We start from the raw sequence: 101,976 nt of genomic DNA on the forward strand, positions 1-101,976 counted from the left end.
GCGGCGGGAGGAGCCGGAGGAGGAGCAGCCCTGGAGGGACCGCGCTGTGAAAGGTGGTAGGATGGGGGGGGGGGGGTTGTTTAGAGGTGACGGGACTTGCCGACAGACGGAATGTGGGTGTGAGAGGAGGGAAGGTAGGGGTGACGCGAAGGGTTTGGGCCTGGGCCACATCTAGGTTCGCGTTTTCGATGGAGAAATGGAGACTAACTTGGAGAGAAGAAAGTGGGGTGGGGGTGGGGGTGGAGAGAAAGACGGCAAATGGGAAGAGAGGGAAAAGGGGAGATGGTCTCAATAAGGAGCCAGGCGGGTGCAGGACACCCCCTCGGGGCGGGCGGCGGGAGGAGAGGCCCTGGTCTTCAGAAGCTAGAGAGATGGACAGCACGCTCCCAGAATGGGGGACAGCTGCTGGGGAGAGCAGGGAGCACCGAGGGGGCAAAGACAGTGCGGAGGGGGGGGGGGCGTGAAGGGGAATGCGAACAAGATTACTTCTCACCAGGTATGGCTAGGAAAGTGTCCTTCCTGGACTCCGCCTGGAGCGACCCAGCCCCCTCCCTTCCTCCACACGCACCTGTCTCCATTTCCCCACAGCTGGTGGGGCATTAATCTCCACCCCCCTCTCCCAGGGCCCAGGGACACGGGATTTGCGGAATTTGCGGATTGGAAGCTAAAAGGTACTGCTGGCATCAATGATACCTCGGTCCGACTTCCCCTCAGCCAATCAGATTCCACCCTCCTACGCCTCAGTCAATTAAATGTTCTCTAGCCCTCGGCCAATCAGACTCTGCCTTCCCTTCTTTCAGGCAATCAGACGCTCCTCTCGCGCTTCACAGACAACTAAATTCCACGTTCGTGCTCCCTGGCCGACTGAACTACTTCTCCCTCCACTAGTCAGGCTCGGCCCTCCCCACATACCTCACTCTATCAGAAACAACTCTTCTGTCCTCGGCCAATAAGAAAGCCCCGTTAGAAGAAGCCTGGGGGTGTCTAGACCCGTCGTCCACCACTTACCTGCTGTATGGCCTGGAGTACGGCTCTTAGCATCTCTGTGCCTCTTTCTTCTCAACCGTAAAATCATCTTCCTTCCCTCTTGGGGCGGGCCTGAGGCTGCCGCCTGAAAGCGATCTCTTCCTAAAAATATGTTGTGTAAATGTGTGTTATATTTCTCCTCCCTCCCTCAAATCCCCCGAAGCTGTTTCCTAGGCTGGACCGCCCTTCCCTGCCAGACCATCCATTTATCCTTCAAAACCCAATCCCTCTTCCAGGAACTTGTCTATGCCCCCTTCCCAAGCTGTACCCCAGCTGCCCCTCTGGCTCTTCTAGCTAACCTAGTCATGACCCTGTAGGGCAGAGAGTCTAGCTGAAATTGTCCCCTCCACCCACCACCCACCCCCACCTCCCCGCTGTTGGAAACCTCAGAGCCCAGAGCTTGGAAATTTGGAGGCCACAGAATCTCCCACCATGAGGGTGGGCACAAAATGCTGGTGTCATTTGAATACCTGCTGACCAACCGCGTCAATGAACAAATCAGTTTCAATATGGATCAGCTGGAGGGGAAGCCCAGCATTGGACTTGGTGGAATCATTAAATCCCTTAAAATCATGTGCAAAATCGTGCGTTTATCTTTTCAGGAGAGACTTGGAGCCAGAGCTTTCACTAGATTGGAGGTGGGGGTAGTTAAGAACTTTCTTGGAAAATTGGAGTCCCAGGGTGCCTGGGTGGCTCAGTTGGTTGAGCAACTGCCTTCAGTTCAGGTCATGTAATCCTGGAGTCTCAGGATCGAGTCCTGCATCAGGCTCCCAGCTCCACAGGGAGTCTGCTTCTCCCTCTGACATTCTCCCTTCTCATGCTCTTTCTCACTCTCTCTCTCGCAAATAAATAAATAAATAGATAATAAATAAATAATAAAATAAAATAAAATTGGAGTCCCAGAGATAGGCAGTAGCTTTCCCAAAGTCCCACAGTCTGGTAGGAACAGAGTCAGGAATTTAGCCCGTGGGGCCCATCGGAGGAGCCTCCCAGGACTTGGAGGCTGAGTCTGAAAAGGTATTTAACCTCATGATCCAGTTTAGGGGTAAGAAAATTCATGTTTATTAAGAAGCCCAACAGTCAGTTGACAGACATTTCGTGAACACCTGAATGCTAAGTGTCAGGCACTGGTCTCAGCCCTGGGGATGCAGCCCCGAGCAAGACAGGTCCCTTGCTCCCATGGAGTTTCCCTCCAAGTGGGGGAGGCAACAATAAATAAATAAATGCATACATAAGATAAATAAACAAATGACTAAGATACTGTCAGGTAAGGGTCTTGGTAAATAGAATGAGCTCAAAAGGAGGGACTGGGAACCTAGTTTACGCAGGGTGGTCAGGGCTAGGCTTCTAGGAGGAAGTAATGTTTGAGTGATCCCTGAATGATAGGAAGACATGAACTGGAACATTCCAAGCAAAGTGAGCAGAAAGTACAAAGGCCGTAGGGTGGAATGAGGGTCACATCGTCAAGAAGCAAGAGGCCAGGGGCGCCTGAGTGGTTCAGTGGGTTAAAGCCTCTGCCTTCAGCTCAGGTCATGATCCCAGGGTCCTGGGATCAAGCCCCACGTCGGGCTCTCTGCTCCTCGGGGAGCCTGCTTCCTCCTCTCTCTCTCTCTCTCTCTCTCTGCCTGCCTCTCTGCCTACTTGTGATTTCTCTCTCTCTCTCTGTCAAATAAATAAAATCTTTAAAAAAAAAAAAAAAAAAAGAAGCAAGAGTCCAGTGGGCTGGACTGAGGAACCCATGAAAAGAGATTAGAAGGACCAGTAGAAGCCAGAGCCTCAAAGTTCTAGTGTATGCACCGCAGAAAGGAGAGGGAAGGGAGAAGGGTGCCCCACAACAGAGGACCAGTAGGAGACGATGCCTGGAAGCAAGGAAGTGCCTGGCCTGTGCCTGTTTGGGGCACCGGAAGTCACCCTGCCTCCTGCTGTGCTGATATAAACTATAGACCAGAAAGGAGGAGTGGGTGGGTTGGGGCAAAGGTGACCTCCACCAGGGAACCAGTTGTGGTTCATGACCACAGGCTACCCCAGGCTGATTCAGCAAGATTCTGTGTTATCAAAGGTCAGCTCCCCAAACAGCAAAGCAACCTAGCAGCAAATTTCCCCCCACCCCAGAGGACCTCCCTTAGAAATTTCTCCTTGCTAGCTTCCAGAAAGATTAAGCTTCAGAAAATTTCTCAAAAATGCTTGTAGGATAGAGCCAATCACCAACCACTGTGTGACTTTTGGCAAGTTACTTCACACCCCCAAGCCTCAGTTGACCACGTTCTTGTTTGTTCGAGCCTTCATAAATCAAAGGCATAATATAGGTCCCTTCCTCTGCCTACCGTACCATGTTGAGTCTCCACAATAAAGGAAGGACTTGGATTAGGATCATTTATAGGTAGAGAGGTGGAGGCTGAAAGGAAGGAAGCAACTTGCCCAAGTTGGGAGGTAAACCCAGATCTGTCCGAGTTCAGAGATGCAAAGACTACGAGGGGCCCAATCCTAAACCCTTCCTTAGCAAGTGTCCAGCACTCAGTGGTCACTAAGCAGACAGGGAATAATCTGATGGCCATTAGCCTCAGGATGGTGTGGGGTCACCTCTCCCAACCTCAGTTTCCTTGGCTGCCAAATGGGGACTTAGAATTCTTCACTTTGAATTCTCTCTTTACTGGCTTTGTGAGGCAACAGAGATAGAAAGTATTCGATGGTCCCTCAAAAAGTTAAACATAGAAGAGCCTCGGTGGCTTAGTGGGTTAAGCCTCTGCCTTCAGCTCAGGTCATGATCCCAGGGTTCTGGGATCAAGTCCTGCATCAGGCTCTCTGCTCAGCAGGGGGCCTGCTTCCTCCTCTCTCTCTCTCTCTCTCTCTCTCTGCCTGCTGCTCTGCCTGCTTGTGATCTCTCTCTTTGTCAAATAAATAAATAAATAAATAAATCTTTTTAAAAATAAAGTTAAACATAGAGGTACCATATGACCCAGCAATCCCACTCCTAGGTAGAGACCCTGAAGAATTGAAAACAATATTCAAATAAGTACAAATATACACATATTCCCAGCAGCACTCTTCACAAAAACCAAAAGTGAAAACACACCAAATGTCAATGAAATTATGAACGGGTAAGCAAAATGTCCTATGTACACATTTTCATGTCATTCAGCTGTAAAAAGGATCAGAGCCCTGACACACACCACGAAGATGAACCTCAGAAACATTACACTGAGTGAAAGAAGCCAGTCACCAAAATCACCTAATATGTGATCCTTTTTATATGGAATGTCCAGAATAGGTCATTCTTAGAGACAAAAAGCAGAGCGGTGGTTGGCAGGGGCTGAGGGGAGGGGAAATGGGAAGTGATTACATAATTCGTACAGAGTTTCCGTCGGGGGTGATGAAAATGTTCTGGAACCAGATAGAGGTGATGGTTGCACAACACTGTAAATGTACCAAATGCCCCAGAACTATTCTCTTTAAAATTATTTAAAATGATTACATTACATGAATTTCACCACAATAATAAATACATGGTAAATAAATAAATAGTGGGAAGCAGGTTGATACAATTTTATATCACTGATTCCTTTGCTAAGGCCATGAAATAAGCACATTATTGTTGCCGTTTTAGAGTTAGAGAAATCAAGGCACAGAGAGGGGAGGGTGCTTTACCTAGGGAGTGGGGAAGACTGAATGGGTCGTGGGGTCTCCCTGACCTCGGGGAAGACTAAATGGGTCATGGGGTCTCCCTGACCTCAAGCAGGTCCCACTCCTCTGCCTGGGAGCCATGCAGGTGACAGACACCCACACTGAGTTTACCATCCTTGAGTACAGGTGACTCAGCCAGAGGGCAGACAGCAGAACCCAGGATATTGGCCAGCTTGACCTGGTTCTTTTTTCCTGGCCCAGGAGGAGACAGCAAGGAGGCCCAGGGCCAAGGAGCTGTCCTTTGTTCAGAGAGAAAACCTGTTATTATCACCTCTCTATGCCCAGTCACATGCCGAATGCTCTAAGAGGACTCAAACCTGGAGCCAGCCCTCTAGAAGCTCCCAGTCTGGAGAGTGTATTGTTGGACACAGACACTCCCTAAAGCTCAGTATCAGGGCTCAGCCATAGAAAGGAGCCCACAGCTGGAAAAGCCAAGAGGAGAGAGCCAGAGGAGAAGGGAAGTCCTCCTGGAAACCGGGATCGTGGAGATAGGTCTTGAAGAATGTATAGGAGTCCACCAGATCAAATGAAAAGGTTTTACTAGTGGGAAAGCAAAGAGATATAAGCTCTGGGCAGGAGAAATTGGTAATATCTGGCAAAATTGTATGCTCATTTATCCACTTAGGGGAATATATCCCAAAAGTCCCTTGCAAAACTAAGAAAAAGATAAATGAACATGGCTTTTCACAACAGCACTATTGAAAATATCAATATTTTTGAAATATTTATTTTGAAAATATTTATTGAAAATATCAAAATAGGGGCGCCTGGGTGGCTGAGTGGGTTAAGCCTCTGCCTTAGGCTCAGGTCATGATCCCAGGGTCCTGGGATCGAGCCCCACATCGGGCTCTCTGCTCAGCAGGGAGCCTGCTTTCTCTTCTCTCTCTGCCTGCTTCTCTGCCTACTTGTGATCTCTGTCTGTCAAATAAATAAATTGTAAAAAATCTTTAAAAAAAGAAAATATCAAAATATCAAAAATATCAAAATGCTGGAGCATCTGGGTGGCTCAGGTGGTTAAGCACCTGCCTTTGGCTCAGATCAGGATCTCAGGGTCCTGGGATCAAGGCCAGCATTGGGCTCCCTGCTCAGCAGCGCAATCTGCTTCTCCTCCTCCCCCTGCTCATGCTCTCTCTCACTCACTCTATCTTTCAAATAAATACACAAATAAAATCTTTTTAAATACTATATCAGAAGACTGGAAATAGCTCATAAGTCCATCAATAGGGTATGGTTGAATAAATCAAGGCACAGCCACATGTTGGGGTCCTATGCAGCTGTAAAAAGGAATGAGGATTATCTCTCTATTCTGGCATGAAGAGATCTCCAGGAAACAGTATTAAGTGGAAAGAAATATATATTATATATACTAGTGACAGTTACATAGATATATATAGTGTTTTTTAAAATGGAACAATAGGGGTGCCTAGGTGGCTCAGTGGGTTAAAGCCTCTGCCTTCAGCTCAGGTCATGATCTTAGGGTCCTAGGATCGAGCCCCGAATTGGGCTCTCTGCTCAGCAGGGAGCCTGCTTCCCTTCCCCTCTCTTTGCCTGCCTCTCTGCCTACTTGTGATCTCTGTCTGTCAAATAAATAAATAAAATCTTTAAAAATAAATAAATAAAATGGAACCATAGACCATGAAAAAATTATAAATGATTACCTGAGGAGGAGGGAAAGAACATGATGAAAGATAAATGAGTAGAAGCTAGATGTTTCTCTATATATCTTGTTTTGCAGATTTGACTTTAGAACCATGCAAATATCTCACATAATTCTAAGGCAATATTAGACTTAAGAAATAATCCCTCACTTCACACCCATTAGGATGGCTATTATAAAAAAGAAAATAACAAATGTCAGCAAAAGTGTCAAGAAATTGGAACTCTTGTGAACCACTGGTGGGAACGTAAAATGGGGCAGCCGCTGTGGAAAACAGTTTGGCAGGTTCTTTAAAAAATTAAACATACAATTACCACATCATCCAGCAATTCCACTTCTGGGTATATACCCAAAAGAAATGAAAGTGGGAACTCAACTCAAACAGATATTTGTACACTCACGTTCACAGCAGCACTCACAATAGCCCAAAGTGGAAACAACCCAAATGTCCATCAGCAAATGAATGGATAAACGAAATATGGTCTATCTGTACAACGGAATATTGTTCAGCCTAAACAAGGAAAAGACAGGGGCACCTGTGTGGCTCAGGATTAAGCATCCAATTCACAATTTTGGCTCAGATCTCATGGTCGTGAGATCAAGCCCCTAGTCAGGCTCCACGCCAGGCATGGAGCCTGCTTGGGATTTTCTCTCCTCATTCTTTCTCTCCCTCTCACTCTGCCCCTCCACTGCCCCCCAACACACTCACACCCACACCCTCTCTAACTTTCTCAAAAAAAATTTTTTTTTAAGATTTTATTTATTTACCAGAGAGAGAGAGGGAGCGCGAGCGAGCACAGGCAGACAGAGTGGCAGGCAGAGGCAGAGGGAGAAGCAGGCTCCCTGCCGAGCAAGGAGCCCGATGTGGGACTTGATCCCAGGATGCCGGGATCATGACCTGAGCCAAAGGCAGCTGCTTAACCAACTAAGCCACCCAGGCGTCCCACTTTCTCAAAAAATTTAATAAATCAATAAATACTTTAAAAATTAAAAAGAAAAAATGGTAGGGGATTTCCTACTTCTATCCAGTGAAAAGTCCTAGAAACAACTAACCCAGTAGCCATGAGCACCTTTAGCACTTTGATTCCTATCTCTAAGTACCACTTTCCAATCAAAGAAGGGCTCCCTGGGGAAATGGTTGATTCTCAGGTTTGTGGCAGGAAATGTACAAGATATTCCTGAAATCTCTTGTTACATCATAAAAAAAAAAAAATGAGCCATGTCAAAAGAACTCAGGAGTCACAGTGAAGAGGCTCCCACTGGCCGTAGGAGGGATAATAATTTGATTATCAGTAATGATTTAAAAAAAACTTCAATGTATTCACACATTTCAGTAGTTTAAGTCCATGATTTTGTAAAGATATGGGGGGAGAGGTAAATCTCATTATCTACCCTTGGAGGATGTTAAGGAGCCCAGCAATGACTTTGAAAATGAGGGAAGGAAAGATATCAAGCATTTATCTTGTCCTTCCATGTGAATTGTACCACTGGGTAACCAAATGGTAGATGAGAAGATGTTTCTCTCTCCAGATGAATTCCAGCTAATAAATGAAGAGAGAATAAATCATCCCAATATCACTCTGTTGTAGCTGCTAATGGGTTAACAGGTCTAGGCGATGATCACCAATGGCAGAGAACGTCACAGAAGAGAGACAGGGGGTGGCAGTTATGGAAGAAATAAGATGGCTCGTGAGTTGACATGTGTCAGTTGGATGATGGGTACCTATGGGGATTCATTATATAATTCTCTCTACTTCTGAATATGTTTGAAATTTTCTGTTCTGAAAATAATGGTTAAAGTACTTTGCGCTGTGTCATTCTCTCAAAGCAGGGTGACAACAGCTAGGAGCCGTGGTTTCTCAGTAAATATTCCCCAGGGTGTACCAACATCTGGCCCCATTTACCCCACACTCATTCTTGGCCTCTAGCATAGCGCCGAAGGCTGAACTCAGGATTTCACTATAATATGTCCTGTTCTTAGTTACAAAACTCACTCCTCTCCAGTTTCAGTGCCAGGTGTTGAGAGATTAAATCTCACCTCTATTCTAAGATGTGACTGAACTCAACTTCTGCCCTCCAGGGACGGCGGAATCTCCCCAGCTGGAGGCTGTGGGGTCGCTGATCCACACCAGCAACTTTGCTTCCCCTTGGCAAATTGGGTTTGACCAATTCTGGGGCTGGCCTGCCTGGCTTCAGTGATCTGGCTGTGGTTCCAGACTGGCTGAAAGCCCAGCTGGCTGCTGTGGGGTCAAGGCCAGCAGGGAAGCCTTGGCTTGGACAAGTGCCCCAGATGCAGAAATAATTCATGCCTGTGAGTCCAGACTCATAGAGGAAGAAGGACTCGGGCCATCATGGATTATCCTGTGCCCTGGATCTCCGCTGGGGAGGCTGGGCCAGTGGAAGGAGTGGGGGCAGAAACAACTCTACTCATTGCATGCTTTCCACATGCAAGGATGGTCCTCAGCATATAGGACCACCTCATTTAGCTCCCAAAATAACCCTTATGAGTTTGGTACTATTCTCCCACTTTAGAGATAGACAAAATGAGAGTTACAGATTAAACCACTTGCTCCCGCTAGTAAACAGCAGAGTGAGAATTTGAACTTGGGTTAATTGGCTCAGGAGGGATCAGCAAACTTTATTAAAAGTCCACATATAGGGGCACCTGGGTGGCTCAGTGGGCTAAAGCCTCTGCCTTCGGTTGGGTCCTGATCCCAGGGTCCTGGGATGGAGCGGCATCGGGCTCTCTGCTCAGTGGGGAGCCTGCTTCCCTTCCTCTCTCTCTGCCTGCCTCTCTGCCTGCTTGCGATCTCTGTCAAATAAATAAATAAAATCTTTTTTTAAAATTTTTTTTAAATTAAAAATAAATAGGGGCGCCTGGGTGGCTCAGTTGGTTAAGTGGCTGCCTTCGGCTCGGGTCATGATTCCAGGGTCCTGGGATCGAGCCCCGCATCGGGCTCCCTGCTCAGCAGAGAGCCTGCTTCTCTCTCTCCCCCTTTCCCTGCCGCTCTGCTTACTTGTGCTCTCTCTCTAGCTCTCTGTCAAATAAACAAATAAAATATTTAAAAAATTAAAAATAAATAAAAAGTCCACATATATCTAATGGAAATGAAATGATTGCTGCAAAGAGCTATCTGCGCCTTCATATTCACAGCGGCATGGTTCACAATTGCCAAGACATGGAAATGGTCAGAGTCCTTCAGTGAATGCACAGATTTTTTAAGAGGTGGCATATATATATATATATATATATATTGGGGTATTATTCAGCCATAAGAAAAAAGAAGGAAATCCTGCAACTGAATGGCAGTGAAGAGGTTATCCTAAGGGAAATAAGCCAGACAAGGCAAGTACTGTGTGATCTCACTTATGTGTAGAACCTAAAAAAACAAAGTGACCTCATAGAAGAAGTAGAATAGTAGCTTCCGGGCGTTGAGGATGGGGAAATGGGCAGATGCTGGTCAAAGGGTACGAACTTCAAGGTATACGATAAATAAGGTCTGAGGATCTAACGTACTGCATGGTGACTCCAGTTAACAGTACTGTGCTGTATACTTGAAAGTTGCTAAGAGTAAATTTCAAAAGTTCCCACCACAAAAAACAAACAAACCAAAAAAGATAACTATGTGAGGTGATAGGATGTGTTAACTAACCTTATTGTGGTAAACATTTTGCAATTTACATGTATCAAATCATCGTGTTGCACACCTTTAACTTTACACAGTGTTACATGTCAATTACATCTCCATAAAGCTGGGGGGGGGAAGCCGTGTAGGAAATATTTCAGTTTTGCAGGCCAGATGGTCTCTGCCACTAAAATTCAACTCTGCCATTATTACAGCATGAGGACAGTCATAGACAAAATGTAAATGAATGAGGAGGACGTGTTCCTAGCATTTATTTACATAAATTTGTTTATTTATATAAACAAATTGTGGTGCATCCATACAATGGAATATTATTCGGCCATAAAAAGAGAATGACTCAGGGATGCCTGGGTGGCTCAGTTGGTTAAGCGTCTGCCCTCGGCTCAGGTCATGATCTCAGGGTCCTGGGATCGAGTCCAACATCCCAGCTGAGCTGGGAGCCCGCTTCTCTCTTTGCCTGGTGCTTCTCCTGCTTGTGCTCTCTCTCTTTCTCTCTGGCAAACAAACAAATAAATAAATAAATAATTTTTTCAAAAAAAGAATGATTCATGATAAGAAGCGCTGATTCACACCATGACCCAGATGAACCTCAGAAACATTATCTTGAGCGAAATAAACAGCCAGACACACCAAAACTCACATAGTGTCTGATCCCATGTATGTGAAACGTCCAGAACAGGCAGAAAGCAGGTCCGTGGTTCCCAGAAGCTGGGGGATAGTGACAGTGACTGCAAGTGGGTACAGGGTCTTATTTCAGGGTGATAGAAATGTTCTGGAACTAGACAGAAATGATGATTGCACAACATTCTGAATGTACTAAATGCCATAGAATTATAATTTTTAAGTGGTTCCTTTTATATTAGGTGAATTTCACCTTGAAAAAGTCCCAAAAGCAAAAAAAATACATCGTCTACAAAACAGACAGCCGGCCCGTAGGCTGTCATTTGCAGGCTCCTGCCCTACATCCTTTAACAAAACCCAGAGCTGAATAAAAAACTACAGACATATATATAAAATCTTTTATTATTAATAATTATTATTATCAGTGTCTTCATGATTATGCTTCTGCTACCAAAGTGAACATTATTAACTCTGATGTTGGCCCCAAGCCCAGTCTTGCCCCAACTTCTTCTTCCTCTGGCCTCTGTCCATGATCCCACCTTCACTTTGGATCCAGGGCCCAGGACTCTGTCTGTCTGTCTGTGTCAATGCTACCTCCATTAGAGCTGTGCCTAGGCCCCAGATAATGACTGTTCTCTTGAGTATAGTGTCTGTCTGCAGCCTGGAGGGGCCTTGACCTACCCTGGCAGGTGGTCCTCATGAGGTGTAAGGGAAGCAGGGGTGGGGACTGGTGATTCATCATGGGAATCCCAGCCTTTCTGCTAATTCCCAGGCCCAGCCCAGACCAGGCACTTTGGTGTGTGGGTGCATGCGTGCGTGTGTGTGTGTGTGCACGTGCGTGCGCATTTCACAGCCTAATCCCCAATTGACCCCACATCCTCAATCAGGCCTTCTGTGCACTCAGCAATCCCTCCCTGACACCCACCTGGTCCCTGGCCTGTGCCAGGTACTTCTGGGCACCCTAAGAGGACTCAGCATCTCCCAGTTTGGGGGAGATAAAATTGGACATAGAAACTCCTAGCCCTGCATAGATGGGTCTGAGTCAAAGCGAGGCTCCCCAGGCTAGAGAGCTAGGATGGGTAAAGGGCAGAACCAGGAGTAATCCAGGAGGCTTCCTGCAGGAAGGGTCCACCCCAGGACACAAATCCCAGACTCTAAGGGAAATGCTGGCTGGCCATGACATACCCCTGACTTGAAATCTACCCAGCCTCTGCCACAAATTCCAAGGTTCAAAATGGAATCAAGGCTCTCTGGATGACTAGCCCAGGAGTTCTTGGGTGTGAAAGTCTGGAAACACTTCCGCGTGTGAATTACCCTGACCCTGACCCAGCCACAGGATAGTGGAAACATATTTTGCCCTTGGAGCACTCCCCAGGTTTCAGCTATGTGTCCTTGAGCAAGTTACTTAACCTCCCTGAGCTCATCTTCCTGCTGGGTAAAATGAGCGTAAATCGATGGTGGTATAAAACCAAAAGGGTCCTCTGGGGCTGCAATCAGTGGAAGCCGCAGAGGGACACTTCCGGGGTCCATAATGCCAAGGCAAGGTCATTCCCAGTCCAGATGGACACTAGATGGGGATCTCCTCAGCCACCCCTTCACATTCTGGGGGCACTAGGGTAAAGCAAGCAAGGCACAAAGACAGGATCACAATTCCTGATGTTAACTTTTCCCTCTGGCCCCAGTACGCCTCAGGACAGGGCTGTTTCCGATCCTCTCTTTCTCTAAAAAGTTGATATTTTGTTATAGTGGATTTTTTGCATTCATTTTGGTCTTTTGAAATATCGCATTAAAATATAACTTGAACAAACTGTGGGTTGCTGGGGGGAGGGGGGTTGGGAGAAGGGGGGTAGGGTTATGGACATTGGGGAGGGTATGTGCTTTTGGGTAAATTGGAAGGGGAGATGAACCATGAGAGACGATGGACTCTGAAAAACAATCTGAGGGGTTTGAAGTGGCGGGGGGGGGGGTGGGAGGTTGGGGTACCAGGTGGTGGGTATTATAGAGGGCACAGCTTGCATGGAGCACTGGGTGTGGTGAAAAAATAATGAATACTGTTTTTCTGAAAATAAATAAATTGGAAAAAAAAAACTAAAAAAAAATATATATATATATAACTTGAACAAAGATTTTCAGCACCACCTTAAATTTTGAACCCTAGGCAAATACCTCCCTTCCTCACTCCATCCTCCCACGAGATGGACACATAGTCCAGGCAGAGCCCACCTCCCTTCCCCACTGCCCCATCCCCAAATCCTTGGAAACTGGGATTTAGAGATTCCCTTGGAATCCCCCAGAGAGTAGCCTCCATTCCCTCCCTCCCCAGCACCTACTTCCTGAGTCCCCACTGTGGATGCTTGGTCCCCAGAGAGAGGACACTCTATAGCTGCGAAAACACCCCACCCCTGCCCCCTGGGGAATCCCAGACCTGGCTCAGCCTGGGCATTTCCAGGCCCGCCCAGGGCCCGCCCCATACTGAGTCCCCAGCCTGGTGGGTCTCCTGGAAACTCCCAAAGCTGGTTTCGGGGTGGGAGGCCCACAGTGAAGCAATTCATACCACAGCCCCAACCACTTGGAGCCCATCCCACCTGAGTCCGGAATAAAGGGGAGGCAGGTTCATTTCTGCAGGACTCACACACCTGCTTTGCACGGGAAAAGAGGAGGACCCCTCACTGTCAACCCAGGTGAGCCCAGAAGCCAGCTCCCGGGACAAAGCCAGGGTCGGGAATCCTCCGGCCCCATCCCTGTTCTCAGCTTCCTCTGGTTGTTTGGGACTAGGACCTGGAACTGGTGAGAGGTGACAGCTCCTGATCCCAGGGGCTCAGAGCAGGCCTCAACAAACAATCTCCAGGCCCTGCACCCATCCTCTGCCTGAGCCTGAGGTGCTGACAGAAAAGAAGGCAGGAGGCGGTACCAACCCCAGGCCTCTCCTTCTCTCTCCTCCCCCAGCACAGCCAGTCTTACCAGTTTGGCGGGCACCTAAGAGTCCCCTCTGGGGCCAGCTGCAGCTCCAGAACAATAACTGCAGGAAGCGGGTAAAGTTTGCAGGACTGGCCTCAGTCTACCTCTCTTGGGAACGTGCAGGGCTTGTTGGACTCTAAACTACTTAGCCTCCAGGCCCCTCCTGGGATGGGCCTGGCCTGCTGACCTTTGACCTCAGCCTGGGAGGGACAGAATAAGATGGGGGAGCCCCTGAGATCCAGATGACCTTGACCTAGGGCACTCTGTCCCCATGCTCCCACTATCCCCCGCCCACAACTCCGCAAGCGGCAGCCGTGTCATTCACCGCTGGACTTTGACAGTGGCCAAAGGCACCACTCAGTTCTCTATGCCCATCCCCTTCCAGTTCCGCCAAAGTCTCTGCTGAGGTCAACTGGATTTGTCCCTCAGAATCTGGAACCCCACAATGGTGGCCCAGGATATCCTCTGGATCCTGCTCGGATTGCTGCTGCGGCTGGAACCAGGGACAGGTGGGTCAGGAAGCAGAGACCCCGGGGACCAGGACCCAGATCTGCAAGAGTGTACTACTGCCCCCTCTGCGTCCAGTCCTGTACAGGGTGAGGCTAGACACCAGGAGGCCCCCATCTCAAGGAATCTCCAATCTCCAGATGCTCCCTGTAGGGTCAGGACAGGAGCTGAGGGACGGACTTGGGGCCAGAAGAGCAAAAATCAGTAGAATTTCCTAACTTTAGAAAGTTTGTTTATTTCATAAACATAGATTCCTTAAACATAGATTTAGGACAGGAAGAAGGGAAAAGATTTTTACTTGATGGAGAAACAGGAAAGGGCATTTTAGGCAAAGAGAAGAACAAAGCTATAGAGGAGTCATAGAGTGGACCATCTGGAGAAGAACCTGGATTCTGGACAGTGTAAGGAATAAGCTACCTGGGTTCAAATGCTGCTTCTGCCACTTTCTAGCTGTGTGACCCTAGGCAGATGATTCAGCCTCTCTGTTCTCATTAGGGTCGTTGTGAAGATTAGACAGATTAAGTTATATAACTCACCTAGAACGGTGCTTGGCACACAGTAAATGTTTAATACATGTTAGCTATCATCCAGCATCCCACCCAGCTCTAAGGCCAGCATTCTGATGGCTGATATTTCCATCACTGGACACCGGTCCACTCTCTCCTCCCTCATCATCCTTAGGGACACTTTCCCCTCTAAAACCTCCCAAACTCCAATCCATCAAGAAAAACTGCCCATTTCCTCCTCAAAACACCTGGGAACTCTTCCCATCCCACTGGCTTCGGCCATCTTCATCACTTAACCCCACACTGTCCCTCCTTCCCTACTCTAGCTTCCCCCAAATCTGTTCTTCACATGGTAGCCAAAGGAGCAATTTTAGAATACCAGCTAGGCCATGACCTGCTACAGCTCCCCAGTGCTCACTGATCGTCTAAGCTCCTTAGCCGGTTGTCTGTGCTCAGTGTCCTCATCTACACAAGGACAGTAGTGGGAGTCACAGGGTTGCCCGATGAAGAGCTGGGGGCACTGAGAAAAATGTGGAAGCAGCAGGGGGTGTGGAACAGAGGGTGCTGGGTCACTGGGCTAATGGTGTTCCTCCTCCTGCAGCCACACTGCCCCTGCTCATGGACTCTGTCATCCAGGCCCTGGCTGAGCTCGAGCAGAAGGTACCAGCCACCATTTCCAGCCACGCTGCTTCTGCATTGCTGCTGTTTGCCCAGGACTCTGGCCCCGACGATGTCCTCCATCGCTTCCTGCTGGAGCGGTGGGACATCAAGGACACCAGGCTGGATCCCCGGCAACTGAGCCCAGAGTTTCAGGGCCTGATCAAGGACGTGGCCCAACATGGTATCCGTGGCAGACAGGAATACGGAGTGGTGCTGGCACCTGATGGCTCTACAGTAGCTGTAGAGCCTCTTCTGGCAGGGCTGGAGGCAGGGCTACAAGGGAACAGAGTTGTCAGCCTGCCCTTGGACAGCACAGCGGCTCCTCTGGATACCGGAGCTGCCTTTCCAGACACTGGAACCGTGGTTCTGGATATAAGAGCCGCATCCCCAAGATTCAGGGATGCCTCCCCAGATGGCACCTCCTCAGATGTTGGAGCTATGCCTCCAAATAATAGAGCCACCAATCTAGATGACAAACCCACCTCTCCAGGTGTTAGATCTAGCTCTCCAGATGCCCCAGTCACTTCTCCAGATGTCCAAGCCTCCTCGCCAGGTGCCAAAGCCAAGTCCCCGACCACTGTGGACAGCCTCCTGGTGGTCACCCTCGCCAGAGACCTGGGTCTGGCCTTCCTCCAGGGCCCCCAGACCTGGAGCCATTCAGGCCTGGGGACCGAGGGCTGCTGGGACCAGCTCTCTGCCCCTCGTACCTTCACCCTCTTAGACTCTGGGGCATCGCCAGTCACCATGGCTTTCCTCAATGGGGCCCTGGATGGGGCTCTCCTTGGAGATTATCTAAGCCGAACCCCTGAGCCTCGGCCACCTCTCAGCCACCTGTTGAACCAATACTATGGAGCCGGGGTGGCTGGAGATTTAGGACTTCGCAGCAACTTCCGACGACAGAACGCAGCTGCTCTGACCTCAGCCCCCACCTTGACACAGCAGATATGGAGGGCCCTCGTCCTGCTACAGAGGCTGGAGCCAACACACCCTCAGCTGCAGGGCATGAGCCAAGAACAGCTGGCAGAGGTAGCCACCAATGCTACCAAGGAATTCACTGAGGCCTTCCTGGGTGAGAAGGGCCCCCAGCCCCTGGGACCTCCCCTGTCACAGATACACTCTTAGCCTCGTGTGGTCAAGGGGATCCATGACTAGAGGATTCCAGAGGGGGAAATGGGGGTCAAGCTGGGGAGCCATGGTGGCTGCACAGGTAAAGAGAGGCCAGATTTGGGTCTTAAAGGATGAATAAAAGTTCATCCAAAAAAAAAAAAAAGAAGAAGAAGAGTTTGGGAAGGTAGGGGGCATTCCAGAAGGTGGGCTCAGGACTCACAAAGGCACAGAGGTTCAAATGGAAGTTCAGCCATAACTTCTGTGCACCATTAGGGAAGTTGCTTCACTTCTCTGAACCTCACCTTCTTCAGTGAAGCCTGGGAAAATCATTGCTTCCTCTTGGACGTGCTGGGTCCTTTAAGAGAGATGAAGCAGGGAAAGCAAGTAGCACACAATTAGAGTCCCACAAGACATGGAGGCTGAAATTTCTCTTTTTTCACTGTGGCTGTCCCTCCCTAGAACTCATAGCAGAGTCAGCTGGAGAGGTTGGGTCCTGGATTGTAAGTAAAGGGCCTTAAAATAAGAGCTAAAATTCTTGGGGTTCATCCTCAAAGTGATGGGAAGCATAGAAGATATTCCAAGAGGACTGAAATGCTGTTAAATTCAGTGAAGTTAAAGCCCCATGGAGGCCAGTGTGTGGTGCAAGATGGAAATGTCCTCAAATCTGGAGGAACTCTGGAGGGATGGTCCATAGGTGTGCTCTAACGGGCGTGCAGGCAGGCGGCAGGCAGAGAAACGCTGGCTGACCCCAGCCCCGGACTCCCTTCTCTGCAGGGTGCCCGGCCATCCACCCACGTTGCCGCTGGGGCGCCGCGCCCTATAGGGGTAGCCCCAGGCCGCTGCAGCTGCCCCTCAGGTTCTTGTATGTACATCACACATACATGCCCGCGCCACCCTGCACGGATTTCGCGCGCTGCGCCGCCGACATGCGCTCTATGCAGCGCTTCCACCAAGATACTCGGGGTTGGGACGACATCGGCTACAGGTAAACTGAGGCCCCGGGCTCGAGAACCTTTTAGGGTGGAGCCTTGGTGGGCGGAGCCTGATTGGGGGCGTGGCTTTGACCTGAGCCCACGGGAGAGACGGAGGAGGAGCCTTGGCGGTGGGCGTGGCCAAGTGGAGGCTGCGTGGCCTTGACTCTAGTCCCGGCGGGACTGGGATTCTTGGGTCTGAGATAGCAACTAGGAAAGGACAGCAGGACCTGAGGAGGGAGCAAGACTTGTGTTAAGAGCCGGGTCTGGGACGGAGCATCGATGGACTATGACCTAAGACAGAAAAGGTCTCTGAATTGGGCAGGAGCTGTACTTGAGACTGTGTGGAGGGGGCTGGGTAGAAAGGGGAGTGGCCAATGCTGAAGGTCGGATCCAGAAAAACGGGATAGTTTCTGCAGTGGCACTGTGGGAGTGGGAGGAGGATGGACCGGGCAGAGCCAGAGCGATCAGGCGGGACTTGGGTCGGAAGTGGCCCTTGGCTCAGGGGCAGAACTGGGGTAGGGGCCCAGAAGAAAGGCGGGGCCTCGCTCACGCCGCGTGGTGCCTGCTTCCCCCTCCCGTCTACAGTTTCGTGATCGGCTCAGACGGCTATGTGTACGAGGGCCGCGGCTGGCACTGGGTGGGCGCGCACACGTTGGGCCACAACACTCGCGGCTTCGGCGTGGCCTTCGTGGGCAACTACACAGCCGAGCTGCCTGCGAAGGCTGCGCTTCACACCGTGCAGGACCTGCTCCCTGGCTGCGCAGTGCGCGCTGGCCTCCTGCGGCCCGACTACGAGCTGCTGGGCCACCGCCAGCTGGTGCGCACTGACTGCCCTGGGGACGCGCTCTTCAGCCTGCTGCGCACCTGGCCGCGCTTCGCGGCGGTGAGTAAGGGACCCCGCCTGTGGCCCATCTTGCCCCGCAAGTTCAGAGCGCAGCCCTGACCCCTGTCTGCCTGCCCAACCTCGACAGACCCCTGACTCCTTACTGTGACCCCCAGGCCCACACAGCCTCAGCCAGGGTCCTGGCCCCCCTTGCAGTCCCTCTATTCAGGCAACCTAGACCCAGGCTTCAGTCGTTCTACTTGCAACAGCCCCTACCCACCGTCCTCCGCGTACAGCTTCGGCTCAGCCCTGACCCAGCCAGCTTGTCCTTTACCCAGCCCCAACACCTCTGCCCTCCCAACCAAAGCATGGACCCTGACCCTACAGCACCCCTTCTGCCTGCACAGCCTCACCCAGCCTAACCAACCTTGGCCTCGCTCTTGTCCCCTAGCCAAAAGACCCTCTATCCACACAACACTTAGACTGTGACCCTCTATGGAAAACCCCCTTTGCCTGTGCAACCTTTGTCCAGTCCCTAACCCTTTGCTACAGTCCTCTGCCCCATCTCAGCCCGAGGATGCTTACTCAGTCAGCCCCAGCCTCCCTGAACCCCAATGACAGCTCTTATGACAGAGCAATCTATGTCCTGTCAGCATAACCTTGGCCTCATGATCCCACCCAGCCCCTGACCCTGATCACCAAAACATCGCTATAGTCCCACCTGTACAATCTCATGTTACTTGCCCACTCCCTGTCTCAGCTGTACACTGGCCAGCAATCAGCGATGCACCCACCCCCTCCCTTTGGGTTCCCTGTCCTCTTCCTTATCCATTGTCCCATGGTGACATGGGCAGGCCCCCACTCCCCAAGCCTTACACTCCCCTGTCCTTTCTTCTTTATTTTTTTAAAGATTTTATTGATTGGGGCGCCTGGGTGGCTCAGTGAGTTAAGCCGCTGCCTTCGGCTCAGGTCATGATCTCAGGGTCCTGGGATCGAGTCCCATATCGGGCTCTCTGCTCAGCAGGGAGCCTGCTTCCTCCTCTCTCTCTGCTTGACTCTCTGCCTACTTGTGATCTCTCTCTCTGTCAAATAAATCAATAAAATCTTTAAAAAAAAAGATTTTATTGATTTATTTGACAGGAAGAGTGAAAGAGCATAAGCAGGGGGAGGAGTAGAGGGAGAAGGAGAAGCAGGCTCCTCACTGAGCAGGGAGCCCAATGCAGGGCTCCATCTCATGACCTGAGCTGAACAGAGACACCTAACCATCTGAGCCACCCATGCTCCCCTCCCCTGTCTTTTCTAGAATGTGAAACCAAGAACAGCCAGGAGGGCCTCCAGGAGATCCAGAAAGGAGCCACCTCCAACAAACGTGCCAGCCACAGACATCCAATAAAGAGACGGTGGAAAGAAAGTCTATATCTATGCATCATCTGTGTTTGCACATGTTGTCTTTTTTTTTTTTTCAGATTTTATTCGTTAATTTGAGAGAGAGAATGAGTGGCAGGGAGGGGCAGAGGGAGAGGGAGAAGCAGACTCTCGTCTGAGCGTGAAGCCCAATGTGTGACTCAGTCCCAGGACCCTGAGATCATGACCTGAGCCGAAGGCAGACGCTTAACCGACTGAACCATCCAGGTGTCCTGCACACATTGTCTTAATTTGTGTTTGCCTAGAAGCAGACCAGAGACAAGAATTTCAGTGCAAGTTGTTTGGAAGGTGAGGGTGATCCCAGGATGTACCAGTTGGGGAATGAGGAAGAGGTAGGGAAGGGAAGGCAGCCGGGAAAGGGTACTTAATCAAGTAAGTTGGCATTGAGGGGACATGGAGCTCAATCCCTCTGGGGACCTCTGGGGGACAATAAGACACATACCTCAGAGTCATACTGATCCAAGGGAGCAGGAGTATTGATCCTCCAACCCTCGTCATCATTTGGTTAAGGGCTGATCTCCAGGAGGTATTAATTCTCCAGCACTTTAGGACTGCGCATTGTATGGGTAGAGTAGACTCCCTCATCAGAGAAAGACCTCCAGCAAAAATGCAGGGAGGTGGCAGTGGATCAGTATTCAGTGAAGTGAGAAAGGCTCAGGAACATGGGAACATACATCGGAACATGGGGCAGTGAATGGATTGAGAACAGCATGAAGGAGGCGGGCATATCTAAGGTGTGTGCATCTATGTGAACATGTCCAGCTCCAAGAAAAAAGGTCTTTGGCTCATGGAAGGTCCTACTCCTTGGGACAAAGTTTATAGAATTTGTAAGTCATGGGGCAAAATGAAAATGCAGCGCCCCTTGTTCAAAAAGCAGGAACTTCAAGACAACAACAGCAAAGCATGAAATCAAACGCAGTGTGGTACCCGTCTAAGCATGTGGGTCTTCGATGACTGCCCAGACCACATGCCCATGAAAGTGGTCCTACCCACCCTATCCTGTGAATTCTGGCCACCCTTGCCTTTGCACAAACTGTTCCTTCTATCTTGTATGCTCATCCCATGGTCAACTCCTTATGATTTGTGCCACAAGTGTCACCTCTTCAGGGAGGTCCTCCTGGATTTTTCCACTTAGCCTCAGTCTCTGCTCCAGTCTATTTTCCTCCAAGTCCTCCTCACCAGCTAGGAATGTCCTACATTGATGTTCAGGATCTCTCCCCCGCTGGACTGTGTGCTCCAGGAGGGCAAGAACCAAGTTTGTTCAGTTCCCTGTGGCTTCTCCGACACCTCAGTATATAATGGGCACTCAGGAAACATTTATTGAGTGAACAAAGACTCCCATTATGAACCTTCTGGAGCTAATATTTTCATCTTGTACAAATAAGGAAACCGAGGCTCAGAGAGAGGAAGTGACTCGCCTGAGGTCACACAGTGAGCGAAGGACCAGCTGGCACTGGAACCCACTCCTGGGCCAGGATCCGGCTGAATCTCATGCTGACTCATTCATTTCTTAGAACAGCATTTGCCCACCTCTTTTTACAAGTAAACACTTACTGAGGTACAACAGAGATACAGGAAGATACAGACAAAGTGCACTGGACTGTACAGCTCAATAAATTTTCACAACAGAACACACCCTTGTGACAAGTGCTCACCCAATTCAAGAAAGGGGACATGTTAAATTTGCTATGTGACTTTCACCACCATTAGGAAAAAACAAAACAAAACAAACAAATATATGTATGCCGAGAACCTTCTCTCATGCTCCCCTACTCTTCTCCAAAGGAAGCTAACATCCTGACGTGTTCCACAGTTTTGCCTCCTTTGCGACTATATTAAAGGGACCACAAGGTATTTACTGTTCACTGTTTGTGATTCATCCGGGTTCAATCAATCATCCAGCAGTTTGCTTGTTTCCTTGCTGCATGGTATCCCACTGCAGATGGGATCACAACTGATCCATTCCACAGTAGACGGACACTAGGGTGGCCTCCAGTTCTCACAAAGAGCGCTAGTGGGCTTGTCTGTTGGGTGTATACATAACACTATAACCACTGGACCAGAGGAAGGGTGTATGGTCACTGTTAGGAGATCATGCCAGTTTTCCAACTTAGGTGAATTGATCTACACTCTGACCAGCAGCAGAGGAGCGCTCCAGATACCGTGTATTCTCACCAGCACCTGGTCAGTCTGTACCCATTCTGCAGAGAAGGTATCTGAGGCTCAGAGAGAGGTATTACTGCCTCCGGATCAATGAGAGATTCTGGGTCCTGCTTTGTCACCTCCTCTGCCTCCCGCATCCTGCCCCCGCTCTGCCCTCCCAGCCTGGCTGTGGGGTGGGGTGGGACAGACAGGGTCACGTGGAGTTGCGTTCAGTGGGAGGAAGCGAGGCAGGGCGCAGGCGGCTGCTGATTTTGGGGCTGGCCAGAAAATCAAGGTAAGGGAGAGAGGGCGTGTGGCCACTGAAGGGGTTCCCTGGGGATGAAGCTGAGAGTGGGGAGGGGGCCAAGATGAAGACAGCATGTGGGAACACACTGGGCAGAACTGTCACCCCCTTGTCCTCCAGGAGAACCCCCGCCATGGACCCACCATCACCGTGCAAGACCTCCCAAACCCAACCGGCAGCAGCTTCATCCCCGCTAACCTCCTACCGCTGGCACACAGGAGGCGATGGGGAGAAAGTAGCCGGAGGCTCCCGCTGGGGCCGACTTGCAGGCTGGGGCCGGGCATTAAGCCACCAGGAGCCCAGAGTCAGCAGCCAGCCTGCCTCTCGCTCTCTCTTCCGTCGTGTCCTCTCTGCACCCCCCAAGGAGTCACGCACAAGCCGCCTGAGGCTATCCAAGACCCTCTGGGCAAGGCATAAGAGCCTGCCGCTGGAGCCAGGACCAGAGCCAGAGGCCCAAGGTACATGGTTCCCCCTTCCCCGGGCTGGGAGGCCGGATGCTTAGGTTTTGTCTGCCTCCTGAGCATCAGCCCTACAGACACAGGAAGTTGTGGGGAGTGCAAAAGCCCAACAGGAAGTGGCTGGGGCCCAGCTGCCCTCTTCCCTCTTCCCCCTCACACAGGGACTGGGGGGTGAGGGGAGTGGCCAGGGACCTGTGGACTGGGGGTCCATCCTGGGGAAGGGAGAGGGAAGAGATGGAAGGTGGTACTATCCAGATACCAAATGGCTCTTGGCCCCAGTGGGTCTCTCCTTAATGGGTCTCTGTTCATATGAGAATGAGCCCAGGCTCTCTCTCCTGCCTGGATATCCACCTCTGCTCTCTGGCCTTCGTATCTTCAGTTTCTTCACTTCTTTGAACCTCAGCTTCTCCATCAGTTAAATGGGAGTCATAATCCCTACCTTAAAGCATACATTATTTCATTTGCTCATATTCATTCATTCATTCATTCATTCATTCATTCTTCATTCAAACAGAGGTCTGTTGAGCATTTATGACATGCCAGGCCTTGATTTAGTCACTAAGGATACAGCAACAAACAAAACAGATGAAACTTCCTGCCCCATGTAGCTCATGGTGTAGTGGGTATGACAGACAGTAAACAACTAAACCAGAAATGACAGATGGGGCTGTTCCACAAGGGATCTAGAAGAGAATGGGATGCCTTGAAGACTGGAGTTCAGGAATGCAGCACTAGCCCAGGGCCCAGCAAGTTTTAAGTGACCTATTGACAAGTGGAGTATTTATTCCCCTGATGGGAAAACAGTAGGACAGACAGATGATCTGGGAGCATTGGTTCAGCTCATCTATTCCAAGAAGCTCATTTCTCACTGCTCATATTCCCGTTCTGCAGAGGCATCCCTTCAACCCCCTTTAGGATATCCAGTATTGCCCACTCCATAGGATCCAGAGAGAGTTCTCCAAAAAGCAGGACTGCTCCTCCCCTGCTCAGACACCTCCTGTGGTTCCCCATTTCCTCCAGTTCTCTAACTGGCACCCAAGGTTCTGTACCAGTCTCATCCTGGATCTTCCCCCTCTAGCCTCTGAGCCCTATGGGCCCTTCTTGCTTTTTCTGGGCCTTGCCATCTCCGAGCCTTTGCCCAAGCTGTTCCTGTCCTAGTCCCCTCCATCTCTGTCAAAATCCAACCTGCTGGTCAAGACCCAGCGCAAACCTACCATCTCTGGAGGCTTTCCCTGTCCCATTGCACCACCACTCCTCCCTACCCTGATCTTTTTTCTATTCCTTTCTCAAACTTGGAATGCTTTCTACCTTAAATTAGTTCTTTGTGTAAGGAACCAAGGATGCTGTCTTGTTTAACCTCTTGGACCTACCTACCTACTATCTTGGTTAAGAGAAGAATGCTTGTGTCTGAAGCCCAGCTCAGCCACTCACAAGCTGTATGACCCTGGGCAAGTCACTCAACCTCTCTGTTTTTCAGTTTTCTCCTTAGCAAAATGGGGGTGGTAGCCATTGAGTGGCTTTCGGAGGACTAAATGAGAGAATGCATATGGAGCAGTAAACACAGTACATGGCCCATGTGTCCATTACCCATGGCCTGTGGGAACAAGGACAAAAGAGGGGTGGAAACTTGTCCAACAGCAGCCTGACTTGGCTGCCAATGGACTGGGATGCGGGGGAGTGGGGAGGAGACACCTGGGAGGGAAACCTGATGAGTTTCTGTGAGTGAAGAGGGTCCTCTGAGGGAGAGGAAAGGACTCCAAGGTCCCCAATACCTACTCCCCTCCCCAGAGCCTGAGCCAGAGCCAGAGACCCCTGCCCCACAGATCCCTGAGGCCCCCACACCTGATGTACCCATCTGGAACATTGGGGCCTTCGCCCTGCTGGATGGGAAGCTGGTGCTGCTTGGGGGTGAGGAGGAGGTGAGAAGGGGCACAGGGATGAGAGGAGGGAAGAAGAGGGTGGGAAGGAGACAGAAGAGTGGGTGGGGAGGATAATGAAAAGTGGCTGCCTCTCCTTCTGTCTGCCTGTCTGCCTCCCCTGTATGACTACCCAGTCTTATGAACAACAGGGTCCACGCCGGCCCCGGGCAGGGAGTGCTAGCTCTGAAGGCAGCATCAGGGTAGCCATGGGAAACCTCAGGGATCCAGGTAAGTTTCAGAGATGTGGAGGGTGAGGGCATTTGTGAGCATGTCAAAGTGGGGCAGAATTCAAGATGATCCCATCCCCCAACCTTCCACCCCTGACCACCTACAGATCGGACCACTGGAAAGACTGAGCCAGACACTGCTGGCCCCAACCAGGTCCACAATGTTCGGGTAAGGCATCCAGTGGGAGGTGGAGGGGAGAGCAAAGACACCCAGACCCTCAGAGATGAAAGGGGACTCTTACTGAATGATCTTGGGCAGGCCATTTTTTGGCTTCAGTATCCCTATCAGTCAAATGGAACTAATGAGAATCCCATCCCCCCCACCCAGTCCCAGGGCTGTTTATTAGAAGTCAACAGAGAATGCAGAAAAGCACAGGATTGGCTCTTTAGAAAAAGGAGCTGTTGGTTGTCTTTATTATTACTGCTAACACAGCCTGAGCTTGTGGTCCCCCACAAACCAGCAGACCATCCAGGACATTGTGGGGGGAGAGAAGTTGAGGATAGAGAACAGAGTTCTGTCCAGCTGATACCCCCCTTCCCACAGGGATTGCTCAAGCGGCTGAAAGAGAAGAAAAAGGCCAGGTCAGAGCTAGGAGCCAGTGCCTCCCGGGATGGGTAAGAGTCTCTGAGAGGCAGAAGGGGCTCTTCTGGGATCAGCATTCCCCCCTCACCTGCCTATCCTTCCCACCTTCACCAAATACCTCCAACGCCCCCCTCAGTGTCCTGCCCCATGTTGAGGAATGCCGAAGCCACCATTCGGCTGAAAGGTAGGGGCAGGGTCTACACGCTGATTCTAAATCAGGAACTAAGTCACACCCTGGTCTAGGAGTGTCAGGAAAGGGACCCCTGAGCTGAGATCTGAAGGATGGATGGAAGTTCACCTGGCCAAGAGGGACAGGAAACAGCGAGTACAAAGGCCAAGAGGCCAGACAAAGTGACAAAAAGAAGGCCAGGATGACTGGAGCTCAGAAAAAGGGATTAAGTGCAGGGAAATGTGATGAAAAGGTGACAAGGATTGTACTATACAAGGTAACACTGGCCATGATGAGGAGTTGAATTTTTATCCTAAAAGCGATGGGCTCAAGCCCAATTTTAGGTTCAGGTTCATCCTGGCCTTCCTCCACCCTTCAGGCTATAGGGGATGGGTGGGTGGTAAGGAGGGAAGAATGACCACTTGTTTAAACGTCCCAGGGGCTCCTGGGTGGCTCAGTGGGTTAAAGCCTCTGCCTTCAGCTCAGGTCATGATCCCAGGGTCCGGGAATCCGAGCCCCAGATCGGGCTCTCTGCTTGGTGGGGAGTCTGCTTCTCTCTCTCTCTCTCTCTCTCTCTCTCTGCGCCTGCCTCTCTGCCTGCTTGTGATCTCTGTCAAATAAATAAATAAAATCTTTAAAAACGAAAACAAAAACAAAAGTCCCCTCCCCAGACCCCCCAGTGCTCTGGGATCTCGGGAGTCGCTGGCCACACTCTCCGAGCTGGACCTGGGTGCTGAGCGGGATGTGAGGGTCTGGCCACTGCACCCCAGCCTCCTGGAGGAGCCCCACTGCTTCCAGGTAAATGCAGACAACTCTCCACCTCACCCTGACCCTTTGGTTCTATGCTTGGCCTCAACCGCACCCTTGAACCTGTTACCAACAGGTAACGTGGACCGGCGGGAGCCGCTGCTTCTCTTGCCGTTCCGCGGCTGAGAGAGACCGCTGGATCGAGGACCTTCGCCGCCACTTCCAGCCCAGCCAGGTCAGTACAGCGGATAAGTTGGACATGGAGGCCCCGCTCACAGCCCGCTCCCCTCCTTTCCCCAAACCAAACCCCCGCCTGCGCCCTAACCCTGCCTCTTTGACATACCTGCCGGCTAACACCTTCACAACCACTCGGAGACCTTCCTCAGTTTCCGTCTGTTACCAGCTCCTAGTAAAACACCCCAGTCCCTTCTATTCAATCCGAGACCTAGTTGCACCCAAAACCCCGCCTACCAGGCAAACAGCAAGTCCCCACCCCGCGGCTGCTCCTGCTACCCTGGAGCCCGGATCTCTCCACGAGAGCACAGAAAAGCTAGAGGGCTTTCTCCAAACCGCCTTGAGACCGCCGTGGCCCCTGTCTTTCCCCAAGGGCCCCGCGATCTCCCTGGGGGCACGGTGCCCCACGTCGAGCACCGACGCCTTCCCCAACCCACTCCGGTCCGCAGGACAACTTGGAACGGGAAGAGACGTGGTTGAGCGTGTGGGTGCACGAGGCAAAGGGACTGCCCCGAGCGGCGGCGGGGACAGCAGGCGTGCGCGCCGAGCTGTGGCTGGACGGCGCTCTACTAGCGCGCACAGCGCCGCGGGCTGGCCCGGGCCAGCTCTTCTGGGCCGAGCGCTTCCACTTCGAAGCGCTGCCGCCGGCGCGTCGCCTGTCGTTGCGGCTGCGCGGAGCTGGCCCGGGGGGAGCGACGCTGGGCCGCGTGGCACTGGCACTAGAAGAGCTGGGAGTCCCCCGCGCGCCCGCCGCGGGTCTGGAGCGCTGGTTCCCGCTGCTCGGGGCGCCAGCAGGCGCCGCGCTGCGGGCGCGGATCCGGGCGCGGCGCTTGCGGGTGCTGCCGTCCGAGCGATACAAGGAGTTGGCGGAGTTCCTCACTTTCCACTACGCGCGCCTCTGCGGGGCGCTGGAGCCCGCGCTGTCTGCCCAGGCCAAGGAGGAGCTGGCGGCTGCCATGGTGCGAGTGCTGCAGGCCACCGGCCGGGCGCAGGTGCGGCGCTGCGACGGGGCGGACCCGAGTAACCAGAGGCTAACTGATCGCACGCTCCGGGAAGCAGAGTGTAGGGGGGACCCGTGGCTAAGGACCCCGGCGGCAAGAAGGGGGCGGGGCACCGTGAGGGGGCGGGGCCTGAATGTCAGCTGTGAGGGGCGGGGCCTGAACTGAGTCTCTGAGCGGAAAGATTTAAATTTCTGCTGTGAGGGCTGTAAGTTCCGGCTTTGAGAGCCCTAGCAGAGAAGACGGGCCAGAGCAGCAGCTAGGAGGGGACGGGGCCTATGTCCCAGGTGTGAGTGATTGGCCAAGGGTTCGTAACCCCCCTGGCTCAGTCCGCTCCCCGCGCAACCTAAAACCCACTGTCCCCAGGCACTGGTGACAGACCTGGGCACCGCAGAGCTGGCACGCAGTGGAGGCCGTGAGGCGCTGCTGTTCCGGGAAAACACATTGGCCACGAAGGCCATTGATGAGTACATGAAGCTGGTGGCACAGGATTACCTCCAAGCCACTCTGGGTGAGCCAGAGGGTGGATGTCAGAGGCCATCTGGGTGGGCTAGGAAACTCCAAGGGGGAGATCTGGGAGTTCCTAGGTAACCTGAATTCTGGTGGTGGATAGTACCTTTGGGGATGCTGGAATTCTAGAGGCAACTGGGGGCTCCCCCAGAGTTGCTAGGTGTCTCCGGAGGAAGCTGGAGACAGAGTTGGAGGCTGAGTGTCATCGATTCTGGTGGTCATGGCCCCGGCCTCTTGTCTGGCTGTGCTGAACTACAGGGCAGGTAGTGCAGCGTCTCTGTGCCTCCAGTGAGGACTGTGAGGTGGACCCCAGCAAGTGCCCGGCTCCAGAGCTGCCACAGCACCAGACCAGACTGCGGAACAGTTGTGAGGAAGTCTTCCAAAACATCATCCACTCCTACAAGTAAGAATCAGGGCCCCAGCATCTAGCCCTACTTCTTAGCCATTGTGCTAATAAACCTGATCCCCAAATAGGGTTGCCAAATAAAAACAGAATGTCCAGTTATATGGGATGCATGCAACATTTGGGACATACTTATACTAAAAAATTATTCATTTTATCTGAAATTCAAGTTTAACTGTTTGTCCTGAAGTTTTGTTTGCTAAGTCTGGTAACCCAGTCTCCATGTCATGTCAGCTTGGGGTTATTGACCCCAAGTAATCTGGGACCCAATTCCTTGTCCTCTAACTACAGGGGACTCCATATCCTAATACTATGCTACCTGACCCCAGTTAACATAGGACCTCAACATGACCTTTGATTCCAGGTGATGCTAAACCCCCAATCTCATGACACTTGATCTTAAGTGACTGTATACTCCAAAGTCCATGCAACTGATCACAAGAACCCTGGGATTCTAATTTCTTAAACTCTGATCCTAGGTTAACCCATATGTCTAGTCCCACATCACTTGGGACATCAATACCATAATTTCTGAACCTAGGTGACTCTGTAGCCTCAAGCCCATCTTACTTCACTTTATGTAATCTGGCACCCAAATCTCGTGTTCCTTTATAGCTACCTCCCAAGCTCATGGACTGTATCCCCATGTGAACCTGAATCCCTACCTCCCAGACTACTAACTCCAAAAGTCACCACGATAACTACACCAAGCATTATTATCCCCAATGTCTTCAATCCTGGAACCCACAGTGCAGGTGATCCCTGACTTCTGACTTGGGATCTTGACATGAATATGACCTTTATGTCCATTCTCTCTCCCTTTGACCATTGCCTCTTTTCCCCCAGCTGGTTTCCAGCGGAGCTGGGCACCGTGTTCTCAGGCTGGCGAGAAGCATGCAAGGCACGTGGCTCTGAGGCACTGGGCCCCCGACTGGTGTGCGCCTCTCTCTTCTTGCGCCTCCTGTGTCCTGCCATCCTGGCACCCAGCCTCTTTGGTCTGGCACCAGAGCACCCTGCACCTGGCCCAGCCCGCGCCCTCACACTGATCGCCAAGGTTATCCAGAACCTTGCCAACAGTGCCCCGTAGGTCCCTGGAGGCTGGGGGGTGGTGGTGGTACATGCCAGGCAGTGAGGTGGCAGATGCCTGGTCTGACCCATCCGGTCCGACCTTTTCCCAGGTTTGGTGAGAAGGAGGCATACATGGGCTTCATGAATAGCTTTCTGGAGGATCACGGGCCAGCCATGCAACACTTCCTGGACCAAGTGGCCATGGTGGATGTGGATGCAGCACCCAGTGGCTACCAGGGCAGCAGTGACTTAGCTCTCCAGCTGGCAGTCCTGCATGCCCAGCTCTGTACCATCTTTGCTGAACTTGACCAGGTACGGCCAGATCCCAGAGCCCAGGATGGGGGGCAGGGAGGCAGGAGGGCAGGGAGCCTATGGCTTGCTTACCATCCTTCCTACATGTCTCATCAGGCAACCCGTGACAGCCTGGAACCACTGCCCACCATCCTGCGAGCCATTGAGGAGGGCCGGCCTGTCCCTGTGACTGTGCCGATGCGGCTCCCACCACCCCCAGCCCAAGTTCACTCCAGGTAATCAGCCTGCCTCAGGTCTGACACAGTTTTGATAGGTGAAAGCAGGGGCAGGACCAAAGGCAAGCACAGGGTCAGACTGGGGCCAGAGGTGAAGACAAGATCACATCAGGGGTCAGGAACAGCAGTCACCTTGGGATTCACTGTCAGAAACTGTTGCATAAAGGTAAGAGGCTGAAGAAGGGGTCCCCCAAGGGATCAGAGAGAGGTTCAGAGTATGGTCAGAAGGCAGGTACTGGATCAGATTGGAGTCCAAGATGAGGATGGGTCATTGCAGAGGCTAGGGAGAGGTCACTTTTGGGGTCACACAGAGAAAGTGACATTGTGGTCAGTGATGAGGGTCAGGTTTCAGTGAGAGCTTGTGGATGGGGTCAAATCAGGGGTTAGATCAGGGTCAGATGTTAAGATGCACCATCAAGGGTCAGGGACAGGTTCATATGTAAGCAGAGGTCAGGCCAAGAACCAAATGGGGTCAAGGGTTATAGGTAAAGTCATATGGTGAGAGATCAGGGACCATGGTCTGTGAGGAGGCAGAGACAGGATCAGCTTAAGGTCAGAAGTCAGGGACAAAAAAGGAGTCAGACAGAGAAGAAAGAGGGTATCCCTGTGAGCAGAGGTCAAATCCAGGGTCAGATTGGAATCAGAGCTTACAGAGATGGTCATGTCAAGGGTCACAGAGAGGACTGGATTGTCAGAAGTCCAGGAAAGGGTCAGAGAACAAAATGTGATTCCATCAATGACAAGGTCACATAGAAGTCAAAGATCAGAGGTGGAGTAATTTCTGGTCAGAGGTAGGTCTGGAGGTCACCTCGGGGGCCAGCCAAGGATCTGAGCTCTCCCATTCCACCTCCAGCTTCTCTGCAGGAGAGAAGCCAGGCTTCCTGGCTCCCCGGGATCTCCCCAAGCACACCCCTCTCATCTCCAAGAGTCAATCGTTCAGCGTTCACGGCGTTCATGGCGCAGGGAGTTGGGCGCGACCGCAGCCAGACGAAGAGCGACTGCGCCGGCTGCCCCGGCCGGTGCAGCGCACACAGAGCGTCCCGGCTGGCCGCCCTGCTCGTCGCCGCCCCTCTGCAGGGCCCAGGCCGCGACCCAAAAGCTCGCTCCGCACCGGGCCCGCCCCCCGAAGTCGGCCCTGGACCGGGGCCTCAGCATCTTTGCCTCGGAAGCCGTCGGTGCCGTGGCAGCGCCAGCTGGACCAGCCGCGGGACAGAGACCAGGCTCTAAGCACGCACCGACCCGTGGGCAAGGTGAGGTCCAGCTCAGGTCTGCCCACCGAGGGAAATGACAGGACTGGAAAGACAGAAAGCCAGGCAGGTCTGGGTTCAAATGCCGAGCTCGCTGCGCTGTGTGACCCCGGGCCTAGCACTACCCTCTCCGAGCCTCAGTTTGTTCCTCTGTAAAACGGGAGCGAGGTTTCCTAACGGGGCAGGGCAGTGAGGAAGCAGAGCGCACAGGACGAGGAGGTCAGAGTTTTTCGGGGAGAAGATGGGGAGGGACGACGGGTCAGGTTACAGCTGCTCCCTCCCTGCAGTTAGCAGAGCTGCAACGTGAGGTGGCCGCCCTGCGCGAGGAACAGAAGGCTCTGTCCGGCCTGGTGGAGTCGCTGAGCACCCACCTCCGGGTTTTGACGGAGAAGCAGGAGCAGCTTCAGGGCCAGCTGCAAGACCTGGACTCCAGGCTCCGTGAAGGGTGAGCCCCGCCCTCCTGCATTGGCTCTGCCCCGGGGTGATCCTGTTGTAATCAGATCTGTCCTGGCCCCACTTTCATTCAGGCCCCGCCCCTCAATCGCTCGCAAATCACTCCTGGTAGACCACGCCCCCTTCCTGCCCCGCCCCCAACACACCTGTTTCTCCCCGCCCCTTGGTCAGCCCACCCCAGGTCGCTGGCGAGTCCTGCCTTCCAGGCCTTACTCCTCAATCAGGCCCTTCCAAACAGGCTGGTCCCTGGCCTCTCAGACTGGACACACCTTCATCCCTGTCACCACCTCACCCGGGACGGTCCAAGCCCTGCCCTCAAGAACTGGTTGTCTCCTCTTATCCCAGCCATTCTAGGCTCGGATTCAGCCCGGGCTTCGTTTATCTAGGCCCCGCCCCGCTGCATGGACAAACCCCGCCTCCGCCTTAGCCCCGCCTCCAAATTCCTGGCTGTCCAACCAAGAGCTGGAGGAGAGTTTCTCAGCCTCTGACCCTCCCCTCTTGCCCCTGATCCCCACAGGACCCCGCAGTCGGATCCAGGGCGTGGTGCTCCAAGCAGTGAGGATCACAGGCTTAAAAATCTGGTGAGTCCCCTGCCCTAGCCCCGGGGAAGATCTGGGGGGTGAGGGAAGCAGGGTTGGGGTGCAACCCTCCTCTGGCTCCGAGCCCATTGCCACCACCTCTCCAGGAGCGCCGCCTGGCTGAGATGGAGAGTACTCAGGACCAGCTGAGGAATGTGGTCTACGGCCTGCAGCTTCCCAGAACGTCGGGATCCCGGAGCCAGCCCCTACCCCTCAAACCACCCTGCATCAACGGAGATACCACTTGAGCTACCCACCCTGTTCAACGTGGTCTGGGAGCAGATAGCCGTCTTAAAGGCTTGTCCAACGCCTGGCACCGTGAGGTTACCCAGTAAAATTTTGATTTTAGTAAAATGAATGTTGGTTTGTTGTTGTTGTTTTTGCCCCTAAGTGTGGCCAATCAGAAAGCATCCCCCTCCCACCGTTCAAGTCTCCCAATTTCTCCCCTAATTGAAAGTCTCATGGAAGGGACGGTACAAGGAGATTCTCACCAGCTGTGTGACCTTAGACTGTTATTCTCTTAGATCCTCAATTTCCTCATCTGAAAAATGGATCTAAAGTTTCTTCACAGTAAAAGGCCCATTGTCTAAGATGTTCAATAAAGGAATTCATCATTGTTAGGGACAGCAGCTGTTTCTGATCATCTTCCTAGAGCATCTTCCTAGGCCCCCAAACCTCACACAAGGTCCCTCACGACAGGGACAGCATGGGTCTGGGAGGCAGATGAAGGAAGGGGCGAGTAGGTGTGGAGACGATTAAGCTCTGTGAGAGTAGGTTGAGTAAATGAGTGGGCATTTGAATCGTAGGTGGGCGAAGGGTAGGGTGAATGGGGCAATAGGCAGATAAATAGGGTAGCATTTGGCGGAAACTTGCCCTGGTAGGTGAGTAAATAGACAGTTAGCTGGGATAGGTGTGTCTGCCTAGGAAAGCCTGGATCACAGTAGAAAATAAATCCTTGAGTTAGTTGACTAGGTGGTTATAGACATTGCATGAATATTTGTTGGGATTTCCTGAGTCTCTTGACCTAGGCAGTGGGGAAACAGTAAGGAGCTGGGCAGACAGGACCTTTTTCCTCATGGAGCTTACACTCTAGTGGAGACAAGTAAATGTGCAATCGAAGGATGGAAGTCTGCCTGGCCAGGTGGAAGCATGTGTGTAGGGATGGGTGGGTGCTTGCTTGGTTGTTTGGATATGTATGTATTTACTTGGGTGGTGGGTGGACGGGCAGGTAGATGGGATGTGGATGGCTGGGTTGAGTGGGTATTCAGACGAGTGGTTGGGAATTTGGGTGGGTGGCTAACTGGCTGACAGAACCAGATGTTGGTTGAGTGGTGGATGGATGAGTGGGTAGTTGGGAAGTGGATGGGTGGTTTGAATGGGTGTTTGCATGGATGGGTGGATAGTTGATTGGTTGACTAGATAGATGAATGGGTAGGGAGATGAATGGGTGGTTGGACATACCGGTGGGTGGTGGATGGAAGAAGGCAGCAGACCTGTTATGTATTCATGATGGGGTAGTTCTGGAGGCTGTGATCCTTGGGGTTGTGTGGAGAACCCCACACTAGCATTGGGGACCTAGGGCAGCTCTAGGGTCATGGAGGTGCTGAAGTCCAGAGTGGATAATGGTAAAGGAGGGAGAAGACTGGTGATTGAAAGTTGCTGACTGGGGACAGGGGACTGAAGGATAAGGATTGGCTGGGTGGAGTTTTCAATGACCTATAAATGACCCATGGGGGAACTTCTCTGCCCCCCTCCCTTCTGGTGCTATAACAGGTCTAGCATTGGAAGAACCAGTAGGGTGATGAGGAGCTATTGGGGGCAGGGGGACAAGTGTGTTGTCATGGAAACAGACCCTCTACCTGGACTCTCACACCGCGCGGCCCCTTTAAGGGTGACCCGCCTGGCCACTCCCAACATGGCGGCGCGCCCGCTGACCGCCCCCCCTCAGGGCGGCGTTGGGGGGGGGGTGCTGTAGGGGGGGCCTGGACCTCCCCATCATGGCGGCGCGGCGGGGCTGTCGCGCTGAGGTCACGGCGGCGCGCCGGGGGGGCGGGGCGGCGGGGGGAGCGATTTAAAGGGACAATGTCCCCCGAGCGGTGGAGGCGGCGGCGGCTGCGGAGGCCGCGGCACCGGCACCGGGAGCGGCAGCGGCGGTAGCGGCAGCGACGGCCGCACCGAGGAGGGGAGCTTCGAACCCCGGCGCCTGGCCGGCGGCACCGCCTCCCCGGTGAGGCCCGGCCCGGCCTGGGGAGCCCGCGGGCGGGGCGGAGCCGGCTCGGGGAGGGGGAGGCCGGGGCCGGGCCGGGCCAGGCGGGACCCCCCGGGGCGGGGGGCGGGGGCGGGGCCTGCAGGGGCGGGGCCTTGTCGGGGGCGGGGCCGTTCCGGTGGGGGGGAGGAGCGGGGGTCTTGGGGCAGGTGTCCCCCCACCTCCGCGCGTCCCACGGGGTCTCCTGCCCCGAAGTGCACGGGCGGAGGGAGCGTCTCCCGGACCCTGGCCCAACGAGGGGTGCGCTGGCGCGGCGCCGCCCCCACCCCTGCGACCCCCGGGTGGCGTCCAGGCGGGAGGCCCCTTCCCACGCTGCCAAAGTGCTCCGAAGTTGCGGTCCCGCCTGTTCCCCGCGGGCAGTGCCCACCCGGTGGGCACCCGCAGGTGCTTCCTCTGGGCCTGGGCAGGGACCCCCGCCACGACTGCCAGGCCACGGACTGGCCCCTTGGGAGCCCCCAGGCCCCCGAGGGCAGCGCCTGCAGCCAGGCCTGGAGCCCGGGCCCCGCCCCGGTTGCCTGGGCCCGGCCTCCCCACCATCTCCCTGGGGAGGGCGCCTCATTCCTGCCCTTCACTTTCTGCCGTTACCTTGAAGGTATTTATAGGTGGAGAGGACAGCACCCACCCCCCCACACACACACATGGCTTCCCCAGGGTCCTCATTTCTGGACCAGGAGCCCATCCGTCGTTTTTGTCCGCGGACTAGAGAAATCTTGGGAGGGTGGGATGGAAGAGCCCAGGCTGGGTATGCATGAGGGTTGATGTTGGGGATAAGGGGAGGGGTTAATGCTGGGGTCACTTGAGGCTGTGTGTGAGTGCGAAAGGGTTAATGAGAACCCTAAGGTCCTGAGGGGATGGGGGTTGGAGTGTGGGAAAAGTGCAGAGGTAATGATGGGAGCACTTGGGATAGTGAATAGGATCAGAGTGCAGAAGTGGCTGGGATTCCTGCTGAGGCATGGGCACAGGAGATGCATGTGCATGGAAGGGAGGGCACAACTGGGAAAAGTGCAGCAGCGTGTGAATGAAGGGAGGCACCTGGGAGAAGTGATAGGATTAATGCTCGGAGAAAACAAGGTGCATGAGTTTGCATGTGTAAAAATGGGGTAAGCTGAGGCAGTACAGTACATGGGCTATGTAAAGAGGAGTTACCTGTGGGGAGACTGGGGCATACTGAGGATAAAGCCCATTGTATGGCCATCCATACAATGCATATGGATAAAGCCTCAGCACCATTTACTTAGCTCTCCTGGGCTCGGAGGTAAACTGAGGCATTGAGCAGCATGGGTGAGGACTGGGGCTTCAAGGAAGGAGAAACTGAGGCAGCATCCCTTTCCCAACTCCCCTAAGCACCTGTCTCTCTGCCCCCAGACCTACTATGCCTTGCTGAGCCAGCCCAGCAACTGAGTGGAGCCAGGTAGAGAGCATCCATGGATGGGCCCCTGGCAGGCGGCCTGGCCGCGCCAGATCGTCCGCGTGGCCCTGAGAGACTACCTGGCCCAGCACCAAGGGAAGACATCGAAGGTGGGGCCGAGGCTGCCGAAGGGGAAGGTGGCATCTTCCGGTCTACCCATTACCTGCCTGTCACCAAGGAGGGACCCCGAGACATTCTGGATGGCAGAGGTGGCATTTCTGGTAAGAGGATGGGCCCTGTGGCCCTGGGGGGCATGGAGCCTGGCCCTGAGGTTCAGAAAGGGCTAGGTCAACCCAGGGGTTGAGATGGGATTCGGATTCTACTTGCGTCCAGAGCCTTCTCTTTGTACTTTGCTTATTTTCCCATTTTACAGTTGTGAAAACAGAGGCCCTGGGAGCCAGTGACTACCCCCTCACACCACAGTGGGTGGCTAGGAGCTGGGATTTGAACTTGGGTCTGCCTGGTTCCCTCCTTTGAGCACACTAATTGGGTCCAGGTGCCCAGCTTAGCACCCAGAGCATCCTGCCCTGAATGCCTGCTTGTTCCCAGGCATACCCCATTCCCAGGGTCAATCCCAGCTCCCTCTTGCTGCACTGTGTTGGTGAGTCCTGCTCCTGAGCCATGGGCCAAAACGGCATGTGCCCTCTAGTGGCCGGGGAGAGACTGGCTAGTCAGGGACCCCAGCTACCCCTTTGTGCCTTGGTTTACTCAGCAAAAGGGGATCTCACACTGTTCCCACCTCAAGACTTGTTATTCATTCATTAAATACTCAACAATTACTATGTGTCAGGCTGTGTTCTAGGTGCTGGGGATACAGCCATAAACAAAAGAGGCAAAACTCCCTTCCCAGAGAGACCCGAAATTATAGTAGGACAGACAGCAAGCAGTGATATAAATAATGTAAGGTCGGGCAGTGACAGATGCCATAAAGGTATTAAATGGAGTGCCAGGATCATGCCCGGAGGACCTGGGAAACCTCCCTGAGTGGGTGGAATTTGAGTGGAGCATTGAATGAATGGTGGGAAAGACAAGCCAGGTGGTGGGAACAGCAGGAGCAAAGGTCCTGTGGTGAAGAGGAGCCTGGTGTGTTCAAGGACCAGGCAGGAGGAGCAGAGTGGTGAGGGCAATGCAGGCTGATGCACCAGATGTCTCCCTTCATCTGCCTGGCCTGCCCTACAGGCCTTGGTTTCCAGGAACTTCCCTGTACCTCATCAGGAGTTTCCTACATGCCAAGCCCTCTACGTGATCATCTCATGTCATTCTTAAAAGTTCCCTGCGGGGTAGCTTCAGCTTTAACCATCTCGTGCTAGAGATGGGAAAATTCAGGCCCTGAGGGGTTAAGTAAGTTGCCCACGGACCCACGGCTGGCACTAACCTGGCGTGATAGCCCTCATCTTGAACCACCACCCTGGGTCAAGTCATCCTCGACCTGCCTCAACTCACCCCTAACAACACACATGATGTTCAGATATTTTCAGAGCACCTTCTTGGGACCACACACATATTCCATCCTCACCCTCATGGACCCTGCCATCTGGTGCTGGGGAGACAAACCAGCCACCAGGTGTTAAGACATAGTCGCTGGGGCTGCAGTGGGGAAAGCCCAGCCAGCCCCAGCCTAGCGGCCATCTGGAGTCCTGGATGAGGAACAGTGAGTCAGACAAAGAGGGCAGGGGAGTCTAGGCATCAGGCTTCACATAAGCAATGGCATGGAGGTGATAGATAACACCCAAATGTGTTACACAGGGTGAGGCTGCTGAGGCTGAGAATATCAGGGCTCAGGGAATCTTAGCAACCCCCTCCTCCAAACCATTAGCAACCAAGGCCTAGAGATCAGCAGGACTATGTTCCGGGTCCTGGCCAGCCCTGGCAGGCCTGAGACCTTGATTTTATGAGAGCCCAGGAAGCAGGGTTTGGGTTTCCAGAGTCCTCTCTGGGTCTGATTGTGAGGAATTGGTCACTTCTTCTCTACCGGGCAGAAGCCCCAAGTCTGGCAAGGGAGGGGGAAGGTAAGTAGGTAGGTAGGTAGATGCGTCTTCACTCGCTCTAGGGAATCAACCAGGCTCCAACGCATGTACTTGGGGAAGAGGGCAATGCGGCTGCCAAAAGGGGCCAGGCCCACCCTTAATGATGTCCCTAAGCAAATGGGGCCATGGGACAGGGGTGACTTGACCAGGGTGGGGTCACAGCCTGGAGGTTAGAGGAGGGCCTAAACTTGGGATACACTGTCTCCCCTGCTGCCCCTCTTGATCTGCTCGACTCCCCTTCCTGGTTCGGACACCTGCTCCAGGAATCTTGTGATGCCTATATATAGGAACAGCCTCTGGGGCTGCTGTCCCACCCCGAAGCCTGGGCCCTCCCTCACTCCGACCCTGCCCTCGGAGACCCCCATGGGTACTTCCAAACTTCTCCGTCTGGACATGGATGCTTCCACTGCCTTCTCTGTCCTACACTATGGCTATTGGCTTGGACCCCCCACAGCCTCCTTACAGCCCCTGCCTGACGTTTGGCACCTCTCTCTTTGGCCTCCTGGGTACAGCCAAGGCTTGGGGGGCTGAGACGGTCCACATGGATTGATAGGAGTCTGGTGCGTGTCTGGCATTGAGACCAGGGGGCCAGGGGACGAACAATACATTATCTCTGGCCTCGCGTGGGGCCCCAGGCCGGGGAGCACATTAGAGCATGGAGTGAGCAGACCTGAGGCTCTCAGTCCAGCCTCCAGCTTCCAACCTGGGACATCTCTGAGCTAGCCCCGACCCCTTTTCCCTGGGCACCCTCATAGCCCTTTCTTTCCCCCTCTGCCGCGTCTCTGGATGGAGCTTGTACTGTCTGATCTCCTTGGCATCCGTCGCTGGCCCTGCAAGATGGGTGGTAGCTGTTTCCTTTATACAGAGGAGGAAACAGGTGGGAAAGGCATGCCCTTCAGTCACTGCTGGGCCTTGAACTTGGATCTGTCTGCCTCCAAAGTCTAGATTCTTGGCCACGCTGCCAAGCTGCCTGGCTTAGGGTTCAAGCCACTCATGGATGCCCTTCTCATTTTCCCTCTCTCATTTTCAAACCCTCTTGGGGACCCACAGATAGCAGGAGTCCGTGAGGGCCCTTTGGCACAGCCACTGCCAAGGGCTGTATCCAGGCACCTCATCTGACCTACAGGGACTTCTGGATCCCCGCCAGACCTGGAAGCCCCTGGGCAAGCCCCCAACCCCCAGGTGTCTTGGACACAGGGCCCTGCTTGGCCTGCTTCCTTCAAAATGCTGCCACTAAAAATAGGAGCCTCGCTGGAGCTGCTCAAAGAGGCCAACACAGCCCCCTGGCTCGTGGAATCCTTAGACAACGCCAGTCGCAGAATCAACGAATCTGGGACGCCCAGAATCTCGGCAGCTGGGGTCCCAGAATCTCAGAAGCAGGATGCCCGCACCCTCAGACTACACCTTTAGGCTGTGCAGGGGCTTGCTGCTACTGAATGACTTGCCCACCCCTAAGTAGCTCACATTTATGATCTTATGTTTTCAAGAGACCCCATTTTGGGGAGTCTCTCTCCCCTGGCTGGTCCAGGCTTTGCTTTCCCAGCCCTCACACCTTCTCCAACATACGCCTCAACCTCCCGCCCTGACGCTCACCCTTGCATTTGAGAATCCCCCCGACCTGACCCTGCTCCCCATCAGTCGACTCCAGTGGGCCTCAAATGGGGGTCATTCTGCTTTCAAGGGACACTTTGGCCACATCTATAGACAATTTGGGTTGTCATGACTGCAGGGCCAGGGGCTGGGGAGGCTTCCCGCATCTCGTGGGGAGGGGCCGGGGAGGCTGTGCAGAAAATCATCCGGCCGCATGTGCTGTAATGCTGCGGCCACGAGACAGCTGTAGCCGGTGCAAAGTATGGACCCCCCCCCCATTGCCACCCTCACCTTCCAGAGGCCATGGGACAGTCACAGAGCTTATCTCGGGCTCTGTAGAAGGACCCTCAGCCTGTGACCATGACTTTCTGATCCCCCACAATCCCCTGAATGGCACTTCTGATGCTTTGGCTCCTGACAGTCAGCTCTCAGTTTCCTGGGCAAGTTGAACCACGGGGAATCGGAAAAAGAACTAGCCCTGGCCCTAGCCCTCTTTCTGGACCATTGTCCAGTTGAAGCTAATCCAGCCATTGCATCTGTCAGGCTCTGGACAGGGCGCAAGTCCCCCCCCCCACCGTGTGTTAACTTTGGCCCAGGCAGTTGGCCTGCACCCCAGCTGGCATGTTCACCCATGTCAGGCAAGTGTGGCGGGCAGAGGAGGCACAGGCCAGGATTCCTGTGGTCGTTCCAGGCGTTGGCTCCATAGGCGGATAATGGAGAGTTGGCTCTATCTGTGTGAGAGGTCCCAGGAGGGGATTTGATTCTAGGACTTAGGCCTGGAAGGGGGCCTGGGAGGCAGGGACAGGCCCTCTGCAGTTCAGACGTAGAGCTCCTCACTCATCATCTGGCAAGTATTCATTGAGCACCTGCTGTGGGCCAAGCACTGAGATGCTAGTGAATGAGGCTAAAAAGGTCCCTGCCCTCAGCAGGTGCGTCTGCGCCAGCAGGGACGCAGGCAGGTCTCCACAAGAGGAACCGGGCGATTTTGGAGAGTGTGAATAAAGAAATGAAATAGGTGACCAGGGAGGAAGTCACAGGGGCTCCCTCTGGTCAGTGCCCAGGGAAGGATTCTCCAGATGGAAGGAATAGCCAATGCAGAGGCCTCGGGGCCAGAAAGATTTGGGTGGGCTTGAGGCTTCAAGAAGAGTCAGGACAGAGTGAGTGAGTGAGGGGTAAAGAGAGGGAATAAGGCTGGAGAGACCTGCAGACATCCCACCCCACAGGGCTTTGTAGCTAGTGGCTGGGACCCTGGCTTTTATCAGAGGTATTATGAGAAGTCAAGTGAGTTTTTACCAGGGTGTGATTTTAAAAAATCACATTGGCTGCTGGGTGGGGTCAAAGAGAGGAGGGTTGAAGGCAGGAAGCCCCCAGGGTCCCCCCAGGAGACTCCTCCAAAGAGACCCCTTTCAAGGCTCGGGAGTGCAGAGGCCAAAGGCCTCTCAGAGAGGGGTAGGGAGCCGGCAGGGCCCTTCCGAGGTGCCCGGCAGGGCTCCCGGAGCTGGGGTGTTGTGAAGGACCCCGGCCAGGGGGACCCCGCCCCTCAGGGTCTCCCCTCTCTGTTGCAGACGGGCAGCCCCATCCCGGCCTCAGCGAAGCCCTCCCCCGTGCCACCTCCGCCACCCATCGGATCAGCAGCTGGTGAGTGCCACGCTGGCCCTGACCTCAGGGAGGGCAGGGGGGCAAGCAGGATGCACCTAGGCCCAAAGGAAGCCCCCGGGGAGTGAGAAGGGGAAAGGAGGGAATCAGGAGGCCAGGAAGGAGGAGGAGGCTCCCAGCAGGCAAGCCCCTGGGCATGTGCAGGGGGTGGGGAAGACTGGGATGAACACAGACAGTCAACTCTCATTATCCCTGCCAGGAGCAGGGCCAGAGGGACAGGAGCCTGAAGGTTAGACCCTTGGAGTCCTGTCTCTGCCAGGTGACCCTTACAATGATGCCAGGCCTCTCTAAGCCTCAGTTTCCCCATCTGTAAAATAGAGTCCCTAAGATGCATCTCACAAACTGGCCTTGAGGACCCCAGGGAGGTTGGACAGGAGTAGGAACTGACAGCAACTGTGACAGCAGTGACCCTTTAAGTCTTGGTGGGTGCTCTTAAGTAGTAAGCTCTGCAATGTGTTAATGAGAGCTCCCATTTGTTGAGCGCCTGCTGTAGACTAGCCTCTTGGCAGAGGCTTACCCCACTGAATCTTTACAATGGCCCTGGAGGGTAGGTGGTCCTGTTGGTATCACATGGCACCAATGGGGCTGAGAAAGGTGACCCTGTGATTTCCGCTCTTCTTCTTGGTGAAACCCATTTCTATACCTGTTGGGCAGGTGTGATCAATAGCCCCTCTTGGAGGCGGGGTCCTGAAAATGAAGGGAGATTTACCAGGAACCTACATTGATTGTGGGCTTACCAGGAACCAGGCATCTGGTGAAGTGAAGCATTCCTGAAGCACAGAGTTGTGTTCTCCTCTCCCTACACTTCCCGGGGTCATGGTCAAGGTCCCCATTTGAAGTGCTGTAGTTGTGACCATTTGACTGAGCACACACCTCATGTGAACTTTTCTTTGACTGTGGATATGAGAAAGTTCTTTAGATGTTGCAAAAAACACAGAGGCTCCTGGTTTTGGGGACTCGTTCCCCTTTTTAGGATTGGAAAACTGAGGCTCAGTGAGGTTGCTTCGCCTCCCCCTTTGCCCCAGAGGAGGTCAGGGTCCTCGGGGCCAGAGGCTGAGCAGAGTCCTTCAACCACTCCTGACTCTGCCCTTCTAAGAGGGGAGCTGCTGGGGAAAGGCATTCCCCTGAGCTGTTGATGCCACAGAGTTGCACGAAATTTGCTGGAAAGTGAGTCTAAATGAACGAATTCACCCCAATTTGGGGAAAACCTCTTGGTCTTATGCAGCTGGGGGCACAGATCAGAGCCTTGGGCCCTCCTGGGGGACACATGAGAGTTGACTGTGCCGCCAGACTTGAGGACATGCCTTGTGACCCTGGTGTGACCCCTGGTACACCCTGCACACTCTCCTACAATGCAGTGTGGCTGGGCTACATGGACAGGTGCATCCTGGGAGCTGAATGCGTTTTTTGGCCCAATAGTTCTGGAAGAGCCATATCCACTCCCCCATCTCCCCGCCCTCACCTCCACACTCCCGGCCCTTCTGAGTTTGCCCTCAGGTTGGGTCTCTGGGGCTTGTCTTGGACTGCCTATGAGGACCCCCTCCCCTGCCCAAGGAAGGGAAACTGAGGCCTGTGGCTAACCTGTCCCCATTGGCACTTCCTTGCAGTTGCTGGGATGGAGGCAGCCTGGACTTCCAGCCGGGCTCCCCACCACCCCACCTCCTGGGCCACTTCCCTGGCCCCGCTGATGGCCAGGGGACCTGGGAGCACCCCCTGGCCCAGGAAGCCAGGGAGGGCATCCCATCTGAGCGGAGGTTCGAGGACTCGGTCATTGTGAGAACTGTGAAGCCCCACATTGAGCTTGAGGGATCTAGAAGGTTCTTGCACCATCAGGGGGAAGCGAAGCTCTTGGAGAAGTCCCCTCGGGGCCACCCCAGGTTCGACTGGCTCGGAGACACCGATGAGCAGGCCCCACCCCAGGATGGGGGGCTGCACCTGGACCTGCCGCCCCAGCCCCTGCCCCTCACCTCCTTCAGAACAGTGCTCGTGCCGGTAGAAGATGCCACTAAGACGTTGGATGTGACGGTGGTGGACACGAGAGAGCCCCTGGCAGACCTCGAAGGGCTGGCTCAGCCGTCTGAGTGGGGCCTGCCCAGGTCGGCCTCAGAGGTGGCCACACAGACCTGGACAGTGAATGCAGAGGCATCCGTGGAGCGGCTGCAGCCGTTGCTGCCCCCGATCCGGACGGGGCCCTACCTGTGTGAGCTGCTGGAGGAGGTGGCCAAGGGGGTGGCCAGCCCAGATGAGGATGAGGACGAGGAGCCAGCCGTGTTCCCGTGTATCGAGTGCAGCATCTACTTCAAGCAGAAGGAGCACCTCCTGGAGCACATGAGCCAGCATCGCCGAGCCCCAGGCCAGGAACCCCCTGCCGACTTGGCCCCGCTGGCCTGTGGAGAGTGCGGCTGGGCCTTTGCCGACCCTGGGGCCCTAGAGCAGCACCGGCAGCTGCACCAGGCCTCCCGGGAGAAGATCATCGAAGAGATCCAGAAACTGAAGCAGGTCCCAGGCGATGAAGGCCGGGAGGCCCGGCTGCAGTGCCCCAAGTGCATCTTTGGCACCAATTCCTCCAAGGTCTTTGTGCAACATGCCAAACTGCACGTGCGCGAGCTTCCAGGCCAGCCTGCCAGGGAGCCCTTCGGGGGCAGCAGTGGGGCTGGCAGCCCAGGCCCCGATGCCACCACCCTCACCTACCGACCCTACCGAGCCTCCTCGGGGCTCAGGGGCTGCGTGTTCTGCGGCTTCCCCGCACCCAGCGAGAGCCTGCTCAGGGAGCACGTGAGGCTTGCGCATGCCCACCCCCACTGGGAGGAGGATGCAGAGGCTTTCGAGGAGGACCCTGCCAGCCAGCCAGGCACCAGCCAGGATGCATATGCCCGCTTCCCTGATGCTGCTGAGGACTACTTTGGCAAAGCTGAACCGCTCTTAGCCCCCACATGGCAGGAGAACCCTGCTGGATATGACCCCAGCCTGGCCTTTGGCCCAGGCTGCCAACAGCTGGGCATGAGGGATTTCCCACTGTCAAAGCCACTTCTGCACGGCACAGACCAGAGGCCCCTGGGAAGGCCAGCCTTTCCCTCACCTCTAGCATCTGCCCCCTACTCCTTACAGCCCAGTAGAAACAAGGCCGTGATCCACCCCCAGGGGCTCCCAGCCCAGCTGGGGAGCCACAGACACCCTTGGAGCGAAGAGGAGGAAGAAGACATACCACTGGCCTCAGAAATGGACTTTTCCCCCGAAAATGGGGTTTTTCTACCCCTAGCTACACCCGGCCTCATCCCACAGCTGGCCCTGGACCTGAAGCGGACTTTCCGGAAAGCTCTGAGGGCAGCTGAAGCCTCACGGGCACAGCAGCAGCAGCTCCGAGGGATGGTGCCGCTTGTGCTGGTGGCAAAGCTGGGGCCACAGGTCTTGGCTGCAGCAACGAGGGTGCCCCCAAGGCTGCAGCCCGAGGAGCTGGGGCTGGGGGGCGCCCACCCCCTGGACTTCTTACTCCTCAACACGCCACTGGATGGCCCGCTGGGGCTGGATGCGCTTCTGGACGGGGACCCGGAGGTGGCACTGAAGCACGAGGAGCGCAAGTGCCCCTACTGCCCCGATCGCTTCCACAACGGCATCGGCTTGGCCAACCATGTCCGGGGCCACCTGAACCGTGTGGGCGTCAGCTACAATGTGCGGCACTTCATCTCTGCTGAGGAGGTGAAGGCCATTGAGCGCAGGTTCTCCTTCCAGAAGAAGAAGAAAAAAGGTAGGGAGGCTTCGCTCCGGCAACCACCTCCCTCCGAGGCCCAAGAGACGCACAGCAGGGCAGCTGAGTTCTGAACCAAGCAACCCTTACTCTAAATGCCCCCATAGTGCCAAGCAGGAGGAAGTCAGGGCCTCCCCCTCCTGGAAGACTGGGAGCCGCGGCAGAGGCCACCGCATCAGTGGAGGTGTGGGGATGCCCCAGTGCCCTGGCCCTTCCGGCAGCTGGAGGAAGGAGTATGGGCAGAGGAGGCAGCCCCAGGCAGGGAATGCCACTGATGTCTTCATTCGGCAAATATTTATTGAGAGAGAACCCCTCTGTTCTGGGCACTTGGGGACCCAGCAGAGAACAAAACAGCAGTCCCTGCTCTCCTGGAGTTCATGGCCCAGTAATAGGAGTGTGGGACCCTGACCAACTTCAGAACCCCCGGGGCAGCCTGTGAGGTATGCAGATTCCCAGGCACCAGGGTTCTGATTCTGGAGGTCTGTCTCCAACACAAGTGCCCTGGGGGGTTCTGACACTGGCAGACATGGATCCCACTTGGGGAAGGTGCTGGTGTGGTGTTTGAGAGAGTGTGTGTGTGCATGTGTGTGTGTAGGCGCACGCGCATGTGCGTGCTCAGGGGGTACGGGGCAAGAGGCAGACAGCCACAAAACCAAGCACTTACAATGGTGAGTGACCAAGGCTGTGATGGCGGAAGCCAGGGGCTGGGGCAGCCAAGAGGAGGTCCCTGACTCCACCTGGGGACATCCAACCGGGCTCCCACAGAACAGCATCCTATCTGTTTGCCCATTTCTTCATTCAACAAAGATTTAATTGACAGCACCAGAGTTATAGTGAGCAAAAAATAGAGGCCTGCGCTCTAGATGCGAGAAGGATATTAATCGAACACTCAGCCAAAGGATTGTAAATCCACAACTGGAGAAGGGTTTCTGAGGGAGGAGTCCCTGATGCTGAGAACCATGTGAGGGGAAATCTGGAGGGTCAGACAGAGAAGGCTTCTTGGAGTGGGAGGACTAGTGGACGCATGAGCACATGGGAGCTGATTCAGGCAGGAGGGTGAATGGCAAAGGGAAAGGGAGGCTGTGTGATCTTAGGGGGCGGGGAGCAGCCCCGGGAATGGGGAGGTCTGGGGCGAGAGAGTCACTCCTCCAGGTAGTCCATGTCCTCTCTCCCTCCACAGTGGCTAACTTTGACCCAGGCACCTTCAGCCTGATGCGTTGTGACTTCTGTGGGGCTGGATTCGACACGCGGGCGGGCCTCTCCAGCCACGCCCGAGCCCACCTACGAGACTTCGGCATCACTAACTGGGAGCTCACCGTGTCGCCCATCAATATCTTGCAAGAGCTGCTGGCCACCTCCGCTGCTGAGCGGCCCCCCAGCCCCCTGGGCTGCGAACCTGGGGGGTCACCTAGCAGCTTCCTGACCTCGCGTCGGCCACGCTTACCTCTCGCAGTGCCCTTTCCACCCACCTGGGCTGAGGACCCTGGGCCAGCCTACGGAGATGGTAAGGGGAGAGGGTGCAGATTGGATTGGATTGGGGCCCTGACCCTTCTTGGGGGCCCAGAGAGATGTGCGGGGGGAGGGGGAGGAGTTGCCATTCTGCTTTCCTGGTAGTGTTTCAAGTCACTTTACAAAGTATGTTGACAACTGTCCTTACAACTGCCCTGCCACTTGGAGGATTTCTGTTTTACTCTGGGGCTGGGCCAGGGCTACTTCTGGATCCAGTTTATCCCTGCCCTGCCTGATAGTGATTTTAACACACACTTATTCAGCTCTTCCTAGGAGCCAAATATATTCTAAGCACTTTACAAACACAAACTTATTTACATCCTCACAACAACGCTATAAGGCAGGTGTTATTATTATTATCCCCCATTTTACAGATGAGGAAACTGAAACACAGTGAAATTAATTAACTTGCCCAAGGACACACAGCCAGAAGGGTGGAGCTGTGATTCGAAACCCCAGACAAGTCAGGCTCCAGCAGTCTTGCTTTTAAAAACATCATCTGGTTAGAGCAGCGCTGTCTGCTAGAACTTTCTGAAATGGGAAGGTTCTTTAGATGTGTGTTCTGTAGACTCTAGCTCTCCAATGCCTGAAGAAATGTGGCTTGAAATGTGGCTAGTTATGAGTTTAGTTGTAACTCATCAGGCATTACAGAGCTAGAGTCTACATTCTGGATTTTCATTGGTGCCTTCTTTGTCCAGCAGCACTGATAACCCCTCCCATAACTGAGTGCTTGTCGTATACTAAGGCTTCATCTCATTCGTGCCTTAAAACCATTCTGTGGGGTTAAGGATTGTTGTGTTTCTATTTTGTGGATAAGGAGACTGTAGGTCATCTGCTTTGCCACACAGCCACAAAGCAGCAGAGCTAGACTTCTGAACACCATATTTGGTGGTCTCCCCATGGAGGACAGCTTGGGAAATCCAGAAGTAATATTTTGGTGAAGGAGCCTAGGACTGAGCACCACTGAGGGAGTGGAAAGGTGAAGTACGAGTCTGGAAAAGCCTGACTTTGTAGGACACTTTACTGACTCTCAAAGCAAAGAACTTGGCAGTGAGGAATAGGTGGGCTTTGGGGAATGGAGAAGTTCCTGAACAGGGGCAAGTGTCAGGGGCTGCTTGGGGCTGAGGTTTCCTTCTGTTTCTCCTACCTGGAGCTTCCAGGGTCTTATTTAGATCTGTACTCTGAACTCCACTGGATCCACGTGCAAACCCCCTTACCAGTGAAAGGCACCTAAGGGTCTGCAAAGTGGAGAGTGGTGCTATCAAAGCCCCCTCTGCTTGGAGACCGAGTCACAGAAAGGACATAGTGGCTGGCTGAAGTCATAGTTTGGAAAGAGGCAGAGTAGGGACACGACCTCAGGTTTCTTGCCTCTCCGGAAGGCTGTCGCCTGAGCATTCAGCTCACATACCTGGCTAGGTTTGTGGTGTCTCAGGGGTGGCTGAGAAGTGGAGCTGGTTCTGAGGACGGCTAGGGGCACAGGCCATAGTTTGTAAGCTACAGGCTTGCCCTCTTCTTTTTTTGTCACTCTAGTAGAGGCCTGAGTGTCAGGCTCAAACTCCTTACTTGGCACTGGGTCAGGTCCCGGAGGGACGGCAGCATGTGTCCAGCAGTCAGGTTGAGCTCTGGTTAACCTGTTTCCATCAGAAGACCAGTGTGGCATCCCTTAGCTCTGACAGACGTCCAAGCCATTGCGGTGTCAGGATTCAGTCTGGTACTGTCCTGGCCTTGTCCACAGGGAGATGGGGGGCGCTCTGATCAGGCTTTCAGTTGACACCTGGTGCGCCAGAGGGCCGTTAAATGAGTGGTTCCAAGATCCTGGAAGCCTTGCCTTGGGGAAGGATGTCCAAGAGTAAGGCTAGGTCTGGGCACCCGCCCTGCACCGTTGTTTTTAGAAGTATCTCCCACATCACTAAGTGGGTCGTCGGAGGCGAGTGCCCGGTTGGGGGCGGGGCAACGGTCAGTTTCTGGCCTCACTCAGCTGTCAAGGAACAGCCGGGGGCAATCGGTTTGGTGTTGGGAAGAAGCAAATTGTGCCTGAAATGGGGTGCCGGCGGTCTCGTGGGGAGTTCCGTAGGCTTGCAGGACAGCGCCGGCGAGGGCTGGGGGACATTTGGGTCCCGGGATGATGTGGGATCCTTATAGCTGGGATCTGGTGTCTTACAGGATTTCCGACACGGAAGGGAGAATTCCAGGATAGGGAATGGAACAGGATCCCGGAGCACGTCCTAGCTCCGCCCTTCAGGGCTCCAGAAGCCTGGATGCTGTTAAGGCAAATGCATGCGGTCCGAGGATTCCCATTTTAGCCTTAGGGGTGTTCGGGCCGGGGGAGTGGGGAGAGCGTCCCGTCCTGTCCAGGCCAGGAGTGGGAGTGTAGTTGGCCGCCGCGCTCAGAGCGGCGTGCGTGCTTCCGCGAGCTGGGGTGCTGGCGGCTCCCTCAGGCTCCAGCCCCAACCCCCAAGCCCCGGCCCTGCCGGCCGGGACAAGTGCTTCGCTCGCTCGCGGCGCTCGGTGCTCGGCCGGCCGCCCTGGGCGCGCCCCGAGGGGCGGGGCGGAGCAGAGCGGGCTCGGCGGCGGCGCTCGGCGCTCGGCTGCTCCCGCCTGGGGCGGCCGCCCCGCGTGCGCCGGAGCCAAGATGGCCGCCTCCACCGCCCAGTGCCGAGTGACAAAAGCGGAGAGCAAGGCGGCGGCGGGGCCGCGCGCGGGGGGCGCCCGGGAGCGCGCGCCCGCTGGGGCGCCCCCGCCCAGCCCCCCGAGCCCGGGCCCCGCGGCCCTCCCCGCGCCGCCGCCGCCGCCCCCGCCCCCGCCGCCACCGCCGCCGCCGCGGGACGGGCCCAAGGCCGAGCCGGAGCCGGGGCCCGGGCCGGCGCCCGCGCCGGGTAAGAGCCCGCGCCGGGGAGGGTGCGGGGAGGGCAAAGTCGGCATTCCGCCCGCCCCCTGCCGCCGCCCCGGACGCCCGCCGTCCAGTCTCCGGGACTCCCCCTCCCCCCCCCCCCCCACCCAGGCCCTCCAGTCGTGCGGGCCCCGGGCCTCCTGTCGCAGCTCACAGGGTCCCGGGCTTCAGAAACACTCTTCGCGGCTGCTCCGTGGGACCCTCACCCCGTCTGACAGATGTTCCCTGTTCCCCTTGGAGCCCCGGGAGCTTTCCTCAACACAGTCGCGGTCCCTCCGGCGCGGAACCCACTCCAAGTCACTTCAGATACGGTCCCTACAGCATCTGACAGACGCGCCCACTCCACCCGGCGACTTTGACAAAGTCCTCGGTGTCCCGGGCCCCGGTGCCCCTCACCCCCGCCTGTCTTCTTGTTGCCTCCGTAAGACTCAAACTGAGCAGAGGACCTGCACGGCTTCCTGCTCATAGCGCTGAACGACTCCAAAGCCCCAACTAACACACAGTTTCTCGAGCCTCAGAGCTGTCTCTGTGCCCTGAACGCTAAACCTGGGGCTCAGCAGGCCACTCAGGACCCCTTCTCTGCAAAATTAGACCATGAAAACATAACTTCGACTCCCTTTTCTCATACACACCTCTTTCAGGGAAGCTTCCTGACCTAACAGATGCCTCCGAAACTTTCTACAAAGTTCTGTGATTACCACTCTTCTTGTCCCCATTCAGAACCCTGCTGATTCAGGCTCCCAGTTCTCACTTACCCCACTTAGGGCTCAGCTTGTGAGAAGCAGACTACTGCGGAGTCCCAACTTCTTTCTGTAGCTCCAGCTGTTTTGTCTGGTGGAGGTTGTCCACAGGTCCTGTGGAGCCTCGTCTCTGCATTGCTTATCTGTCCTCTGACTCTGGCCTTCTCTTACTGGATTCCCCTTCTGACTGCCACCTACCTGCTCCCAAGACTGACATGCTCCCCTGCACAAGCTCTGCCCAGAGAATTTTGTCAGAGCTAGGATGGGAGTAACTGTCCCAACCAGTGTGTGTCTGATGGGTGGAAGCTGCTCCTGGTCCGTGCTGTCTGTGTGCAGCCTTGACATCCTGGTGCTGGGGGTTTGGATGGAGCCTCTGCTCTCATAGGGTGAGTTGCCTCCCACGATGAGAGCAGATGCTAAGGATGAGGAAGAAGGCTCTACCCCCACTCTCAGTCCTTATGGGGGTAGACAGCTCACACCCAGCCCGAGCTGAGCTTGTCTTCCTAACCTCACAGGCCTGGGTTCTGAGGAAAACACAATGGTGGCCATGGACTTGGGCTCCCCCCAACTCCCCAAGAAGAGCCTGCCTGTCCCTGGGCCCTTGGAGCAGGTGGCCAATCGGCTGAGTAGCAAAGTGGCTGCAGAGGTTCCTCATGGCAGCAAGCAGGAGTTGCCAGATCTCAAGGGTGAGTGACCCAGGTGGCAAGGAGGGGGTGCTGGCCAGGCTGGTCACACTCACAGGGAACTCTTGAGCCTGGAGTTAGTGTGAGGTCAACAGCTTTCTCTTCACCCCAAGGCACTAAGGAGACAGCTGGTTTTCTTCTGTCCAGCTTCTGATGCCCTGATTGAGCATGGCCTTGAGGTGTACCCTCACTGGGCGGGGGAGGGGCAACCAGGGAAAAAGAATGGTTTTCAAGAGCTCACACTCAGACCTAATTCATTTGCTGACTTCAGCCCTCATTAGCCACCTGATCTGTGTGATACTGTCTTGTCTGTATGTTGATATTGAGATCATTATTAAGTAATTGACAGGCCCTGTGTTGGACTGCAGGGCTGTGAGAGAGCAGAACAGATCTGGTACTTGTCCTTGGAGTCATTGAAATTGGGGAGCAGGGAGGCAGAGAAAGAGACAGGCAGTGATAAGGGCTCTGCAGAAAAGGGTATAGGGCACCACAGCGACTGTGGCTGTGCCTTCCAACCCAGTGTTTGGGGCATGAGTTGAGCTGCAAAGGCTGGTTAAGACAGCTCTAGGAAGCGTGTGACTGGCAGGTCAGTGTTTTTGTGAACACCTGTTGCCAGGACACCCTGGTGTGTTGGATATCTGAAAAGTATTCTACTGGCTGGACCACAGAAGGGCTCTGCTTCCTGCTGTGTGCCCTTGGGCATAACTCTTCCTTCTCTGAGACTCAGTTTCCTTATTTGTAAACTGGACAGGCTGATTCCTGCCTTATTAGGGTCATTTTAAGGATCAAGGGGGCATGCAGGGAGCCTGGGTGAGTAGAGTCCTGGGAGGAGGAGAAGTGGGGAGGGCAGGGCTCAAGGGGCCTCACAGTCAGCTCTCTTGGCCTCCATTTCACCCTCCAGCCCAGAGCCTGACTACCTGCGAGGTCTGCGGTGCCTGCTTTGAGACACGAAAGGGCCTGTCCAGCCACGCGCGCTCCCACCTGCGGCAGCTGGGGGTGGCCGAGTCGGAGAGCAGCGGAGCTCCCATTGACCTCCTCTACGAGCTTGTGAAGCAGAAGGGCCTGCCTGATGCACCCCTCGGGCTGCCCCCAGGCCTGTCTAAGAAGTCCAACTCACCGAAGGAGGTGGTCGCTGGGGCCCCTCGGCCTGGCCTGCTTGCCTTGGCCAAGCCCTTGGATGCCCCGGCTGTCAACAAGGCCATCAAGTCACCTCCTGGCTTCTCGACCAAGGGCTTGGCCCATCCACCCAGCTCCCCACTCCTCAAGAAGGCACCACTGGCCCTGGCTGGCTCCCCTACCCCCAAGAATCCTGAGGACAAGAGCCCCCAGCTGTCCCTGAGCCCCCGGCCAGCCTCCCCAAAGGCACAGTGGCCCCAGTCTGAGGACGATGGGCCCCTGAACCTCAGTGAGTGCGGGTCCCGGGAGCTGAGGGAGGTCCTGGCACCGGGAGGGCTGCAGAGCCCAGGGTGGGGCCAGTGGGGACTGCAGCTCCTATGTCTTGGGTCTGCTGGGTCAGAATATTGGTCAGAGCACTGTGTCTCCTGTTGGGCTGGCCATGCAGCATATTATCATCTGCCTCCCACTATACTGTGCTGTTGTTCCCCCTGGAGGTCTGGTTGCGGCTGCTGAGCCCGCCAGGGTCATCCTCACCACTTAGGGGCACTCTTGGCCTTCTCTGAGCCTGAGGGTTGGGGCAGTGAAGGTAATCAGAACTCCTGTGGGCCTGACTTCCCCAGAGGGGCATCTTGGGCCCTCCAGGCAGGCAGGTGGTGGCCCACCTGACGGGGCGGGGGGGGGGTGTCCTGTAGTTGGCCCTGTGTTCACATCTTCCTGGCACTCTCTGCAGAGGCACCTCTACTGTGCCCATGGGTGGAGCCATACCTCCTGGGCTGCCTGTGGGCATGACAAAGAGGGGTTTAGGAAGAACCGCCCCCCTCCCTCCCTGGTGCAGTGAGCAGGTTTAGCATGGTATCCCTTAGGAAGTCAGGCCTTCCCACATATTTGTGGGTGTTAGCCTGGGCTGAGCCCAGGGTCTGGCCCCCTGCCCAACAGGGAGCCCCAGTTGGCATCTCATGTTCCCATGAAGCTGCTTCCATTGTCTGCTGTGTTTTCAGGAGCAAGGCCCTGAGCAGCTCTGCCTTTGGCTGTATGATGCTCAGCAACTGGGCGAGGCCCCTGCTTTGCACTCCCACAGCTCCCACAGCCGGGGTCCCGGGGAAGAGTGCCTGGGAGCATCAGATTGTGCCACTGGAATTTGGCCACCACCTCTCCACCCCATATCCTTAAGCTCTCCACACTCACCTTGATACGAAAGGGCTAGGCAGAGAACAGGACTTTGTTTCCCAAAACCTCGTAAAATAAGTCTGCGGCACAAGTCTCGATCCCCAAATGGCCTGGGCTGCCTTGAATCATATCAGGTCTTCTTGCCTCAGTCCCCCAGGGCCGGCCAAGGTGGCGGCCGTGAACCCCCCCCTGTGTTTTGTCTCCGCAGCTTTAGATAGTGACGGGGGCAGAGAGCTGGACTGCCAGCTGTGCGGTGCCTGGTTTGAGACCCGCAAGGGCCTGTCCAGCCACGCCCGCGCCCACCTGCGCCACCTGGGCGTCAGCGACCCGGACGCCAAGGGATCCCCCATAGACGTGCTCCACGGGCTCATCAGGAGGGACGGCGTCCAGATCCGCCTCCCACCCGGGCGCGGCACCCTGGCCCAGCTGGGGCGGCCTCCTCCTACCTCTGCGGCCCTCTCCTTGCTCCCCCCCCCACCGCCGGCCAAGAAGGCCAAGCTGAAGGCCGCGGGTACGGCCAGCCCCTGGGGGAAGCAGGACCTCTCGGCCGCCGCAGCCGCCGGCATTTTCTGGGCCTCTGATGTGGAGCCGTCTCCTCTCAACCTCTGTAGGTTCTCGCTTCAGCCGCTCCCTCCTCCCTGCGGGCCCTGGAGCCCCTCCCGGGGGGGTCGCAGCCCCCTCCCTACTCCTTTCCTGCTGGGGCAGGGAGTAGACAGGGGCCCTTGGCAGTGGGCTGGTTCTGCCCAGAGATCTTGTTGGCAGTTGGCTGCTAGGCCCTCTCTCTTGGCCTTTGACCTCCATGACTGTGACCTTCCCTGAGAATAAAGGCCAAGGGTGGGGTGCTGCCTTTTGGTGTGGAAAGTGTCCATGGTTGTCCCTGGTCTGGATGGTATTTGGCACTTAGGCTACTACTTCCTGCCCACTTACCCCCATCCTTGTCGGGACCCAGGACCCGCAGAGCTGCGGAGTCTTGGTTCCATCCTCTGCGAGGACCGAGGGCGCATGTGCTCTCTGGAGCCTCCCCTCGCTCCTGCTGAGTGTCTGACCCCCACCCCACTCCTCAGTTCCCTCGCTTGCACCTGCCCTCCACCACCACCCCAGCCTGTGGGCATACCGCTGCCCATGCCCAGCCGACCAGGAGACCCACAGACAAGGATGCTAATGTTGCCCATGATGCTAATTACTCCTTTCTCCTGCTGCAGCCTCGGGCCCAGAGCCAGCTCGAGACATCCGCTGTGAGTTCTGTGGTGAGTTCTTCGAGAACCGCAAGGGCCTATCAAGTCACGCACGCTCACACCTGCGGCAGATGGGTGTGACCGAGTGGTATGTCAACGGCTCACCCATTGACACACTACGGGAGATCCTCAAGAGACGGACCCAGTCCCGGCCTGGCGGCCCCCCTAACCCTCCAGGGCCGAGCCCGAAAGCCCTGGCTAAGGTGGTGGGCAGCGGAGGTCCCGGTAGCTCGCTGGAAACCCGCAGCCCTGCAGACCTTCACCTCTCACCCCTGGCCAAGAAGTTGCCACCGCCACCAGGCAGCCCCCTGGGCCACTCACCAACTGCCTCTCCTCCCACGGCCCGGAAGATGTTCCCAGGCCTGGCCGCACCCTCCCTGCCCAAGAAGCTGAAGCCTGAACAAATGCGGGTGGAGATCAAACGGGAGATGCTGCCAGGGGCCCTTCATGGGGAGCCACACCCATCCGAGGGTCCCTGGGCGGCACCACGGGAAGACATGGCCCCCCTGAACCTGTGTAAGTGTGACCCCGGGGGCAGGGCAGTGAGAATAGGTAGAGGGGTCTCCCTCCGCCCCCCACACGCACTTTATGGGTACCCAGAGCTCCCTGAGTAGAAACAGAAGGGAGGTTACACAGGTCCAGAGAACAAGGGTTAGCTGTGCATTCTTGCTATGCAGACCTCCCAGCTGAGCTGCTTCTTGATTACCCATCCACACTGGGGAGGCAGAACTGTGCCATTCAATGATGCCCAAAAGATTTTACCTCTTGGGCCATCGTCAATCGATCAGTAGTATCTACCAGCCAGATTTCTAGGGAGAAAGATTGCAGGGATCAATTAGTGATGTCTACCACAGTCAGGACTATAAGGACTGGAATTGGGCAGGTGCACATCTTTCTGACATTCCCGGTCACTAAGTGTTTGACATTTTGGAGCCAGGTTTAAGTTAAGTGTTCAGCTCTTCCACTCCAGCGATGTGTGACCTTCGGTGAGTTTCATCTTTCTGGAGAGTGAAGATACGCATGGTCTGAGCTCTGTATAGTTCCAAAGGGATGTAAATCACTTAGTACGATGCCTGGTTAAACGAAGCCATGTGTATACCAGTCGGTAGTCCTACTGTCCCTGTCACTGTTCTTTCTGCTCGAGTTGGCTGAGTCGTGTGCTGACCAGGTGAGGATGGCCCAGGCCTCTGCTTCAGTGCTCCGGTGTATTTCATACCAGCTGTGTGCCACATGCTTGGAGCTGCTCCCTCCAGGTGGAGGTTTCCATCTGCATTTTGTAGAGGAGGAAACAGGCTCAGAGGGGAAATGGTTTGCCCAGTGTAACATAGGGGTTCACAGCCAAGCTCGTGTCTGAGCCCAGGATCGAGGAAGTGCTTGCTTCTCACTGCTTCTCGATGTCACAGGGAATCATCTTGAAGCCAGCTAGCATTTGAGGTGACAGAACAAGCAGAAGGGCTGAATGTGCACAAGGGCCCCTGGAAGCGAATGAGGGAGTGGGTCATTGGGGTCGGGTCTGCATGGATGGGACAGCCAGGCACTTAACATTAGCCTTGAGCTTGGAGGCTTCCCGCCGCAGCAGCCGCCTCCTTCTCCTCCCCCTCCCTCCACCCTGGATCCCCTGCAGCGTCCCGGGCAGAGCCTGTTCGTGACATCCGCTGTGAGTTCTGCGGTGAGTTCTTCGAGAACCGCAAGGGCCTGTCAAGCCACGCGCGCTCCCACCTGCGGCAGATGGGCGTGACTGAGTGGTCTGTCAACGGTTCGCCCATCGACACGCTGCGGGAGATCCTCAAGAAGAAGTCCAAACCGTGCCTCATCAAGAAAGAGCCACCAGCCGGAGACCTGGCCCCTGCCTTGGCTGAGGATGGGCCTCCCACAGCTGCTCCTGGGCCTGTGCAGGCCCCTCTGCCACTGGCGCCAATGGCTGGCCGCCCAGGCAAACCAGGAGCTGGGCCGGCCCAGGTTCCTCGAGAGCTCAGCCTGGCGCCCATCACTGGTGCCAAGCCCACAGCCACTGGCTACCTGGGCTCAGTGGCAGCCAAGCGGCCCCTGCAGGAGGACCGCCTCCTCCCAGCAGAGGTCAAGGCCAAGACCTACATCCAGACCGAACTGCCCTTCAAGGCAAAGACCCTCCACGAGAAGACCTCCCACTCCTGTAAGCAGTGGGTGGCAGGGTCCTGGGAGGGCGTCTGCTGGGGCCTGCAGGGCCTGGCAGTGCCACGCACACACTGACCCCCAGCAGGGGCCCATGGCAAGGCCCCAGTGGGAGGCGGGACTGACTCCTGACCTGGGCAGGGCCTTCTGGGTCCCTTTGGGCTGGGACTCAGCAGCACCCCCTCTGCCTGCAGCCACTGAGGCCTGCTGTGAGCTGTGTGGCCTTTACTTCGAAAACCGCAAGGCCCTGGCCAGCCACGCGCGGGCGCACCTGCGGCAATTTGGCGTGACCGAGTGGTGTGTGAACGGCTCACCCATTGAGACACTGAGCGAGTGGATCAAGCACCGGCCCCAGAAGGTGGGGGCCTACCGCAGCTACATCCAGGGCGGCCGCCCCTTCACCAAGAAATTCCGCAGCGCCGGCCACGGCCGTGACAGCGACAAGCGGCCGCCCCTAGGGCTGGCACCCGGGGGCCTGGCTGTGGTGGGCCGCAGTGCTGGGGGTGAGCCAGGGCCTGAGGCTGGCCGGGCAGCCGACAGTGGTGAGCGGCCTTTGGCAGCCAGCCCGCCAGGCACTGTGAAGGCCGAGGAGCACCAGCGGCAGAACATCAACAGTGAGTGCTGGTGGGAGGGGGGTTTTGGGGGGGGCAACTGTCCCCGGGGTTCTCCACTTTGCACATCTGCCCTTAGTCACTTCCCCAGTTGTTCTCCTATTCTCCCATCTGGGCACTGTCCCACCTGTCCCAAGGCCCAGGCAACATCCAGTCACCAGCTGTCCTGTCCTAGAGTTGCCAGCAGCCTCTGCCCCTTGCTTGCTAAAGGCAGGAACTTTCCCAGGAGTCCTGCCCTCTGGCTTATCTCCTGTCCTCCTCTTCACCTTTCCCCACCTCAGAATTTGAGCGCCGACAAGCCCGGCCTCCAGACGCCTCTGCGGTCCGGGGGGGAGAAGAGGCCAATGATCTACAGCAGAAGCTGGAGGAGGTGCGGCAGCCTCCGCCCCGGGTCCGGCCGGTCCCCTCCCTGGTACCCCGGCCCCCACAGACATCACTGGTCAAATTTGTTGGCAACATCTACACCCTCAAGTGCAGGTATGAAGCCCCCTGGGGCGATGGGGGAGAAAGACCACCCACCTGGTGGAGAAAGACCTCTCCACTTGGGGGAGAAAGAGCCTCTGAACAAGACAGGGGTTGGTGGGGGTCAGGAGATGTAGCCTCATGGACTGGCGTAGAGTGTGGCTGGAGCCAGGCTAAGGACTTCTCAGCAGACAGCAACACCTCAGAGCATCATGCTGGGACCCTTAGGGGTCTAGTGCTGGCCCTGACACTTAGCAGCAAAGTGACCTTGAGCAAGGGCTTCCCACTCCCTGCCTCAGTATTCCCACTTATAAAGTGGGGTTGGTAACAGATTTGCTGTGAGGATTTAAAAACCTGAATATTTATAGAGCACTCGAACTATGTCTCACATATGGTAAGCACTCAACGAGTGTTGCCTGATTCAGGAAAATATAGGTCTTAGTTCATTTTTACCGAAGTCTAGTACATCTGAGGCCAGGAAACTGGGTCTGAGACTTCAGATGGGCTGCCTCAGGCCACATAGGTCAAGTCAGAAGTAAGATTTGAACCCAAGTCTTTGGAGTCATGAGCTCAGGTCCTGGGCCCCTGTTCAGTGAGGCCTCCCTTGGGACCTCAGGGCACAGGGAGTTGGTGAGTTGGGTGCATGAGCAGGGTGGGTGTGAGTTAGTGCCTGACCCCTTTTCCCCAGCTGCTGTCCTTCTGTCCTGGAGCCTGCCGGGGTAGGGTCTGCCTCTCTGGGCTCTCTCCCCTCTCAGATCCTATGATTCATTCAGATGGTGGAGGGGCTTGGGAAGCCCGATGTACTTCTCCAGCATCAGAGCCAGCAGACTGCCCTGAGCATAGAGGTGGGGATTATTAGGGGACCCTACCTTGATCCTGGGATGGGTACAGGTAACTGTCCCTGAGGAAACATCTGGCTTTGGGGTCCTCTTCCCTGAAATCCTGGGCTGGCTCTCTCCACACTGAGTAGTGGCGGGTGTGCTGGATGCTCAGGGACGTGGGCAGGGCTACGCATCTGCCTCTCCTCATGGCAGCGGCCACTCCTCTCTCTTTCTCTGTCCCTCCACACAGGTTCTGTGAGGTGGAATTCCAGGGGCCCCTCTCTATCCAGGAGGAGTGGGTGCGACACTTACAGCGGCACATCCTGGAGATGAATTTCTCCAAAGCGGACCCCCCGCCTGAGGAGCCCCGGGCCCCGCAGGCACAGACAGCGGCGGCAGAGGCGCCCTAACACAAAAGCATTCCAAATTCCCTCTCATGCCACCTCTTTCTCCTCCGTCTCTTCCACCCTTTCCTCCCTCTTTCTTTTCCGTTTCCAAAGGAGCAAGCCAAAACCTCAAACCGGTTCCCCTTGGGGGCCGGGCACACTACAGCCGGGGCGCCAGGAGCCAGCTAGCGGCCCTTCCCCCAGCCCGAGGGCTCTGGGGCCACACACAGCGCATCTTCCTTCAGCCCATGCCCACCTGGTCCAGCAGGGGGAGAGGCCAGGTCAGGTGGCAGCTGCTCTGGTCAAGGGGAGGAAGGCCAGCGCTCCCCTGCATCTAGCAGCCAGGCAGGGCTATGTTTGCCCTCCGTGGCCATTTGCAAAGACCCCAAAGACCCCTGTCTTGGTTCCCTCCTGCCCCTGTGAATATCCTCTCTCACATGCACACACACATACACGCACATGGACACACACACAGGCACGCACATACACATACGCACGCACGCACCTCGTGAGACCCGGGATCTGCCCTAGCCCCCCAGTTCCTGAGTCAAACGACCACATCATGCCACGGTGCTTGCTCAGGGGAAGGCACACTCCCTCTGAGGGCCTGCTGGGGCCTGGGAGCCCCCCACTGAGCCCATGATGCCACGGAAATCCTTATTGGCCACCCCCCAGAGGGGCCTTCCCAGCCTGGAAGAGCTCAGAGCTGACAGCTGCCTCCTGCCATGTCAAGGCCCCCCCAGAGCCTTGGGGGACTCCGGGGCCCAGGAGGGGGTGGGGATGGGACTTTCCTCCCCCCACCCCCACTCCCCTCCCTCTTTTCACTGTTGCTTTCTATGTATAGCTCCCTAGACCTTTCACTTTTTTAAAAACGCGTTTTGTGTAGAGAATAAGGAACGTGGATCTTTTTATTTTGCAATCCTGGGCCAGCTAGAGACCGGGAGCTGATTGACCTTTTAACTTTTTTCAGTGGCCACATTTTGGTTATCGATGTACCTAGAAGTATGTAAATTAGATTAAATTTCTCTTCTGGAAACACCCCGGGGCAGGCGGCCAGCGTGTGTTTTTCTGTCGAGTGGACAGGCTGGCATCGTCTGGCAGCCGGGGCTGGGATCTAGCCACCTCCTCCCAGAGCCCCCGGAGGCCCTGGATTTTCCTGTTGGCTGCCAAGCTGACCAGACCCAGCTGGGGATGAGCCCAAGTTCCCAGCTGTTGGCTCTCAATGGCATGGTTGGTGGGGGGCTCTGGCTGGCTGGCTGGCTGGCTGGCGAAGTGGCTCCTGTGAGCAGAGGAGAGGAACCAAGACTCTGGGCAGCTGGTCTAGGAAGGGAGCCAGGATGAAGTGATGAAGCTGGAAGGGCTCTCCCAAGGGCAGGAGCTGTCCAGTGAGGGTATGGGGGACCTGTGGGAGGAGGGAGAAGCACACAGTTGCTGGCAGCCTTGAGAGAGCTGGGGCCAGCTTGCCTTCAAGACATGTGACTTGTCTGGAGACACAGGCACCCTGAGCCCAAATCACACGAGGGGAAAAGGGAGCTGCTGGCTCCTTCGCGATGTTATTTATTTTCTCGCTCTGCAAATGTTTATTGAACATTTCTGAGATTTTAAGAGATTTTGTTGGCTGCTCCTTCTTGTTTATTGCATGTGGTTTTTCAGCTCATCATTTTCACTTCAATGGCCAGGGGCTGGAAAGTGGGAATAACCTCATGAAGTGTAGACAGTGGAGGCCTCCTCCTACCCCAGCACGGATGCCCCAGGCCCCCACCATGCCCCTGCCTGGGAGGGACAAGCTAATAAGCTGTGACAGCATGCCCACAAGAGTGGTCTTGGCCTGCAGCCTTGGCCTTTCTGGTCCTGTGAGGTCTGGTGGAGGAAGGACTCAACCACTAATGTCCATCCCACGCTATGAGTGGGCTTGTCTAAGACTTTGAAAGCACGCAGGGCATTTCTTGGGATGAGAGCTGGCCCGTAGGCATTTCCCCTTTTAGCTTTTTATGAATTAGTTTTAAACATGTAAAAGTAATGGAAGCTGGATGTAAAAGAAGTTCAAACAGCACAAGACCTTATAAAGTAGCATGGGAAGTTCCTCCCCACCCACACATGCAGTGCTAGCTGTGTAGGTCCTCGGAAGGGTCGCATACAGTTCTTAGAGGGCTCTTTTCTGAGATTTTGAGCGTGCCCCTTTTCAGGCCATTCCATCTCAGAGGCAGAGCATAGGATGTTAACAAAGTCACCCAAATAAAGGTTAAAAGATGGCTGTGGTATGTGCCATGAAGGCAGCTGTAGGATCTACGAGAGGTGTCTAGGAGCTCATAATTTGGGAGAATGGGCAGGCGTCTCTGAGCAGGACACTCAAGTGAGCCCCAAAGCTTGGTGTGCACATTAACCAATTTTATGTGCTTCATATTTGGAGTTTCTTAACACATCATTATTAGCCTTTTCCCATGTGGCAGCAAGTTATGTATAAGTAATCTTTAGGGGAGGGGTTGTTTTATTAAAATATTTAATGGAGAATTCCAACCATACAAAAACAGTAAAATGAACCCTCATCTACTTACCAATTACCAACTCAAGACCCAGCTCTCCAGCTATAACCCTTCCACACCTTCCTTCCCTTTCCCCATCTGAATTATGGTGAATCAACATACATACATAATGTGAATTAATGTCGGTATTTGAGTCTTTCTCAGAAGGATGGGGACTTTTAAATATGCCATTGTTCCACCTAGAGAGTGACAATTCCTTAATATCAAGAAGTCAGCAACACTGCTCATACTTTAAGACAAGCTTTTAAAGTAAAAAAAAAAAATATGTACAAACCATAATTGTACTCAGTGTGATGAGTTTTCACAGATGTAAAGTACCATTTTCAGTGTCTGCAGCTCTCTCCTCTCTCAGAAGTTAGGAGGTATCTCCAAAAGTGGATTCCATGCAGCATCCACTGAGGATGCTGAGGATACAGCATCGGCGCCAGGCTGCACCATTACAGGATCTCTAAAGGCCTGAACAAACCAAGGGGGGTCTTAGGAGTTCAAGCTTTAACACTTAAGTGCCAAGGACCTAGGGGAAGTCATGAATTCCAAGCCTTGGTTTTACCTTTTAAATGAGAAGTTCTTTAAAAAGGACCTTGCAGGTATGAGGGGAGCATTTGAGATGATAAACAACATGAATATATTAATTACATATGCCATATAAACATGCTATATAAGTATATCCGTTATCATTATGTAACAACAACAAAAGGTAACATTTACTTAGTGCACCTGGCACTGGACTGATTTCTTTACATGCATTATCTCGTGTGTTTGAACCTGTGCCCAGCATTTTGTTTGGTGCTTAGTTGTGATTTTCATTCCAGCATGGCCATACCGTGCTCATTTCTGGAGCTGAAGGCCAGAGAAGTTAAGAAACAACCTAGGTTTGCACTGCACCTCAGTAGCTGGGCCAAGACTGGAACAGTGCCTCGGTCCAGTCGGCTCCCTCTGGCGGTCCTCCAGGGCACCGCCCCTCCTCTCCTCCCTGACGCGCTTGGGCCTCAGCCCTCCCCGTAGTACACGGCTCCGCCCTTTCGAATTCTACAAGATTCCGTCTCCCCGGCCTGATTCTCCCAGCCAATCATCGCGGGCTTGGGATAACGGGGGGCGGGGCTCGCACGAGATGGGCAGCACCATCAGTCTCTAACATGAGGATCAGGACGGCCTAGGCCAATGAGCGGCGGGCTGCGGGGGCGTCACGGACAGCAGCAGCGGACTTGGGCTGAGGTTCCCGGGCGGGCGGGCGCGGAGAGACGCGGGAAGCAGGGGCTGGGCGGGGGTCGCGGCGCCGCAGCCAGCGCAGCCAACCCGAGGGGCCGCCGCCGCCGCCCAGCGCGCTCCTGGGCCGCCGGCCGCCGCCAGCACCCGCAGCGCCGCAGCTCCGGGACCGGCCCCGGCCGCCGTCGCCGCGATGGGCAACGCCGCAGCCGCCAAGAAGGGCAGCGAGCAGGAGAGTGGTGAGTGCCCCGGCCATGACCCCGATCCCGGCCCCGCGCTGCCAGCCCCCGGCCTGTCCATCACCGCCTGGCCCCTCCCCCTACGCGCCCCCCTCTATTTCTCTCTGCTCATCCCCTCCCAGCGCCCCTTACCCCTGCCTGTCCAAGGTTGGGTCCCAGGGCCCGCAGAAGACCCCCGTATGGGCCCCCTTGCCAAAGGCCACCCCCCACTGCAAAGACTGTGCCCCCCCCACCCAGCTGTCACTGCCAACCAAGGCACGTATGACCGCTGGGGCCCCACATGGGGCCTTGTCACCACCCCACCCCCTCCTTTCCTGCCCCCTCTTCCCAGATTCTAATCCCTCCATTCCTCACTCACCTCTCCCACTGATGGAACTCACTGCCAGACCCCAACCCAGCTTTATGCCAGCTTGGGAGTGCTATAGGGTCTGCCTCCACCCCGCAGGGACCTTGGCCACTTAGTGACCACACCCCTCCCCCCTCCAGCCCCCGCCATCTTTCTCCTGCCCTTCCCCTTTTCACCTTATCACAGCCCCCCTCCAAACCCACGCTGCCCCCCTTAAGCATTTCCCAGAGCCACCTCCAGCATTGTTTTTCCCTTCTGTGTCACTTGGCATGGGGGACAGGATCTTTCTGGGTCCCTCTGCCCCTCTCTCATCCTGTCACTCAGTCACTCTGCTTCTCTGCCTGTGTTCCCTCCTCCAAGCAAGCGTCTGTCCCTGACTGAGGTAGCAGACTGTTTATGAACCTAGAGAACTGCTTCAGTGCTTCCAAAGCCAAGTTTGAGCCCGTCTTGCTGGGATTCGTTGCATCTTCTTTCCTGGGTTTGGGGAGGGGGGTGAGGCGGGCGGCAACAGAGCTCCTTCCCATCTCCTGTTAGGCAGTGAGCTTTAGGCTTCTTGAAGTGCCCCTAAATAAATGGTCGTTTCACAACTGAGGCTCCGTCATTCACGCAGTCCCCAGGGCTTCTTCACCCTCTCCTGGCCCAGGATGAAAAGTGGGGTATGAAGTGTCTGGGTTTAGCAGGGCTCATTCAACTTGAGCTGGGATGGTGACAGAGGGGACTTGATGCATGACAGTTGGAGAGAGTAGCAACTGACATCTAATGACTTGCTTTGCCAAGGGACAAATAGATTCTGATCATTCCCAGGGCTCAGCCAGAGAGAGGCCTGTTTCCCCCTCAGCCCCCAAATTATGTTGGTGTTGGCCTTTTCCAGCCAGAGAGACTCTGTATCTGGAAATGCCTTCAGAAATGGCCTCAGCGCCTTCCTCAGTTCTCCCAGCTCTTAAATTGTCATCACTCCAGACCTGTAGCTGGACCTGAGCTAGGACCCCCTTCCAGTTACCCAGAAATAGAGCTGAAAGGGAGGCCGTGTCCAAATACGCCCTTCCCAATTTCTGATCTCAGACCTCAGCATCTGAGTTCTTTGAATGCCCCGTCCCAGAAGGATGCAGGCACAAAACCCAGGGAACTTTATTTCCACACGGATTCAAATGACAGAACTCAGAATCACCAAGCAGCCATGGAAAGGCCTAACATGTCACCGATGGGCGGGGGACAGGGAGGCAAGTGCCTGTAGCTGAGCACTTGATGACAGAGGAGCAGGTGGGTAGTGACCAAAAAAGGTCTGGGCATGAGTGTGGAGGGTACTAGGCCGAGGGGGAGGGGCTGGAGCCCCCAGCAGGTGAGGCTGGCTGGGAGGTAGAAGGTGGAGGCAAATTGCTATATACTGCGGAAGCTCAGTTGAAAGTTGGGGAGATGACACTGTCCTGGAAAACTTTCAAGGCATATCAAACATGCATAGTGGGGCAGAAAGCCGCACAGGGAAAAGGATTCCGGAGGATCAGAGAGGCTCTGGAAGGAACCGCTAATTCACTAGGAGAGCAGGCAGGCCAGACACCCAGAAGTGGACTCTCATGATGAAACAGAGCTACTGTTTACTAGGCATCTAGGATGTGCCAGGCTAAATGGTCTCCGTAGATCGATCCACTGGATGATTCTCATAACAATTTTCTCCAAATTTTCCAAACACGCTGTCTTGAGTTTGACATAGATGATGTCAAAGACTCAGGATTTGCATCCAGATCCGCTTATCAGCTAACTCCCTAGACCCCAGAATTTCCAGACCCAGACATTCTCAAGCTGCCTCCTTGATTTTTATTCTATTCACTTATATTTTCTTAATTTAAAATAATAAAGTTTTGACCCACTTTGGTTCAGATGTAAAGTTTGATCTGTCCTAAGCAATAATATAAATGAAATCGGGAGATTGTTCTGCTGGTCATGTTCTCTCTGGTACACATTAAAATACAAACTGGAAAAGTGAAACTTCCTAAAATCATTCTGTGCCCTGCCAGGGGGACCCATGTCACACTTCAGGAAATGCCCCCAAGCTGTACATCCTTCCAGAGGCTTATAGGGGCTCTTAGAAAAGGAAATAGGATGAGAAAGGAAGCCCCTTTTTGCTTTGAAGCTCTGAGTCCAAAAGAATGAAATTAGACAAAATATGCCCTCTTGTCACCAGGGTGCAGTGGCGGTGGGGGTGGGGGCAGTAGCCAGGCCAGCCTGTAGGGGGCACCTGAATTTCATCTGCCGGTTGCTAGCCTGACCTGGGTCAGGAAAATGCCCAAGCCATAGGAGGCACCAGTCAGACATCCCTCAGCCCCCCAGGCTCCTGTCTCCATGGCAGGAGATGGTGTCAGTTTCCTCCCAGGAGAGCAGGGATCTAGAACAAGCCCTGGGGTGGGGTGGGAGACATCGTAACCCAAAGAGGCCAAAGCCATTGGTAGGGGTCCGGGGAAGATGCTAAGGAGCATATTAAAAAGACCAAGCCCTGGGCTCTGAGGAAGCTGGAGAACTAAGAGAAGGCCTCCCAAGAGGCCCAGGGACAGGCGGCCAAGTGGAGCTCAGGCCTTGGCTGGCCCTGGTCAAAGGCACCCCTGGGAGCTGGCCCACAGAAGGGGTGGGGCTGGCAAGAGGGAACCCCCCCGATTCCCCTCCAGGTCCCAGGGACAAGCAGATCCAGACTCTGTGAGAAGTGCCCCCGAGAGGCCCCTAGATGGGAAGAATGGCGGCCCTCTGACGTCCCACAGAAGCCTCTCAGAGCAGCAAGCGCCTTCTGTGCACTGGCAGTTGTATGGGTGCCCAAGAGGGTCCTGCCGAGGCAGCTTTTCCCTTAGCCCAGTAAGGCCTCCAGAACCTTGAGGGTCCTGTCTATCCCTCCGCTGCACCCACTGGTCCCTAACTTGGGTTTCCCTTCCTCCCACCACCCCACAACTCCCTACCTCCCCTTACAGACAGAGTACTGGGGATGGGGCAGCCAAGCTGGTACAGCAGGTCTCATGAGCCTTCCCAGCCACCGTAGTCCTGGTGCCCTGAGAGGAAGACTGAGTGATGGCTTCCAACCCCAACGATGGTGAGGATGAGCCCTGTTACTATAGCAACTTCCCAGGCACTCTGTGCCCCTCAAGCCAGGGAAGGGCTACAGTGGAGTTTCAGGAATAGGTAGAGAGGAAGAGTCTGTAGACCCTTGGCTGGCCCTGGAAACCCCTCCCTGACTAACCACCCTGAGCCTGGGGGCCTGGGGAAAAGAAGACGTATGGGCAGCCCTGTTCAGCCAAGGGGGGACGGTCCACCCAGGGTGGGGCCCAGCTCAATTTTAGAATATGTGCTGCCAAAGTGAGCACAGGGGTTCCAGCTCAGACAAAGGCAGTGGGGTGGGCCAGCCCAGTGTGTGTTAAGTGTGTTAAGACTGGGGGTTGATTCAGCTCAGTGATGGAGACCAGGTCATAATGGGTGATGGTTCAGTACAGAATGGGGGTCCGTCCGGCTGGGGAGTGATCCAGTCCTGAAGAGGGGTCCCAATCATCCATGTCCCAAACAGGTTTCAGAGGGCTGAGTGTTGCTGGGCTTGTTGTCCGCCGCGTCTGAGGCTGGGCTCCTGCCTCCTGCTGTGGCCCTGGCTTTTGGACGGGTGTCTGAGGCTCCTTCTGTTAGCCCAAATAGAATCCAGACCAGAGTGGAGGCTGGGACCCACCCCTCCATCCCCCGTAGGAGACATGGCAAGGGTGCGGGTTTCATAAGCCAGCAGCTGGCTGGGTTTCCCTTCTCTGCCACTTCCTGTTGTCAGGAGGGGCCACGGGTGCTGGGCACTTTCAGAGAAGCTTCCACTGACCCTCCACTTTATTTGGGATGTGGAAAGAAGGAGGAAGATGGTCAAGGCTGCCTCCCCCTCCCCCCACTCCTAGGTTTAGTCTTTCGTTTCCGGTTGGACTTTTGTGGCTGAAAACAGAGCCAAGCACAGGACAAGGTTTGACAGGCCAAGGACATCCCGCGATGTCAGTCCCCTCTCTGCCCCCACACAGGAGCAAGATAAATCCAGATATACCCATTTTTCTTTCGGGGCAGCAGGAATTGGGGGCTCCAGATTCAAAGAGGACTTAGGGGAGGAGATAGGGTGGCTCTTGTGTCTGCCCCGCCCCCCCAATCACGCCTTTCTCTCCCATCCGCTCTTTCAGCTAATTAACTGGGCTCTGGGGCTTCTTTGGCCCCCCAGGGAGCCCCTTGCTGCTGCCTGGGCCTGAACCTTAACTCCTTCCCCTCTGCCCTGGGCACATCCGGTGCCATCCGTTGGGTAGTTCAGCACCCACGAAGAAAGGCAGGACCTGGTGTCTTGGGAGCAGTGAAGTCCCTGGAACAGGAAGTTAGCTTTAGCACTCCACCCCTGGGGCAGCCAGGCCAGCCAGAAGGGACACCCTCAGGAGAATCTTCCCACTGCCTTCTGCCAAGGAGGGCCTTTGCAAACCCTGGCCAGCTGGGAGCAGTCACCTTTAAATGCTTCCCTGGCAACCAGCTCCTCCTCCCTGGTCCCCTGAGGCCCTCCAGAGGAAGCCAGCTCAGAGGCTTTGCGTATTCCTGGTTTCCCTGCAAAGGGACGGTTCCAGGGAGAGCTCAGGGCAGCCTGGGATGGATGTGGGGTCAGGCAGTAGCCAGGGCAGTGACTCGGAGACCACCTTCCAGCTGTGGCTGCAGCTGCTCCTCTGGGCCCACCTGACTATCCGCTTCCTGGGCTACCTGCACCGCACCTTCTGGGTACCTAAGCCGTAGCCAGCACCCTGAGCCTCCCTGGCCAGGGCTTGATGGGTCTCAGATCACTCTATCCCTCTCCACCCCCCCATTGCACCCTCTGCTGGAAGAGGTAGGAAGCAGAGGTGAGTATGGGGGCTCCTGGCTGGGGTTCCCCAGTTATTATCCCTCTTTATCTGCGCACTCCTGGAGGCAGGCCCACTGAGTCAGGAAAAAGCAGAATATGGTAATTCTCAGGAATGGCTGAGAGCAAACGGGGAAGCAGGACCAGGCATTTTCCTGGATTCTTCCCATATCCCTTTCTTCGCCCTCTTGGGCAGGCAAAGGTACCCAAAGGTGAAGGGTACCCTCTCCCCCACCACCTTCATTCAGAATTCAGTGTGTATGTTTGGAGGTTTTCAAGGAAGGTGTTCTGCGTCAGAAGAGATTGTGCAGGCGAAAGCATTGGACTTGGTGCAGCCCCCAGGCTCAGAGAGGTCTCGAGCAGCGGACGGCCCAGCCAGGCACCAGCCTAGGACTCATGGCCGTTCCTTGACTGCCCCCTGGCTGCCCAGTCCCCCATGTGAGGGTTTTCCTGACCGACAGTCTCGCCTCCATCTGCCACTCCTGCAATCCCATGGAAGGCTCATCCCTCCAAACGCTGAGGCGAGTCTTGGGGACGGTGGGAGTGGCAGCCACCCCTGAGGCTGTGTGGAAATTTCTGGCGCTATGTCTGGGTAGTCCAGGCGGGTGACAGACAGGGCCTGAGTGCAAGCCTACACAACCCCTCAGGGTAGCAGGTGTCGCAGGAACATCAGGAGGTAGAAGACAGCTCGGTCTGTGGGCCGCCCTGGTGCACTGCTATCCGGCAGCAGCGAAGCACTGAGTCTTGTGGGCAGTGAGGTCCAGCAGGCCACTTCGGGCCTGGTCAGTCTTCCCATCTGTACAAGGAGAGGAACAGCAGGTCTGACCCATCACGGTAGGAATCAAGCACAGAGAGCATTCAGCAAAGGACTGGCACACCGGAAGGGTCCCTGAAGAGCGTGCCTGGCCCCAGGGGTAGTTACAAGGATGGGTCTGTAATGTGAGAATCCACCAGGCTGTACATTTAAAGTTTGAGAGGCCAGTGTACCGCCTCCCATATTTCATAGCTCAATTTTCTTAAGTACTTAAGAGCAGGATCAGTAATTGCCATTTATGTGGCATTAACCCCATACCAGCCACTGTCCAACCCTTTTTTTTTTTTTAATTTCTTTTTTAAGATTTTATTTATTTATTTGACAGAGAGAAATCACAAGTAGGCAGAGAGGCAGGCAGAGAGAGAGAGAGGGAAGCAGGCTCCCTGCTGAGCAGAGAGCCTGATGCGGGACTCGATCCCAGGACCCTGAGATCATGACCTGAGCCGAAGGCAGTGGCTTAACCCACTGAGCCACCCAGGTGCCCTGTCCAACCCTTTTTGCCAAGGTTAATTCATTCATTCCTCACAACCACCCTACTGGGTCGTTACTAGTATTATCCCCACTTTCCAGATGAGGAAAACTGAGGTCAGGTCAGTAGCCTAAGGTTGCACAGCTCATCAGAGACCAGACCGGGATTTGAAGTTGATCTTGTCCCAGTGTTCCAGCCCTTAGCTGCTTTACTGGGCTCCTTCTCGGCTTTGGCAAGAAGGCCTTTTTCTCAGCCTCAATTTCCTAGGGCTTTAAATGGGAAGGATGAATAAAAGGAAAGTTGGTAGGCGAACCAAGTGAGCAGGCGCATACACCAGGAGGTCTTCACTGTTAGCTGGATGGTCATGTCCACCTTGGGGTGCTGAAGGGCCCATAGGGTATGGGCATCGGGCAAGGCTCCCCTTGAACCAGCTCAGAGGAAGTTCCCCTGGACTGGCAAAGGCAGGAACGGGGCCAGCTGGGGGCCAAGGCAACAGCTGAGCCCCCCAAGGGCGCTTGCTACCCGAGCCCCAGAGGCCTCCACCCAGGGCCCAGCCTCCCCAGAGAAGGGGCTGGAGGAGCAGCCAAATCCCCAGGCTATAAATATCTTGGCTGGCGTCGGCCCTGGCCGTGGAATGTCGGTCAGAACTGGAGCGAGTGGGGGTGGGCTGGCCTGGGCGTCACTCTCTGTACCCCTAAGAGTAACCCCTGAGTCACCTTGTACCCCATTTGGGACGGAGTTGAGTCTGTATCCCACTTCTCTGAGTAAAGGCAGGCCCCAGCCCGGATCAGGGTCCCCCAAAGCTGCCCTCCAGCTCAGCCGGGGCACCTGAAGCTTCTGGGATAAGGCCAGTCCCTGGGCTGAGACAGCTACACCCCACTTTGCACAAAGGGGCGTCTCCCCAGGAATGGCCTCGGCCCATCCCGACCAGATGGGGTCTCTAACCAATGCTCTCTCTTTTCCTTTCAGTGAAAGAGTTCTTAGCCAAAGCCAAAGAAGATTTCCTTAAAAAATGGGAAAATCCTGCTCAGGTAAGCACCTGGGATGCAGAGCCTTAGAGGGGAGAGCTGACGGGCCCTCTCACATGGTGAGGATTTTTCGGGCCCTGTGGAGGGCTCCAGACCTGACTCCATTTGCCCCCTAGGTGCCAGTGGGGGCTCCTGGGCGGAGGCACCCAATCACCCACTGTCACGCACCCCCACCCCACCACCCCCTTCCACCTGGTGGCCCCTGCCCCCCATGCAGCTGCCAGCAGTTCCTGGGCCCCGGGCCAGGGCCGGATCTGGCCCCTGCCACCCGCCTTAAGGAATGTGTCCTTCGCCATCTTGTTTTTCCGCCCCCTGTCCTCCCCCCCCCCCATCACTCCACCTGCTCCCCAGGGCCCCCTCTGCTGGTGGCAGAGGGGGCCCCGGACCTTGGCCTTGCCCCCACTCCGAGAGGGTCCCTGACCCTCGCAACCCCTCCTCCCACAGAATACAGCCCATTTGGATCAGTTTGAACGAATCAAGACCCTCGGCACAGGCTCCTTTGGGCGGGTGATGCTGGTGAAGCACAAGGAGACCGGGAACCACTTTGCCATGAAGATCCTCGACAAACAGAAGGTAAGCACGGCCCATCCCGGGGGCCACCGTCCACCCACCAGGCCTTCCTTCAGACTGTTCCACTGCCTGAGCAGTCTTCCTGTCTGTCATTCACCGTTTCCTGAGCCTTCCTAATGTGCCAGACCCAAGGGCCAGAAGCGCCCATGCTGCCTTCATGAAGCTTCCCCTCCAGACCAGCCTTTCATGGGAGTCCAGGCTGTGAACATGGGTTCAAACACCTACCCGGTACCAAGGAAGCCAGAAGTCTTCCTGGGGAAAATATTGTGTTTACACAGACCTTACTTCCTTTTCTTTTCTTTTCTTTTCTTTCTTTCTTTCTTTTTCTTCTTTTTTTCCTTTCCTTTTTTCTTTCTTTCTTTCTTTTTAATTTATTTATTAGTGAGATAGCAAGAGAGAGCACAAGCAGGGGTGAGGGAGTGGAAGGAGCAGAGGGAGAGGGAGAAGCAGACTCCCCGCTGAGCAGGGAGCCAAGGTGGGGCTCAGTGCAGGGCTCCATCCCAGGACTCTGGAATCATGACCAGAGTCATCATGGCTTAACCAACTGAGCCACCCAGGTGCCCCACACAGACTTTCTTTTTTTTTTTTTTTTTAAAGATGCTATTTCTTTATTCAAGACAGGGACAGGGGGTACAAGTGGGTAGGAGGGTCAGAGGGAGAGGAAGAAACAGACTCCCCACCGAGCAGGGATCCTGATGCAGGACTCCGTCCCAAGACCCTGGGATCATGACCTGAGCCAAAGGCAGACACTCAACTGATGGAGCCACCCAGGCACCCCGTAGACCTTATTTCTGTAAATATTTTTGAGACCCTACTCTATGCCAGGTGCTACCGTTGGGTAGCACTGTTTAATAGAAATGTAATATGAGCTATATATGGTTTGGCTTTTTTTTTTAAGATTTTATTTATTTATTTGACAGAGATCACAATTAGGCAGAGAGAGAGAGAGGAGGAAGCAGGCTCCCTGCTGAGCAGCAGAGAGCCCGATGCTGGGCTCGATCCTAGGACCCCGGGATCATGACCTGAGCCGAAGGCAGAGGCTTTAACTCACTGAGCCACCTAGGCGCCCTGTATATGCTTTTAAATTTTGTAGAATCCCCCCCTTTAAAAAGTGAGAAGAAACAGATAGAATTAATTTCAGAAATGTGCTCTAGTTAAGCCAGTATATTTATAATATTAAAATTTCAATGTATGTAACCAGTGCAAAAATACCATTAATGAGACATCTCGGTTTTTTTTTTTTTTACTGTATTAAGTCTTCAGAATCCAGCTTGTATTTTACACTTACATCTCTGGTCAGATGTTCAGTTTTCACTAGAAAACAAGAAAAAGCAGAGAGGTTGGAAAAGCAAATTCACATAGCCCGCATTGTTCCCCTCGGTCTTAAAAGTCACTGAGTAACTGGCCTCAGGTATCCCTTTTTAAATTTTCTTTTTAGGGGCTCCTGGCTGGCTCAGTCATTAAGCATCTGCCTTTGGCTCAGGTCATGATCCCGAGGTCCTGGGGTTGAGCCCCACATAGGGCTCCCTGCTTGGCGGGAAGCCTGCTTCTCCCTCTGCCTACCTCTCCCTCTGCTTGTGTTCCCTCTCTCGCTATGTCTCTCTCTGTCAAATAAATAAATAAAATCTTTAGAAAAAAAAAATTTCAGGGACACCTGGGTGGCTCAGTCAGTTAGGCCGCTGCCTTCCGCTCAGGTCATGATCTCCGGGTCCTGGGATCGAGTCCCGAATCGGGCTCCTTGCTCAGTGGGGAGCCTGCTTCTCTCTCTGCCTCTGCCTGCCACTCTGTGCGCGCGTGCTCTCTCTCTCTCTCTCCGACAAATTAAAAAAAAAAAATTTTTTTTTTTTTTTCATTTTAGAAACTTAAAATTTTAAACTCAGCTCACCTAGCATCTAGCCACATCTCAGGTGCTCAGCATCCAAACGTGGTAGTACAGACTCACCAGACAGTGCGGGTGTGGACCTGTAGCTCACAGCTGTGAGCAAAGCAGGAGGAGCCCTGTGGCACAGCAGATCAGAGCTGACCAAGGGGCCAGGCTGCCTGCAGGCAACATGCAGGCCTGACGCGGATTAGCAGTGGTTGACCTTGGGCAGGTCACTTCCCTTCTCTGTATCCCATGCTCAGAGCACATGCTCCTCAGGGCTCTTGTCATTATGTGTGAGGCACCTGCTGGGGACAGCTGAGGTAGAATGAGCCTGGGGTTTGAGTGGCTGTGGGGAGGGCGCTCTGGATGCAGGCGAAGTGTTTCCAAACATCTCTTAGGTATCACTCCCGCTTGTCTTTTCGGTTTCAGCTTAGCTGCCCCTTCCTCCAGGAAGCCTTCTCTGACTCCCCCATCCCCCGACCTTATCTGGGTATCCACAGGCCCCGAGCTTCCCACACCATGGCTCTGACCCCTCTGGGCCATGAGGCTTGGTGACTCGTGTTCTTGCCCTGAACCTGCCATGCAGGGACAGGCAGCCTCTGCCTTCTCAGTGTGTCCTCACTGTGCCTCCAAGCCCAGGCTCTACAGGCTGTGGGCACTCAAAGGACCCAGCCCAGGTACCCCTACTTCTGGGCATGGGGGAGGAAGAGGACTTTCTCAGACCCTCCCTGCCCTCCCTTCCCACCCCGCAGGTAGTGAAGCTGAAACAGATCGAGCACACCCTGAATGAGAAGCGCATCCTGCAGGCGGTCAACTTTCCGTTCCTCGTCAAACTCGAGTTCTCCTTCAAGGTGGGGTCCCGGGGGCCGGGGCCCCTGCTAAGTGGCACAGCCTTGGGGCTCCTAGAGCTAGGATGGGGGCCGAGGGCAAGGCAGGTCCACTAACGGGAAAGAAGGAGAGCCCCAGAGGAGGGCTGCTAGGGGGTAGGAGTCAGCCTTAGACTCTGGTAGCCCCACATTCAGCTCCTGGGCCCACCAGCTTCTAGCCTGCGAACCTGGCTGACGTCCCTCCAAAGCAGCTCCCCGACACCCACCTGACACCCACTTGCAGCCCAAACTCCCCACGCAGCCTGGATTCAAACCCCGGTTCTGTACACCTCCAGGCTGTGTAAAGTTGGCGCGGGACCTCCCTGCCCTGAGTCTCAGTTTCCTTATCTATAAAATGGGGATCACAACACTCCCCACCTGATGGGGTGGGCATGACCATTCCGAGCACAAAGTGAGTGCCCTCCGTGAGCTATTTTGGGTGTTGTCCTAAGCTGTGACAACAAGATCTGGGAAAATGTATTCAAGGCCTGAGACCCAGACAGACCCCCATGTGTGGTTTAAACCTCTGCTGCTACCTTCTTAAAATCTGTCATAATTTTTTTTTAACAAAGGGCTTCACATTTTTATTCTGGGACCCCACAAATTCTGTAGCCCATCCTGGGCCCGTTTTTCAGGTGACAAAACTGTGACCTCAAGCTTTGGGCAAGACAGTTTCAGATGTGAGGCACCATGGAGTCCTCTCCCCAGCCCAGGCACGCTGGCTGGGCCCCTTACACCCTACCTACTGGCCCTCACCTTCACCCCCTGCTGCCCCTTCTTCTTCATGGGGCAGAAGGAAGTGAGAGGGAGGGCTCAGGGAGAACAGCGCCTGGAACTCCAAATGGGCTTCATATGGGAGCCGAGATTATTATTGTCCCCCTATTTTGGAACACCCACCACGTAAGGGCACCAGGCTTTCGGACGGGGCCCTGATCAGCCGCTGTTTCCCGTAGGACAACTCGAATTTATACATGGTTATGGAGTATGTGCCTGGCGGGGAGATGTTCTCGCACCTGCGGCGGATCGGAAGGTTCAGGTGAGCTGGCCAGGTGGGGTCAGGTGGGCCCACAGGTGTTGTCACGTGACCAAGTCATCTGGGGGTGTGAAGTGGGCTCTCCAGGTCTGTCCAGGTTCTTGTTGCCCCTGAGCTGAGGAATCTGTGGTTTCTCAGCCCCCACAAAATAGAAGTAACACAGTGACTTAAGGCTCCCTGTTTAAGTTGGCAGTTACAAAATTCATGCTATCTTTTTCCTTAGTTATATAGATAAGCACTTTACATACAACAGAACATATAGGTGTTCAGTGTTTTGACAGTCACATACACTTGTGAAACCACCACCCAAAATACCATAGAAAACATTTCCTTCACCCCAGAAAATTCCCTCGAAGCCCTTTCTTGGCAAATTGCCACCCTGAAGAAAGCAGTTGTCCTTTCTGGTTTCAAACACCATAAATGTGTTTGGTCTGGGTTTGGACTGGATATAAATGGAAATCACACCGTTCACATTCTTCTGTTCCTTTCTTCTCTTGCTCACATAATCATCTTGACATCTAGCCACGTTGTTAACCGTCTTCACCGCCTGTCCCGGTGGTGGCGGTGGGTGCGATCCCAGTGTGCGAAGCTACGGCACTCTGGTTGTGTTCCTCTGTTGCTGGACATGCAGCTCTTTCCCGTGTGGGGCCCTGTTCGAAGAAGTCTGCTCTGCTTATGTATTTGGGGCAGCTCTAGATCATTTGGCGGTGGGCGGGTCATGCTGGGCATAACCACCCACGCTCACCTGTCCTCTCCCCAATTGTCCCCGCAAGTGAACCGCATGCCCGCTTCTACGCGGCCCAGATCGTCCTGACCTTCGAGTACCTGCACTCACTTGACCTCATCTACCGGGACCTGAAGCCGGAGAACCTCCTCATTGACCAGCAGGGCTACATCCAGGTGCCCACCAGGACGGGCAAGGGGCGGACCTAGGTGGCCTTGGGCTGGATCTTCCCCGTCCCTCCCCACTTCCTGGCAACAGCCCGTTCTTGTGCCCACAGGTGACAGACTTCGGTTTCGCCAAGCGTGTAAAAGGCCGCACCTGGACCTTATGCGGGACCCCTGAGTACCTGGCCCCGGAGATCATCTTGAGCAAAGTAGGCACCTCCCTGTCCATCCCCCTGCCTTGAGGCCTGCTCTGCCTGTACCCCCTCCTTGCCCTCCTCACACCGTACACCCCTCTCACTCCAGGGCTACAACAAGGCTGTGGACTGGTGGGCCCTAGGGGTTCTCATCTACGAGATGGCCGCTGGCTACCCGCCCTTCTTCGCTGACCAGCCCATCCAGATCTATGAGAAGATTGTCTCTGGGAAGGTGAGGCCTGGATACGGGGGCTAAGCCCCCAGACAGACCGTTCCCCACCAGTTCTGCTCACCGTGGAGCCCTGCAGATAGTGTCAGAACAATCTAGAAGTTCATTAAGTTAGGCCAAGCAGTGAAGCTGGGTGCACCAGCCACACTAACAGGCCAGCACCTCACACAGCCTCCCCACCTAATCCTGGACCCATGCTGCTGATATTTCCAGAGCTTCCAGAACCCCAGGCCCCACCCGAACGCCTTCCCCTGCCTGACCAGAAGCTCTCCTTGCCTCCAGTCATCCCACTGAGCATGAGTTTTCACAAGTTTCACAGCAGAAAAGCAACCATGTGCAGCTCCTGGGTGCCACTCGGGGCCCTTCAGGGTCACTTAGGGGAAGAGGCCCACGTCTTCTCTCCCAGATGCAGATTTGCTGACTCTCGGAGTGCAGGTCGGGGCAGCAGAGCTGCCACAGAGCACAGATGTGCTCCCTGCCGCACAACGCACCCCCCTTCGCTATACCCCAGCACTTGGAAGGAGTGATGAAGCTCAGGTGTGGAGAGCATCATCACAGGCCCCAAGGGCTTGGGACAGGGTGGGAACCTGACCTCTGCCCTCAGCTCACCACCTTGCTGGGAGGACTCAGCCATCCTTCTACCTGGCCCAGGAATTAGTAGAAGCAGGTCCCAGCTCAGCCTGGGGGCGTCAACCTGGCTCCAAGTCCCAGCTCAGCCACCCATTGACTTTGAAACCTCGGGCAAGTGCCTGTGCCCCTCTGAGCTTCACCTTACTGTACGAGAACTGGGGAACCAGACACTTGCCTCTCTGAGAAAGAAACCAGCTGCAATGTGGGGTCACTAAAAAGGGAAAGACGAGGTATGTGCCACCAGGCAGAAAAGAAATTGCAGGGAAAATGGCCCAAAGTGGGGAAAAAGAAAAAAAAACATAGTTCTGAGGAGGAAAGAGAAGATGAGCATAACTCCCTTCTTTGTAGCATTTTACAGTTCCCACGCACCCTGCGCAGTATTCTCTCCCTTGTGCAACTGGAGGCAGGGACAGGCCCAGAGAGGTTAAGGGCCATGGCCAAGGTCATACAGTGTGTAAGATGTAGACCAGTGCTAGAACTTAGTTCTTACGGCTGTAAATCCAGTAACTACTTGTGAACAAGACTGGGGAAGTTTCTGGAAGAGTTGAAGTGAGCCTTAAAGAATAAAAGAATCTTAGCTATGGGGAGAGAGGGGGAAACAAAAACAGTCATTTCTCTCATAACCATGAATATTTCAGAAGTCCCCTGACCCTGGCAGAGCTGCCTTAGGAAGCAGTAGCTAAGAATGCAAGTTCTGAAGTCCAGCAGACCCAAGGTGAAAGCCCCCTTGTCCCACTCCTCTGTGTGACCCTAAACAAGCTGTTCAACACATCCAAGCCTCTCTCCTCTGAAATGGGAACCATCGGAGCGTTTACCTTAGAGCAGCAGTTCCCAGAGTGGCCCCCTGTCCAACAGCAGCAGCATGGCCGAGGAACAGGCTAGGCACAGGTTCTCAGACCTCTTGAATCAAACTCCCATGGCCCCAACAAGCTTTTTTTTTTTTTTTTTTAGTCTTTATTTATTTATTTGACAGACAAGAGATCACAAGTAGGCAGAGAGGCAGGCAGAGAGAGAAGGGGAAGCAGACTCCCCGCTGAGCAGAGAGCCCAATGCGGGTCTCGATCCCAGGACCCTGGGATCATGACCTGAGCCAAAGGCAAAGGCTTTAACCCACTGAGCCACCCAGGCGCTCCAAGATTTTATTTATTTGACAGAGATTGAGAGCACAAGCAGAGGGAGCAGCAGGTAGAAGGAAAGGGAGAAGCAGACCCCCTACTGTGAGCAAGGAGCCCAACCTGGAGCTCAGTCCCAGGAACTTGGGATCATGAAATGAGCTGAAGGCAGTTGCTTAACTGACTGAGCCACCCAGGCACCCCCCAACACACACAAGCTTTTTTAATGGGATCCTAAAGCACATTCAATTTGAAGGTTCTCCACCCAGTAGGACTGTTAGGTGGCAAAGGCAGCATTCTGGGATTTCTCGACTCCAGGCAAGTCCCCCACCCTGTCCTTGTTAACCCCCTCTCCAGGTGCGGTTCCCATCCCACTTCAGCTCTGACCTGAAGGATCTGCTGCGGAACCTGCTGCAGGTGGACCTCACCAAACGCTTTGGGAACCTCAAGAATGGGGTTAACGATATCAAGAACCACAAGTGGTTTGCCACAACTGACTGGATTGCCATCTACCAGAGGAAGGTGGGCCACCTCCTTCCCCATGCCACCCCTCTTCCCAGCAGGTGCAGAGGGTTTTGAGAGGAGGCCTTGAACCAGGGAGGGCAACCGGTGGAGAGATGGAAAGGGAAGTGACATCTGAAAATAGGCCACAGGCTCTGAGCCAGTCCAGCTGAGGGGACTTAGAGCAGTGGGGTCTAGAAGTGGGATCATTTGGCCACTCTGTGACCTTGAGCATGAGACATCCCTCTGGCAAGCTAGCTATAATGAGATTCTTAGGTCATTAAGGTGAGTTGACATCCTAATGTTAAGCTGAGACCTGGGTCATAGTAAATTATCTCATGAATGTTAGTCCATTTACATTTATTGTTGTAAGGATAATTATGTTGACTACTGAGGTCTGAGTGGTTCTTGACCCCTCTCCAGGTGGAAGCTCCCTTCATACCAAAGTTTAAAGGCCCTGGGGACACGAGTAATTTTGACGACTATGAGGAGGAAGAGATCCGAGTCTCCATCAATGAGAAGTGTGGCAAGGAGTTTACTGAGTTTTAGGGGTGTGCCTGTGCCCCCATGGGTTTTCTTTCTTTCTCTCTTTTTTTTTTTTTTTTTTTTTTTGGTGGGGGGGTGGGAGGGTTGGATTGAACAGCCAGAAGGCCCCAGAGTTCCTTGCATCTAATTTCACCCCCACCCCACCCTCCAGGGTAGGGGGAGCAAGAAGCCAGATATTCAGAGGAATGGAAACACCAGCTGCTCTCCCTCAATCCCTCACCGTCCTGCCCCTCCCCACCGCTTTTGCCTTCCTCCTCCCCAGAAGCCCCTGACCCAGCCCACTTCTGCCTATTTTAAATGAGTATCTATGTTCCAGTCAGACCAAGTCTTGCTGGTGGATTCAGGGACAGAGTGTGGAAAGAGGGGCCCAAACTTAACTCCATCCCCACCTCCCCAAACCACAGGCATCACCCACTAAGGGCAAATGAAGGAAAGGCCAGCCTTCTCTTCAGAACCTGAGGTCCGACCCCAGAGCAGTCATGCCTGGAAAGGAGAGATTTTAGTAACCTGTTGGGTGGGCTGCTTGCTAGAATTAAAAAAAAAAAAAAAAAAAAAAAGTATAATCTTATTTAAGTTCCACCAGTGCCTCCCCACTTTCTTCCCCTACCCTTCCCATACTTCCCCCTTCCCAAATCCATTTTAACAAGGCTGGGAAGCAGACTGAATTTGTAAAGGAAGGAGCTGGGGTCCAGACCTCCGCCCCAAGCTGCTAATCTCCTCTGCTTCTCTGTCCACCTCCCCCCTACCCTGGGGGTTCCCCTGGCAAGCCTGGAAGTAAGCCCCTGTCCCCTTCTGTCCCAACAGACCTTTCTTCACCTTTGGGCTTCAGCCAAGACCTAGAAAGCAGCTGCCCCCTCCCTGCCAAAAAGGAGTTGTCCCCCGAAAAGATAGAAGGGGAGCCCCAAGCCCAGGATCTTTCCTCCCACCAGCAGTCCCCCCAAACTCTGATTTTACTCTCAGCTAGATTTTAATGCCCAGCCTCCTCTCTGCTCAGTTGGGAAGGCAACCCCCGCAAAAGAAGGCAAAGCCCTCCTCCCGCTCTTGGCCCCGGGTTCAAGGCCAGGGTTGCTGGGGAGGGGCTGCCTGTTTTATTCACCCAGCAGCCTCCGCCCCCCTCCTCCCATCCTGGACGCTCCTCCTCTGCTTAGCTGTCAGCTGTCCATCACCCTTTCCCCCCCCCCCATTTGTGCTTTTTTCTCTCTTAAAAGTGGGGAACCACCCCATTCATCCCCATATTTGTCCCTCTCATAACTTCTCCCCATCCAGGAGGAGCTCTCAGGCCTGGGGTGGGGCCCCGGGTGGGCACGGGGCAATTCAACCTGTGTGCTGCGAAGGACGCGACTTCCTCTTGAACAGTGTGCTGTTGTAAACATATTTGAAAACTATTACCAATAAAGTTTTGTTTAAAAAAAAGTGTTGTTAGTGTTCCCGACTTCGGTCATCCGCCCACATACCCCCAGGGGTTTGGAAAGAGAATTTCGGACCCCAACGTCCAGGCTGATCAGGATCTGGCCTAGAGTCCTTGTAAAGCCGGGTTTGGCCAGAATTCAGCCACTACCCCGCCCCGCAGGAGAAGGGGGGCGCCAAACTGCCCTTTGACCCTGGACTCGGGGTCCCCAATCTGCGGCGCGCCCCCTCGGCGTCCAGCCCTCGGCCGAGAGGGCGCTCTAGGGAGACGCTGGGGCCGGCGCGCCGGGAGGCCGAGCGGCGGCGGGGGCGGCCCTGGCGGGGGGGCGGGCAAAGGGTGGGGGAGACCGTGCGCGCCCCCTCCCCGCATCCTCAGCGCGGAGCGCAGGGCCAAGCGCGCCGTTGGGGCGCGGGGGCGGCGACAGTCCGAGGGTCCCCGCGGCGCCTGGCGAGCGCAGCGGCCCGGCCCGCGGGCGGCGAGTTCCCGGTAAGTGCGGTCCCGAGAGCGGAGCGCGCCGGGGAGGCGTGGAGAGGGGGGCTGGGCGCCGGGGACGTCTGGGTCCCGCGCCCAATGGCTGGAGGGCGGCCGAGCGCCGCCCGCCCGCCCCGCCCGCCCCCTCTCCCCTCCCCCCGGCGCTCCCCTCCCCCTCCCCCGCCCGCCGCTTTCCCCCGCCCCCGCCCCGGCGCCAACTCCACGGCGCCTCCTTAAAAAGCGCGCGGGAGTTGTAAGGGGGGGCCGGAGCGAGCCAGAGTGAGCGAGAGCGCAGGGTAAAGGGGGCGGGCGGGGGGCCCGGGCTCCACCTTAAAAGCGGGCGCGTGGGGGTGGGAGGGAGGAAGGCGGGCGGCGGGGAGGAGGGAGGGAGGGAAGGAAGGGGGGCCGGAGTGTCCCGGGCGCAGGGCGCGCGTGCGGCGGCGGCGGCGGCGGGGAGGGGCCGGCCGCGCCGCGCTCCCCTCCTCCCTCCTCGCATCCCCGGCCCCGCGCGCGCCCAGCAGAAGCGGGTCTGTGTGTGCGTGCGTGCGAGTGAGTGAGTGTGTGCATATTTTTTTCTCTCTTTTCTTTCTCTCTCACTGTTTTTTCCCTCTCGCGCTCCCTCTCTCTCGCTTTTTTTTTTTTTTTTTTTTTTTGCAAAGAAACAGCAGCGCCGCCGCCGCTCCGCCGAGGCGCTGCGCCCCCCGGGGGGGGAGGCGGAGGAGGCGGGCAGCGGCGGAGGGAGGGGAGCCGGGGAGGGGGGCGCCGCGCTGGGAGGGAGGCAGCGCGCACGGTGCAGCCGGGCCGGGCGGGAGGCATGGCGGGGCCCCCGGCCCTACCCCCGCCGGAGACGGCGGCGGCCGCCACCACGGCGGCCGCTGCCTCGTCGTCCGCCGCTTCCCCGCACTACCAAGAGTGGATCCTGGACACCATCGACTCGCTGCGCTCGCGCAAGGCGCGGCCGGACCTGGAGCGCATCTGCCGGATGGTGCGGCGGCGGCACGGCCCGGAGCCGGAGCGCACGCGCGCCGAGCTCGAGAAACTGATCCAGCAGCGCGCCGTGCTCCGGGTCAGCTACAAGGGGAGCATCTCGTACCGCAACGCGGCGCGCGTCCAGCCGCCCCGGCGCGGAGCCACCCCGCCGGCCCCGCCGCGCGCCCCCCGCGGGGGCCCCGCCGCCGCCGCCGCCGCCGCGCCGCCGCCCACGCCCGCCCCGCCGCCACCGCCCGCGCCCGTCGCCGCCACCGCCCCGGCCCGGGCGCCCCGCGCGGCCGCCGCTGCCGCCGCCACAGCGCCCCCCTCGCCCGGCCCCGCGCAGCCGGGCCCCCGCGCGCAGCGGGCCGCGCCCCTGGCCGCGCCGCCGCCCGCGCCCGCCGCTCCTCCGGCAGTGGCGCCCCCGGCCGGCCCGCGCCGCGCCCCCCCGCCCGCCGTCGCCGCCCGGGAGCCGCCGCTGCCGCCGCCGCCACAGCCGCCGGCGCCGCCACAGCAGCAGCAGCCGCCGCCGCCGCAGCCACAGCAGCCGCCGGAGGGGGGCGCGGCGCGGGCCGGCGGCCCGGCGCGGCCCGTGAGCCTGCGGGAAGTCGTGCGCTACCTCGGGGGCAGCGGCGGCGCCGGCGGCCGCCTGACCCGCGGCCGCGTGCAGGGGCTGCTGGAGGAAGAGGCGGCAGCGCGAGGCCGCCTGGAGCGCACCCGCCTCGGAGCGCTCGCGCTGCCCCGCGGGGACAGGCCCGGACGGGCGCCGCCGGCCGCCAGCGCCCGCGCGTCGCGGAGCAAGGTGAGCGCGCCGGGGAAGGGGGGGGTTGCCGCGCGGTAGGCAGGTGCGGGCGAAGTTGGTGGCGGGGCGCGAGTCCCGGGAGGAATCGGGCGGCGGGCGGCCCTGGCTTTTCGCGTCTTAACTGCGGGTTCGGCGCATGGTGACCTTGGCAAGTGACTTAATCTTGCCGAGCCTCAGTTTCCTCCGCTTGTAAAACGCGACTTAATAGCAGTAGCGACCCCTTGAGGTTGTTGAGCGAGTTTAGTGAGATTTGGCTACTGAGGGCTTTATTAACACAGAGCCTGGCACGGACTGAATGCGTAAAAGTTAGTCCGTGTTGATATTAAAGGTGGGTATTAAGCACACCACCCGGTCCTGGATCCCAGGGACTGGGCTCAGGGCCAGAACAGCTACTAACCTTTCCTGCCTCTCTCCCCGGCTCCAGAGAGGTGGAGAAGAGCGAGTGCTTGAGAAGGAAGAGGAGGAAGAAGACGAGGAAGAGGAGGATGACGAGGATGATGTGTCTGAGGGCTCAGAGGTGCCTGAGGGTGACCGTCCAGCAGGTGCCCAGCACCACCAGCTTAATGGCGAGCGAGGCCCTCAGAGTGCCAAGGAGAGGGTCAAGGAGTGGACACCCTGTGGACCCCACCAGGGCCAGGATGAAAGTCGGGGGCCGGCACCAGGCAGTGGTACCCGCCAAGTGTTCTCCATGGCAGCCATGAATAAGGAAGGGGGATCAGGTAAGGATCTCTCTGAGTTGGGAGGTATTGCCTGGTAGGGAGGAACTGAGCCCCAAGACAAAGCCACAGGCATATGTGTTTTCTTTCCCAGCCTCTGCTGCCACTGGGCCGGACTCCCCGTCCCCTGTGCCTTTGCCCCCAGGAAAACCAGCCCTACCAGGGGCCGATGGAACCCCCTTTGGCTGTCCGTAAGTTGGGGTATTTGAGACACGGGGGTGTTGCCTTCATGGGTGTAACAGAACCGGGGGAGTATCACTTCTCACTGGTTCCCTCTGTTCTGACACAGCTCGGGGCGCAAAGAGAAGCCGGCTGACCCCGTGGAATGGACGGTGATGGACGTGGTTGAGTACTTCACCGAGGCCGGCTTCCCAGAGCAGGCAACAGCTTTCCAAGAGCAGGCAAGTTCCCAGCCCTCAGTGTGCCCCTCTCTTCCAGGGCCTCAGTGGGGGTCAGCTCTCACCCTGCCCTCACCCTGCTTGCTCTCTCTCTGTCCCACCCAGGAAATCGATGGCAAGTCTTTGCTGCTCATGCAGCGCACAGATGTGCTGACTGGCCTGTCCATCCGCCTGGGCCCAGCCCTGAAAATCTACGAGCACCACATCAAGGTGCTGCAGCAAGGCCACTTTGAGGATGACGACCCTGATGGCTTTCTAGGCTGAGCGCCCAGCCTCCCCCCAGCCCCAGCCCATTCCAGCCCCCATCTCACCCAAGACCCCCAGAGTCCAGAAGCTGGATGGGGACACTCTCAGCCCTCATAACAGATTCCAGTGAGGGGGCATTCCTCCCTATTCATCTCTTCCCTGTGTTTCCCCAGCATACACACATCTGGCCCCCAGCACATCCCATACTCCATGATAGAGGAGTGTGGGGTGAGACCGGGCCTGCTCACGTCACCCCAGGAGGCTAGCCCTCCCCTCAAGTCTAGGACATTTTTGAAAAAAACAAAAAAAAGAAAAAAAGAAAAATGGGGGCTTCCTATCTCCCCTAGATCCTCTTCAGTTCAGCCAGATGTTTCCTATATAAATGTTCTGTTCTGCCTATTCATTTTGGTGGGTGGCCTTTCCTCTCTCCCCCACCACCCATGCCCCATCCCAGTCTGCCCCTGGGAACAGCTGGGGTGGGGTCTCTGGGTCTTCCCTAACCCTCTCCTTTCTTTCTGTTGGTTGTCGCTCCAGCTGGCTGTATTGCTTTTTAATATTGCACCGAAGGTTTTTTAAATAAAGTTTTAAAAAAAAATGCCAGTTCAATTTTATGAATGGAATGGGGGGAGGAGCTTGAAGAGCTATGGGCCTCCTGGGAGAGTCTAGGGTTCAGACAAAATTGTTTGAGGAGGAAGATAGGTAGTGTGTGGGGCTGCTTGACAGCCAGCTAAGACAGGAAGTGCTGCAGGAGAGCAGGAATATTTGCCTAGTTGGGTCACCTTTCCATGCTCAGAACAGTGCCCAGGCACACAGTAGGTGCTCAAATATTTGTTGAGTGACCAGCAGCTAACTAAGCTTTATGAGCATTTTCTCGGTTGTTCTCTCTGCAGCCCCATAGGCAGAGAGCTCATAAAACACCACTTTCTGGAAGAGGCAACTGGCTCAGCACAGCAAAGATGCTTGCTCAGGGTCTCAGGGGGTGGGGTCAGACACCTGTCTGAGTTCTTTACCCAGAGTCTTTTTAAGTGTAATGAATGTATTTGGCTTCCTAGCTGTATGTCTGTCAGCTTTGGCACACCACCAAGAATCTAGTCTCTAAGTGTTGGGGGCAGGGGTCTGTTCTGGACCCATGGTAGGGTCTCCAAGCCTCCCGGTCTGGGCCAATTAAAAGGAACGGAAGGGATGAGATCATGGGACCCGCACCTTTTTCCAAGTGAAGATTTTTAGTATTGTTACCAGTTGGAACAGCTACTGACATCACAAGTCCCTACTAAGTTCAAATGCAGTTTTCCAACTCCATTCGAGCTTCTTTTTTTTATTTTTTTTAAAGATTTTATTTATTTATCTGACAGAGATCACAAGTAGGCAGAGAGGCAGGCAGAGAGAGAGGAGGAAGCAGGCTTCCCGCTGAGCAGAGAGCCCGATGCGGGGCTCGATTCCAGGACCCTGGGATCATGACCTGAGCCGAAGGCAGAGGCTTTAACCCTGTGAGCCACCCAGGTGCCCCCCATTAGAGTTTCTTTAAAAATATACAGATTCGGGGGCCAGAGTCAGACTCTACGCAGCAGGGGCGTCCTCCCTTCATGTACCTGCACCCCCGGTTTGGAGGCTCGATAAAGACCCCTCTTCCCTAGGAAGCAGCCTAGAAGAAAAGTGCTGGCACCCCAGGACGGGACCGCGCCAGCACCGGCCCAGGACGCCTCTTTATCTGGACGCGTCCCCCAAGCCAGGTTCCGGGAGCGCGCATGTGCGCGGGGCCCGGCGGGCGCGCAGCGCCTACCAGAGAGGCGCGCCCCTCCCGCGTGTTGAAATTCAAACGAGGCGAACTCCCTCCGTGCGGCGCCGCGCGGGCGGAGAGGTCGAGGCAGGGGCGAGTCGGAGGGGGGCCGCATTCCCAGTCCCGGCAAGTCCGAGGTTCCCGGGGCGGGGTCGAACCCGCGGCCAACGTGAGCGGCGGAGGCTTAAAGAGCTGCGGTCCTCGCCTGCGACCCTACGATGGCTACCGAGCAGTGGTTCGTGGAGCCGCTCCCCCCGGGCCCTGGGGAAACACCGCCCCCGGGCGACTTGGAACCTGGGGCGCAGCCCTGCGGAGACACCTCCTGGTCGGCGTCCCCTGGCGGGCCTGGGAACCCCCCGGAGGCAGAACCGGAGGATGTCCAGGGGCAGCTGCCGGAGGCCTCTACGGCTACTCCTTCCCCGGAGCCCCTGGCCCCCGGCCCAGGCCCCGCCCCTCCTCGCCTACCCTTGGACACCATGTTCAGCCCCATCACCGAACAGCTCCGCTACCTGCTCAAGAAGGCAGATGATTTCCAGAGCTACTTGCTTTACAGGTGATTCTGGTTGGGGTCCTAGGTCCTGAGAATGAGACTGGGGAGAGGGTAGTAGGTGGGCAACACACGCTAGGTTCCCAAACTCAAAAGCACCAGGAGCCAGAAACCGTAAATGAAGCTAGTTGATTGCGGATCCCATCTCGAAGAGTGATAAGAACTGTGTAGAAATTTGGGGTTAGGGAGTGCCTGCTATTAGGTGGCCCCCAGGGGCCCCCAATTCATGAGGACTTTTCTCCCAGTTTTTAACTGTTGGCTTACACTTTGAACTCTGGGCAGGCTAAACAAAACCAATCTGTGCCAGATTTGGCCCAGCTGGCTACCAGTGTGAGAACCCCACCACGACCGTCACCAAAGTATAGCATGATGCCCAACCCAGGGGGAAAGGGACTGAAATTCTTACATTTCAGTATCCATTGGAATTCTTGGGGAGGCTGTTTAAACCCTAAATTTCTGGGCTCCACCCTACAGGAAATTTTGAGTTAAAGTCAGTGGTAGAACTCAGGTGTCAGCATCTTAACAAGTGTTCCCAATTATTTTGATGGAAATGGTCCCAGAAGATACTCTGAGAAAGGCCTGGCGCAGGCGGAATTTTTAATAGGGGGTCCAGGCCAGGAGTACAAGTCAGCAGTGAGTAGAATGGGAAATGGGGAGTGAGGGACCCCAGGCAAAGGCCCTCTTTTCCCTTTAGCAGGGACCGAGTACAGAAGGAACAGCTGGCAAAGGCCATGCCCACCTTCTTACAGATGTGTGAGCCCTACTTTCTCTACCTGGAGGCAGCTGCACGGAGTGTGCCCCCCATCTATGGAGCCCTGCAGGAGCTGGTCCGAAAGGGGGTGTGTGGAGCAGATTTCCTAGACCCTATGCCCCTTTCTTCACCCCTCAGGAGTGGGAGAGGGTGAGGGAGGGCGATCCTGGTAGGCCAGCTAATCTCATTACACCCCTTCTTCCATGCAGCTGTTGGAGATCTCCCAACAGCTGACCCTGCGCCTGGAACAGCTGGTCCTCATGTATGCCTCCTTTGGGTTTGTGGACCTGGAGGATACGGACCCCCTAAGGTAAAAGGGTAGGACACAGGAATGGGGATGGGGAGAGGGTGGAGTCCAGAGCCCAGCCTCACTCCCGACTCTCCCATTTCCTGCCAGCATCTCTTGTTTCTTCTGCGGGAGGTTCTCCATCAGCCCTTCTCACGAGGTGTCCATCTTCAGATACTGTGCCCCAGCCGCATACACCGCCAGCCGCTTCCCCAGATACCTCTACAAGAAGATGCGTTGGAACCTGGAAGCCACCCCAGAGCCCAGCAGCGGGGGACAAGATTCCCATGTGGATTAGTGAGTCCCCTAATAGAACCAAAGTTCTCCCCTCTCTCCGCAGAATGCCAGTGTAGGCCTCTGGTGACCACCACCACCAGAGCATGGAAAGCCAAGCAGGAAACCAAAGATCTTTCAAAGGCCATCCCCACCTTAAAAAAAAAAAAAAAAAAAAAACTCACCCTCCCATTAACATAAAAGTCCTCCTCTTAAAAGTAAGCTGACAGGGAGAAAAGGCCTCAGTGTTGAGCCACCTGAGAATTTGAGGGCAAATTCTGAGGAGTTCCACCTCCACCACCAGAATCAAAGCCCTCAACAGAAGAAGGTAGGAAACTGTTCATTCTTAACTGATACCCCTCCCCTCCCAGCTACTTCCTGTGCTATCGGGATACATGGGAAGACACAGGCAAGAGTCCGGCCAATTCGTGCCCCCAGATCCAGAAGCTGTGGTCCATTGGCCGGTGGGTGCCGCTTGGACCTCCCGACGATGACCTTTATTCATGGTAGGAGTTAGGGTGATGGCAAAGTGGGTTTGGGGCTTGGAGGGAGGGGCAGAACCCCACCAAAGACAAACTTCCCCCAATATTGGTTCCCTTTGTAATAAGGACAGTATTTTATTGTACCCTGAAAAGTGCTTTATGCAGACTTGTGTAACAACCCATTGAGGTCTACACTTTAAGCACCATTTTACAAAGAAAACAGATGCTCAGAGAGGTTAAGTTACCTGCCCAAGGACACACAGCTAGCTGGGTGATAGGCGAGGTCAGGGCTAGAGCTGTTTAGCCTCCCAGAGCCATTACCCTAGGTTTCTCATCAACAAGGAAACCACTTTCCCCCCCAGGGTTTTTCCCACCCCCAGCTGAAACAAAGCAGCTTTCAGCTACAGCCTTTCACTTGAGGGGAGGGGCTCCCGAGAAGCAGGGGGGCGCTCACGTCCTGGCCTGTCTGTCCTGGCCCCCAGGATTTTGTGCCCGCAGCCGCCTGGGGACTACCAGCAGCTGCTGACCATCGGCTTTGAGGAGCCCTCGCACATGTTGGCCACCGACCTGCTGGTGCAGATCCTCACGGGCCAGGCAGGCCCGGCCCGGCCCCCGAGTGCGACCGGGCCCGCGGCGTGGGCCGCGCAGGGGTCTTGAGCCTGGAGAGAGGGTATAAGCTGGAGCTTGACAGTTCCAAACTCCAGGAGAGGGAGCAGGGGAGGGGCTCACTCGTTCTCCCAGGGCACCTCGGCCTCGCCTTCCAAGGGGCCAGGCCGAGCTGGCCAGTGGGCACCGGGTCCGGCTTGGCCGCGGAGCCCTTCGTTTGGACACACCAGTTTTGCGTTAAATAAAAGAAAGAAAGAGGTCACAGGCTCAGCCTCCGCTCTCAGTGCCGCGCCCCACCCCTTGGGGCGAGGGAGCCCCGCCCACTCGCGCGGCCTTCTGGGAAATGTAGTCTTTGAAACAAAACCAAAGTCCCTCGACTGGCGGACCAGCGCTCAAGGCATGCGCAGAGGCGCACATGAAGCTAAAAGGGAAGTAGCGGTGCCTGTCAACAACCGGAACCCAAAAAACCGCAAGTTTTGGGTAGCCGGGAAATTCAACACCCAATGGGGGAAGGGACCCCGGAGCCACGCCCACTCCCGTGTTTTGACCCGGAAGTGGCTTCTTTTTACCGAAAAGACTATATTTCCCGACGTGCCCCAGGAAAGGGCCCCGGGTCAGTTTCCGAAAGGCCAGAGTTAAATCTTCTTCCAGCTTTTGGGTAACGGAGTGGGCAGGTCGTCTTATTCGGCGGGGTGTCCCGGGCGCGGGCTGGTGGGAAAGCCGTAAGGAACTCCAACTTGGGATCTCTAAGCTTAACTCCGACCTTGGACAGGAAAAGAGACCCGGGTCGAGGTAAACTCACATATTCAAAGCTACAGCGGGCAAGTGGCGGGGCTATTGCAGCTGGTCCCTTGCGAGAGGAAGGGTGTCCTTCCACCCTGCTGTCACTCATCTGCGAGTTACCCCCTCATTTTAGGCATGCTTTTTCGTTCTTTGTAGCATTTTTGGAGTCAGGGGAAACCTAACCTTTAAGTTTTTGAGCAAAGCACTCACCTAAAACTCCCTGGCACATAGTAGTGTAAACCCCCGTTTAAGATGACAAAAGCGGACGTGAGAGGTAAAGTGAGTCGTCCGGATTGGACACCAGAACCCTTCATCTTTGGGGGGCGACAGGGGGTACAATTTGACTTCATTAAGATTGTTTAGTCTGAATGAGTTCAAGGGGATTCTGAAGCTCCCTAATACTTCTCTTTTTTTTAATATTTTATTTATCCATTGAGAGAGGGAGAGAGAGTGAGTGAGAGAAGGCATGAGAGGGGAGAAGGTCACAGGGAGATGCAAACTCTCCGCGGAGCTGGGAGCCCTATGCGGGACTTGATCCCGGGACTTGAACCCGGCACTCCAGAGGATCATGACCTGAGCCGAAGGCAGTTGCTCAACTAACTGAGCCACCCAGGCACCCACTAATACGGTTTTAAGTTAGTTCCTGTGACTTACACACACACACACACACACACACACACACACACACTGTAAGCTCTTTAGCTTAGTCCATAGAAGTTTAAATTGAGCCACAAATGCGAGTCATATATGTAATTTCAAACCGCCTTGTAACTACATTTTTTAAAAGATGAAGTTTAAAAAAAAACATAAATATTAGTGATAACCCAATATATCCAAAATATTATTTCAACATATACTTAATGCAAGAAATTGAGATAGTTCCCCCTTTCAGTTAATAAGTCTTTGAAGTCTGGTGTGTCTTTCATACTTACAGCACATCTCAGTGCAGACATAGCTTTAGACTATGTCCCTTAAGGCAAATCACAGGCCACTTAAGACTAAAGATTTCTGGGGGCGACTGGGTATTTCAGTGGATCAAAGCCTCTGCCTTTAGCTCAGGTCATGATCCCAGAGTCCTGGGATCAAGCTCCACATTGGGCTCTCTGCTTAGCAGGGAGCCTGCTTCCCCATCTCTCTCTGCCTGCCTCTCTGCCTACTTGTGATCTTTGTGTCTGTCAAACAAATAAATCTTTAAAAAAAAAAAAAGGACTAATGATTTCTGGCGCATGGTGGCAGTACTTGGAGAAGAAGGAAACAGGTTTGATGTCCTGAATCCTGTTGCTTTTGAACTATCTATAACGTGATTCTCCACCTTTAGCATGGAATTGTGTGGAGGGTCTAATTTTTAAGTCTGGGTCGGGGGCCCAGAAAGTGAGAAGTTCCCAAGCCATCCAGAGACTGCTGGTCCAAATGCTACAGTTTGAGAACTGCTAGCCTACATCTACCTACCTGATCGTTCTCACACTTGGCTCCATGTAGGAAACACCTGTAGAGCTTTAAAAAATACAGAAGCCATGGGGCGCCTGGGTGGCTCAGTGGGTTAAGCCGCTGTCTTCGGCTCAGGTCATGATCTCAGGGTCCTGGGATCGAGTCCCGCATCGAGCTCTCTGCTCGGCAGGGAGCCTGCTTCCCTCTCTCTCTGCCTGCCTCTCCATCTAGTTGTGATTTCTTTCAAATAAATAAATAAAATCTTAAAAAAAAAATACTGAAGCCAAGGTGCCCCTCAGATTCTGATTTGCTTGGTGTAAGGGTGCCTCAGCGGAGTCAGGGCAGGGAAGGTGGAGAACCCAGGTCCACAGTTAAGTAGTGCTGTCAACTCTACAGGCTTAGTTCTTAGCAACCCTGCTGGGAATTAAGAATCTGCTCTGGGGATGCCTGGGTGGCTCCTGCGTCCTGGGATCTAGCCCCATATTGGGCTCCCTGCTAAGGTGGGGAGCCTGCTTCTCACTCTCCAGCTCCCCTGTGCTTGTGTTTCCTCTCTCTCTCTTTCTGTCATAAATAAATAAAATCTTTTTTCAACGATTTTATTTATTTGACAGAAAGATCACAAGTAGGCAGAAAGGCAGGCATAGAGAGAGGTGTAAGTGGGCTCCTCACAGAGCAGAGAGCCTGATGTGGGGCTCGATCCCAGAACCCTGAGATCATGACCCACTGAGCCACCCAGGAGCCCCAGTAAATAAAATCTTAAAAAAAAAAATCTGCTCTGGCTGTTTCCATTTCCCCCCTTGGCAGTGCTGGATCTTTGCTCTCTCAGCAGAGTCACCATCAAGTATGTGCTCAGTGTGCTGATGCCGGAATCAGGTGGTTCCTTTTTGGACTGAGCTTCTCGTGGGGTCCAATGCTGTGTGAGCATTCTTTCATTCTTTTTTTTTTTTATTCTTTCATTCTTAATTAGCTACTTGTCCTCCCTATGGAGAATCAAGCCTGTTGCGAGACCCAGGGCATACATAGTTGGACAAATCCAAGAGTTGAAACAGTGATTCTAAAACATTCCTGGGTCTTTTCTTGGTCTCAGGGCCCCCCTAAGAAGCCGGTACCCTAAGACCAAAGAATAAAAGGGCAGAGATACAGTTATTCAAGTTAGGGTGTTCACAGACTCTCTTGAACTCCATCAAAGGGGGACTTGAACCCCTTAGCTTAGGAGAGAAATTAAGAAGGGCTTGCCAATTGAGAGCTACAGGCTCTATGGCAAACAGCTGCTACTTATTGCATCTCCTGTCCCTCACCCCCAATTTAAAAAGTTTTCTAGTTATTTTTTAAATATTTTATTTATTTGAGAGAAAGAAAGCGCAAGCAGGGGGAGTTGCAGAGGGAGAAGCAGGCTGCCAGCTGAGCAGGGAGTACTATGTGGGACTCAATCCCAGGACCCTGGGATCATGACCTAAGCCACCCAAGTGCCCCAAAAGTCACATTTAAAGTTCAGTAGATTTCTTTTTTTTTTTTTAAGATTTTATTTATTTGACAGACAGCAAGAGAGAGGGCATACAAGCAGGGGGAGTGGGAGAGGGAGAAGCAGGCACCCCGCCCAGCAGGGAGCTAGAGGCAGCCAGATCACAGGACCCTGGGATCGTGACCCCAGCCGAAGCAGACGCTGCTTAATGACTGAGCCACGCAGGTGGCCCTCTCTTTTATTTTTTTAAAGATTTTATTTATTTGAGAGAGAGTGAGTGAATGCACAAGCAGAGGGGGAGGGCCGGGGCAGAAGCAGACTCCCCTGCCAAGGGGGGAGGCAGACATGGAGCCCCATCTCCAGATTGCAGATTATAACCTGAACCCAAGTCACATGCTTAACTGTCTGAGCTACCCTGACTCCCCTAGATTTCTCTTTTAAAGGCTTGGTTCCCTCCTCACTGCCTCCCCACCTTTTGGAAATCAGCTCTAGTGCCACTGAGTTCACTCATTGGTAGTACTGTTGATATGGAGGAACACTCATCTGCCCCTCGAAACAAGGCATTTTACAACACACCCCATTTCTCTCCTTAATATCTGTCTGGGATCTATAAGGCATGTGAAGTTTGCCATAGCTGGACAGATTATATATGGCCTTCTATACCCTGTTGAGAAGCTTGTACTTATACCACCACCCCATTTTTTTGGGTAGCTATTGTTTACGTCCTCAAGGGCAGGAACAACCTCTTATCACCTCTGTCTAGCCAGCGCCCAGCTCCGGGCATTCCGTTGGCACCAATAAATGTTGACGCTGTCTGGAAAAAGCGAGGGCTTGAGTTCATTCGTCCGAACGCCGCAGTTTGCGCATCTGCCGCCAGGGGGCACCAGGACCCGGCCAGGGCCGGGGGAGACCAGCAGCCCAGAACTCGGCACTAAGGGGGCACGTTCTGTGTTCTGGCCCGCGCCTCCTGCAGCTTTCTCAGGACTTCCTCTGCCGGGCGCGCTCCCGCCCCAGCCCAGACGAAGAAGACCCAGAGGAAAACAGCCTCAACTGCCCAGAAAGAAAGGGCTTTATTGGGGAGTGAGGATAGCCGAGGCGGAGACCCTGGTCCCCTAATTGCAAAGGCCGGAGGCAGAGACCAGCTCCGTTTGCAGTTAGGCGGCGAAGGGCTGGACAGTTCCACTGGCGGTTTGAGAGTGGTAGTGTTCCCCAGTGGGGACTAACAGTTTTATAGAAGAGACTGCTCAATTTCACAAAGGCAGGTTCAAGGAAGGGCTGGTCGATTTCATCTTGTCCTGTGCAGACCCGCTGGCCTTCTTCCAGGCCTTCTGTGGATTCTGAGAGCACCTGGGCAGCCCTACCAGTTTCCTCTGATGTACATGTTACGTCTGGCAGGGGGTCCCAGCCTGCTGGAACATCAAGTCTTCTGCTCCTCCTGGGGAGAGGACGCCAGACGGAAGGCTGACTTTAAAGGACCCGCGCACCGCAGGAAAGTCACCCAGTCACAAGGTGGGGCGGTTTGGGCCCTGGGACTACCGCATCCTGGTCACTCCCGGACCGTGCCCAGAACTTTGTGCCCTAGCCTAGAGTAAGTTTCCGAAGGGCGCGGGGGTGCACTTTTCCCTGGCTCAGCACCCTGGTGCCCGGGGTGAGGGGAGGGAAGAGCGACTAGCGCTTGAGGCAAGAGGAGAAAGGGGGTTCCCACCTGCTCCAAGCCGCTCTCAGATGCCTTTCTACGGGGAGGCCAGATCACCGCCAGCTTTCCGTCGCCGCTGCTCGCTGCGGGGGAAGGGGCGCTCAGCCGGGGTTGCCCCTCCTGTCACCAGCTGGAGGCTGCCAGGACCAAGGAGGCCGGCCGCGCCCCTTAAACACACAGGCGTTTACCCTCCTTCCCATGGAAACCTCCATTCTGAAAGGAGGGAGCAACCTGAGGGAGGAGGGAGGCGAACCCAGAGTGCGGAAGTGGCTCCAGGAGTGCCTGAACCCAGGGGTTCCAGGGAACCGATAAAGACACCTAGAACCCCCCTCCCTTCCTCACCAAGAGCCTAGTGAGGTGGATTCGGGAGTCGACCATCCCGAGTACAGGGAGGAGCGCAGGGCGTCTGGGAGCCTGAGAGGGTACCTTGAGGGCCAGAAGAGGGGCCCCTGGAGTTGGGCAGTCGGTGAGGGTGGCTGGAGCCCTGACAGACCCCAGCGTCGGAGCGCGCGTGCTTACCCGTGAGGCTCGGCGCGGGGTCCTTGAACTCGGCGGTGCCGTAGACGCTGAGCCGCTGGCGCTGCAGCTCCCGCTCGCGCTCAAGCACCTCGCGCACCTCCTGCTCCAGCAGCGACGGCGCGACCCGCGGCGGGGCGCGGGCCAGCACCGGGCACCGACCCTGCACCGCCAAGCGCGGTCGGCCTCCGGGATCCGGCAGCCCCTGCAGGTCCGCGCCGCCTTCAGCCGCCGGCAAGGAGCCGCGTCCCCCAGCGGCCTCAAAGAATCGCCGGAGCTCACCCAACGGCTGCGGCTGCGGCCCGGCGCGCTGCTCTGGGGCTGCGGGGCTCGCTAGCGCCGCCTGACGGTGGGCCTCCCGCTCGATGTCTCGCTGCATCTGCGCGCCCGCCCGCGCGCGCTCCAAGGCGCGCGGGAGCGCGGGGCCGGGGCCGGGCAGGCTGAGCACCGGCCGCACGCGCAGCTCGACGAGTTCTCGGCCTGCGCGGCGAGGGCTCAGGCCTCGGCTCCGGCGCAGGCTCTCCTCGCGTTCGCAGCTGCGTCGTATTTCTCGTTCAATGGGCGTCTCCATGAGCGGCTCCTCGGGGCCCTGGTTGGGGGGGGTGGTCTTCGGGAGCAGTAAAAAATGCTGCAGGGGGCCTTCGGAGTCTGACTCCGGGGAGGAGGTCTCGGGATCCTGAAGAGGACAGTGCTTTGGGACCACCGCGCTTCGCGCTTCAGACGGCTCGGGGTCGTGGTTGCCGGACCAGAGACTCCCAAAACCCTCAGCTGCAGACGGCCCGGGGCGTTCTGCGTCCAGCCCCGCTGATGGACCCGAGACTTCGCTCTCTTGCTCAGAGATCTCCGCGCCCTGCTCTAAAGGGGGCACGGAGACCTTGCCTCCTGGCCTGTGGACTTCGGCGTCCTGCTCTGGGGCAGGCCCCGGACTTCGCTGTCTGACCCGGGGTCCTCGAGGCCCCGCTCTTCGGATGAACCCAGGGCTCCGATCTCTGGCCCGGGGACCTCGGTGTCCAGGGCTGGGAGCAGCTCGGAAGGCTTAGTTTCCAGCGCCGGAGTTTTGATGCCCAGAGCTCGGACACAGTGCCCTGCGCGGCACCTGTGGCAGTCACCGCCCGCGGGTTCCAAGGCGTTGCCTACAGCGGCCGTTTCTCTGACCTGCCCCTGGCCTCTAAGAACGGCCCCCCGGGGCAGGGTCGGGCACCGCCCTCTGCACCTGAAGGGAAGATTACGGCCCCGCCCTCGGGGTGGAAAGGGGCGGGGCTCGGCAGGGTACCGCCTTTCCTGCGCTGACGTGCCTCAGGTCAGTTCAGGGTACCAGACTTCTTGTAAAAGGGCTTACCTGGACTCGGCTGCAAGTCTAGGTGCCGTTCGACTCTCGGGGCGCCACCGTGGCACCTCGTCGCTCCCACGTCCCCGGCATTCCCAGGAGGTCTGACCCCAGCCGTGTCCCTGGCTGGGTCGTTGAGCCACTGGCCCTCTGGTGCTGGTGTCCTCCAAAGCCATCTTTCCGGGACCTTGCTAGCCCCGCCCAGGCCGGCGGGCAGCAACGCCCCTGGCCTCTGGGCTGTCCATCCACATTCTACCCCTGCAGCCTACGGCTCAGACTGGAGGGGGCGCCAGGAGCCCTCTCTTGGCGCGCCCCAGGTTCCCTCCCCGTTTCTGGGCTCAGCGAGGCCTCTTCAGAGAGGTGTGCCATGGGCCGCGTCACGCCCAGAGGCTGCTTTCCCCTCACCCCTCCTGGAAAAGTCCGCGAGGCGTCTGCGGCCAAGTGCACTTCCAGATTGAGGGAAGTGGGAGGGACGGACGCAACGCGCCCAGGGCTCAGCGGAGCAGCTGCGGTTGAAAGGCGGTCACCTTGGGCCCAGGCAGCTAGAAAGGCCCTGGAGAGGTATCCAAGCTTGCGGTATGGAGCAGCTCCCCGCCGCAGGGGCCAGATCCGTGGCGTTCAAGGGCAAGACCGACGCCCCCAAAGACATTTTCCACTCTCTTCCCCCAGGCCCTCTCCAGATCTGTCCTCTGGCCCTACTTCACCATTCTGGGTTGACCAGGAAGAAAGAATAGTTACCTAGAGAAAGAGGGGGGTGGGTGCTAAACAGCTTTGGGAACCTCCAACAATCCATAACTGATCGCTCCTTCCCCCAGGTCTCTGCCTACCTTGATGACTCCCCTCCTTCCCACCCTCTCTTACCCTCTCCTGGATCCTAATCTCCAGTTCCTCCCTCTAACCCCGCTGGCCCAACTGGAATTGGGCCTACATGGGTTCCATCCCATGCAAAACCTAAGCAAGGTACCCCCCTTCTCCAAGGCCCAGTTCTCTCGTCTGTAAAATGGGGAAAGCAGTACCTACTCCCTTGGGAGGTGGTGAGGATTAAAGCTATACTTCTGGAAAGAGCTGTCTATAGTGTTCTCTCCTCTTCATCACTTCCTGTTCCTCTTTGGCAGTGCTAACAAGGCTCCTGGTCCCACCATCCCACTGAGCTTTTTCAGTCCAAGGACACTGATGGACTTCATTTGCTGAATCCAGTCACTGGTTCCTCCCTGACTTCCTTTCCACTAGCTCCTTGGTCTCCAAGGACACCATCTTCTCCTGGTTTCCCTCCTATCTCGCAGGCATTTCTCTCTCTCTCTGTCTCTCTTTAAGGATTTGACTTATTTATTTGAGAGAGCGAGAGCACAAGCAGGGGAGCAGCAGCAGGCAGAGGGAGAAGCAGGCTCTCTGCTGATCTAGGAGGCCAATGCAGGGCTAATCCAGGATCCTGGGATCATTACCTGAGCCAAAGGCAGACTCTTAACTGACTGAACCACCCAGGTATCCCCTCCCAGACATTTCTTCTCAGGCTTCTATTGCACCTGCATTATAGGTTTTCTTTCCCTCTGGTTTCCATGGAGTTGGCTGATGAGAGAGAGGGAAGTGCCTGTGTCCTTCCCCTTCTGGTAGCCACTCCACACAGCTCTGACTCCAAAGCCAAGGTACGGAAACAGCCCCTGGCTGTTACTAACCCAGATTGTCTTCTTTTCCTTTTCTTTTTTCTTTTCTTTTTTTTTTTTTAAGTTTATTTATTTATTTAAGTAATCTCCACACCCAGTGTGTGGCTCAAACTCAACCCCGAGATCAAGGGTCATGGGCTTCGCTGGCTGAGCCAGTCAGGGGGGCCTCCGGACACCTTTATAAGCCAACTCTTTATCAAGCTCTCATCAGTTACTCAATGTGAGCACACCATCTCTTTCCTCTCAGCACTCAACCCCTGACCAATCCCTACCTCATACTTTAAACACCATCTCTGTGCTGGTGTCTCTCAAATTTATATTTCCATCTCTGACTTCTCCTCTGGGTTTTGGACTCCTCTCCATCACTCTTAGTGTAGTAGGTGTCAAACTGAACACTTTTTAAAAACTGAACTTTCGGGGGGGCGCTTGGGTGGCTCAGTGGGTTAAAGCCTCTGCTTTCAGCTCAGGTCCTGATCCCGGGGTCCTGGGATCAAGCCCCGCATTGGGCTCTCTGCTCAGCGGGGAGCCTGCTTCCCCCTCTCTCTGTCTGCCTCTCTGCCTACTTGTGATCTCTCTCTGTCAAGTGGATAAATAAAATCTTTAAAAAAAAAAAAAAAACTGAACTTTCGGATCCCCCCAGGTCTCCTCACTATGTGTGGCAACTTACACGGTTTGTTTTTCATGCCCCAAACCTGGGAATCTACCTCAACCTCTCTCAGCCCTGCTCCAATCCATCCATATGTTGGATTGCTGTTGGATCTTCAGGCTCTGCCCCCAAAACGTATTCTGAATTTGTCCACTTCTCTCCATCCTCACTTATCCCAGCCACTTCAGCGTCCCTCCAGTGGCTCACCATCACACTCAGAAGAAAAATCTAAATTCTCTCCTCTGACCCAGAAGGCCCTGCCTACTTCTCAGATCTCATCTTCTGACATTCTCTCCCTCACTCCTCCATTCCAGCCTTTGTGCTTCCCCCAACCCCCCCCCACAAGTGCACTCCTACCTCAGGGCCTTTGCACTTACTTGCCTTTTTCTCTGCTTGGAATGGCTCATCATATGGCTGGCTTCTGCTATGTGGGTCTCGACTCAAATATCACTTCTTTAGACAAATAGTCCCTGACCACCTAGCCTGCATCATACACAGCCCTTCTCCATAACCCTAACCCTGCTATTATGTTTTTTTTTTTTTAACTATTTATTTGACAGAGATCTCAAGTAGGGGGAGAGGCAGGTAGAGAGAGAGAGAGGAGGAGGAAGCAGACTCCTGGCTGAGCAGAGAGCCTGATGAGGGGCTTGATCTCAGGACCCTGGGATCATGACCTGAGCTGAAGGCAGAGGCTTTAACCCACTGAGTCACCCAGGTGCCCCTAACCCTGCTATTCTATACTCACCTTATACAGCAATGATCACTAATTGCCTTTATTTGTATATTATCTCTCTCCTCCCCACCACCGAAAGTGAGTTGTCTTACAGCATTTTCTGTTTGGTCACCCCTAGACCCAACTACCCCATGCCTAGAACAGTGGCTGATACAAAACAGTTGCTTAAGAATTATTTAATGATACGCACGAGGTGTCCACCCCAGTGCTGGGAATAAAGAAACAAATCAGACTTGGAAGGTGCAGTTGAGTTTGGGAGACAGAAACAATGGTAAATAGAACAATCTTGCTTCATTGTGGAATACAGGACAAGAATACAAAGGGAAGTCCACATACCATATATCTCAATATTTAACAGTTATAACATTAAATTATAAACAATTAAAAGAAGTATATTCTCAGAGCACCTGAGTGGTGCGGTCAGTTGAGCCTCCAACTCTTGATTTTGGCTCAGGTCATGATTTCAGAGTTGTGAGATCAAGCCCCATGCTGGCCTCTGTGTTCAGTGAGGAGACCACTCGGGATTCTCTCTCCCTCTCCCTCTGCCCCTCCCGCTTGTGTGCATTTTCTCTCTCTCTCTCTCTCTCTCTCTCAAATAAATAAATATATCTCTTTAAAAGATACATTCTCGGGGCACCTGGGTGGCTTAGTCGTTAAGCATCTACCTTTCGCTCAGGTCATGATCCCAGGGTCCTGGGATCAAGCCCCACATTGGGCTCCTTGCTCAGCGGGAAGCCTGCTTCTCTCCCTCTTCCACTTCCCCTGCTTGTATTCCCTCTCTCACTGTCTCTCTCTCTCTCTCTGTCAAATAAATAAATACAATCTTTTTTTTTAAGATACATTCTGTCCTCCAAAAGACAGAAACAACCCACATGTCCATCAACAAATGAATATATAAATAAAATGGGAGGTAGCTCCCCAAAATGGAATATTATTTGGGGGTGCCTGACTGGCTCTGTTAGTAGAGTATGTGATTCTTTTTTTTTTTTTTTAATTTAATTCTTTGTCAGAGAGAGGGAGAGCACAAGCAGGGGGAGAGGCAGACAGAGGGAGAAGCAGGCTCCTTGCCAAACAAGGAGCTGGATGTGGGACTCAATCCCAAGATCCTGGGATCTCAACCAGACCAAAGGCAGATGCCCAATGGACTGAGCCACCCAGGCGTCCCAAGCTTGCGACTCTTGATCTCAGGATTGTGAGTTCAAGCCCTGTGTTAGGTGTAGAAATGACTTAAAAAAATAAAATCTTAAAGAAAAAAAGGAATATTATTCAGCCATAAAAAGAATGAAACACTGACACACACTACATTGTGGATGAATCTTAAAAACATTATGCTGAGTTGGGGCTCCTTGGTGGCTCAGTCAGTTGAGCATCTGCCTACAGCTCAGGTCACGATCCTAATCCAGTGTCCTGGGATTGAGTCCCACATTGGGCTTCCTGCTCAGCAGGAAGTCTGCTTTTCCCTCTCCCTCAGCCCCTCCTCCTGCTCCTGCTCTCTCTCTCTCTCCCTCTCTCTCTCTCTCAAATAAATCTTAAAAAAAAAAAAACATTGTGCTGAGTGAAAGAAATCAGACATACAAAATATCACACAGTATATGATTCCATTTATATGAAATGTCCAGAATAGGTAAGTCTACAGGGACAGATTGGTGGTTACCAGAGCCTGGGGGAAGGGGAATCAGAAGAGACTGTGAATGGGCATGGGGTCTCTTTCCAAAATGATGGAGATGTTCTGGCCCCAGAAGGGATGACTGCACAACACCGTGAGGGTACTAAATACCACTAATGGTAAATTTCATATGTATTTTACCATAATTAAAAGCCAATTTAAAAAGTGTGTTCTCGGGCGCCTGGGTGGCTCAGTGGATTAAGTCGCTGCCTTCGGCTCAGGTCATGATCTCAGGGTCATGGGATCGAGTCCCGCATCGGGCTCTCTGCTCAGCGGGGAGCCTGCTTCCCTCTCTCTCTCTCTCTCTCTGCCTGCCTCTCTGTCTACTTGTGATCTCTGTCTGTCAAATAAACAAATAAAATCTTTAAAATAAAATAAAATAAAATAAAATAAAATAAAAAATAAAAAGTGTGTTCTCTCCTCCTATCATGGCAAATGTACTTTCAGAATGACTTAGAAGGCCAGGTTCAAATGAAAACATTTTGAATCCCTAGGAGTCTTGTACTAGATCGTGGGGTGCCAGGAAACCCCAGCTCTCAGTCTGGCCCCCTTGACTTCCTGCCTTCAACTCTCTTCTGCATAGCAAAGAGCCTTGTGCCTGCACCTGGGGACCCTGTGCAGCCTGTCTAAGCCTGACCTTCACCCCTCTGCCAATGGCTGCCCTTGATGACTTGTCAGGCTGGAGGTAGGGGTAAGGTGCACCCTGGCTGCATGGACAGCGTTCGGGAGGCACAGAGGCCTTATCGATGAGCTCAGGACCATTTGGACAGGGAACTCTGGGGTCTGAGTACCCCAAGTAAGATGTAAAAGAGGGGGGCGCCTGGGTGGTTCAGTGGGTTAAGCCGCTGCCTTCGGCTCGGGTCATGATCTCAGGGTCCTGGGATCGAGTCCCGCATCGGGCTCTCTGCTCAGCGGGGAGCCTGCTTCTCTCTCTCTGCTTGCCTCTCCATCTACTTGTGATTTCTCTCTGTCAAATAAATAAATAAAATCTTAAAAAAAAAAAAAAAGATGTAAAAGAGGGAGGGGAGAGTTAGGTAGACACATTCCCTTTGTCACATGGGGAAGGTCCAAGCTGGGGCAAGGTCCTTTCTCACTGAGGCTCAGGTCAAATTGCACAGCAGAGGGGGGCACCTGGGTGGCTCAGTCAGTTAAGCATCTGCCTTGGGCTCCTGGGATCTTAAAAATATTATGCTGAGTTGGGGTGCTTGGGTGGCTCAGTCAGTTGAGCATCTGCCTTCAGCTCAGGTACTGATCCTAATCCTGTGTCCTAGGGTTGAGTCTCACATCGAGCTCCCTGCTCAGTGGGAAGCCTGCTTCTCCCTCTCCCACAACCCCCTGCTTATATTCCCTCTCTCACTGTGTCCATCTCTGTCAAATAAATTAATACAATCTTTAAAAAAATAAATTATACCGCAGGACCAGGACTGTGATGGGGGAAGGACTGGGAAATGAGTCTGGAAAGTAGGAGATGATTTCCCCAAATGGACAAGGGTAAATGAGGCATGCTGTTTCCTGAGAAACGGGGTGCTGGCCCTTTAAGAAGAAGATAGGACAGAACAGAAATCCTGAAGATTTGTGTAGGAAGTGTTCTGGACCTTTCTCACCACTGCTCTACCCCTAACTCTTAAAACCTCTAAGGGGTATCAGGGTCCTGGAGGCCACTTGGTCTAATTCTCCCATTTCACAAAGGGCAAACCACGTCCTAGAAACCTGGGGCAAGTCAACCACAGTTACCCAGGGGCCAGGCCTGCTGGTTCCCATA

At 55.0% G+C, this 101,976-nt stretch overlaps 7 protein-coding genes and 1 long non-coding RNA gene across 15 annotated transcripts; 6 read left to right on the forward strand and 2 right to left on the reverse strand.

Moving 5' to 3' along the window:
- Positions 1-10,477: 10,477 nt before the first annotated feature.
- LOC122909648 lies at positions 10,478-22,276 on the reverse strand. The gene is made up of 3 exons (XR_006385169.1): positions 22,237-22,276; positions 16,673-16,725; positions 10,478-10,505 (listed from the first exon to the last, which is right to left on the reverse strand). It is a non-coding gene; the product is annotated as an uncharacterized LOC122909648 (long non-coding RNA).
- On the forward strand, positions 14,036-19,593 carry PGLYRP2 (peptidoglycan recognition protein 2). Its single transcript, XM_044254031.1, has 5 exons — positions 14,036-14,099; positions 15,205-16,332; positions 17,145-17,355; positions 17,930-18,227; positions 19,471-19,593. Exons 1-5 carry the CDS (start codon positions 14,036-14,038, stop codon positions 19,558-19,560), a joined length of 1,791 nt encoding a protein of 596 aa, XP_044109966.1. The 3' UTR covers positions 19,561-19,593.
- RASAL3 (RAS protein activator like 3) lies at positions 21,974-28,290 on the forward strand. Its single transcript, XM_044254032.1, has 11 exons — positions 21,974-22,029; positions 22,159-22,496; positions 24,258-24,415; positions 24,565-24,643; positions 24,750-24,811; positions 25,187-25,257; positions 26,066-26,192; positions 26,278-26,376; positions 26,825-27,367; positions 27,740-27,884; positions 28,142-28,290. Exons 2-11 carry the CDS (start codon positions 22,172-22,174, stop codon positions 28,288-28,290), a joined length of 1,758 nt encoding a protein of 585 aa, XP_044109967.1. The 5' UTR covers positions 21,974-22,029; positions 22,159-22,171.
- Positions 28,291-34,311: 6,021 nt separating this feature from the next.
- Positions 34,312-60,246, forward strand: WIZ (WIZ zinc finger). 8 transcript variants are annotated; one of them, XM_044254034.1, is made up of 13 exons: positions 34,312-34,386; positions 35,791-36,054; positions 41,016-41,088; positions 42,714-44,851; positions 46,032-46,355; positions 50,506-50,676; positions 51,575-52,078; positions 53,165-53,563; positions 54,159-54,707; positions 55,816-56,343; positions 56,537-56,956; positions 57,235-57,430; positions 58,487-60,246. In XM_044254034.1, exons 2-13 carry the CDS (start codon positions 35,850-35,852, stop codon positions 58,644-58,646), a joined length of 5,667 nt encoding a protein of 1,888 aa, XP_044109969.1. In that variant the 5' UTR covers positions 34,312-34,386; positions 35,791-35,849; the 3' UTR covers positions 58,647-60,246. The 8 variants fall into 8 exon arrangements, with proteins under 8 accessions (XP_044109969.1, XP_044109972.1, XP_044109971.1 ...); XM_044254035.1 differs by lacking the exon at positions 34,312-34,386 and adding an exon at positions 34,961-35,017; XM_044254037.1 differs by lacking the exon at positions 53,165-53,563.
- A 2,258-nt stretch (positions 60,247-62,504) lies between these two features.
- On the forward strand, positions 62,505-79,329 carry PRKACA (protein kinase cAMP-activated catalytic subunit alpha). Its single transcript, XM_044254042.1, has 10 exons — positions 62,505-62,610; positions 70,073-70,134; positions 70,576-70,704; positions 73,318-73,416; positions 74,385-74,467; positions 75,238-75,364; positions 75,466-75,561; positions 75,656-75,778; positions 77,875-78,039; positions 78,442-79,329. The coding sequence occupies exons 1-10, from the start codon at positions 62,565-62,567 to the stop codon at positions 78,565-78,567; spliced, it is 1,056 nt and encodes a 351-aa protein (XP_044109977.1). The 5' UTR covers positions 62,505-62,564; the 3' UTR covers positions 78,568-79,329.
- Positions 79,330-81,183: 1,854 nt separating this feature from the next.
- Positions 81,184-84,169, forward strand: SAMD1 (sterile alpha motif domain containing 1). Its single transcript, XM_044254043.1, has 5 exons — positions 81,184-82,214; positions 82,639-82,933; positions 83,025-83,121; positions 83,220-83,331; positions 83,434-84,169. The coding sequence occupies exons 1-5, from the start codon at positions 81,258-81,260 to the stop codon at positions 83,590-83,592; spliced, it is 1,620 nt and encodes a 539-aa protein (XP_044109978.1). The 5' UTR covers positions 81,184-81,257; the 3' UTR covers positions 83,593-84,169.
- A 1,400-nt stretch (positions 84,170-85,569) lies between these two features.
- Positions 85,570-88,347, forward strand: C6H19orf67 (chromosome 6 C19orf67 homolog). The gene is made up of 6 exons (XM_044255378.1): positions 85,570-85,904; positions 86,593-86,737; positions 86,859-86,959; positions 87,047-87,232; positions 87,580-87,714; positions 88,173-88,347. Exons 1-6 carry the CDS (start codon positions 85,570-85,572, stop codon positions 88,345-88,347), a joined length of 1,077 nt encoding a protein of 358 aa, XP_044111313.1.
- A 4,668-nt stretch (positions 88,348-93,015) lies between these two features.
- On the reverse strand, positions 93,016-95,685 carry MISP3 (MISP family member 3). Its single transcript, XM_044255379.1, has 3 exons — positions 94,185-95,685; positions 93,675-93,748; positions 93,016-93,404 (listed from the first exon to the last, which is right to left on the reverse strand). The coding sequence occupies exons 1-3, from the start codon at positions 94,750-94,752 to the stop codon at positions 93,387-93,389; spliced, it is 660 nt and encodes a 219-aa protein (XP_044111314.1). The 5' UTR covers positions 94,753-95,685; the 3' UTR covers positions 93,016-93,386.
- Between the last annotated feature and the right edge of the window lie 6,291 nt (positions 95,686-101,976).

The sequence above is a fragment of the Neovison vison genome, chromosome 6, assembly GCF_020171115.1.
Source record: "Neovison vison isolate M4711 chromosome 6, ASM_NN_V1, whole genome shotgun sequence".
Classification (NCBI taxonomy): domain Eukaryota; kingdom Metazoa; phylum Chordata; class Mammalia; order Carnivora; family Mustelidae; genus Neogale; species Neogale vison.

Coding starts and splice junctions, on each gene's coding strand:
- PGLYRP2 (XM_044254031.1), top strand. CDS start 14,036: ATGGTGGCCCAGGATATCCTCTGGATCCTGCTCGGATTGCTGCTGCGG. Junction 17,356..17,929: donor TGGGACGACATCGGCTACAG/GTAAACTGAGGC, acceptor TCCCGTCTACAG/TTTCGTGATCGGCTCAGACG. Junction 18,228..19,470: donor CCTGGCCGCGCTTCGCGGCG/GTGAGTAAGGGA, acceptor TGTCTTTTCTAG/AATGTGAAACCAAGAACAGC.
- RASAL3 (XM_044254032.1), top strand. CDS start 22,172: ATGGACCCACCATCACCGTGCAAGACCTCCCAAACCCAACCGGCAGCA. Junction 24,644..24,749: donor GGGAAACCTCAGGGATCCAG/GTAAGTTTCAGA, acceptor GACCACCTACAG/ATCGGACCACTGGAAAGACT. Junction 25,258..26,065: donor GCCAGTGCCTCCCGGGATGG/GTAAGAGTCTCT, acceptor TCCCCTCCCCAG/ACCCCCCAGTGCTCTGGGAT.
- WIZ (XM_044254034.1), top strand. CDS start 35,850: ATGGATGGGCCCCTGGCAGGCGGCCTGGCCGCGCCAGATCGTCCGCGT. Junction 53,564..54,158: donor GCCGTCTCCTCTCAACCTCT/GTAGGTTCTCGC, acceptor CTCCTGCTGCAG/CCTCGGGCCCAGAGCCAGCT. Junction 56,957..57,234: donor CCAGCGGCAGAACATCAACA/GTGAGTGCTGGT, acceptor TCCCCACCTCAG/AATTTGAGCGCCGACAAGCC.
- PRKACA (XM_044254042.1), top strand. CDS start 62,565: ATGGGCAACGCCGCAGCCGCCAAGAAGGGCAGCGAGCAGGAGAGTG. Junction 73,417..74,384: donor AACTCGAGTTCTCCTTCAAG/GTGGGGTCCCGG, acceptor TGTTTCCCGTAG/GACAACTCGAATTTATACAT. Junction 75,562..75,655: donor CGGAGATCATCTTGAGCAAA/GTAGGCACCTCC, acceptor CTCTCACTCCAG/GGCTACAACAAGGCTGTGGA.
- SAMD1 (XM_044254043.1), top strand. CDS start 81,258: ATGGCGGGGCCCCCGGCCCTACCCCCGCCGGAGACGGCGGCGGCCGCC. Junction 82,215..82,638: donor CCCGCGCGTCGCGGAGCAAG/GTGAGCGCGCCG, acceptor CCCCGGCTCCAG/AGAGGTGGAGAAGAGCGAGT. Junction 83,122..83,219: donor GGAACCCCCTTTGGCTGTCC/GTAAGTTGGGGT, acceptor GTTCTGACACAG/CTCGGGGCGCAAAGAGAAGC.
- C6H19orf67 (XM_044255378.1), top strand. CDS start 85,570: ATGGCTACCGAGCAGTGGTTCGTGGAGCCGCTCCCCCCGGGCCCTGGG. Junction 85,905..86,592: donor CAGAGCTACTTGCTTTACAG/GTGATTCTGGTT, acceptor TTTTCCCTTTAG/CAGGGACCGAGTACAGAAGG. Junction 87,233..87,579: donor CAAGATTCCCATGTGGATTA/GTGAGTCCCCTA, acceptor CTCCCCTCCCAG/CTACTTCCTGTGCTATCGGG.
- MISP3 (XM_044255379.1), bottom strand. CDS start 94,752: ATGGAGACGCCCATTGAACGAGAAATACGACGCAGCTGCGAACGCGAG. Junction 93,749..94,184: donor CCCCGCGCCGAGCCTCACGG/GTAAGCACGCGC, acceptor CTTCCCCCGCAG/CGAGCAGCGGCGACGGAAAG.